Genomic DNA, 144179 nt, shown 5'->3' with positions numbered 1-144179 from the left:
ATTCCTCTCCCTCTATCTCTTCTCATTCCACTATCTCTTCTCCTTCCTCTATCTCTACCCCTTCCTCTATCTCTCCCTCTATCTCTACCCATGCCTCTATCTCTGCCTCTCCCTCTATCTCTACCCCTTCCTCTATTTCTCCCTCCATCTCTACCCCTTCCTCTATCTCTCCCACCATCTATACCCCTTCCTCTATCTCTCCCACCATCTATACCCCTTCCTCGATCTCTCCCTCTATCTCTACCCCTTCCTCGATCTCTCCCTCCATCTCTACCCCTTCCTCTATCTCTCCCTCCATCTCTACCCCTTCCTCTCTCTCCCTCCATCTCTACCCCTTCCTCAATCTCTCCCTCTATCTCTACCTCTTCCTCTATCTCTGCCTCTCCTTCTTTCTCTACCCCTTCCTCTATCTCTCCCTCTTTCTCTACCCCTTCCTCTATCTCTCCCTCTTTCTCTACCCCTTCCTCTATCTCTCCCTCTATTTCTACCTCTCCCTCTATCTCTACCCATTTCTCTATCTCTGCCTCTCCCTCTTTCCCTACCCCTTCCTCTATCTCTCCCTCTTTCTCTACCCCTTCCTCTATCTTTCCCTCTTTCTCTACCCATTCCTCTATCTCTCCCTCCATCTCTACCCCTTCTTCTATCTCTCCCTCTTTCTCTACCCCTTCCTCTATCTCTCCCTCTATTTCTACCTCTCCCTCTATCTCTACCCCTTCTTCTAACTCTCTCTCTCCCTCTATCTCTACCCATTCCTCTATCTCTGCCTCTGTATCTCTATCCCTTCCTCTATCTCTCCCTCTATCTCTACCCATTCCTCTATCTCTCCCTTCCTCTATCTCTCCCTTCCTCTATCTCTCCCTTCCTCTATCTCTACCCATTCCTCTATCTCTCCCTTTCTCTATCTCTACCCCTTTCTCTATCTCTCCCTCTATCTCTACCCCTTCCTCTATCTCTACCCCTTCCTCTATCTCTACCCATTCCTCTATCTCTCTCCCTCTATCTCTACCCATTCCTCTACCCCTTCCTCTATCTCTACCCCTTCCTCTATATCTCTACACCTTCCTCTATATCTCTACACCTTCCTCTATCTCAACCCCTTCCAATATCCCTCCCTTCCTCTATCTCTACCCCTTCCTCTATCTTTACCCCTTCCTCTATCTCTACCCCTTCCTCTATCTCTACCCCTTCCTCTATCTCTCCCTCTACCCATTCCTCTATCTCTACCCCTTCCTCTATCTCAACCCCTTCCTCTATCTTTACCCCTTCCTCTATCTTTACCCCTTCCTCTATCTCTACCCCTTCCTCCATCTCTACCCCTTCCTCTATCTCTCCCTCTACCCCTTCCTCTATCTCTACCCCTTCCTCTATCTCTCCCTCTACCCATTCCTCTATCTCTACCCCTTCCTCTATCTCTACCCATTCCTCTATCTTTCTCCTTTCTCAGGCATCTGAACAATGAACATGCTCTGGATGACCGCAGTACAGCCCAGTGCAGGGTACAGATGCAGGTGGTCCAACAGCTGGAGATACAGGTGGGACACACACACGCACACACACACACACACACGACACACACACACACACACACACACACACACACAGTCATTCTCTGTGTCTGTACTTGTCTGAGCCAGGCTGGGGGTTTAGTGAAAGCACTGGAGCTTGTAATTTAAAGAGGAAAGCTGGCATCATCGGCTCCAATTATAAGCCTCCCAGTCCATTCCAGTCCCTTTCTACTGGGTGTAAGGAGGGAAGGAGGTGGAAGAGGGGTGGACATCAAGACACAAACACCCCACAAGAACCCCCAAACAGCATAGTGGCGAACCCAGAGTGTTGGAGCTGGAGTTCGGGTTAGCTGTGGCCCTGGTCCCCCTGGTAAACGACATTGAGCCCCAAGCCTGAAGCCACCGATGGGCAACACAAAGTGACAGAGAGACAGGCAGTGTCACATCTCATCACGCCTCCCGTCCTCTCCCCTTTCCCTGCCGTGTCACCTACCCCACTACTGCCCTGTTATAGTACCTACATACACACATAAACTCACACACGCACATCTTACACACATTCACTCAATGCTGCCATACTACAACACACACAGCCAGTGCTAGACATCTCAGTCAGCGAGCCAACACACACAGCCAGTGCTAGACATCTCAGTCAGCGTGCCAACACACACAGCCAGTGCTAGACATCTCAGTCAGCGAGCCAACACACACAGCCAGTGCTAGACATCTCAGTCAGCGTGCCAACACACACAGCCAGTGCTAGACATCTCAGTCAGCGTGCCAACACACACAGCCAGTGCTAGACATCTCAGTCAGCGTGCCAACACACACAGCCAGTGCTAGACATCTCAGTCAGCGTGTCAACACACACAGCCAGTGCTTGTGCTAGCTTCTCCAGGCCTATGTCTCTCACACACCCTCCTGTTCACTAGCTAGCCCCTGGCTGTTGTGTGTTTACACGCTGACTGAGATGTCTCTCACTAGAGATGCAGGGGGCATTTCCACAGGCTATAGCACAGTAGCACCCACTAAACTGCAGTTAGCAATGGCAAACAGGGACGAGTGTCTGCAGGCTCGTGTGTCTGTGTCTGTGAGGGTGTGTGTGTAATGTGTGAGAAACTGTTAGGTGTGTGTGTGTAGAGAGGGTTCCCATCTCTCTCTGTGCCTGGGGAGACTGGTGCTGTAAGACAGTGACAACAGCCCTGAGACACACACACACACCACCACCACATGCTAAATCATAGACTAAGGGGATGCCTCTTTCTCTAACACAAACACCCATTACTTCACACCCTCCCCTAAATATCTGTGTTTTACTGCTTTAATGGGAGGCTGATTTTGCATTGACGCTGATGTGGCTTGACTAGATATTATCAAGTCCACAGTGTGAGAATAAACCTGCAGTCTATAAACAACAAGACAAACCCAGGTTGGTGTGACTGGAGCTTGAGTCTTTCCTTACTACCGTGCTTCTCGTCTAAGACAACAGTAATTATTGACTCAAAAAGGACAGTTTTGCTGACGTGTGTGTGCGTGTGTGTGTGTGTGTGTGTGTGTGTGCGTGTGTGTGTGTGTGTGTGTGTGTGTGTGTGTGTGTGTGTGTGTGTGTGTGTGTGTGTGTGTGTGTGTGTGTGTGTGTGTGTGTGTGTGTGTGTGTGTGTGTGTGTGTGTGTGTGTGTGTGTTTCTCAGCTGGCCAAGGAGAGTGAGCGGCTGCAGGCCATGATGACCCACCTGCACATGCGCCCATCGGAGCCAAAGCCTTTCAACCAACCTGTGAGTACCTGACCTCTCACCCCTGACCACTTACCCTTCACCGTGCTGTAGCAGGTGTTTGGTGTTTGCATCCTCTGTTGATCAGTGGGGCTTACATTTGGCCTTTATTCACTTTAGTGTTATCTATAGCGTTCATTATTAGAATGTAAATATGCATAAGGGGTGTTCTACATGAGCACAGGTCCCTGTAATAAACTATTTGATAATGGAGTAATAATCTGATTATAAGAATTCCGTAACCTTTGATCACAACACCAACATAAATCACAAAACCACACAAGCTTTATCCAAATAAATGATGGAAATGTGGGTGAATCTTTTAATGTGTGTGAGCCATCCATCATTCTGCCCTGTTGAGACAGTGCTCATTTCGTCAACTATCATAATGACTCAAGTATTTGTCAAAGACAATAACTGACTAAATAGACCCAGAAAAAACTATTAACTAAACAAAAAATATTTTCATTTCAGTTGACTAAAAGAGAGTTTTTGGAGAAATTGAGAGCTTTTCAGTGATAAGCACAATTAATATTAGCAGCACAGATGTGCAGTGGGAATGACCTATATTCTCTCTGGTGAGCTGTGGGGGAGCAAGTGATGAGTGTGGGCAGTTCGCCTCCACTCCGCCTCTGATGGTACACATCCTCTGATGGTACACATCCTCTGATGGTACACATCCTCTGATGATACACATCCTCTGATGATACACATCCTCTGATGATACACATCCTCTGATAGTACACATCCTCTGATAGTACACATCCTCTGATGGTACACATCCTCTGATGGTACACATCCTCTGATGGTACACATCCTCTGATAGTACACATCCTCTGATGATACACATCCTCTGATGATACACATCCTCTGATGATACACATCCTCTGATGATACACATCCTCTGATGATACACATCCTCTGATAGTACACATCCTCTGATAGTACACATCCTCTGATGGTACACATCCTCTGATGGTACACATCCTCTGATAGTACACATCCTCTGATAGTACACATCCTCTGATAGTACACATCCTCTGATAGTACACATCCTCTGATAGTACACATCCTCTGATAGTACACATCCTCTGATGGTACACATCCTCTGATGGTACACATCCTCTGATAGTACACTGATGATACACATCCTCTGATAGTACACATCCTCTGATAGTACACATCCTCTGATAGTACACATCCTCTGATAGTACACATCCTCTGATGATACACATCCTCTGATGATACACATCCTCTGATAGTACACATCCTCTGATAGTACACATCCTCTGATAGTACACATCCTCTGATAGTACACATCCTCTGATAGTACACATCCTCTGATGATACACATCCTCTGATGATACACATCCTCTGATGATACACATCGCGTAGGCAACTCTCTGGCTTCCATGTAGCTAACCAGTCACCACCAGCCTCCTAGTTAGCTACCCTTTGCCTGGTTAAGAAACACAAGCTACTTTATGAAATGTAAAACAATAGCACCATTGAGTTTAATAGTAAAACAACAGTCTAGCTATGTTTTTCTCTACACATTCATATAGAAAAGTAGGCTTGTAGTCTCACTTTACCCTCCCACTTTTCCAACTGCATTTCATATCCAGGTTCTGTGTAGCCAATGTAGCCAAGTCTCTTTTCCTCAGAGAACAGGTTGATTCTAGCCCTTAGGCCACCGTTCAAAAGACATGACCCATAATGCCGGCGCTATGTTTTTTCTTTCTATCATGCATTAGCTGGACACATTTTAAATTCATAAAACACATTTATAAAACACATTTATAAAACACATTTATAAAACACATTTATAAAACACATTCATAAAACACATTCATAAAACACATTCATAAAACACATTCATAAAACAGATTTATCAAACACATTCATAAAGCACATTTATAAAACACATTTACAAAACACATTCATAAAACACATTTACAAAACACATTCATAAAACACATTTATAAAACACATTCATAAAACACATTTATAAAACACATTCATAAAACACATTTATAAAACACATTCATAAAACAGATTTATCAAACACATTTACAAAACACTTTCATAAAACAGATTTATAAAACACATTTATAAAACACATTCATAAAACACATTTATAAAACACATTCATAAAACACATTTATATAACACATTTATATAACACATTCATAAAACACATTCATAAAACACATTTATAAAACACATGTATAAAACACATTCATAAAACACATTTATAAAACACATTCATATAACACATTTATAAAACACATTCATAAAACACATTCATAAAACACATTCATAAAACACATTTATAAAACACATTCATAAAACACATTCATAAAACACATTCATAAAACACATTTATAAAACACATTCATAAAACATATCGCAGGCCATTCTAAAACTCGGCTACATAATAACCAGACTGCAACGGTTTTCTTGTGTCGAAAGAGAAGCGGACCAAAACACAGCGTGGTTATTATTCATTGTTCTTTAATAATGAAACTATACATGAATAGACTAACAAAACCAAGAAATGTGAAAAACCAAAACAGCCATATCTGGTGCAAACACAGAGACAGGAACAATCACCCACCACAACAGGACCAAGCGGCGTGGTGGCAGAGGCAGCGGCAGCAGGAGCAGCGCGAGGAGTACTGGACATGGGAGGAAGAGTTGGATGGAAAAGGACCCTGGGCACAGCCTGGAGAATATCGCCGCCCCCAAAGAAGAGCTGAAGGCGGAGAGGCGCTGGTATGAGGAGGCAGCACGGCGGCGTGGATGGAAGCCCGAGAGTCAGCCCCAACAATTTTCTTGGGGGGGGCACACAGGAAGTGTTGCTAGAGAGACCGGGCAGGCACTGTGTTATGCTTTGGCGCGCACGGTGTCCCCAGTGCGGGTGCATAGCCCGGTGCGGTACATTCCAGCTCTGCGTATTGGCCGGGCTAGAGTGGGCATCGAGCCAAGTGCCATGAAGCCGGCTCTACGCATCTGGTCTCCAGTGCGTCTCCTTGGGCCGGCTTACATGGCACCAGCCTTGCGCATGGTGTCCCCGGTTCGCCTGCATAGTGCGGGCTATTCCACCTTGCCGCACTGGCAGGGCGACCGGGACCATTCAACCAGGTAAGATTTGGCAAGGCTCGGTGCTCAAGAGCTCCAGTGCGCCTGCACGGTCCGGTCTATCCGGTACCACCTCCACGCACCAGCCCTCCGGTGGCAGCCCCCCAGGCTGTATCTCCGTCTCATCCTTACAGGTGCTCCCGCCTGTCCAGCGCTGCCGGAGCCTTCCTCATCTCCAGCGCTGTCAGAGCCTCCCGCCTGTCCGGCGCTGCCGGAGTCTCCCACCTGTCCGGCGCTGCCGGAGTCTGAGGCGCCAGAGCCCCTCTGTCCCGAGCTGCCAGAGCTTCCGCCCCTCTGTCCCGAGCTGCCAGAGCTTCCGCCCCCCAGAGCTTCCGCCCCTCTGTCCCAAGCTGCCAGAGCTTCCACCCCTCTGTCCCGAGCTGCCAGAGCTTCCGCCCCTCTGTCCCGAGCTGCCAGAGCTTCCTCCCCTCTGTCCCGAGCTGCCCCTCTGTCCCAAGCTGCCAGAGCTTTCGCCTCTCTGTCCCGACCTGCCCCTCTGTCCCGAGCTGCCCCTCTGTCCCGAGCTGCCCCTCTGTCCCGAGCTGCCCCTCTGTCCGAGCTGCCCCTCTGTCCCGAGCTGCCCCTCTGTCCCGAGCTGCCCCTCTGTCCCGTGCTGCCCCTCTGTCCCGAGCTGCCCCTCTGTCCGAGCTGCCCCTCTGTCCCGAGCTGCCCCTCTGTCCCGAGCTGCCCCTCTGTCCCGTGGGGTCATTTAGAAGGGTCGCTGTGGTTAGGAGGCCACGGAAGCGGACATTATTATTATTATTATTTTACCTTTATTTAACCAGGCAAGTCAGTTAAGAACAAATTCTTATTTTCAGTGACGGCCTAGGAACAGTGGGTTAACTGCCTGTTCAGGGGCAGAACGACAGATTTGTACCTTGTCAGCTCAGGGATTTGAACTTGCAACCTTTCGGCTACTAGTTCAACGCTCTAACCACTAGGCTACCATTGGGGCGGACTAAGACTATGGTGAAGTTAGGGGACACGTCCAGCACCAGAGTCGACACCGCGGACAGATGCCCACCCAGACCCTCCCCAATAGGTTCAGGTTAGGTTATGTTAGGTTCAGGTTTTGCGGCCGGAGTCCGCACATTGGGGAGGGGGTACTGTCACACCCTGACCATAGTTTGCTTTGTATGTTTCTATGTTTTGTTTGGTCAGGGTGTGATCTGAGTGGGCATTCTATGTTGTGTGTCTAGATTGTTCCTGTCTCTGTGTTTGCACCAGATATGGCTGTTTTGGTTCTTCACAATTCTTGGTTTTGTTAGTCTATGCATGTATAGTTTCTTTATGAAAGAACCATGAATAATAACCACGCTGCGTTTTGGTCCACCTCTCCTTCAATGGAAGAATCTCGTTACACAGACTGTTAACCATTTGTTTAGGCTACAACTTGTTCAGTCATGTTAAGTCATTAGCTAGCTGTAGCTAACAACCTGGGGCACGTTCAGCAGAACGCAACGTTTTGGAACGGTCAGATAGAAATATGCTATGTAGAACAAACATGCCTCTCTGACATGTTGAATAAGGATTCCCAAACTTTTCACTCAGGCCTTAGCTCCCGTACTTTGCGAAAACTGGTGATACTGGCGATATTGTCGCTCTCTCATGTGCAATATCTATGTAGGCTGAATTAGGAATTTACATGGCCAGATAAATGTTCTATAATATAATATTAATCTTATATATGTTTGTCATATTTCTGTGATGTGACTAAAATGTGACTAAAATGAAAGGAAATTTAGTTGACTAAAATCGCCCAGTGTTTTCATCATTTTGACAATAACAAGACTAAATCATTAGTCAAATGACAGAAGACTAGACTAAATGTAAAAAAGAGTGCCAAAATGGAAAATGTGTTGAGGGATGGAGCTCTGTGTCTCCGGGCAGGCTGGCTGGCACAGGCAGGGTTGTTATTAGGTATCTAATGAATATTTCATTATTCAGATTGACGAGGAGTCTTATTAAAATATGAAGATGTTGAAATTAATTGTCAATTACAAGTGGAGTGTCTTAATTTGAGGGGATATAAATGGTTGCAGTGGAGCAGCGGGGTGTGTGTGTGTGTGTGTGTGTGTGTGTGTGTGTGTGTGTGTGTGTGTGTGTGTGTGTGTGTGTGTGTGTGTGTGTGTGTGTGTGTGTGTGTGTGTGTGTGTGTGTGTGTGTGGCGCCAACGCAGGGCATCAGCTGTCGTTAGCACCTAATGGGAAATCAGGAAGAGGCGTGTTTTGTGTCGTCGTGGGAGACAAGCCTCGGGGTCAGCGATTTGAGGAAGGGGGTGGAGGGGAGGAGTCTTCAGAATTGCAACAAAGCTTGCCCTCAATTGAGAGGGTTGTGGTGTTGCCTTGGTGATGTGGCCGGGTTCCAAAGCTAATGAAGTACCTGTTTTACAGAGGGATGGAAGGAGAGGAGGGAAGGAGAGAGAGAGAAGTGCTAGAAAGAAAGAACGAAATAGAGTTAGATTTCCAGAGCTAATGAAGTAGCAGTTAAACAGGCCTGACCCCTAACCAGTCCAAATGGTACAGACCACTCGTCTGGAGCAGACAGGGAGAGGACAAGTTGGGGGGGGGAGGATTGGTTCGGACTGGAAAGACAGTGAAGGACAAATAGAAGGGAAGGTGAACGAGAGAAAAAGGGGAAAGAGAAAGAGGAAGGAAGACAGAGCTCTGTATAAGAAAAGAAAATTCAGATAATGCTCGCACTCTCTTAATCTCTCTCTATCTCTCTCTCTCTCACTCACACACATTTCCATGATGGTTTTAATTAGTTCTAATCTAGCAGCCCTTGGAAAAGCGTCCCTGAGTGACTCAGAGGACTGGTTTCCAGTTCCCATTGCTCCTGTGGGGCTCTGCCTAATTGGGCCGAGCTGGGCCGTGAAGAGAGCGTGCCACCGCTGTGTGTGTGACCACAGAGGCCTTCACACACACAAACTCCCATTTCTTGCTTTGTTTTTCTTTTGTTCACTGAGGGCTAATTGCAGTGTGTGTATGTGTGTAACTGAGTCTGAGGTCTTTGTTTTGCTGTTAATGATCATATGATAGATATAGTCTTTGTGCCAGCTGGGCATCACTCTTCATGTCTTTGTGTATAATGTGTCTGAGAGGGTTAGTTAAGTCAGAGCAACATAGCTAACTGTCCATCCATCCTACCAGAGAGCAAGCTACAACCAGGAATGATGATGGTCCCTTTCGGATGATGTCACATCCTGTTTCCTTCCCCAGCTGAACCTGGCGTCCAGTGGCTCCCTGCTGAAGAGGGAGAGCGAGGTGTACCCCGAGGGTCTACCTCACCCCCCCACCTCCGCTACCGCCCCCATCACCCCGCTCCGCCAGGGCCCCTCTGTCATCAGCTCCTCCAGCCTGCACTCCCACTCACACCCGCACGGCGTGGGACCCATACGCAGGCGCATCGCAGACAAGTTCTGCACCCCCATCGCCTCAGGTATACGAGAGGGTATGCATACAACCCTCAAAAACACACACTTGTGTACACACAAACATTATAATATATACAAGCATACTGGTAAACACATACTCACAGTCTTTCTCCCTGACTGACTTACAAACACACACACACACACACACACACACACATATATATCCATGACTAATGTGGTGTGTGTTTTCTCTGTAGAGCTGGCACAGAACTGTGAGTTCTATAAGAACGCTGATGTCAGACCTCCCTTCACCTACGCCTCTCTCATACGCCACGTAAGTCTCCTCTCCTCCATTTATCTTCCTCTCTTCTTTTTCTCTTCCTGTCATCTCCTCTCATCTTCCTTTCCTCCTCCCCTCTCTTCTCTCATTTTGGTATTGTGATAGCTCCGTTGAGACGTTGTCTAATGTTGTCCCCTCTCTGTCTCTCTCTAGGCCATTCTGGAGGCTCCAGACAGGCAGCTGACTCTTAATGAGATCTATAACTGGTTTACACGAATGTTTGCCTACTTCAGGAGAAACACAGCCACATGGAAGGTGAGTCCACACACATTCCTACACACACACTCCTCCGCATACACACATGGTCACTCACCTACTATACATACACTGCATATCCACACACACACAGATTAGACAATATTCCTTCCCACACACACCCACACACTCACACACACACTCGGCAGCCTCAAAAACTGACATGGCCATTGAAACACCAAGCTGTTTTGATGATTATAAGCCATTTTACCCACAATGCCCTGAGTGGAGTGTGTGTGTGCGTAAGTGTGTGGACTCACTCCATGTGGCTGTGTTTCTTTACAGAGGTGTTAAATTGACTTACCCCACCCCCTCCCTCCGTTCATTCCTCCCTCTTTCACCCTCCCTCCCTCCATCCCTCCCCCTACCTCCCTCCCCCATCCCTCCCCCTTCCTCCCTCCCCCCCTTCCTCCTCCTTCTTTTACCCTACCCCTCCCCTCCCCCCATCCCTCCCCCTTCCTTCCTCCTTTTTTTACCCTCCATCCCTCCCCCTTCCTCCCTTCCTTTTTCCCTCCCCCTTCCTTCCTCCTTCTTTTACCCTTCTTTTACCCTACCTCCCTCCATCCCTCCCTCCCTCCTTCCTCCCCCCCTTCCTTTCTTCCCTCCCCCTTCCTTCCCCCTTCCTTCCTCCTTATTTTACCCTACCTTTCCATCCCTCCCTTCCTTCCTCCTTTTTTACCCTACCTCCCTCCATCCCTCCCCCTTCCTCCCTTCCTTTCTTCCCTCCCCCTTCCTTCCTCCTTATTTTACCCTACCTCCCTCCCTCCATCCCTCCCCCTTCCTTCCTCCTTATTTTACCCTACCTCCCTCCCTCCATCCCTCCCCCTTCCTTCCTCCTTATTTTACCCTACCTCCCTCCCTCCATCCCTCCCCCTTCCTTCCTCCTTACCCTACCTCCCTCCCTCCATCCCTCCCCCTTCCTTCCTCCTTATTTTACCCTCCTCCCTCCTCCATCCCTCCCCCTTCCTTCCTCCTTATTTTACCCTACCTCCCCCTCCCTCCATCCCTCCCCCTTCCTTCCTCCTTATTTTACCCCCTACTCCCTCCCTCCATCCTCCCCCTCCCTCCTTCCTCCTTATTTTACCCTACCTCCCTCCTCCATCCCTCCCCCTTCCTTCCTCCTTCTTTTACCCTCCATCCCTCCCCCTTCCTTCCTCCTTTATTTTACCCTACCTCCCTCCCCCATCCCTCCCCCTTCCTTCCTCCTTATTTTACCCCCTACCTCCCTCCCTCCATCCCTCCCCCTTCCTTCCTCCTTATTTTACCCCATCCCTCCCCCATCCCTCCCCCTTCCTTCCTCCTTATTTTACCCTACCTCCCCCCCCCTCCCCCCCTTCCTTCCTCCTTATTTTACCCTACCTCCCCCTTATTTTACCCCCTACCTCCCTCCCTCCATCCCTCCCCCTTCCTTCCTCCTTCTTTTACCCTACCTCCCTCCCCCCATCCTCTCCCCCTTCCTTCCTCCTTTCCTTATTTTACCCTACCTCCCTCCCTCCATCCCTCCGCCTTCCTTCCTCCTTATTTTACCCTACCTTCCTCCCTCCATCCCTCCCCCTTCCTTCCTCCTTCTTTTCCACCGCCCTCCATCTCTCCCCCTTCCTTCCTCCTTCTTTTACCCTACCTCCCTCCCTCCATCCATCCGCCTTCCTTCCTCCTTATTTTACCCTACCTCCCTACCTCCCTCCATCTCTCCCCCTTCCTCCTTATTTTACCCTACCTCCCTTCCTCCATCCCTCCCCCTTCCTTCCTCCTTCTTTTACCCTACCTCCCTTCATCTCTCCCCCTTCCTTCCTCCTTCTTTTACCCTACCTCCCCCTTCCTCCCTCCCTCCCTCTTCTTCCCTCCCTCCTGGTCTCCTGAAGAGTTCTGTGAACTCTGACATGGCCTACGAAGACGGTTCCACTTAGCTCAGTGGAAACACATCTCACTATCACAGAGCCTCATTACAGTCACACACACACGCAATGGCTTCTCTCACACACACATTCCCACAAACACACTCTCGCAGTCCATGACTCACACACAGACTCACACACACACCTGGCTGGACCTCGACAGTGTAGGTGCTGACCCATTTCTACTGAAGCCTCATTCTAATTTGAGTGTCAGTTCCTCCAGAGAGAGGGAGATTGAGCGAGAGAATGAGAGAGACAGATGAGAGGAGGGGTGAAGAGGGGGTGTCATGGCCCGAGCCTCGCGCTAATAGCCTTGAATTGGGAAGGGAGGGAGAGAGGGACTAAGGCAGGAAGGGAGGGAGATGCCAGCCTGGAATATCTTTGCCGCCTCATTTCACCTTTATGAAATTTTACAATTAATGTATTCTCCCGCTTCCTCTCCACCTTGGTCCGGCCATATAAATATCTACCTTTATATTTTAATATATGTATGGAGTGTCCAGAGGTTTGGCCTGTATTAAATATAGAGGAAGATGTATGTTCTTTAATGGGCCTGGTTATTTCATGAGGAGAGCTAGTGTCAGCCATGGGAAGTCATTGATCAGAGAGAGAGAGGGGGATGAGGGAGAGAGGATGGGACAGAGGGATGGGATGGGAGAGTGGGATGGGAGAGAGAGGATGGGACAGAGGGATGGGACAGAGGGATGGGAGAGGAGGATGGGAGAGAGAGGATGGGAGAGAGAGGATAGGGAGAGAGAGGATGGGAGAGAGAGGATGGGAGAGAGAGGATGGGAGAGAGAGGATGGGAGAGAGAGGATGGGAGAGAGAGGATGGGAGAGAGAGGATGGGAGAGAGAGGATGGGAGGGGTGGGAGAGAGAGGGATGGGAGAGCGAGGGATGGGAGAGAGAGATGAGAGAGGGATGGGTGAGAGGGATGGGTGGGAGAGAGAGGATGGGAGAGAGTGGATGGGAGAGAGGGATGGAAGACAGGGATGGGAGAGAGAGGGATGGGAAGAGTGGGATGGGAGAGAGAGGGATGGGAGAGATGGATGGGAGAGAGGGATGGGTGAGAGAGGATGGGAGAGAGATGGATGGGAGAGAGATGGAGATGAGAGAGAGGGATGGGAGAGAGAGAGAGATGAGAGAGAGGGATGGGAGACAGGGATGGGAGAGAGGGAGAGGTGAACTGCATACTGTTCAGTCAGAGAGCGTTAAACAGTGATTTAATTTCTCCAAGGTTCTGAATATGGTTGAGAACTGCTTTTTATGGGTAGAGAGCAGGGTCACATTCAGTAGAATATATTACAGCAAAATATCATTTAAGAGTCTGTCTTGAACGTTTGCTACCAACGTGGTATCACATCCAATATCACATTGAGGACAATATTTGAAGGGCTGTTCGCTGAAAGGTAAGAACTACACATCTGTTGTGTGGGCACTGTGACACACACACGCGACCTCTGTAACACCCCTACCCTCCTCTCCTTAACCCAGCCTCATCCCTACCCCCTATACCCCCCCTAGCTGTACCCCTACACCTCTCCAACACCACCACAGGCCTTACCCATACCTCTCTTCTCCACCTGTCAACCTTCTCCCCTTTCCCACATTTACCCTGACCCTTCTCTACACCTCTCCTCGCCCCGACCTCTGCAGGATGTGTTGTGTTTATGTGCGTGTCTGCTGGGTGTGTGTGTGACGTGTGCTGTGACCTGCGGTAAATGACTGCTAATGTTTTAACTGTGCGAATTAGGCTTTCATCACGGAGACAAATGCAAATAGCAGAGAATAGCAGAGGAGCAGCAATGGCGGGGTGGCGGGCTGAGATTGGGGTCATACTCATTTACAAAACGGAGCATCACGGCTTGAAAGAGAGGGGGTGTGAGGAGGAGAGGGGCGGGGGTGGTCTGGGGCTGATTATGGTTTGTGTAATTATGTGTGTGTGTGTGTGTGTGTGTGTGTGTGTGTGTGTGTGTGTGTGTGTGTGTGTGTGTGTGTGTGTGTGTGTGTGTGTGTGTGTAATTACGGTGAGGAGTGATGCACGCTCTGCCTGTCCCTCCCTCACGGATTAAAAAAGCGTGTCAGAGAAAATATGCAGGATTTAATTATAGACAAATTAAAATTGGTAATGAAATTGGGCATGAACAAACTACAAACAGCAGATGAAAAGGGAGGACGGTCCCTAGGGGAGTGAGCTGCAGATAGCGGTGTGTGTGTATGTAGATTGTGGCTGATTAAAGACATTTTAAAATAAAACTAGGGAAGGAGATGCACATACTTGTCTTATTTCCAGCTACAGACAGAATAGTGTGTTTAGTGTGTGTGTCTCTGCCGGGCTCCTGTGTTTAGTGTGTGTGTCTCTGCCGGGCTCCTGTGTTTAGAGTGTGTGTCTCTGCCGGGCTCCTGTGTTTAGGGTGTGTGTCTCTGCCGGGCTCCTGTGTTTAGGTGTGTGTCTCTGCCGGGCTCCTGTGTTTAGTGTGTGTGTCTCTGCCGGGCTCCTGTGTTTAGTGTGTGTGTCTCTGCCGGGCTCCTGTGTTTAGTGTGTGTGTCTCTGCCGGGCTCCTGTGTTTAGTGTGTGTGTCTCTGTCGGGCTCCTGTGTTTAGAGTGTGTGTCTCTGCCGGGCTCCTGTGTTTAGTGTGTGTGTCTCTGCCGGGCTCCTGTTTAGTGTGTGTGTCTCTGCCGGGCTCCTGTGTTTAGTGTGTGTGTCTCTGCCGGGCTCCTGTGTTTAGTGTGTGTGTGCCGGGCTCCTGTGCCGGGCTCCTGTGTTTAGTGTGTGTGTCTCTGCCGGGCTCCTGTGTTTAGAGTGTGTGTCTCTGCCGGGCTCCTGTGTTTAGGTGTGTGTCTCTGCCTGTGTTTAGAGTGTGTGGCTCCTGCTCCTGTTTAGGTGTGTGTCTCTGCCGGGCTCCTGTGTTTAGTGTGTGTGTCTCTGTCGGGCTCCTGTGTTTGTGTGTCTCTGCCGGGCTCCTGTGTTTAGTGTGTGTGTCTCTGTCGTGCTCCTGTGTTTAGTGTGTGTGTCTCTGTCGGGTCCCTGTGTTTAGTGTGTGTGTCTCTGCCGGGCTCCTGTGTTTAGAGTGTGTGTCTCTGCCGGGCTCCTGTGTTTAGGGTGTGTGTCTCTGCCAGGCTCCTGTGTTTAGTGTGTGTGTCTCTGCCGGGCTCCTGTGTTTAGGGTGTGTGTCTCTGTCGTGCTCCTGTGTTTAGGGTGTGTGTCTCTGCCGGGCCCCTGTGTTTAGGGTGTGTGTCTCTGCCAGGCTCCTGTGTTTAGTGTGTGTGTCTCTGCCGGGCCCCTGTGTTTAGTGTGTGTGTCTCTGCCATGCTCCTGTGTTTAGAGTGTGTGCTCCTGTGTGTTTAGTGTGTGTGTCTCTGCCAGGCTCCTGTGTTTAGTGTGTGTGTCTCTGCCGGGCTCCTGTGTTTAGTGTGTGTGTCTCTGCCGGGCTCCTGTGTTTAGGGTGTGTGTCTCTGTCGTGCTCCTGTGTGTCTCTGCCGGGCTCCTGTGTTTAGGGTGTGTGTCTCTGCCTGTGTTTAGAGTGGTGCTCCTGTGTTTAGTGTGTGTGTCTCTGCCTGTGTTTAGTGTGTGTCTCTGCCATGCTCCTGTGTGTTTAGTGTGTGTGTCTCTGCCAGGCTCCTGTGTTTAGTGTGTGTGCTCCTGTGTTTAGTGTTTAGAGTGTGTGTCTCTGCCGTGGCTCTGCCGGGCCTGTGTTTAGTGTGTGTGTCTCTGCCGGGCTCCTGTGTTTAGTGTGTGTGTCTCTGCCGGGCTCCTGTGTTTAGAGTGTGTGTCTCTGCCGGGCTCCTGTGTTTAGTGTGTCTCTGTGTCTCTGCCATGCTCCTGTGTTTTAGTGTGTGTGTCTCTGCCTGTGTTTATGCTCCTGTGTTTAGTGTGTGTGTCTCTGCCATGCTCCTGTGTTTAGTGTGTGTCTCTGTGCTCCTGTGTTTAGGGTGTGTGTCTCTGCCATGCTCCTGTGTTTAGTGTGTGTGTCTCTGCCGGGCTCCTGTGTTTAGTGTGTGTGTCTCTGCCGGGCTCCTGTGTTTAGTGTGTGTGTCTCTGCCATGCTCCTGTGTTTAGTGTGTGTGTCTCTGCCATGCTCCTGTGTTTAGTGTGTGTGTCTCTGCCGGGCTCCTGTGTTTAGTGTGTGTGTCTCTGCCGGGCTCCTGTGTTTAGTGTGTGTCTCTGTGTGTGTCTGTCTCTGCCGGGCTCCTGTGTTTAGTGTGTGTCTCTGCCTGTGTTTAGTGTGTCTCTGCCGGGCTCCTGTGTTTAGTGTGTGTGTCTCTGCCTGCCGGGCTCCTGTGTTTAGTGTGTGTGTCTCTGCCGGGCTCCTGTGTTTAGTGTGTGTGTCTCTGCCGGGCTCCTGTGTTTAGTGTGTGTGTCTCTGCCGGGCTCCTGTGTTTAGAGTGTGTGTCTCTGCCGGGCTCCTGTGTTTAGTGTGTGTGTCTCTGCCATGCTCCTGTGTTTAGAGTGTGTGTCTCTGCCATGCTCCTGTGTTTAGTGTGTGTGTCTCTGCCGGGCTCCTGTGTTTAGTGTGTGTCTCTGCCGGGCTCCTGTGTTTAGTGTGTGTGTCTCTGCCATGCTCCTGTGTTTAGTGTGTGTGTCTCTGCCGGGCTCCTGTGTTTAGTGTGTGTGTCTCTGCCGGGCTCCTGTGTTTAGTGTGTGTGTCTCTGCCGGGCTCCTGTGTTTAGTGTGTGTGTCTCTGCCGGGCTCCTGTGTTTAGTGTGTGTGTCTCTGCCGGGCTCCTGTGTTTTGTGTGTGTCTCTGCCGGGCTCCTGTGTTTTGTGTGTGTCTCTGCCGGGCTCCTGTGTTTAGTGTGTGTGTCTCTGCCATGCTCCTTTGTCTGAACCTGTGTTTTGTGTGTGTCTCTGCCGGGCTCCTGTGTTTAGTGTGTGTGTCTCCATGCTCCTGTGTTTAGTGTGTGTGCCTCTGCCGGGATCCTGTGTTTAGTGTGTGTTCTCTGCCGGGCCCCTGTTTTAGTGTGTGTGTCTCTCCCCTGTGTTTAGTGTGTGTCTCTGCCGGGCCCCTGTGTTTAGTGTGTGTGTCTCTGCCGGGCCCCTGTGTTTAGTGTGTGTGTCTCTGCCGGGCCCCTGTGTTTAGTGTGTGTGTCTCTGCCGGGCCCCTGTGTTTAGTGTGTCTCTGCCGGGCCCCTGTGTTTAGTGTGTCTCTGCCGGGCCCCTGTGTTTAGTGTGTCTCTGCCGGGCCCCTGTGTTTAGTGTGTGTGTCTCTGCCGGGCCCCTGTGTTTAGTGTGTGTGTCTCTGCCGGGCCCCTGTGTTTAGTGTGTGTGTCTCTGCCTCCCCTGTGTTTAGTGTGTCTCTGCCGGGCCCCTGTGTTTAGTGTGTGTCTCGGGCCCCTGTTTAGTGTGTCTCTCGGGCCCCTGTGTTTAGTGTGTGTCTCTGCCCCTGTGTTTATCTATCTGCCGGGCCCCTGTGTTTAGTGTGTGTGTCTCTGCCGGGCCCCTGTGTTTAGTGTGTGTGTCTCTGCCATGCTCCTTTACAGGAGCCATTAGTTGACTTCTTTGTCTGAACAAGTTTTTGTCATATTTGAACAACTACAAATAACCACTACAAGGTTCTCTTTTCAGGCAGGCTCTCTACATGCTTATGAAAGCAAATGATCTCCTTCTCTCTCCCTCTGTGTCTCTATCTCCCTCTCTTGTCTCTCCCTCTGTATCTATCTCCCTCTCTCGTCTCTCTCTCCCTCTGTATCCATCTCCCTCTCTCGTCTCGCTCTCCCTCTGTATCTATCTCCCTCTCTTGTCTCTCTCTCCCTCTGTATCTATCTCCCTCTCTCGTCTCTCTCTCCCTCTGTATCTATCACCCTCTCTCGTCTCTCTCTCCCTCTGTATCTATCTCCCTCTCTCGTCTCGCTCTCCCTCTGTATCTATCTCCCTCTCTTGTCTCTCTCTCCCTCTGTATCTATCTCCCTCTCTCGTCTCTCTCTCCCTCTGTATCTATCTCCCTCTCTTGTCTCTCTCTCCCTCTGTATCTATCTCCCTCTCTCGTCTCTCTCTTTCCCTCCATTTAGAATGCTGTGCGCCACAACCTGAGTCTGCATAAGTGTTTTGTGAGGGTGGAGAATGTGAAGGGGGCCGTGTGGACGGTGGACGAAGTGGAATACCAAAAGAGAAGACCACCAAAGATGACCGGGTACAAACTCATCACACACATTTATCTGTCTGCCTGCCCACCCTGGCTCTCATCACACACATTTATCTGCCTGCCTGCCCACCCTGGCTCTCATCACACACATTTATCTGCCTGCCTGCCCACCCTGGCTCTCATCACACACATTTATCTTGCCTGCCTGCCCAACCTGGCTCTCATCACACACATTTATCTGCCTGCCTGCCCACCCTGGCTCTCATCACACACATTTATCTGTCTGCCTGCCCACCCTGGCTCTCATCACACACATTTATCTGCCTGCCTGCCCACCCTGGCTCTCATCACACACATTTATCTGTCTGCCTGCCCACCCTGGCTCTCATCACACACATTTATCTGCCTGCCTGCCCACCTGGCTCTCATCACACACATTTATCTGCCTGCCTGCCCACCCTGGCTCTCATCACACACATTTATCTGTCTGCCTGCCTGGCTCTCATCACACACCATCTGTCTGCCTGCCCAACCTGGCTCTCATCACACACATTTATCTGCCTGCCTGCCCACCCTGGCTCTCATCACACACATTTATCTGTCTGCCTGCCCACCCTGGCTCTCATCACACACATTTATCTGTCTGCCTGCCCAACCTGGCTCTCATCACACACATTTATCTGTCTGCCTGCCCACCCTGGCTCTCATCACACACATTTATCTGCCTGCCTGGCTCTCATCACACACATTTATCTGTCTGCCTGCCCACCCTGGCTCTCATCACACACATTTATCTGCCTGCCTGCCCAACCTGGCTCTCATCACACACATTTATCTGCTCTCATCACACACATAAATCTGTCTGCCTGCCCCTGGCTCTCATCACACACATTTATCTGCCTGCCTGCCCACCCTGGCTCTCATCACACACATTTATCTGCCTGCCTGCCCACCCTGGCTCTCATCACACACATTTATCTTGCCTGCCTGCCCAACCTGGCTCTCATCACACACATTTATCTGTCTGCCTGCCCAACCTGGCTCTCATCACACACATTTATCTGTCTGCCTGCCCACCCTGGCTCTCATCACACACATTTATCTGCCTGCCCACCCTGGCTCTCATCACCACATTTATCTGCCTGCCTGCCCAACCTGGCTCTCATCACACACATTTATCTGTCTGCCTGCCCCTGGCTCTCATCACACACATTTATCTGTCTGCCTGCCCACCCTGGCTCTCATCACACACATTTATCTGCCTGCCTGCCCACCCTGGCTCTCATCACACACATTTATCTGCCTGCCTGCCCAACCTGGCTCTCATCACACACATTTATCTCCCACATGAATCTGCCTGCCTGCCCACCCTGGCTCTGATGATAAGTGTGTGTGGGTGATATGTGTGTGTGTGAGGTTATAGGTGTTGGCATGTATAATTGTGTCATTATTACTAGTGATGCACTGATATTACATTTTTGGCCCTTACCGATATCCAATGTTTTCCTTGCCTGATACCGATGTTTTCCTTGCCTGATACAGACTTTTAAGAATTCTAGTACAGTTAAATAGTTAACACACACACATGGACACAGCAGTCTAAGGCACTGCATCTCAGTGCAAGAGGTGTAATAGGTCGGCACACAATTGGCCCAGCTTCTTCCGGGTTTGGCCTTGGTAGGCCATCATTGTAAATAAGAATGTGTTCTTAACAGACTTGCCTAGTTAAATAAAGGTTACACACACTGACCAAAAAGTTATTTTGTTGGCATTTTTGTACGTCCCCATTACCAGTAAAACAATCAAAACCTATTTCTTTCACTTGCTTGCCTTTTTCGTTGTTCAGTCATTTCATTCTCAACCAGGATTTCTATGGAATGCCGTTTGAGTCTTTGCGTGTCAAAAAATATATTATTTAACACTATTTGACGTGTCAAATAAGCTTGTTGACCAATCAGGACCTGAATATGACTCTGCACCTCACATAATAATTTAAAGGGTTTATACATTTTTTACGTAGTTATTAGTATTTTACGTAGTTATTGGTATTTCATATGTCACGGTTCATCGATAAGTATGCTATGATGCTGATAAAGTTGTCTCGCGCACCTACAGTGCTGGTCAAAAAACTAGCTAGCTGATGGATGCAAACAATGTTCTTCCCCAAAAACATAGCAGAACGACATAATCTGTTTCAGTAGCTATAGTTAGTTAGCTAAATATATAGATAGGTGTCATCATCTAAATAACCCTAATTTATAAGACAGTTCTTATTTGATTATTGGTGGTCGGACCCATCTATGTGAAGCTAGCCACAATAAGGATTAGCTGCAATTGTGGACTTTGCGGTTAGCCTTCAAAATAAAAGTATAGCATAATTCTACTATTTGTATTCATTTGCATTACTGTCAATGGCATACTTTTATTTTTAAGGCAAACCGCAAATTCCACTATTGTGCCTAATCTATAACATGGCTAGTTTAACACATAACCTGGTGCGGTTGAGCCTCAATAGCCAGATGAAGCTAACTGGCTGCTTATAACGTTAGCTTTGGGCAACAGGGTTAAGTAGCTGGCTAGCTATTTATTTTCGTGAACTGAAGTTCAATTTCAATAGGCAAACAACAAGTGGCAACCTAGCTAATATTACTCACAGGATTCTTAAATCATTGCTAAGAATAATGAAAATGACTGCAGTTTCTACTGGTCATTGTTTTTGGGCTGGTTGTGTTGGTGCTAGCTAGGTACCAAGCTAAAGCTATAGCTACACCAGAGGTTTCGGTCGAACAAATTATGCTTTATTACCAACGCAGTATTGTAAACACATTGTTCGTGGCCGGTGTTTTCTTGTTTGCAGAATGTTTTGTACAGCTCTGACAGTGCTACTGTATCTTTTTTTACACGTAAAGACCCAAACAATGTTCCATAGTATGTATGTTGTGAAGCTAATGGCAGTGATGTCAGGATGAGCCTGCAGGAAGGGTACCACATGAGGGAGGAGGATGTCTTCCCTGTAACGCACAGCATTGAGACTGCCTAAAATAACAACAGGCTCAGTCCGATGATGCTGTGACACACCGCCCCAGACCATCATGGACCCTCCACCTCCAAATTGATCCCGCTCCAGAGTACAGGCCTCGGGGATAACGCTCATTCCTTCAACGATAAACTCAAATCCGATCATCACCCCTGGTGAGACAAAACCGCGACTCGTCAGTGAAGAGCACTTTTTACCAGTCCTGTCTGGTCCAGCGATGGTGGGTTTGTGCCCATAGGCGTCGTTGTTGCCGGTGATGTCTGGTGAGGACCTGCCTTACAACAGACCTACAAGCCCTCAGTCTAGCCACTCTCAGCCTATTGTGGACAGTCTGAGCACTGATGGAGGGATTGTGCGTTCCTGGTGTAACTCGGGCAGTTGTTGTTGCCATCCTGTACCTGTCCCGCAGGTGTGATGTTCAGATGTACCGATCCTGTGCAGGTATTGTTACACGTGGTCTGTCACTGCGAGGACGATCAGCTGTCTGTCCTGTCTCCCTGTAGCGCTGTTTTAGGCGTCTCACAGTATGGACATTTCAATTCATTGCCCTGGCCACATCTGCAGTTCTCAGGCCTCCTTGCAGCATGCCTAAGACACGTTCAGGCAGATGAGAAGGGAGCCCGGGCATCTTTCTTTTGTTGTTTTTCAGAGTCAGTGGAAAGGCCTCTTTAGTGTCCTAAGTTCTGATAACTGTGACCTTAATTGCCTACCGTCTGTAAACTGTTAGTGTCTTAACGACCGTTCCATAGGGGCATGTTCATGAATTGTTTATGGTTCATTGAACAAGCATGGGAAACAGTGTTTAAACCTTTTACAATGAAGATCTGTGAAGTTATTTGGATTTTTACAAATGATCTTTGAAAGACAGGGTCCTGAAAAAGGGACATTTTTTGTTGTTGCTGAGTCGAGGTATACACGTCAGCTTTGACAGCGGTTTTGCACATCGGGGCGTTAAACTAGACATTCCGATATGTTCACCCCTAATTATTACCAAGGGGTTAACTCAGGAGTCAAATTTAAAGGCCTGCTCTGTCAGTGTGTGTGTTTCATATCTAAATGTGTGAATGTGTGTGTTTCCCATTCTACGTATTTGTGGACACCATTACTGTGCTGCTGTCTATGATGCAGGGTGGAGAGAGGTTTGTTAGCGTGAAGCGTGTGTCAACAAATCTTCACACGTCGCTCTGGATAAGAGCGTCGGATGACAGAGGCTTGTTAACATGTGTCACAAGATTTTCAATTCCAACTGCCAGAGAAATCAGGCCATATTACACAATCAAACACACACACACTTAAATACACACATGCCTGCACAGCAGCTATCAGAGACTGGGAACCGTTGTTGTGGGAGTGTTAACAGCATCTGTTTACAGTATGTGTGTATGCTTGTGTGTGTACCGGGTGCATTTGTTACATTTGTAAGTTGTTTTTGGCTGCAGCTGCTCCTTTACACACATGCACTCAACATGTGGGCAGCAGGTAGGCTAGCAGTTCGAGTGTTGGGCCAGAAACTGAAAGGTCGCTGGTTCGAATACCTGAGCCAACAAGGTGAAAAACCTTTCGGTTACTGGTCCGACCCTCTTAACCGCTAGGCTACGTGCTGCTCCGTGGCTGACCCTGTAAAAACAACACATTTCACTGCATCTACCCAGTATACGTGAGATGTGTTTAATTCTAATCTCCACCTATTTCTCCCCCCTCTCTTTCACTCTCTCTCTAGGAGTCCTACTCTGGTGAAGAATATGATTTCAGGCCTGGGCTTCGGTTCCCTAAACGCCAGCTACCAGGTTAGTGTACACACCTACACACACACTAGTTAGCAAGTTAGGCTAGTTAGTGACATGTGCACACGTCCAGAACACTCCTCCCCACATGCACACACACCTCCCAACACACAGACGTACAGTGGTTCTTCCTTTAACATACTGCAGCACAGCTGGCCAGGTGCCGCAGAATTCTGTGGCACATTATTTAAGTGTCAGCCATTGTTGCCAGAATGACGCAATTTGCAACAGATTTACCACAAACGGTCGCGGCATAAGCTCCAAACTTTTAAAGGAAGAACCATTGTACACATACACCTTACTCCATCCGACCATGACTCAGATCACTTATAGCATCAACTATTTGTCAATTAAGGTCACTGCATGAAATTTGTGCTTGTCCTAGAAAATCAATTTCAGTCACTCCTATCACATGCACACACTCCCTGGGCAAACCAACCAGCAATGAATGCTCTCTCACTTTCACTCTCTTTCTCCTTCTCTACCCCCTAACCCACCCACTCCCCACCACACACACCACACACACACACACACACACATACACACACACACATGCACACACACAAACACACACTCACGCCACTAAACCCTTAAGCAGTGAAGTGTAGTGTGCAGGAGCCCCCTAGTGGTTCTATGTGGTAATCCTGAAGAGTTAGTCATCCAGGCAGCACTGCTTTAGTCTTCAGCATGACTGATTATCAAATCAACGTTTATTCGTCACATACTCAGTTTACAGCACGTTAAAACGGTGCAGCGAAATGCTCAGCAAGTACTCAACAGGACTAAACAGTCAAAGCATCTGTGTTACTGAATAAATACATGGGTTCTTCTTGTTCACAAAGTTTATTTGTGGATTCATAAGTACTTGAAGTCAATTGTGATGTATGTGAGTGTCTTTTAATGTAAATTTGTGTGTGTGTGTGTGTGTGTGTGTGTGTGTGTGTGTGTGTGTGTGTGTGTGTGTGTGTGTGTGTGTGTGTGTGTGTGTGTGTGTGTGTGTGTGTGTGTGTGTGTGTGTGTGTGTGTGTGTGTGTGTGTGTCAGGCGGCCCTTGCAGAGAGCAGTTTAACTCTACTGAACAGCCAGGGCCTGGTTAACCCCTCATCTGCCGCCAGCCTCAACATGCTGCATGGGATGGGTCATGATGATGTCAGCTCCACTGTGGAACAGATCAACAGCAACGGCAGCTGCAGCCCTACACTCAGCCCACAGCAGTATGGGTAAGACACACACACACAAACACACTCCCTCTCTCTTTCTCTGTCTTTCTCTAACGCGTCCCTCTGCCTTTCAGACACCAGGTCCATGTGAAGGAGGAGCCCACTGAGATCGAGGAGGACAGCCGCTCCATGTCGCTCATGGCAACTGTCACTCAGAACATGGCATTGCCTAGCGATCGCGATGACCGCGATTTGGATGATGAGCTTCCCACCGAGGAGCTGGAGTAGGATTGGATGAGCTGAGCCAGTGGACGGGACTTTGAGGTTTAATCCCGCCCGCTCCATTGGAGTGAAGCGAAATGATGACCACATAAAAAAACAAGATAGAGATAAAAAAAAAAGATAAAGATCATGATTTTTATAAAGCAAGAAACCAACAACATTGACAAACAGGGTTAGACCTCCATTACATACTGACGCAAAAATAACACTCTGGAGCATTGCTTTATTCCCACACATTTTCACCCACCTCACCCCCTCCACCCTCACCCGATGAGCAGCGTATTGTCAGAGAGACAGCTCTCAGTGGTGATATGGAGGGAGGGTCCCCTCTCCTCTCTCCTCTCCCTGTTGATTCACACAGATGGTCTGCCCGCCCTACAGTCCTTTAGTGCTGGAAGTTTGATGTTCATACCACTACAATAGGTGTGCGAGAGAGAGTGTGGAGAGACACACATCAGATCATGTGTATATATTGTTTGGAACAGTCACTAGGAGGTGTACAACTCTCCTCCTCTTCTCCGGTCATGTTAGTTTCTTTTTCTTTTCTTCTTTTGCCTGAAAGAACTGCTGGGCTTTGAGATGGAAGGAAGAACAGCGGTTTTCTCAAGGATTACCCCACCTGCTCACACATCAGAAACCAAGCTTACAAACCAGTCAGTGATCCATAGGTGGGACTGAGACTGGATTGCAGGATTCTGCCCTATGCCCACTCTCTCTCTAGCCATTATCTGCCCTATGCCCACTCTCTCTCTAGCCATTCTCTGCCCTATGCCCACTCTCTAGCCATTCTCTGCCCTATGCCCACTCTCTAGCCATTCTCTGCCCTATGCCCACTCTCTGGCCATTCTCTGCCCTATGCCCACTCTCTGGCCATTCTCTGCCCTATGCCCACTCTCTAGCCATTATTATTATTTATTTTTTTACCTTTATTTTACTAGGCAAGTCAGTTAAGAACAAATTCTTATTTACAATGACGGCCTAGGAACAGTGGGTTAACTGCCTGTTCAGGGGCAGAACGACAGATTTGTACCTTGTCAGCTCGGGGGTTTGAACTTGCAACCTTCCGGTTACTAGTCCAACACTCTAACCACTAGGCTACCCTGCCATATGCCCACTCTCTAGCCATTATCTGCCCTATGCCCACTCTCTAGCCATTATCTGCCCTATGCCCACTCTCTAGCCATTCTCTGCCCTATGCCCACTCTAGCCATTCTCTGCCCTATGCCCACTCTCTAGCCATTCTCTGCCCTATGCCCACTCTCTAGCCATTCTCTGCCCTATGCCCACTCTCTAGCCATTATCTGCCCTATGCCCACTCTAGCCATTCTCTGCCCTATGCCCACTCTCTAGCCATTATCTGCCCTATGCCCACTCTCTAGCCATTCTCTGCCCAAGCCAGACAAGACTCTCTTTACTCATTATGACAAACAAAAAAAAAGACATTGTTTCCCCCCCAAAAAGACCCCTTGGTGCTTTACTCCTCCTTCATGTGATATAGAGTGATGGGCACAGGCCAACCTGAGAGAGAGAGACAAAGAGAGGGAGGAAGGAGAGATCATCCACACAGAGATATCTGACTGAAATAGTTTATGATTATGGAATACAAAACATTTTATATTCAAAAGGTGGTGGCTTTTTCACTTCCTTCTTTCTTTGATGTTATCTTCATTTATTTTTTAGGATTCATATTTCCATGGTGATATAATTCTGTTTCAAAGTGTATTTTGTAAAAATGCATTGTTTCTTTTGTTTTTAGTTTTTATTAACTCTGCTTGTTCGCACCATTCCAAACTAGTATTGGTGGCAAAGAAAGTGCAGTATTGTCCCAAAATTCCCCATACCCCAGCCCACCATGAATACCTTTCTGTGTGTCTGGGTTTGCCAGTTTAGATGGCAGGAGATTGAGAATAGCACTTAGGATCGAGGGCCTCAGCTCCTGAGAACACTCACCAATAATCCCAACATTATCATCCATTTGTATTATTCCTTTTTAACTAACTTTCATTCCTTTTTATTTTATCTTCTCGTAGTTAGTTGAGAAACATCAGCTGTGATACAAAGCAATGCTTGAAAAAAGACATTATGGCAGTCAGAGAATACCTCACCCCACAAATTTCTGCCCGGAAGTGTGTGCAAAATGTTAAAGAAGTAAGGGGGAATTCTGCTCAGTTTCATTTCAAAGTTCTATTGTTACTATAGTTACTGTATAGAAGCTGTCTGCAATTCACTGTGTGAGTTGAACTCAAAGGAATAGCACGTGAGATTTAAAATCTTTTGTTTTCAGTGAGCATAAAAGCATTTCCTTCTCTGCAGTGCCATACCAAATTTAAACACATTATTTTTTATGTATTTTCTGCTTTTTCTCCCATTTTATTTTTGTTACAGGTAACCAAAGAAATGTGTAGAAAACCAAAAACCCTGTAGTTTATTTTTCCCCTTTATGAGTTTTTCCTCTAAAGAACTGGCCAAAAGACAATAAACATCTGACATTTAAATTATTATTGTATTATCGTAACTCTTACGTTGAATTTGTTCATGACAGTACTGACCATTCCAAAAACCAAAGTATAAAATGCTAAATAGAATTTGGTGATGTTAAAATCTTTTTTACATATGTTTAACTGGTGCAAATGACAACTAACATTAGGCATGCTATGGTTGAAGGCCAAAAACAGTATTAACAAACAGCCTTTTGCAGTTCCTTCGATAAAGAAAGAAAGCACTTAGGATTTAAATCTCTATCTCTCCATGCTCAGGCTACCTGTGTTTCAAACACAACCCTAAGAGAGACTCCGCTGTGGGCAGGCCTAAGATGGGATTCAGGGTTAAAGATGACAAATCATTATCTTACCCTCATTAGGCACTTGAACACAACATTTATATACCTTTATGTGACACTAGAAGCCAGCAAAAAAAGAAGTGGGCTGTTGTCAGTTGTCCATTAACTGGGATACCGTGTAAAACAAAAAATGCATTTGTATTGCACTGTAATAATGCATGTTTTGATTCATTTCCTCAACCAAAACAATATTTTCATTGTGAAACTATACATTCAAACATCCCTTTGTGCTATGCAGGAGAATGTCATTTTTCTGACCTGGCTCCCGGTTTGATTGAATAGGACCAAAAGTCCCATTGTCTAGCAGTGAACAGTTCACTTAATGTACTTTCTTCACTCCTCACCTACAGTATACTCTAGCAGACACAACCGTTTAACAAATACCAAAAAGGACAGGTGTTATAATAAATAGGAACAAAATTATGTTTTGCTCTTATAGTGTCTTCATACTCTCACATTGCTATAGAAAGACGTTCATAATCCCCTAGTCTGTGAGTAGTTGTGATAGAGACTGTTTGAAGCTGGCTGCCATTCCAAACATCACATCAGTAGACAAACAGAGGGTTTTTCAGAACAGACATACCATTATGACCATTTGTGATATTTACAGCAAAGAGAGAACAACTGACAAATGACAAAATCATACCAATGTGAAAGGGGCACACCAAGGGACATGTCAACTTATGTCTTTTTTCTAAAACAACATTTGGGAACAGTTTTGTCAAATCAACTCTTGCACCATTTTCTTTGTTTTTAATAAAGGAGTCTTTGTATTGACTTCCTGTGTAAAACAGCACTGTTTCCTGTATAAGTAGCGTTATGATGCTTCACGTCATCAGACTGATTTATAACAAACAGAGTGGGAGAGGGACACCAAGAGTAAAAACCAAAAATAACACTACCTCCTTTTCAAAATGGTTCACAATAAAAGCAAATGGGAGACTGGAGACCAGAAATATGTCTGGTTTAAAAAAAAATAATCTTCCTCAATAATAATAATAGTGAAATATACCAAAACACAGCTTACTGTTAATACACATTAAGTGGGGCTGAAAAAGCTTGTCTGGCTATCTGGACTCCAAATTCATGAGCGTGAGCGCAAAAACAAAGAGACGTTACAACAACATTACACCCCGTTAAAGATAGACTACCTCTCCTAAAACACCAGATAACTGGTGCGTTCTCCTAAGAGTGAAGAATGAAGTGGTCACCATGTTTAAAAGGTCTACTCTCAGCTGTGTATTATTGGCTCTCTCCGTTCTGTCCATTATCATACAACTCCGTGAACAGCCTCTTAACTGGGTGCTCTAATTGTATGCACGCATATTTATGAGCCGGCTTTGCCGGCAGCCAATGATAGTCCGGTCGTTAGCTGCGACTCAATGGGGCAGGAAGCTGGTTGTCAGGAGTGATGATGGGCAGAATGTATGAGTGCCCTGCACCCGCCATTGGGCCACACACACACTAGTGCCCGCCACACGCCAGCGGCCCACACTACACATGAATGGAGAGAACAGCTTTAAGATGGCAGCGATAAAGGAAACACACTCACCGGCTGTAGTCAGTGTTCAGTCGAAAGGGCCCTTAGTATCAGTCAATGAGCCTCAGAGCTGGGAATTAAAGCCCTGTGACATGGAGCTGGCCCTTCACGGTGAATAGTGGCCCCTGTCACTAGGAGCCGGGCCCCTGTTGGCCCCTTGGTTCAGACAGCTGAGGAGAGGCTCTGAGTAACTAAAGATACTATCCAAATACAAACAGAGCTTAGTGTACACCCTCACTTGCTGGGAGACGGACAATAATAACAGCTTACAAAGGAATGAATGATTACTACTATTATTATTGTTATGATCCAAACTCTCACGAAAGAGGCGCTGCTCCATTCAGTTAATATATGATGTTTGAATTCTCATCCTTTAAGGTACACCTGTAAGCCAAGCTGTTTTATCAAGATGTAGATTCACATTCGTTGATGATGTTGACAGATCGCCATAGGCACTTCTGTTCCTTCTCCGGTTTGGCTGTTATGATGTGTTATTGTATATTAACACTTGGCTTAGCTCTCGAGGGCATTCTTTACCATTGTCTTTTTGATTTTCTCTTTTGTTCATTTAGTTTTTGTAAAGCTTCCAGCTTGGATTCCTATACTGTATTGCTAATGCTGAAGTGTATGTATTTATCATATTAAGTGCTGCAGGTATCTTTGTTGAATAGTTATTCCTTTCTTTTTTTTCTCGTTTTCTTCATAAAACGTCTGGGACGATGATTTTTTTAAGTGTATTATCTCAAAAAAATAAAATAATTAAAGTTAGATAAGTGGTTTAGGTAACAGCTGTTTGTATATTTATCTTAGCTAGGTCTATTTTGATACATTTTGTCTCTGTACTACATTTTTAAGGAAAGAAAAAGAAAAACAACAGTAAAACAAAAAGTTGACTTCATTATGTATTGCTGATACCTCAGAAGGACTTTTCTCTAAGACAGGACCAAAACCTCAGAAAAAATGAGAGAAAGAGGAAAATAATTGAAGAAAATATGTAGCCCCTCTCTAGCTTTTAAAGATGGACCAATGTAAAGGTGATGTTGTGGGTCCTTTATGTGCCAATATGTGTCCTCTGACCCCTGACCACAGTCATTCCTTTGATGATCTTTAACTTACAGCGGTCAATCACTCAATAGGACAACTGGGCGTGGCCCTCAATCAAACACCTGATTGCATTTGTCCAATTAGAATCCTAACCAAAGGTGTTGTGAGTGGTCATGGCTTACAAGCTAACAGACCACCACAACCATAACCACAACCGTAACCAAACCAACCCTAGGCACTAATCTACCACAAGCTACTTCCCATACCTCAAACCATTCTTCGCTATCACCATCGCTATCATCTCTTGGACAAGCACTCTTCCTATTGGATCAGTAGTGACTCCAGGGACCTAATTGGCCCCGCCCCTGCTCTATGATTGGACAGCTCTTAGGTGTCATGTTGAGGAAAAGGGAACTTAAAGGACAGTTGCCCATGTTATTATGAACTTCACAGACCCCCCAAAAATGGAACTACCACTTCAGCTGTCCTCTGGTTGTATCTTAGGAATGTGTGTACATTCAGCTGTCCTCTGGTTGTATCTTAGGAATGTGTGTACATTCAGTGACTCTCTGTAACATTACTTAGTTTCTGTTTACCTCTCTTTTATCTTTTTATTTTGTTCTGTTTCTTCATTTTTTGAAAGTGTGACCCAGGGGAATGGGTAAAGTAGGAGCAGGCGGTGGTTTTTAAGATGGTCTAAAAGAGGTTTAAAAAAAGGCGACTTTGCCACCGAGACCTTTGCCCTTTCTCCCTTCCCTGGGTGGCCATGTAATGCCAGTCACTGTCCTTTCCCCCTTCCCTGGGTGGCCATGTAATGCCAGTCACTGTCCTTTCCCCCTTCCCTGGGTGGCCATGTTGCCAGTCACTGTCCTTTCCCCCTTCCCTGGGTGGCCATGTAATGCCAGTCACTGTCCTTTCCCCCTTCCCTGGGTGGCCATGTAATGCCAGTCACTGTCCTTTCCCCCTTCCCTGGGTGGCCATGTAATGCCAGTCACTGTCCTTTCCCCCTTCCCTGGGTGGCCATGTAATGCCAGTCACTGCCCTTTCCCCCTTCCCTGGGTGGCCATGTAATGCCAGTCACTGCCCTTTCCCCCTTCCCTGGGTGGCCATGTAATGCCAGTCACTGTCCTTTCCCCCTTCCCTGGGTGGCCATGTAATGCCAGTCACTGCCCTTTCCCCCTTCCCTGGGTGGCCATGTAATGCCAGTCACTGTCCTTTCCTCATGCTGTATAAAACATACATATATCTGTGTATTTGTAACCTGAATCTTCTTGTGTCTGTCCATGCAGACAATAAAACAACTGTACAGTAGGTCTAGTTGCATGTAATCTGTACTAATTATTGACAATGGCATTATAAAATGCAATAAAATACTTATTACACTGTCTGACTGTGTCAGCGTGATGTTCTTTATCTGTCCAGATGTTCCACTGGTTTTACGCACGCTATTCCTAGAGGTAAAGAGATGGTTCCGTAGTGCAGTCAAATGCCTCATACACCTGCCCCACACCATAGCTGTATCCACCATCCCCTTGGCCCTACTCTCCCCCTTCCCCACCTTTCTCCCCAGCTCACCAATGATTCACCCCTTCCTCCTGAGATTTAGAAAGAGCTATATTGTGTGTGTCAGAGAGAGAGAGAGGAGGGAAATGTGCTTTGAATAAGAGTGGCAGACAGGGCGAGGCCTCAGAACAAACAGACTCCTGGCAAGGAGCACACTCACACAATACACACACAATACACACTCACACAATATACACACAATACACACTCACACAATATACACACAATACACACTCACACAATACACACACAATACACACTCACACAATACACACTCACACAATACACACACAATACACACTCACACAATACACACACAAACACACTCACACAATACACACTCACACAATGCACACACACACAATACACACACACAATACACACACACAATACACACTCATACAATACACACACAATACACATACGCACACACAATACACACTCACACAATACCCACTCACACAATATACACACACAATACACACTCCCACAATACACACTCACCCAATACATACTCACACAATACACACTCCCACAATACACACTCACCCAATACATACTCACACAATACGCACACGCAATACACACTCACCCAATACACACTCACACAACACACACTCACCCAACACACACTCACACAATACACACTCACCCAACACACACTCAAACAATACACACTCACCCAATACACACTCACCCAATACATACTCACACAACACACACTCACACAATACACACTCCCACAATACACACTCACCCAATACATACTCACACAACACACACTCACACAATACACACTCACGCAATACACACTCCCACAATACCTCTTCCCACAATACACACTCCCACAATACACACTCACCCAATACACACATACTGTAGGTGGACTCACTCATCACTCCAGCCTGATTGAGGAAAGGGAGAGAGTGTGGGAGCAGCGGTCCCAATGTGTGTGTGTGGTGTGTCAGTCAAGGGAAACATCTGGAATAGTAGAGGCATGGAGTGTGTCTGGTGAGAGACTTCGATCCTCTACCAGTCTCGCCATCTCATTTAGCTGATGACATTTGTCAAATCATATTCACCACTTTGACTGTATGACGTAGTGTCTATCCTGTTGTTTCCTCTGTTGTAGTGCTCACCCTGTTGTTTCCTCTGTTGTAGTGCTCACCCTGTTGTTTCCTCTGTAGTGCTCACCCTGTTGTTTCCTCTGTTGTAGTGCTCAACCTGTTGTTTCCTCTGTTGTAGTGCTCACCCTGTTGTTTCCTCTCTTGTAGTGCTCACCCTGTTGTTTCCTCTCTTGTAGTGCTCACCCTGTTGCTTCCTCTGTTGTAGTGCACACCCTGTTGCTTCCTCTGTTGTAGTGCACACCCTGTTGTTTCCTCTGTTGTAGTGCACACCCTGTTGCTTCCTCTGTTGTAGTGCACACCCTGTTGTTTCCTCTGTTGTAGTGCTCACCCTGTTGCTTCCTCTGTTGTAGTGCTCACCCTGTTGCTTCCTCTGTTGTAGTGCACACCCTGTTGTTTCCTCTGTTGTAGTGCTCACCCTGTTGCTTCCTCTGTTGTAGTGCACACCCTGTTGCTTCCTCTGTTGTAGTGCACACCCTGTTGCTTTCCTCTGTTGTAGTGCACACTTCCTCTGTTGTTGCTCACCCTGTTGCTTCCTCTGTTGTAGTGCACACCCTGTTGCTTCCTCTGTTGTAGTGCACACCCTGTTGCTTCCTCTGTTGTAGTGCACACCCTGTTGCTTCCTCTGTTGTAGTGCTCACCCTGTTGTTTCCTCTGTTGTAGTGCTCACCCTGTTGTTTCTTCTGTTGTAGTGCTCACCCTATTGTTTCCTCTGTTGTAGTGCTCACCCGGTTGTTCCCTCTGTTGTAGTGCTCACCCTGTTGTTTCCTCTGTTGTAGTGCTCACCCTGTTGTTTCCTCTGTTGTCGTGCTCACCCTGTTGCTTCCTCTGTTGTAGTGCTCATTAATTCATGTTATGTCTGCATTCTCTAACATCACAGTGAAAACAGTGAGTAACTCCTCAACCTTCTCTCTGCCCTTACCCTGTTTTGTGTTTCACCTCCGTTAAAGGTCAGGGATTCGGGAGGGACAGCTGATCCTCGATCTGTGAGTGAGCGGGTCAGCTGCGGTTGCTGTGATACAGTGTGTGGCCACCAGGAGGGGTAAACAAACCAGACAACAGACGAAACAGTTACAGTACATCGCCTGGAGGACACAGAGCCTGTTTACATACTGTAGACATGACTCCTTCCTTTCAACTAGACACAGCCTGAAGGGCGGCAGGTAGCCTAGTGGTCAGAGTGTCGGACTAGTAACTGAAAGGTTGCAAGATCATATTCCTGAGCTGACAAGATAGAAAGTCGTTCTGCCCCTGAACAAGGCAGTTAACCCACTGTTCCTCGGCTGTCATTAAAAATAAGAATTTGTTCTTAACTGACTTGCCTAGTTAAATAAAGGTACAAAAAAAGGACACACAGGGTCTGTTCACATATTATACTGTATAACCACTTCCTTCATTCCTTGAGGTAATCACTGATTTGACCAGGGTTGGATTGGTGAAAGCCATTGGGTGGAGACCTTGGGTGTGTTTCCAAAATGGGTAGCTGAAGATACTGTCCAAATACAAACAGAGCTTAGTGTACACCCTCACTTGCTGGGAGACGGACAATAATAACAGCTTACAAAGGAATGAATGATTACTTCTATTATTATTGTTATGATCCAAACTCTCACGAAAGAGGCGCTGCTCCATTCAGTTAATATATGATGTTTGAATTCTCATCCTTTAAGGTACACCTGTAAGCCAAGCTGTTTTATCAAGATGTAGATTCACATTCGTTGATGATGTTGACAGATCACCATAGGCACTTCTGATCCTTCTCCGGTTTGGCTGTTATGATGTGTTATTGTATATTAACACTTGGCTTAGCTCTCGAGGGCATTCTTTACCATTATGTCTTTTTGATTTTCTCTTTTGTTCATTTAGTTTTTGTAAAGCTTCCAGCTTGGATTCCTATACTGTATTGCTAATGTGTATGTTTTTATCATATTAGGTGCTGCGGGTATCTTGGTTGGCTGCAGGTATCTTGGTTGAATAGTTATTTTTATTATACATGTCTTGCACTGTGCATTATCCAAAAAATGTATATAATTAAAGTTAGATAAGTGGTTTAGGTAACACCTGTTTGTATATGAGCCAGCTCTTGTAGGTGAACGTTGGGAGCCAGCTCTTGTAGGTGAACGTTGGGAGCCGGCTCTTGTAGGTGAACGTTGGGAGCCGGCTCTTGTAGGTGAACGTTTGGAGCCGGCTCTTGTAGGTGAACGTTGGGAGCCGGCTCTTGTAGGTGAACGTTGGGAGCCGGCTCTTGTAGGTGAACGTTGGGAGCCGGCTCTTGTAGGTGAACGTTGGGAGCCGGCTCTTGTAGGTGAACGTTGGGAGCCGGCTCTTGTAGGTGAACGTTGGGAGCCGGCTCTTGTAGGTGAACGTTGGGAGCCGGCCCTTGTAGGTGAACGTTGGGAGCCGGCTCTTGTAGGTGAACGTTGGGAGCCGGCCCTTGTAGGTGAACGTTGGGAGCCGGCTCGCTAATCAGAAGAGCCGAATCTAATTCTAAAAATATTTTAAAAATTAACATATGAATAATCAAAAGATTTAAATGAATAGAATTAACTAATTCAAATAACAAAAACATAAATAAAATAATATAGGCCTAAATTCTCAAGCGCACACACATTCGCTCTGACTGTCTGCTCAGACTAACACTCTCATCTGTTGTTCCTGTCAATCAGACATGCAGTGTCAACCAATGAACCAAAGATGCATGAGGGAGGGCCGAGCCAACTCACTCACAGTCACACACTTAGCAGCTGAGGAGAGAGAGGAAGGACAGATGTGAAAACAACAGCTGGAAAAGGAGTCGGAAGCACAGTAGCATTTGGATGCATTTTAATAACGTAGCAGCAGAATTTGCCAAATCAAAATCTCATATAAAGCCGCTGCGAACTGTGACCCCAACTGTGAAGCTAGCTGTAGCGGAGCTTCGAGAAGCTAGCGGGCCTGCTAGTGATGGTGGTGGAGCCAGCACCTCCACACGTGGAGATGTATCTACTCATTCAAGTAGGCCTACTCCGCGAACCATGGCAACGCAGTCTTCTATGGACCAGTTTATGCCAAAGTCTATGTCTATAGCAAAAGAAGGACAAATTGATATTGCATTGACTAAAATGATTGCCAACGATTTCCAGCCATTTTCGATCGTGGAGGACAGAGGTTTAAGAAATTATAGCAATAGTCTAAATCCAATGTACACAATTCCAAGCCAGAAAACCCTTTCAAAATCACTTATTCCACAACTGTACAAGAGCACACAGGCTTCAGTGTGGGAAAGAGTCCTTAAAGCTACTGCAGTTTGCCTTACTACTGACTGTTGAACATCAAGGGTAACCGCTTCTTACATGTCGGTTACATGTCACTTCATTGAAGACTTTCGATGTCTTGCTGTCTTCTGGACTGCTTTGAGTTCAGTGACAGACACACCTCAGAGAACTTGGCAGAGGAACTGTTGAGAGTGGCCAGAGAATGGCAAGTAGATGGAAAAGTGGTCTGTTGTGTTAGCGACAATGTAGCTAACATAACCAAAGCCATGAACTTTTTTAAATGGACCCATCATCCATGTCTTGCCCACACAATCAACCTGATTGTAGGAGATGCTCTGAAGGTGATGAAGCCCACTGTGGACAAAGTGAAATCAGCTGTGGAATACTTCCACAGGAGCACAGTCGGTGCTGAACAACTAGTCTACTACACAACACCAGATGGGGATGCCTGAGCTGAGGCATAAACAAGACTGCACTATATGTTGAAGCGGTTTCTTGAGTCAAAGGATGCCATCATCTCTACCCTGGCCATTGTCAATGCACCTGTTGATGCTCTGTCTCATGAGGAATGGGAGGTAGTGGAGGAGGTGTGCAGAGTCCTGGAACCCTTTGAACAGGTCACTGTGGAGATCAGTGGAGAGAGGTACAGTAAGCAGCTATTACTACATCATTATTTAATCAAGTGTTATATATGTATATGTGCAGTAGATGAAAATGTAGCATCAGTAGACAAAACATGAACCTGAACTAATAATACTGTTCTCTCTTTTCAGGTACGTGACAGCTGTGACAGCGAATCACAGCCAGCCGCCAGAGAGAAGCAAATGTAACCACAGGACATGTGACAGAGTTGATGGACACCTGTAACAATCGTCGTAAGAAACGGACCAAAGTGCATCGTGGTGTGAATGCATAATTTTAATGGATGACGAAAAACACGAAGTAAACTGAACAAATTAACAAAACAATAAACGAACATGACTTCTAAGGAAACATAGTGCTAACATGCAACGTAACATAGACAATAACCCACAAACCACAATACAAAACAGGCTACCTCTGATTGAGAACCATATCAGGCAAAAACACATAGAAACAGACCAACTAGACATGCAACATAGAATGCCCACTCATATCACACCCTGACCAAACAAAACATAGAAACAAACAACTCAAATAATGGTCAGAGTGTGACAGTACCCCCCTAAGGTGCGGACTCCGGACGCAAAACCTAAACCTATAGGGGAGGGTCTGGGTGGGCATCTGGCCGCGGTGGCGGCTCTGGCGCGGGACGTGGACCCCACTCCATCATGGTCATTTCCCTCTTCGAGGGCCTCTTTAGAGTGGTGACCCTCGCCTCCGACCTTGTGTCTAAGACCCTAATTAAAGGCCCCACTGGACTGAGGGGCAGCTCCGAACTGAGGGGCAGCTCCGGACTGGCTGACGGCTCTGGCAGCTCCTGGCTGGCTGACGGCTCTGGCAGCTCCTGGCTGGTTGGCTCTGGCAGCTCCTGGCTGGCTGACGGCTCTGGCAGCACCTGGCTGGCTGACGGCTCTGGCGGCTCCTGGCTGGCTGACGGCTCTGGCGGCTCCTGGCTGGCTGACGGCTCTGGCGGCTCCTGGCTGACTGGGCTCTGGCAGCTCCTGGCTGACTGACGGCTCAGGACAGACTGGTGGCACTGACGGCGCAGGACAGACTGGCGGCTCTGACGGCTCAGGACAGATGGGAGACTCTAGCAGCTCAGGACAGACGGGAGACTCTAGCAGCTCAGGACAGACGGGAGACTCTAGCAGCTCAGGACAGACGGGAGACTCTAGCAGCTCAGGACAGACGGGAGACTCTGGCAGCGCTGGGCAGGAGGAAGGCTCTGGCAGCGCTGGACAGGCGGGGCACAGGGATGAGACGGGAGACAGCCTGGAGCGGGGGGCTGCCAACGGAGGTCTGGTACGTGGAGGTGGCACCGGACAGACCGGACCGTGCAGGCGCACTGGTGCTCTTGAGCACCGAGCCTGCCCAACATTACCTGGTTGAATGCTCCCCGTAGCCAGGCCAGTGATGCGATGTGGAATAGCCCGCGCTGGGCTGTGCTGGCCGAACCGGGGACACCATGCGTAAGGCTGGTGCCATGTAAGCCGGCCAGAGGAGACGCACTGGAGCCCAGATGCGTAGAGCCGGCTTCATGACACCTGGCTCGATGCCCACTCTAGACCGGCCAATACGAGGAGCTGGAATGTACCGAACCGGGCTATGCACACGCACCGGGGACACCGTGCGCTCCACAGCATAACACGGTGCCTGCCCGGTTCCTCCCTCTCTCCGGTAAGCACAGGAAGTTGGCGCAGGTCTCCTACCTGGCTTCGCCACACTCTCTGTGTGCCCCCCCAAGACATTTTTGGGGCTGCCTCTCGGGCTTCCAGCTGCGCTGCCGTGCTGCCTCCTCATACCAGCGCCTCTCTGCCTTCGCTGCCTCCAGCTCTGCCTTGGGACGGCCATTTTCCCCTGGCTGTGCCCAGGGTCCTTTACCGTCCATAATCTCCTCCCAAGTCCAGGAGTCTTGTGTTCGCTGCTGCTGCTTCCCGTTACCACGCCGCTTGGTCCTTTTGTGGTGGGTTATTCTGTCATGATCGTCGTAAGAAACGGACCAAAGCGCAGCGTGGTGTGAATGTATAATTTTAATGGATGATGAAAAACACGAAGTAAATTGAACAAACTAACAAAACAATAAACGACCGTGACTGCTAATGAAACATAGTGCTAACATGCAACGTAACATGGACAATAACCCCCAAACCACAATACAAAATAGGCTACCTAAATATGGTTCCCAATCAGAGACAACGACAAACACTTGCCTCTGATTGAGAACAATATCAGGCCAAAACACATAGAAACAGACTAACTAGACATGCAACATAGAATGCCCACTCATATCACACCCTGACCAAACAAAGCATAGAAACAAACAACTCAAATAATGGTCAGAGTGTGACAACACCCTATGTTCATCAATGGACAGAAAGTTTCACAGAATGTAATATAATCACGTGCTATCAGAAACCCCAGGTTTAAGAAGTTAGCCTTCAATGATGCCAGAGCTATTGATGAGGCTCTTAAAGAATAACTTCAGCAGCAGGGAGGGACAGCCCCAAACGTTTGCTGTTTGACGAGAGAGCAACCCGGGATGCAGCACGAAGGAATCCCTTAGCAGATGCCATAATGGAGGTCCGATCCTATTTGGAGGAGCCCCTCTGAGCTGGTGGAAGAACAAGGCCTCTGTCTACCCACGGCTTACTAAAGGCATGACAGGGAGAATCTGCATAGTGGCCACATCCGTTCCCTCTGAGAGGGTCTTCTAGAAAACGGGACAAATAATTACTGAGAGAAGAAACCGCATCAGCCCCTCAAAAGTGAGGCAGCTTGCATTTCTGAATGCAAGTCTCTCATATAAGCAAAATATGGTCAGCATTGCTGTGTGCTGCTGGTTATAACATGACAATAAAGAAAAGAGAAAAGAGGGACCAGTTTAATGTTTTAAGTGGGATGCTGCAGTTTTACACATTGTTATATATTTCTCTTTGATATGGTGCAATATTCTATTATGCTGTTCAGATTGTATTAGTTTTGAATGGTTAGATTTATATGCACTTTGTTTATATACAGTTTAAGTCAGAAGTTTACATACAACTTAGCCAAATACATTTAAACTCAGTTTTTCACAATTCCTTACATTTAATCCTTGTAAAAATTCCCTGTCTTAGGTCAGTTAGGATCAGCACTCTATTTTAAGAATGTGAAATGTCAGAATAATAGTTGAGAGAATGATTTTTTTCAGCTTTTATTTCTTTCATCACATTCCCAGTGGGTCAGAAGTTTACATATACTAAATTAGTATTTGGTAGCATTGCCTTTAAATTGTTTTGTGTAGCCTTCCAGAAGCTTCCCACAACAAGTTGGGTGAATTTTGGCCCATTCCTCCTGACAGAGCTAGTGTATCTGAGTCAGGTTTGTAGGCCTCCTTGCTCGCACACGCTTTTTAAGTCCTGCCAACTGATATTCTAAAGGATTGAGTTTAGTGCTTTGTGATGGCCACTCCAATACCTTGACTTTGTTGTCCTTAAGCCATTTTGCCACAACTTTGGAAGTATGCTTGGGGTTATTGTCTATTTGGATGACCCATTTGCGACCAAGTTTAACTTTCTGACTGATGTCTTGAGATGTTGCTTCAATATATCCACATAATTTTCCTACCTCATGATGCCATCTATTTTGAGAAGTGCACCAGTCCCTCCTGCAGCAAAGCACCGCCATAACATGATACTGCCACCCCCGTGCTTCAAGGTTGGGATGGTGTTCTTCGACTTCTAAGCCTCCCCCTTTTTCCTCCAAATATAACGATGGTCATTATGGCCAAACAGTTCTATTTTTGTTTCATCAGACCAGAGGACATTTCTCCAAAAAGTACGATCTTTGTCCCCATGTGCAGTTGCAAACCGTAGTCTGGCTTTTTTATGGCTGTTTAGAAGCAGTGGCTTCTTCCTTGCTGAGCGGCCTTTCAGGTTATGTCGATATAGGACTAGTTTTACTGTGGATATAGATACTTTTGTACCTGTTTCCTCCAGCATCTTCACAAGGTCCTTTGCTGTTGTTCTGGGATTGATTTGCACTTTTCACACCAAAGTATGTTCATCTCTAGGAGACAGAACGCGTCTGCTTCATGAGCGGTATGACAGCCGCGTGGTCCCATGGTGTTTATACTTGCGTACTATTGTTTGTACAGATGAATGTGGTACCTTCAGGCGTTTGGAAATTGCTCCCAAGGATAAACCAGACTTGTGGTAAACTTCTGACCCACTAGAATTGTGATACAGTGAATTATAAGTGAAATAATCTATGCGTAAATAAATTGTTGGAAAAATAACTTGTGTCATGCACAAAGTAGATGTCCTAACCGACTTGCCAAAACTATGGTTTGTTAACAAGAAATTGGTGGAGTGGTTGAAAAACGAGTTTTAATGACTCCAACCTAAGTGTATGTAAACTTCCGACTTCAACTGTACATTAAAAAGTTATATTTTTAATGCAAATGTTTAATAGCATTCTTTTTCATTAAAAAACTATGCATTTTTACATACATTGTGGTTAATGTAGAGTATGATTTAATTGAATAATTGAATTAGAATTGTTTTAATACCAATCATAGTCAAACTATTGCAAACTGTTTGACTTAAAAAAATGCAAAACATATTTCTTTAAATAGCCGTTTGGGAGCCAAAAGAGCCGACTCTTTTTGTTGAGCTGAGTCGAACGAGCCCGCTCACTGAAAAGAGCCGGAATGACCAACACTAATTTTGATACCGTGATGATGCACTTTTTTGCATCATCACCCAGCCTGCGTCAACAAAGCTAGCTTTTCTCCTAGCGAGATACTTCTGTTTACAGCCAATGCTTAGAACACCGTCTATTGTACAAAATAAGTCAAGTTTTATTAGTCGTATGTACAGGATACACATGGTCCTTCTTGACATTGCAGCAATAATAAGAAATAAGAAAAGATAAGACTACGAACAATTAAATGGCGCAGTAGAATAGAATAAACATTTTAGCATCCCCAAGTGAGGGCCATCAAGGAAACAAACATTCAAAAGCTTGTTCAGTACATGAGGGAAATTGTAATGACAGCCACAGGGTTTTACACACAGGACAGGAGTTTACAGGTTTTTACACACAGGACAGGAGTTTACAGGTTTTTACACACAGGACAGGAGTTTACAGGTTTTTACACACAGGACAGGAGTTTACAGGTTTTTACACACAGGACAGGAGTTTACAGGTTTTTACACACAGGACAGGAGTTTACAGGTTTTTACAGGTTTTTACACACAGGACAGGAGTTTACAGGTTTTTACACACAGGACAGGAGTTTAGGAGTTTACAGGTTTTTACACAGGACAGGACAGGTTTTTATACACAGGACAGGAGTTTACAGGTTTTTACACACAGGGAGTTTACAGGTTTTTACACACAGGACAGGAGTTTACAGGTTTTTACACACAGGACAGGATGAGTTTACAGGTTTTTATACACAGGACAGGAGTTTACAGGTTTTTATACACAGGACAGGAGTTTACAGGTTTTTACACACAGGACAGGAGTTTACAGGTTTTTACACACAGGACAGGAGTGTACAGGTTTTTACACACAGGACAGGAGTTTACAGGTTTTTACACACAGGACAGGAGTGTACAGGTTTTTACACACAGGACAGGAGTGTACAGGTTTTTACACACAGGACAGGAGTGTACAGGTTTTTACACACAGGACAGGAGTTTACAGGTTTTTACACACAGGACAGGAGTGTACAGGTTTTTACACAGGACAGGACAGGTTTTTACACACAGGACAGGAGTGTACAGGTTTTTACACACAGGACAGGAGTGTACAGGTTTTTATGCACAGGACAGGAGTGTACAGGTTTTTACACACAGGACAGGAGTGTACAGGTTTTTACACACAGGACAGGAGTTTACAGGTTTTTGTTCCAGCCCTTCACTAACACCTCATTCAACTAACTGTGGTCTAAATTGTAGACCGTGAATAGTTGAACACAGTGTTTGTGCTGGGCAGGTATAATAATGTGCACACAGTGCAGTACCCTGGGGCAGAAATCCCTCATGTCTGTATTTTAGAATGAGTTTCATATGTTACAATGAGCAGTCAATTCTGCATGATAGAGAATAACATACAGTGCATTTTGGAAAGTATTCAGACCCTTTGACTTTTTCCACATTTTGTTACGTTGCAACCTTATTCTATAATGTAGTATTCATAAATCTACACACAATACCCCATAATGACAAAGCGAAACAGGTTTTGAGAAATATTTGCAAATGTATTAAAAATAAAAAACAGAAATACCTTATTTACATAAGTATTCAGAACCTTTGCTATGAGACTCAACTGAGCTCAGGTGCATCTTTTTTTCAAATGATTTTCCTTAAGATGTTTCTACAACTTGATTGGAGTCCACCTGTGATAAATTCAATTAATTGGGCATGATTTGGAAAGGCACACAGCTGTCTATATAAGGTCCCACAGTCGGCAGTGCATGTCAGAGCAAAAACTAAGCCATGAGGCCCGAAGGAATTGTTTGTAGAGCTTTGAGACAAGATTGTGTCGAGGCACAGATCTGCGGAAGGGTACCAAAACATTTCTGCAGCGTTGAAGGTCCCCAAGAACGAAGTGGCCTCCATTCTTAAATTGAAGAAGTTTGGAACAATCAAGACTCTTCCTAGAGCTGGCCACCCTGCCACACTGAGCAATCGGGGGAGAAGGGCCTTGGTCAGGGATGTGACCAAGAACCTGATGGTCACTCTGACAGAGCTCCAGAGTTCCTCTGTGGAGATGGGAGAAACTTCCAGAAGGACAACCATCTCTGCAGCACTCCACCAATCAAACCTTTATGGTAGAGTGGCCAGATGGAAGCCACTCCTCAGTAAAAGCCACATGACAGCCCACTTGGAATTTGTCAGAAGTCACCTAAAGGACTCAGACCATGAGAAACAAAATTCTCTGGTCTGATGAAACCAATATTGAAGTCTTTGGCCAAGCATCATATTTGGCGTACACCTGACACCATCCCTATGGTGAAGCATGGTGGCAGCATCATGCTGTGGGGATGTTTTTCAGCGGCAGGGACTAGTCAGGATCAAGGGAATGATGAAAGGAGCAAAGTACAGAGAGATTCTTGATGAAAATCTGCTCCTGAGAACTCAGGACCTCAGACTGGGACAAAAGTTCTCCTTCCAACAGGACAATGACCCTAAGCACACAGCCAAGACAACACAGGAGTGGCTACGGGACAAGTCTCTGAATGTCCTTGAGGCAGAGCCTGGACTTGAACCCAATCAAACATCTCTGGAGAGACCTGTAAATAGCTGTGCAGCGACGCCCCCGTCAGAGCAGAATAGAGGTGTGTCATACCCAACAAGACGCCAGGCTGTAATAGCTGCCAAAGGTGCTTCAACAAAGTACTGAGTAAAGGGTCTGAATACTTATGTAAATGTTGTATTTCTGGGGGGTTTCCAAAAGTTTTTTTGCTTTGTCATTATGGGGTATTGTGTGTAGATTAATGAGGGGGAAAACAATTTAATCCATTTTAGCATAAGGCTGTAATGTAACAAAATGTCAAAGGTCAAGTGGTCTGAATATTTTCTGAATGCACTGCATGTTGTTTACATCTGTTTGGGTGATGGGATGTACTTCCACCTGAGGAGAATAGAGCAGAAATTAAATTAAAATAAATTTCAGTGCTGGTTCAAGTTACTGAGAACCACAACTGCCTTTGTTAATGTGCAAATTTGCTACATTTGTCATTAGCTGGCTAGCAAGTTCACCAATTCAGTATTAAGGAACTGTCTGGGTATTCACAATTCACACTGTCACGCTCTGACCATAGAGAGCCATTGTTTCTCTATGGTGTAGTAGGTCAGGGCGTGACTAGGGGGTGATCTAGTATAGATATTTCTATGTGGGTGCTGATATGGTACCCAATTAGAGGCAGCTGTTTATCGTTGCCTCTGATTGGGGATCACATTTAGGTAGGATGTTTCCCCACCTGCATTTGTGGGATATTATTTTGTGTTTTGTGCAAGTGCACCATGTAGTCAAGTTTCGTTGTTAGTTTATTTGATTTATTGTTTTGTTTCACTTTATAATAAATATGTGGAACTCATCATCTGCTGCACCTTGGTCCGTCTCCCCTCACGAACGTGACAGACACGGCTGATTTTATGATTAGTTTGTTTTAGGTGTTCATCCCTGAACAGCTGAAAACGAAGACGAGATTGCCTACGAGCTAGCCATCACATCCGATAAGCTAACATACACTGTAGCTTGGCCAGCAATAACTCAACATTTTAATTAAACATTTATATGAAAGTAATATGTTGACATTTTTTTACATAATTTGGTGAATTCCATTCCCTTTTTTTTCTCTCTCTCTCTCTCTCTCTCTCTCTGCATCGCTCTCTCTCTCTCTCTCTCTCTCTCGCTCTCTCTGCCTCGCTCTCTCTCTCTCGCTCTCTCTGCCTCGCTCTCTCTGCCTCGCTCTCTCTGCCTCTCTCTCTCTCTCTCTCTCTCTCTCTCTGTGTCTCTCTCTCTGCCTCGCTCTCTCTCTGCCTCGCTCTCTCTCTCTCTCTCTCTGTGTCTCTCTCTCTCTCTCTCTCTCTCTCTCTCTCTCTCGCTCTCTCGCTCTCTCTCTCTCTCTCTTTCTCTCTCTCTACTCTTTTCTTACTTTCTTCTTCCCTACCTCTCTCCATCCTTCTTCAACTACCTTCCCCTCTTTCTGTTTCTCCATCTCTCTCCCCCTCTCCACAGGGTTTGAAACATGCCCTAAAGCGTATCTTTAAACCTCAGCATTCCACTGTGGATCTGTTGCCACAGGGAAAAGATTTAAAACTGTTGAGTGTTTTTGGAAAGTTTAAACTATTTAATCTGGTGCTTTTTGTGAGATGCTCTGTCAGTCACGAGGGAGGAAATTTGTTCTTGACGCTTAAATCCCTGTGACAATTGGTTAGGAAGAGACCCCGCCATACGCATACTAAAAACACGCACACACACACACATACAAACACACACACACTTTACCACCATATGCATACTAAACAGAACCTCTTTACAGTACACAACGTGAGCCAAGGTGCAGGTGGGTCGTTCCACCTTAAAAAGCACAACAATCTCTGATTGTTCTGAAATGTCTACTCAGTGCTTCAACAAAGTACTAAGTATAGGGTCTGAATACTTAAGTAAATGTCATATTTCTTTTGTTTTTTTAAACCTGTTTTTGCTTTGTCATTATGGGCTATTCTCTGTAGATTGATGAGGAACAACACAATTTAATCCATTTAAGAATAAGGCTGTAATGTAACAAAATGTGGAATACTTTTCAAAGGAACTGTATATAGTACTCAACATCTGCATCAAATGTTTTCCACCAATGAGTAAGACACCAAATAGCAGGAACAGCACCGTCTAGTGGTCAGAACTTGGTAATCAGGATGTATAATGGGACATAAACTTCAATTACTATTTTCTCTGAAGTGGGGAAAATAACCATCACCAAATTCACTGGAACATACATCACATGCTTCCGAGGCATGCAGCAGTCAAAGGCACTGCATCTCCGTGCAAGAGGCGTCACTACAGTCCCTGGTTCGAATCCAGGCTGAATCAAGGAGCACAATTGTCCGGGGTAGGCCGTCATTGTAAACAATAATTTGTTCTTAACTGACTTGCCTAGTTAAATAAAGGTTAAATAAAAAATATTTATAAAAAAAAATAGAACATGGGTCTGTGGGTGGCTTTTGACTATTTTCAAGGGATTCCTCATGTCTTTCCCATTGGTACAAACACTTTTAGTCCAAATCAGATGTTGGGTACTATATTGAATATTATATGAATCTTGTAAAGTAAAATGCTCAATTTGGTGCAATCAATTAGCTTAATGTCTCAGAGATCAAATCATATTTCAACAAAATAATGTTGCAGGAATGCTAATCTTATATGTTTCTAACTGCAGAAACCATTTCAGAAAATCTGAGATGGTGGGTGTCATGGCTTGCTGAAATGACATGGAACGACCAGGTGCAACACACGGAGACGTTATTCTTGGCTTGCTACACTAGAGTTTAGCGTATACGTGTTCCTCATTTATATTAAACTACTGTCTGTCTTACTCATCTGGAGAGAAATACTGTACAAGCTCAACCTGGGTTCTTTCGTGTGAGAGAGTTTGTGTGTTTGTGTGCATACTCGACGTTTGTGAATTTGTGTGTATGTGTGTCACTGGTGTGCATGTGTATATGATCATCGACATCCACATTTGTGCATGTACTTATGCAATCGTATTGGCTTGTGTGTGGTGTGTGTGGTAGGCGTATATGTGAGTGTATGCGGGCGTGCGTGCTTGAGGAAGAGGCCAAAGCCTCCCAGGCAGCTCTGAGCCGTGGCTAGCTGTTAGCTGTAGCTCTGATGGGAACGCTGAAACACTGAGATCCAGACAGACCCTCTGTGTCATGCTCATCCTGTACAGAGACCTCTCTCTGCCTCTCTCTGTGTATGTGTGGTATATGTGTATGTATATACGTGTATATGTGTGTGTGTGCATGCTTGTGTGTTTGCATGTGTGTGTGTGAGTGTACTAGAGAATGTTTTTGCTGTCCTGTATGTTGACTCACTCTACAACAACACAGGCTCACAATACATTTATGTGCATACTACTACACACGCAGGTCTGTGTTCCATCCACATGCAATTGGTATTAAGATCATTTAAAGAGCATTTTTGTGCAATAAAAATGTCACTCTGTCACCAAAATGTTTGCCAATAGTTGTAACTGTCCCCATCCAGAGCCATACTGTAATTGTCCCTGTCCAGAGCCAAACTGTAACTGTCCCCGTCCAGAGCCATACTGTAACTGTCCCCGTCCAGAGCCATACTGTCACTGTCCCCGTCCAGAGCCATACTGTAACTGTCCCCATCCAGAGCCATACTGTAATTGTCCCCGTCCAGAGCCATAACTGTCACCGTACTGTCACTGTCCCCATCCAGAGCCATACTGTAACTGTCCCCGTCCAGAGCCATACTGTCCAGAGCCAACTGTCACTGTCCCCATCCAGAGCCATACTGTCACTGTCCCCATCCAGAGCCATCACTGTCCCCTTCCAGAGCCATACTGTCACTGTCCAGAGCCATACTGTCACTGTCCCCGTCCAGAGCCATACTGTCACTGTCCCCATCCAGAGCCATACTGTCACTGTCCCCGTCCAGAGCCATACTGTAATTGTCCCCGTCCAGAGCCATACTGTAACTGTCCCCGTCCAGAGCCATACTGTAACTGTCCCCATCCAGAGCCATACTGTAACTGTCCCCGTCCAGAGCCATACTGTAACTGTGTAACCGTCCAGAGCCATACTGTAATTGTCCCCGTCCAGAGCCATACTGTAACTGTCCCCGTCCAGAGCCATACTGTAACTGTCCCCGTCCAGAGCCATACTGTAACTGTCCCCGTCCAGAGCCATACTGTAACTGTCACCGTCCAGAGCCATACTGTAACTGTCCCCGTCCAGAGCCATACTGTAACTGTTCCCGTCCAGAGCCATACTGTAATTGTCCCCGCCCAGAGCCATACTGTAACTGTCCCCGTCCAGAGCCATACTGTAACTGTCCCCGTCCAGAGCCATACTGTAACTGTCCCCGTCCAGAGCCATACTGTAACTGTCCCCGTCTGCAGTCTGCAGGCTCCTGAGGGCTCACTGAGAGAGAGGGCCCCAGCTGCAGAACAAAAGTATCTTTGTGAGTGATTGAAACCACATTTTCTCCTCCCTCTCCTCTCCTCCCTCTTCCCAGCTACGCCAGACCGTTCGAACCCACTGAAAACAATCAACGTCAAAAGTTTAAAATAATACCCAGAAAAACCTCCCTGCAGATATCATGAGCACATAGCGGTGGTCTACATCTCACATACACACACACAGTCATTGCCAACACTTTCTTTCTTTCTCTCTCTCTCTCTCTCTCTCTCTCTCTCTCTCTCTCTCTCTCTCTCTCTCTCTCTCTCTCTTTCTCTCTCTCACTCTCTTTCTCTCTCTCACACACTCTCTCTCACTCTCTTTCTCTCTCTCACTCTCTTTCTCTCTCTCACTCTCTTTCTCTCTCTTACACTCTCTTTCTCTCTCCCTCCCTTGTCCCTTTCCCTCCATAATTCCCCCTTCTCCATTCCCCTCTTTCCCTCTCTCTTTTCTTTCTCTTCTTGCTAGAGACAGTGTGTTGTGTTGTGTTGTTCTGTGTATGTTGTGTTGTGTTGTATTTTCCTACATTGTCTGTGGTACTGAAAAAATAAGTCCTAATCCAGGCATCAGCCACTAGATGAGACAAACTAGCTTTCACGGTGGAAATTCTCAGTCTTTAGAGCAATACCTCAACCCAAACATATGTTTGCCAGACCTTTGCATACCTTATGTTGTCTAAAGTAGAGCTGAATAAACAGTACCCACCATATGTTGTCTAAAGTAGAGCTGAATAAACAGTACCCACCATATGTTGTCTAAAGTAGAGCTGAATAAACAGTACCCACCATATGTTGTCTAAAGTAGAGCTGAATAAACAGTACCCACCATATGTTGTCTAAAGTAGAGCTGAATAAACAGTACCCACCATATGTTGTGTAAAGTAGAGCTGAATAAACAGTACCCACCATATGTTGTCTAAAATAGAGCTGAGTAAACAGTACCCACCATATGTTATCTAAAGTAGAGCTGAGTAAACAGTACCCACCATATGTTGTCTAAAGTAGAGCTGAGTAAACAGTACCCACCATATGTTGTCTAAAGTAGAGCTGAGTAAACAGTACCCACCATATGTTGTCTAAAGTAGAGCTGAGTAAACAGTACCATATGTTGTCTAAAGTAGAGCTGAGTAAACAGTACCCACCATATGTTGTCTAAAGTAGAGCTGAGTAAACAGTACCCACCATATGTTGTCTAAAGTAGAGCTGAATAAACAGTACCCACCATATGTTGTGTAAAGTAGAGCTGAGTAAACAGTACCCACCATATGTTGTCTAAAGTAGAGCTGAGTAAACAGTACCCACCATATGTTGTGTAAAGTAGAGCTGAGTAAACAGTACCCACCATATGTTGTCTAAAAAGCTGGAGTACCCACCATATGTTGCTAAAGTAGAGAGTAAACAGTACCCACCATATGTTGTCTAAAGTAGAGCTGAGTAAACAGTACCCACCATATGTTGTCTAAAGTAGAGCTGAGTAAACAGTACCCACCATATGTTGTCTAAAGTAGAGCTGAGTAAACAGTACCCACCATATGTTGTCTAAAGTAGAGCTGAGTAAACAGTACCCACCATATGTTGTCTAAAGTAGAGCTGAGTAAACAGTACCCACCATATGTTGTGTAAAGTAGAGCTGAGTAAACAGTACCCACCATATGTTGTCTAAAGTAGTACCCACCATATGTTGTCTAAAGTAGAGCTGAGTAAACAGCTGTAAATAAACAGTACCCACCATATGTTGTGTAAAGTAGAGCTGAGTAAACAGTACCCACCATATGTTGTCTAAAGGAGAGCTGAGTAAACAGTACCCACCATATGTTGTCTAAAGTAGAGCTGAGTAAACAGTACCCACCATATGTTGTCTAAAGTAGAGCTGAGTAAACAGTACGCACCATATGTTGTCTAAAGTAGAGCTGAGTAAACAGTTCCCACCATATGTTGTCTAAAGTAGAGCTGAGTAAACAGTACCCACCATATGTTGTGTAAAGTAGAGCTGAGTAAACAGTACCCACCATATGTTGTCTAAAGTAGAGCTGAGTAAACAGTTCCCACCATATGTTGTCTAAAGTAGAGCTGAGTAAACAGTACCCACCATATGTTGTCTAAAGTAGAGCTGAGTAAACAGTACCCACCATATGTTGTGTAGACCCAACTACAGGTAACTGCCAAAATAAAGGAAACACCAACATAAATTGTCTTAATAAGGATTTGGACCACCACGAGCTGCCAGAACAGCTTCAGTGCGCCTTGGCATTGATTCTACAAGTGTCTAGATCTCTACTGGAGCGATGGGACACCATTCTTCCACAAGAAATTCCATCATTTGGAAGTTGATGGTGGTGGAAAACACTGTCTCTGATGTCGCTCCAGAATCTCCCATAAGTGTTCAACTGGGCCGGAATCTGGTGACAGACACACACACACTTTAAACCCCCTATGCTCCTTTAAGACCCCTCTTTCAGTTACCTGTATACGCATTAGGATCACTCTGCAGTCTTCATTGTATGGGAAAGAGTTCCCAATGGAAGTACAGTACAGTAGACAGTTTATTGGCTGCCTGGACATGGGGCCAACCCAAAATTTGAACATACTGGGTTAAAATATTTGCATAATAATGTTTGACCCAGTATAGCAGCTTTCTGGGCTGTGTTTCATGTTTCATCCATTGGAAGGTGATTTGAGAGGAGCGGGCAGACAGAGGTGTGGAATGTTTAGGGCCAGTGCCATTGGCTGGCTGGCAGATGATGAGCTGGCATATTGAGCTGCCGATGGCAACACATCATATCTCAGGAGTAGGGCAAGAGAATTTCCTGACCATGTGACTTGACCAGGGAAAAAGTCTGGGAGGGAGTTATATGTAGGGGCAGGAGTTTAACCTGGTCAGGTCATACTTTAGGGAAAAACTCCTGTTCCCACTCATGAGGTGCAGAGCAGAGAGATGTGTAATAATATAGAGGAATCAAATCAAATCAAATGTTATTTGTCATATGCTTCGTGAATGACAGGTATAGACTAACAGTGAAATGCTTAATTACGGGTCCTTTCCAACAATGCACGAGGAATAAATACACAGTGAATAACGAACAAGAATAATGAGTACAAATAACATGGCTATATATAGGGAGTAGCAGTACTGAATCGATGTGCAGGGGTACGAGGTAATTAAGGTGGTTACGGTATGTACAAATAGGTAGGGGTAAAGTGAATAGACAACAGGAAAGATTAGACAGTAGCAGCAGCATATGTGGTGAGTGTGAATGTGAGTGTGTGTGAGTGAGTATGAATGTGTCTGTTGCATCAGTATGCATGTGTGCGGGTGTTATGTTTGTATGGGTGAATGTAGTGTGTGTGTGTGTGTGTGTGTGGCTCTGGCAGCTCAGGACAGACGGGCGACTCTGGCAGCTCAGGACAGATGGGAGACTCTGGCAGCTCAGGACAGACGGGCGACTCTGGCAGCTCAGGACAGACGGGAGACTCTGGCAGCTCAGGACAGACGGGAGACTCAGGCAGCTCAGGACAGACGGGAGACTCTGGCAGCTCAGGACAGACGGGCGACTCTGGCAGCTCAGGACAGACGGGCGACTCTGGCAGCTCAGGACAGACGGGCGACTCTGGCAGCTCAGGACAGACGGGCGACTCTGGCAGCTCAGGACAGACGGGCGACTGGCAGCTCAGGACAGACGGGAGAACGGGAGACTCTGGCATCTCAGGACAGACGGGCGACTTTGGCAGCTCAGGACAGACGGGAGAACGGGAGACTCTGGCAGCTCGGGACAGACGGGAACGCTGGCAGCACTGGACAGGAGGGAGCACCTGGAGGAAGGAGACGGAGAGACAGCCTGGTGCGTGGGGCTGCCACCGGAGGCCTGGTGCGTGGAGGAGGCACCGGATAGACCGGACCATGGAGGCGCACTGGAGGTCTTGAACACCGAGCCTGCTCAACCCTACCTGGCTGGATACTCCCCGTCGCCAGGCCAGTGTGGCGAGGTGGAACAGACCGCACTGGGCTGTGTTGGCGAACCGGGGACACCATGCGTAGGGCTGGTGCCATGTACCCCGACCTGAGGAGACGCACTGGAGACCAGATGCGCTGAGCCGGCTTCAAGGCACCTGGCTCGATGCCCACTCTAGCCCAGCCGATACGAGGAGCTGCGATGTAACGCACCATGCTATGCCTGCGCACCAGGGACTCCGTGCACCTCACGGCATAACACGGTGCCTGCCCGGTCCACCTCTCTCGGCGGGAAGCACGGGGAGTTGGCTCAGGTCTCCTACCTGACTTAGCCACACTCCCTGTGTGCCCCCATCCAAGAAATGTTTGGGGCTGCCTCTCGTCCCAGCTGCGCTGCCGTGCTGCTTCCTCATACCACCGCCACTCAGCTTTCGCTGCCTGAGAGCTTTCGCTCTCTCTCTCAATAAATTGCCATGTCCATACTGTGAGACATCTAAGAAAGCGCTACAGTGAGACAGAACGGACAGCTGATCATCCTCGCAGTGGCAGTCCACGTGTAACAACACCTGCACAGGATCGGTACATCTGAACATCACACCTGCGGGACAGGTACAGGATGGCAACAACAACTGCCCGAGTTACACCAGGAACGCACAATCCCCCCATCAGTGCTCAGACTGTCCGCAATAGGCTGAGAGAGGCTGGACTAAGGGCTTGTAGGCCTGTTGTAAGGCAGGTCCTCACCGAGGAGTCGCAGTTTTGTCTCAACAGGGGTGATGGTCGGATTTGCGTTTATCGTCGAAGGACTGAGCGTTACACCAAGGCTTGTACTCTGGAGCAGGATCGATTTGGAGGTGGAGGGTCCGTCATGGTCTGGGGCGGTGTGTCACAACATCATCGGACTGAGCTTGTTGTCATTGCAGGCAATCTCAACACAGTCCGTTACAGGGAAGACATCCTCCTCCCTCACGAATGTCCAGGAACTTGCAGGTGCCTTGGTGGAAGAATGGGGTAACATCTCACAGCAAGAACTGACAAATCTGGTGCAGTCCATGACGAGGAGATACACTGCAGTACTTAATGCAGCTGGTGGCCACACCAGATACTGACGGTTACTTTTGATTTTGACCACCCCTTTGCTCAAGGACACATTATTCCATTTTTGTTAGTCAAATGTCTGTGGAACTTGTTCAGTTTATGTCTCAGTTGTTGAATCTTGTTATGTTCATACAAATATTTACAAATGTTAAGTTTGCTGAAAGTAAACGCAGTTGACAGTGAGAGGGCGTTTCTTATTTTGCTGAGTACATATATACACTGAGTGTACAAACCATACGAAACATTTCTATTACATAGACTGACCAGGATAATCCAGGTGAAAGCTATGGTCTGTTATTGATGTCACCTCTTAAATCCACTCCAATCAGTGTAGATGAAGGGGAGGAGACAGGTTAAAGAAGGATTTTTAAGCCTTGAGACATGGATTGTATTTTGTTTAGCAGTCTTGTTCGTGACTTGGTGAACCTGCTGCTCTCTACTACACACCTTATTGTAGGCTAGTAAAGCAGTGTGGACTTGAACATATATTTGTCAGGTCTCAAACATTGTTACTATAATAATAGTTTGTGCCAGAGCAGTTAAGTGTGCACTGTGCAGACCCTATCATTATGTTAGTCATGGTCTTTCAGAGTATGGCCTACAAAACCTTAGTAGGATCATGGGAGTTTGTTTTTAAAAGAGCCACCTCAAAGCATTTATATTTAGTGTTCTCTGTGTTTTTACCCTACAAAGCTTGCATTGTTTTCAGCTGCTTCAAATGGGTAACATGTGTTAAGAATATAATCTGACTGATTTATTGATTAAATGACACCCAAAACATCTTTATAAGAGAAAGGATGGGCTACAGTTGACCTAGTGTCAAGATCCAGAAACAGGGTGATTTATTTGTGAGACAAATTGAATATGATTTGGCATGCGTGTGTTGTTGAACTTCAAGCCTCTCTCTCTCTGAAAAAATGCAGACTATTTTGTTTGAAAGCGCAGATGATTTACCGCGGCAATTTACTTCGCGCCCCCGCCAGTCCTTCACACGTCAATCACACCAACGACTCTCATCAGTTTCGCTACCAGGCCAGGTGCGCCTTGCGCTCGGATGAGGCTGCGCGATTGGCGTGAATGGGGCTTTTCAACTGTTTGATATACGATAACGACACGAGTTGCGGAGGCTCTACACAATTAATTGTTTTTGTAGCCTACCTAAACGCACTTTTAACATGAGCCATATGTTAAAATGAGAGGATCAGACATGCCTATTCGGATAAATAATTTTAAAAAATGATTAAGATTATTTATGATTATTGTTAAGAATGTGGTGATACATCAATTTCACAGTTACAATGCCTGATTATTGTTTATTGGGCTGGTAGGCCTATATTATTCTACTTCGGTAATAAACATTGATATCGTAATCCTAATTATCATATTGAGGCATGCATAATAATATGTAGCGCATCTGAAATAATCTGAGATCCCGTCTCCGGTTCTAGGTTAGGGGTTTGTGCCTGGAGGAAGCGCAGTATTCAGTGCTGACTGAAGTTTCCTGTCTAACAGACTGGAGCTGTCTCCAGGCAAGCGTTTGAGAGGAGAGGGAAGGTAAGGAAGAGAGAGTTTGAGTGAGGTATGGTCATGGCTGATGATATCCAAAGTTTCTCAACTGAATTTTCTGCAACAGCTGACAAATCGGGAGTTTGGAAAGTTTAAAAACGTCTTTGGTCACTTTGTAAAGAGCCGAGCTGCAACTGTCAAACCTCTGTAAGCGCTCGGAAAGTTGCACCCGAGACAAAGACTGTTCTGGGGACTGCCCTTAGAGCTCGAACTTACATCTGCGCTGCACTGACAGGCGGAGGAACGGTACAGACTGAACTAGTGTCGCCGAAGGGGTTCGCTTTAAAAGGAGAAAAAACTTATCGGATAAAGTCCTAAATCCACTTTTGCATCGACAAATGCGCTAAAACTATTCCATTAAGGACTTTATGGAGACGAGAAGAAGAGTTGTGGTGTCTTCGAGACGCGAAAGTTAGATAAGAGGAGAGCAGAAGTGGAGTGGAGATCACCGGAGAGTGAGAGGAGAGTCTACCTGAAAAAGGGGTCAGATAATGAATTAGCGAACACGGAGTGACCTGTGTCCCACTCCCAGCCAAAACTAAGTAAGTGGATTTGGGAGTTCTTGTCCATCTCCTTGCCTTTTGCTTTGTTATAAATGGAGTTTGAACAGGACCCACAGGGTTGAGTCGGGCTGGCTTAGGGTGAGCATGCATGGACTCGTTAGGTAAACATAATGTGAAGATGCCTCAGTTTAACACAGCTGTGTACACTGGAGGACTTTGTCAACGTCATCAAGTTTTGTAACATATTTCAATGTTTTATAATAGCTTAAGTCATTAAAAGTTTGATAACATTTCGATTTTATTATCATATCACCTTTGTAGGATGCACATATTTCAGATGCAATTGAGATAATATGCTACTGTAACTGTAAAGCCATCTCAGATGACTAAAAGTGCAGAAGCCCACTGAATAGATATCATTTTGTTGACCATGGTGAAATCAATTATGGCCAAGAATTTTCTAGAATGATTCCAGATATTCATGACTCATGAGAAAGGAGAAGTGGAGATTTGTGTCACATGAGAGTACAATACAGGAAATATGAATAGCCTATGTGAATGGCTGATAGGCTGTGCTATATATTGAGCTGTGTCAGAGGCCTTGCGTGTGTGTTGCATGAGGAGTGTGAGGGTGCGGAGGCACAGCTGTCCTACAGAGGTGGTCACGCACATGCAGCTGAGCTGGCACTCTCAAATCCCTCCAAGTTGGCTAACTGCTGAACTTTATACATTGTTAGGATTCTGAAACATTTTCAACATTCTGAAGAAAGGGTCATTTATGAGATGTAAATACTCAGTACAAACACTGCATGCATTGCTGTGCTGAGCATGATCTATGATTGGTGTGTTTAGCATGATCTATGATTGGTGTGCTGAGCATGATCTATGATTGGTGTGCTGAGCATGATCTATGATTGGTGTGCTGAGCATGATCTATGATTGGTGTGCTGAGCATGATCTATGATTGGTGTGCTGATTGATCTATGATTGGTGTGCTGAGCATGATCTATGATTGGTGTGCTGAGCATGATCTATGATTGGTGTGCTGAGCATGATCTATGATTGGTGCATGATCTATGATTGGTGTGCTGAGCATGATCTATGATTGGTGTGCTGAGGATGATCTATGATTGGTGTGCTGAGCATGATCTATGATTGGTGTGCTGAGCATGATCTATGATTGGTGTGCTGAGCATGATCTATGATTGGTGTGCTGAGGATGATCTATGATTGGTGTGCTGAGCATGATCTATGATTGGTGTACTGAGCATGATCTATGATTGGTGTGCTGAGCATGATCTATGATTGGTGTGCAGAGCATGATCTACTGTTTTTGTTTTGTAACACTAGAGACAAAACGTGCCATCTGAGAGTGGATGTAGGTTTTCTGACTATATCTCCATTTAAATGTCTCAGGCTTGACTCCTGTTCCCCCAGCCCCAGTGAGCCAATGGATGTGGAGAGGGGCCCTCCTGTCAGCTCACCTGAGCCCCCTGATGATGGGGACCCATGTCCCCCCACGGACAACCCAGTCCCCACCCCCAGTCCAACCCCCACCCCCACCACAGGTGAGTGATCTGTAGTGTCATTTACAGTACTCCAGGTCTAAGGGAAGGTAATGTCACTGCACGATGCTAAGCTTCTTTGAAAAGTGCCATCCTGTACATAAGGACAGAGCAGGAAATAAGGAGGCCCCATTCAAATACTATAAACATGTATCCTTCCTTGGAGTCTGAAAGAGAAGAGGATGCCACATCAGATAACTGAGATGCATTGTCAATTGTGCAGTACTACATGCACATGCAATGTTTGCCTGTGTGTTTGTGATTGTGTGTGTGTGATGAGTTGGAACATGCCTGTCTAAGTGGAGGGGGGACGTGATTACCATCAACAGTGATTGTCTGGATGTTGAAAGGCCTCTGCTATGGTTTGGAGTGTGGTTGTGTGTGAACTTAACTAAGACAGGTAGATGAGCGGCATGTGCGAGTGTGGTTGTGTGCGTGTATGCATGCGCATGTGTGTGTATATGGCATGCATTCATTGATGTGAGAGAGAGAAAAAGAGAGAGGGAGAGAGAAAAAGAGAGCAAGAAAGAGATACATACAATCACAAGAAGACTGAGAATAATCCCTGTCAGAGTGAGGGGCTGGTGTGTGTATACTGTATGTGTGTGTGTCTGTATTACACAGTCCTGTGTGGCTCACTCCTTAGAGCATGGCACTTGCAATGCCAGGGTTGTGGGTTTGATTCCCATGGAGGACAAGTATGAAAATGCATGTACTGTAAGTTGCTCTGGATAAGAGAATTTGGCAACTGCTAAATTACGTGTTCATGTATTATGTGTGTTTCGTAATGAGAGAGAAGGCTTCTTCACTCATGTGATCCCTGAAAGGGGGATGGTTGTGTGTGTTGCCCTAAGTAATGTCTTAGTGGAGTAGACATAGACAGTCTGTACAGTAGGTGAAGATTCTCCCTTCTTGGGCACCTAACTAAGCTCACAGTCAAACCAACAGTAAGCTACATCACATGCAGCATTATGGGTGATATAAGGGACAGGCCTGAGAGCCTGGAATTCCAAACCCAGGAATAAGTCACCTGGGAATTTTGGGAATGGCAGTTCTCGTTGTCTTCTGAAGCGTGACAAAGAGTCTGATTGGTCATGGTGAGATTCATTGACGGGTGTGTGTCTATGTTTTTATTGGCTAGAATTGTCTTCATTTGTTTCATCTCTATTTGCATCCAAAGTCTCCAGGAAGTCCTGGTAAGAGTACAGAGCTGTTTAAGATAGAGGGAGGTGTGGTTAGGAGTTAGGGAAGTGAAATGGGATGTCAAGTGGTTTGTTGCCATGGGAACCCGCCACAAAAATCCTCTGTGGTGGGAGGAGACTTCTACAGGGCAAGTCTCGACCCAGAACATTAGGATCTAGATTTTAGAAGAACACAATAACATACGAACATGTGGATGCATGTGTGTCTGTCTACCACACACATGCACAAGCGCACACACCACACCACACACCTCCGAAGCTTTGTGACTAATCATCAGAAATGTAAGTTGGCCAGTATTTCCCAAACTATGGGTCACGACCCTATGTGGGGTCGCCTGATTTGAAAATGGGGTCACGAGTGAGAATCAAATATCGAATACAAGTTGTGCTTGGTTCATAGACCCTTGTTACGTCAGAAACCTCAGGTAGCCGCTAGAAGCTGTTGTAATAAACAGAGTGGTTTCTGTTTTCTTCCTACAAATGTCGCTCTATCTTTTGAACGGTTAAGCTACACAGTATTATGACCCCATCACTGAAAGATAAGACTCGCAGGAACTGAGAAAAACATGACAAAATAAACATTTGGCCATAAAGAAAAAGTCTGTCTTCTGTTTCCCTCAAGCTGCGTAGTTCATTAGAACAGAGAGGACCAGACACTAAATCAGACGAGGGCAAAAAGAGCATCATCAATGATGATCTGTTCTACACAGAAAAAGGGGGTGGGTTGATTTGGGAGGATGGGTATGAGTTTAGGTGGTTGAGGAAGAGGAGGGGATGAGAGTGGGGAATGAGGACTGGCTTCACTGCCACAGAGGGTAACAAGGACCTGCTTTCATCACTTACCTGCCCCCCACACCCTCCCAGAATACCAGACCAGCACTGGGCCCGTATCAGAAGAGGAGATCACACACATGGCCCATTGAGTTCTGCTACCTGAGTTGGTACCACAGGGATGTGTGTTTGTGTCGAGTGGTTCTGACTTCTTATTTGGTCTAGCTTCATCTGCAGCAGTGCTGTGCTCTGCCCAAAATGTATTTTCTCTCTCTGTGCATCTACCCAGAGGTCTGATGGCATAGGAGGTAATGTGCTTGCCCTGTACAGGTAACTGCATGATTTCTGGTTCAAGGCCTGCTATCCTGCTATTCCCCAGCTACTCCCCCTCTATCACTACATACCCGGGAATGTTGATAGAACTCTCTCTCTCTCTGCCTCTCTCTCTCTCTCCCTCTCTCTCTCTCTCTCTCCCTCCCTCTCTCTCCCTCTCTCGCTCTCTCTCTCTGCCTCTCTCTCTCTCTCTGCCTCTCTCTCTCTGCCTCTCTCTCTCTCATTCTAAATACAACCAACTGTTCTCTCTCTCTTTCTCTCTCTCTCTCTCATTCTAAATACAACCAACTGTTCTCTCATTCTAAATACAACCAACTCTTCTATGTCTCTCTCTCTCTCATTCTAAATATTCAACCATGGGAAACTGTATCAAGTAAGGTAAACAATAAAAATTAACAGTAGACATCACACCAGAAGTTTCAAAACAATAAAGACATTGAAAATGTCTCAGTGTTTTTCTCGAATTTGAAAGGACACAAGATAAAATAAATCATAGATATGGGTTGTATTTCTCTCTCATTCTAAATACAACCAACTGTATCCTTTGTGGATCTGTGTAATCTGAGGGAAATATGTCTCCTAATATGGTCATACATTGGGCAGGAGGTTAGGAAGTCTCAGTTTCTCATTCTAAATACAACCAATGTCTCTCTTTCTATGCTATCTCTCTCTGTCTTTCCTTAATTTTGGGTCTCTGTCTCTCTCTGTCTCTAGTTTCTCTGTTAATTCTTTCTCTCTGTCTCTCTCTGTCTCTCTCTGTCTCTCTCTGTCTCTCTCTCTCTCTCTCTGCCTCTCTCTGCCTCTCTCTGCCTCTCTCTGCCTCTCTCTCTCTCTCTCTCGCTGTCTCTCTCTCTCATTCTAAATACAACCAACTCTCATTCTAAATACAGCCAACTGTATCTCTCTCTCTCTCTCTCATTCTAAATACAACCAACTGTATCGTCTCTCTCTGTCTCTCTCTGCCTCGCTCTCTCTCTCTCTCTGTCTCTCTCTCTCTGCCTCTCTCTGTCTCTCTCTCTCGCTGTCTCTCTCTCTCTCTCATTCTAAATACAACCAACTGTTCTCTCTCTCGCTTTCTCTTTCTCTCTCTCTCATTCTAAATACAACCAACTGTATCCTCTCTCTCTCTCTCTCTCTCTCTCCTCTCTCTCTCTCTCATTCTAAATACAACCAACTCTCTCTGTCTCTCTCTGTCTGTCTCTCTCTGTCTCTCTCTCTCGCTGTCTCTCTCTCTCTCTCATTCTAAATACAACCAACTGTTCTCTCTCTCTCTCTCTCTCTCTCTCTCTCTCTCTCATTCTAAATACAACCAACTGTATCCTGTCTCTCTCTCTGCCTCTCTCTCTCTCTCTCTCTCTGCCTCTCTCTCTCTCTCTCATTCTAAATACAACCAACTGTATCCTGTCTCTCTCTCTGCCTCTCTCTCTCTGCCTCTGCCTCTCTCTCTCTTCCCCCCCATTCCACATCCTATCTGTATTTTTCTCCTCTCTATAGCTCTTAAAACCGTGTGTGTGATGTGTAATTTGCTTTCTTTCACTGATGGAAAAAATGTTGGTGCAGTTTGAGGCATTTTTACGACAAAGTTGAACTCTGAAAAAGTATGGGAATTTGTTTTCCCAACCTCTCCAACTCTGATACACATTTGGCTCTCACTGAACTGGCCTACTGTAGCTGCTGGCCTAGAGAATGCAGGAAAGCACGGATGCAGAGGCTGTACTGCTCCTTAACCATGGCTGGTCCTTGGAGTGAAGATAATCTAGACATTGTTCTCCCCTACTGGGATGGCAATTGCATGGTCTTTGGATCTATTGGGGCGGTAAGCAAATTGATGTGGGTCTATGGTGTCAGGGAAGGTAGAGGTGATATGATCCTTAACTAGCCTCTCAAAACACTTCGTGATGACAGAAGTGAGTGCTACGGGGCAATAGTCATTTAGTTTACCATGCTTTCTTTGGTGCAGAAACAATGGTGGACATCTTGAAGCAAGTGGGGACAGCAGCCTGGGATAGGGAGAGGATACATTTGAGGATGTGATTAGGGATGTCGTCTGGGCCGGCAGCCTTGCGAGGGTTAAAATGCTTAAATGTCTCACTCACGTCGGCCACGGAAAAGGAGAGTCCTTGGTAGCGGGCCGCGTCAGTGGCACTGTTTTATCCTCAAAGCCAGCGAAGAAGGTGTTTAGCTTGTCTGGAAGTAAGACGTTGGTATCCGCGATGTGGCTGGTCTTCCCTTTGTAGTCTCTGATTGACTGTAGACCCTGCCACATACGTCTCGAGTCTGAGCCATTGAATTGTGACTCCACTTTGTCTCTATCCTGACATTTTGCCTTACTGAGGGAATAACTGCACTGTTTGTATTCGGCCATATTCCCAGTCATCTTGCCATGGTTAAATGCAGTGGTTCCTGCTTTCAGTTTTGCGCAAATGCTGCCATCTATCCATGGTTTCTGATTTGAGTAGGTTTTAATAGTCACAGTGGGTACAACATCTCCTATACACTTCCTGTATTCATCAATGTTATTCTCAGAGGCTACCGGGAACATATCCCACACACACACATGTAATAAGTAATGTAATAAGACAAAAAACATTCTGGCCTAATAATGTAAGAAATGACACAAAAAATAAATAAATACTGCAAAGTTGCTCAGGAGCTAGAAGCAGAGCTGCCATATCTGTCAGCACCATGGTAGCCATATAGAGCTGTGTTGATGTTGAATGTGGAGGTAGTGTCTATGTTAGATGCCTTTCTAATGGTCTCGATACTTCTCTGATGTTGTCTTTGTTTCTTTTTAACGCAGACAAACACTTGGCTGTTGACGACGTCTCCTGGCAATAGTCCAATATCTGGACAGCAAATTCAAATGGCATGAAAGCCAGGAGGCCTAACACACAGACAGACACTCAATGTCTTCTCAATGATGACCTTTGAAACCTCGTTAGCATAAAATTCCTGTTGATTCTGTGTGGCAAACAGAGATGCATGATCTCACAAACGTGTGTGTGTGTGTGTGTGTGTGTGTTTCTAACGTTATTTCCCAGAAGAAGTCTGACACCAAGTAGCACAATTCAATTCCTCTTAGGCCTGTTTAACAGCAGACAGTTTCAGTCTTTAATTAGCTTACACTTCTGCTTCATTCTCTCTAAGCAATAATAATGTGGCTTTCTGGACTCATTCCAGCATTCCTCTTAGAATGCGCTTTTGTGTTGTTTGACTCCTGGCTGGGTTTCAGGGCAGATTAAGCAGCGCTATTTCTCACTGTGTGTGTTTGGGGGGGGGGGGGGGGGGCATTGAGGATATGCCACAGAGGACAGGAGCATATCTCCATGACTAATTGTTTTCCTTTTGTCTTATTAATGTCTTAATTACCCCTGAACCAACCATCACACACACACTCACATTTTTCAGAGGGGGGAACTGGATGTAACGCTATATAACAAAGCTTCATTGACTGGAGGTATTTGGGGTGATCATTGAACATATGGATGGGATGAGAGGCCATACAGTTGAAGATGGAAGTTTACATAAACTTAGGTTGGAGTCATTAAAACTTGTTTTTCTACCACTCCACAAAGTTCTTGTTAACAAACCATAGTATTGGCAAGTCGTTTAGGACATCTACTTTGTGCATGACACAAGTCATTTTTCCAACAATTATTTACCCACGGACTATTTCACTTATAATTCACTGTATTACAATTCCAGTGGGTCAGAAGTTTACATACACTAAGTTGACTTTGCCTTTAAACAGCTTAGAAAATTCCGGAAAATTATGTCATTGCTTTAGAAGCTTCTGATTGGCTAATTGACATAATTTGAGTCAATTGGAGGTGTACCTTTGGCTGTATTTCATCTGTACAAACAATAGTACGCAAGTATAAACACCATGGGACCACACAGCCGTCATACCGCTCAGGAAGGAGACTCGTTCTTTCTCCTGAAGATGAACGTACTTTGGTGTAAAAAGTGTAAATCAATCCCAGAACAACAGCAAAGGACCTTGTGAAGATGCTCGAGGAAACAGGTACAAACGTATCTATATCCACAGTAAAACGAGTCCTATATCGCATAACCTGAAAGGCCGCTCAGCAAGGAAGAAGCCACTGCTCCAAAACTGCCATTAAAAAAGCCAGACTACGGTTTGCAACTGCACATGGGGACAACGATCTTACTTTTTGGAGAAATGTCCTCTGGTCTGATGAAACAAAGATAGAACTGTTTGGCTATAATGACCATAATGGCCATAATGACATCTCAAGACATCAGTCAGGAAGTTAAAGCTTGGTTGCAAATGGGTCTTCCAATTGGACAATGACCCCAAGCATACTTCCAAAGATGTGGCAATATGGCATAAGGGCAACAAAATCAAGGTATTGGAGTGGCCTTCACAAAGCACTGACCTCAATCCTATAGAAATTTGTGGGCAGAACTGAAAAAGCTTTTTCGAGCAAAGAGGCCTACAAACCTGATTCAGTTACACCAGCTCTGTCAGGAGGAATGGGCCAAAATTCACCCAACTTATTGTGGGAAGCTTCCCACAATTTAAAGGCAATGCTACCAAATACTAATTGAGTGTATGTAAACTTCTGACCTACTGGGAATGTGATGAAATAAATAAAAACTGAAGTAAATCATTCTCTCTGCTATTATTCTGACATTTCACATTCTTTTCTTTCAATTTAAAGTTTTATGAAGTTTTCTTGTTTTTCAATCAACCAACAAAACACATTCCAATGAATGTATTTGCAAATTATGGTGGGAAATAAGTATTTGGTCAATAACAAAAGTTTATCTCAATACTTTGTTATATACTCTGTTGGCAATGACAGAGGTCAAACGTTTTCTGTAAGTCTTCACAAGGTTTTCACACACTGTTGCAGTGTGTGAAAGATCTCCTCTAGAGCAGTGATGTTTTGGGGCTGTTGCTGGGCAACACAGACTTTCAACTCCCTCCAAAGATTTTCTATGCGGTTGAGATCTGGAGACTGGGTAGGCCACTCCAGGACCTTGAAATGCTTCTTACGAAGCCACTCCTTCGTTGCCCGGGCAGTGTGTTTGGGATCATTGTCATGCTGAAAGACCCAGCCACGTTTCATCTTCAATGCCCTTGCTGATGGAAGGAGGTTTTCACTCAAAATCCAACGATACATGATCCCATTCATTCTTTCCTTTACACGGATCAGTCGTCCTTGTCCCTTTGCAGAAAAACAGACCCAAAGCATGACGTTTCCACCCCAATGCTTCACAGTAGGTATGGTGTTCTTTGGATGCAACTCAGCATTCTTTGTCCTCCAAACACGACGAGTTGAGTTTTTACCAAAAAGTTATATTTTGGTTTCATCAGACCATATGACATTATCCCAATCTTCTTCTGGATCATCCAAATGCTCTCTAGCAAACTTCAGACGGGCCTGGACATGTACTGGCTTAAGTTGATTTCTTCAAACCAAGCTGCTTACCTATTGCAGATTCAGTCTTCCCAGCCTGGTGCAGGTCTACAATTTTGTTTCTGGTGTCCTTTGACAGCTCTTTAGTCTTGGCCATAGTGGAGTTTGGAGTGTGACTGTTTGAGGTTGTGGACAGGTGTCTTTTATACTGATAACAAGTTCAAACAGGTGCCATTAATACAGGTAACGAGTGGAGGACAGAGGAGCCTCTTAAAGAAGAAGTTACAGGTCTGTGAGAGCCAGAAATCGTGCTTGTTTGTAGGTGACCAAATACTTATTTTCCACCATAATTTGCAAATAAATTCATAAAAATCCTACAATGTGATTTTCTGGATTGTTTTCTCTCATTTTGTCTGTCATAGCTGAAGTGTACCTAAGATGAAAATTACAGGCCTCTCATCTTTTTAAGTGGGAGAACTTGCACAATTGGTGGCTGACTAAAAACTTGTTTGCCCCACTGTATACACATACGTACACATATACATTCACACCCATACACACACACATATCCTACACGTACTCACACAAAAAAATTTAACACACAAAAAACATATATAAAACTTGCAGCAGCACTATCAAGGTTCTTATCAGCTATTTCTCGCCTTCGCTGAGATGATTAGTTAATAATAATTAGTTTTTAGATTTTACAGCACCTTACACAACATGTATCTGCACATTTCCCTAGTCACCCCGTTTACTCTGTCCAGTTTGAAATATAGTTGAGTAGTGGAGACCAGAGTCTATCAAACTTGGGCTGTCTCTTGTGGAGGTCATAAGTGAGCTTTTCAAGAGGGAAAAAGTCAATAATCTGGTCAATCCACATTTTAAATGTAGGAGGGGTATTTGAGGCCCACAATAGAAGAATACATTTCTTAGCAAAGTATGTAATAGTCATAAGCACATTTTCTCTGTCAGTATCAATAAGAAAGTCCTGCTGGGCATTAAGAAGATAGATACACGGGGTCATATCAAACTGTACCTCTAGTATTTTCTGTGCAGCAGTATGTATAGATTGCCAGAAACTGGCAATCTCTCTACAGCTCCAAAATGCATGCATATAGGTTCCACTTTCAGATGTACATCTTTTACAGTTAGGAGACATATGTTTTCATTCTATGGAGTCTCAAAGGAGTGTAATAACATTTTTTACAAAAATGTGTAATTAGAATCTTTCATTTTTACATTAGTAGAGGAGCAGTATACCCTGTTGCAAACTTCCACCCATAACTCATCACTGATAGTCAGACCAAGGTCCTTTTCCCAAATGATTTTCAAAGGAGTAAAGGAGGAGCCTCCTTTCTCAGAAAGGAGTCTATAGATGTAAGCTATTTGTAACGGTCTTCATGCGGTGAAAGAGAGTCGGACCAAAATGCAGCGTGTAGATTGCGATCCATGTTTAATGAACAAACGTAAACACGAATCAAATACAAATACTACAAAACAAAGAACGTAATGAACGTAATGAAAACCAAAACAGCCTATACTTGTGTAAACTAACACAGAGACAGGAACAAGGACACTAAGGACAATCACCCACGAAACACACAAAGAATATGGCTGCCTAAATATGGTTCCCAATCAGAGACAACGATAATCACCTGACTCTGATTGAGAACCGCCTCAGGCAGCCATAGACTAACGCTAGACATCCCACAAAACCCCAGGACAAAAACACACCACAATAACCCATGTCCCACCCTGGCCTGACCGAATAAATGAAGAATAAACATAATATATTTCGACCAGGGCGTGACACTATTTTGCCTTTTAAGGATTGTGCTGTGACAAAAAGGGTTTCAACTTCATTCAACTGAGTTCTAAACCTCCTCTTGGAGGTAAATGAGGAAATTACATGTCTAATTTTAAGATATTTAAAAGAAAAATGGGATTTTGGCACATTGCATTCACAGCAGAGCTCTTGAAAGGATTTGAGTGTAGTGGTTTTCTGATGAAATAGGTCTGAAAAGGTCCTGATTCCTAGAGCCAAAGATTAAAGTTGGCATCCCTCAGGGCTTTTGGCAAGTCTGGGTTGCCTACTATAGGTGAGTGAGAACATACTTGGGAGGAAATGCCCAGGTATTTCTTACAGTCCCTCCACGCTAGTAGGGTGCTGTAAATCACAAAGGTTTTGGCTATGTTGCCCACTTCACTAAAGTTATTAATGAATATAATTGAGCTTAAGGGCAATGAACCACAGGATTGGGCTTCTGTCTGAATCCACGTTGACTCTTGTCTGTTTGTGATCCATGTTAGCATGTTGCGGATTTGGGCAGACCACCCTTAGATTCAGGTTTCGATAGTAGTAGAAAACTTGATCCTAGGTTTTTTATTGCCCCATATAAATTTGGTGATGCTTTGGTTAGTTGTTTTGAAAAAGGAAACTGGGAGATAGCATGGGAGCATCTGAAATAAGAAGTTCAGTCTAGGGAGGACGTTCATACTAATGACATTAATTCTTCCTACTAAGCTAATTAGGAGGGAGATCTAAGGTTGGAGATCATTCTTGATTTGATCCAGGAGTGGAAGATAATTTTCCTTGAAAAGGCTATTCAGATCTGGTGTTATAAAGATCCCGAGGTATTGAAACCCCTGTGTTTTCCATTGGAAAGGACATAGTGTCTTCTTAGAGCTGGTGAGTGTAGTATTCAGAGGGCAGACAGTGGATTTGTTAAAATTGATCTTATAACCTGAAAACTTGCCATACTGCGCAATTGTATCTAAAATGAGAGGGAGGGACTTCTCAGTGTTGGATATGTAGGACAAGACATCGTCCGCGTAAAGTGAAATCTTGTGCTGCAGGCCGCCTGCAGAAACACCCATAAAACTTGGATTGCTCCTTATCAGCTCTGCCAGAGGCTCCGCCCCCAACAAGTAGAGCAGGGGGGACAGTGAGCACCCTCATTAGTAGTCACCATGGCATTTGGATGAGAGTATAGTGATTTGATCCATTTAATAAAATTTGGGCCCATATTGAACTTTTCTAAGACTGAAAAAAGAAAGCTCCACTCCATCCTGTCAAACGCCTTCTCAGCATCCAGTGAAGCCAGCAGGACAGGAGTCTTCTGTGCGTTTACTTGATCAATAATATCAAAAAGACGGCAAATGTTATCAGAAGAGTATCTGTCTCTAATAAATCCAGTTTGGTCCGCTTTTATTATTTTGGGAAGAAGAATGTTTAGTCTTTTGGCGAGCAATTTTGTAATTATTTTATAGTCGAAATCCAACAAGCTCATGGGTCGGAAGGATGAGCAGGATAGGGGGTCCTATCCTCCAGCATTGGCATGAAGATGGGGCTGAGCTGGGGCCAAAAAGCTTTGTAGAACTCTCTGGGGAATCTATCTGGGCCTGGGGACTTATTAGGTGGCGTGGAGGTAATTGCTCCAGGATCTCCTCTGGAGTGAAGGGGGAGTTGAGATCTTCTTGGTCGGTCTCTGATAGTTTAGGTAGCGAGATTCCCTCTAGGAAAGAGTGGAGTTCTGCCTCCGTGTGTTTTCTCTCAGAGGTATATAGTTTGCAGTAAAAATCATGAAAAGTTAAATTGATCTTTTTTGGGTCATATGTGACCTCGTCCTCTGCTGTTCGGATAGCCATGATTGTACGCTCTGACTGCTCCTTTTTTAATTGGTAAGCAAGCAATCTACTGAGCCTATTGCTATACTCATGGTATTTCTGTTTAGTAAAGAAAACCTTTTTTATCTCCTGAGTGGAGTCCAAATTCAGTTTGGCTTTGGCTGCTTTAAGATGACTCCAGGAGGTGCTGTCTGGGGATTGTTTATGTATTCTTTCACAGCATTCCAGCTCCCTCTCGAGATCTAGCCTGTGTGCTTCCATTGCTTTTTTCTTAGAGGAAGCGTATGCAATTAGATGACCTCTTAGTGTGGCTTTAGCAGCGTCCCACATTGTGGCCTGAGAAACAGGAGAATCTTTGTTGTCTTGTGTGTAGTTGTCTATACATGTAGTTACCAATGTATGTAACGCTTTGTTTGATAGCATGGAGGTGTTGAATTTCCAGCTCTTTGACCTCGGGATGTTTTTGCAGAGGTCAAAGCGGAGGTGGACAAAGGCGTGATCTGAAAGTGCTATGGGTCCGATTGTACATGTGGCTGAATTTATGAAACTCTTTGGGATAAAAATGTAATCTATACGGGAGTAGGTGTTATGGACATTAGAGTAGTATGTATAGTACATAGATGAGCTATTAGTCTCTCTCCAGATATCTATCAGTCCCATCTCTTTAGTAAGAGTTCAACATCTTTGCAGATCTAGGATTTGTGGTGGGGATTTGAGATGATTTCTCTAGGGTTGGGTTAAGGGTACAATTAAAATCTCCGGCCACCACGTCAAAGGAGACACAATGCTCATTGAACAGGGTTATCATTTTTGACATGAAGGCAGGAGTATCTGTGTTAGGGGTGTATATGTTTAAGATTGTAATTGGTTGACCATATAGTGACCCAATTATCAAAATAAATCTCCCCTCCGGATCAGATATGTTTTTGTCAATTATGAATGGAACATTTTTATGGATAAGTATGGCTGTGCCTCTACTGTTTGATTTGAAAGATGAGAAATACACCTGTCCCACCCAAGCTCTGCAGAGTTTGGCATGTTCAGCATCACAGAGGTGTGTCTCTTGTAATAGCGCGACGTCTGCTTTTTCCTTTTTTAGAGGACATAGTATATTTTTCCGTTTTAAGGTACTAGTCATCGTCATCGAACAGTAATCGAACTTTAGTGCAAGTCATCGCTGGGTAAAAGTGGATAGTAGTTACAGCTGCGTTCACATAAAAGGAAAATAAATGGTGTACATAAAATAACAATCTCTGAACACCCCAGCCGAGTTCCCAAACAACTCAACACATCCCATTGGATCTATTACGACTCATCCTCTCCACCCTGCATTGAGTAAATGACACAGTATTTTTTTATTTTACCTTTATTTAACTGGGCAAGTCAGTTAAGAACAAATTCTTATTTTCAATGACAGCCTGGGAACAGTGGGTTAACTGCCTGTTCAGGGGCAGAACGACAGATTTGTTCCTTGTCAGCTCGGGGGTTTGAACTCGCAACCTTCCGATTACTAGTCCAACGCTCTAACCACTAGGCTACCCTGCCGCCGTCTGGACCACACTAAAAGAGGGAGAAAATAAAATCAATAGCCCAGCCTACATACAGAATACCTCCCCCAAGGGACATAGGGAACCCCAAGTAATAATAGCAACAAACAGGGAAATAAAAGTAAAGTAAAAAGTGAAACATTAGTAGGCCTAGGTTAGGCTATAGAGCCTATCCCTCTCAGCTAAAGGAAAATAAATATCAATTGGACGGCTATAATGACATTTAGCGGGGCGGGTGGGTCTTTGGATATCGGCTATATGTTGTCTTACCTCCTTTAGTAATAGCATTAATCGCATTTAGTCATTGGTCCGTTTCTCATTGACCAGGATTGTCTTTCAAAAAAGTTTTGCCTCTTCGGGAGTTTTGAAGTGTCGCAAGGCTCCTTGGTGAAAGAATCCTGAGCTCGTTTGGGTATTTGAATCCCCTGAAGATGCCTCTGTCAATTGAATATTTCTTCACTTCGCCAAACTCTCGGCGCTTTCAACGTATTCCAGCTGACAGGTTCTGGTGTAAAGTGAGTTTGGCGTTTCCCACTGGGATGGTGTTGTTTTTCACCGCCTGTAGGACTCGTTCCTTGTCGGTGAATCTCAGGAAACATATGGTGATTGGGCGCGGTGGTTGTCTGGCTGCTGGTGGGGGGCTCAGTGCTCGGTGAGCTCTCTCGAGTTCTATGGGCCTGTCGGTGGACAGGTGGAGCCATTCGGGAAGTTTGTCTTGCAGGTAGCGGATCAGTGGCATGTTTCCTTCTTCTTTTTCAGCCAGATTGAATGGAACGTAATTATTCCTTCGCCCTCTGTTTTGAAGGTCCTCTGTTTTCTCTTCCAGATGCTCTATTTTCTTTTAAGCATATGCTATTGTTTCCATGGCATCTGTCAATAAGTTTTCCATGGATAGGATTCGCCCCTCTGCCTCAACCATAAACACGGGGCGCCTGGACATCTTGTTGTTGATGTCAGGCAAAGCGTTTTCCAGGATTGTCACCTTGCCCCCTATCGCACTGAGCTGAGAATTAATGGCATCTATTTTAGTGTTTAGTTCTGTACGTTGGGATCTCAACTCAGAAAGGATGTCTTCGACAGAGTGCGAGGTTGGCATTCGTTGGGCCTCGGGGGGGGAGTGGGTTCTCTTGCTCCTGGCTAATGGCGCTAGCTTTTTCTGAAGCTAGCTGCTTCTTGGAGGCATTTTCCGTTGCTAATGCTCGAGTCCGGGTAAAAATGTCACCTGTAGTGTCGCCTTTTGTAGCCGGCATGACTTTTTCTTACTAAAGCTAAATGAGTTTGAACTTGGAGTGGAGGGAAGATTAGGAATTGGAAACTACTTGTGCGGAGCTCTTAGTTCATGCGGCCATCTCGTTCAAGGGTCACGTGATCCCCCCCACATTTCACATTCTTAAAATAAAGTGGTGATCCTAACTGACCTATGACAGCGATTTTTTTACAAGGATTAAATGCCAGGAATTGTGAAAAACTGAGTTGAAATGTATTTGGGTGACGAATCTCTGCTCTGCGTGTCTATGGTATGGATGGCAGCTGGCTTGGGAACAGACATGGAGATCAGTGGAGGCTGCTGAGGGGAGGACGGCTCATAATAATGGTTGGAATGGAGTTAATGGAATGGCATCACACACATGGAAACCACGTCTTTGATGTGTTTGATACCATCCCATTCACTCCATCCCAGCCATTAGTATGAACCGTCCTGCCTTCAGCAGCCTCCACTGATACATATGCTTGAGGACTGAGCTTGAATGATGCCAGGACTTGTCACAGACACTGGAACTAGGACCTTTGTGAATGGCCTATAAACGTCTCTTCCCTCAAAAGGAGAATACTCCATTGAGAGAGTGAATGTGGAGAGTGAATGGATGGAAATATGTCAAATGACAGCCAGCGAGTGCACTACTTTTGACCAGATAGGGCTCCCTTCTGGATCTGTTCAAAACTAGTGAACTACTGTGTATACAGAACAAGGTGTGTTTTGAGATCTAGCCAGTGTGATGTTATATTTCTGTCAAATCAAATTAAAGTTTATTGGTCATGTACACAGATTTGCAGATGTTGTCGCAGGTGCAGTGAAATGCTTGTGTTTCTAGCCCAGTAATACCGAGACATGCATAACAGTACACATAATCAAAAACATTCAAATAAAAAAAATCAAGAAATATCAGAACGAGCAGAGTCCGGAATGTAAATATATACAGTAGGGTTGGGTGGTATTCAGATATTCATACCGTCATACCGTTTCTGTACCATACCGGGGTATACGGTATTATCGGAAATGCACACAAGGGGTGCAATTATTATGATTATTTTTTAAACAGGGATCTTGATCCAAGAGGAGAATAAATAAGCTTGAACCAAGAAGCTTGATCTTCACATCTAGCCACTTAGCTAGCAAGTTAGCAAACCTGTCTTGTCTTGAATCCATCAATAGCCTAGGCGTAGGTGTGTGGAGACACACATAATGTACAATATGAGGAGGAAATTATAGTGTCCTAAAAAAAGATTTTACTGACTCACCAAATGATGCTCAGCTCACTCACCACCAATGCACTCGTGCCTAAAGCTTTTCAAACAATGCTGTTCGCTCAATAGGCATATTTGGAAGTTGATAACTTAGTAGCCTACAGACAGATTAGTCTTCTCTTTTCAACAGGATCCATTGCTTTACAAAAAATGTTTTCCCAAGATCGTATTTGAAATACACTACATTACATGACCAAACGTATGTGTACATCTGCTCGTCTAACATCCCATTCCAAAATCATGGGCATTAATATGGAGGTGGTGCCCGTCTGCTGCTATAACAGCCTCCACTCTTCTGGGAAGGCTTTCCACTAGATGTTGGAACATTGCTGCTATAACAGCCTCCACTCTTCTGGGAAGGCTTACCAATAGATGTTGGAACATTTTTGCGGGAACTTGCTTCCATTCAGCCACAAGAGCTTTAGTGAGGTCGGGCACTAATGTTGGACGATTAGGCCTGGCTAGTAGTCAATATTCCAATTCACCCAAAAGGTGTTCGATGGGGTTGAGGTCAGGACTCTGTGCAGGCCAGTCAAGTTCTCTCACACCGATCTCAACAAACAATGTCTGTATGGATATCGCTTTGTGCATGGGGGCATTGTCATGCTGAAACAGGAAAGGGCCTTCCCCAAACTGAGTTGGAAGCACAGAATCGTCTAGAATGTCATTGTGTACTGTGGTGTTGAGATTTCCCTTTACTGGAACTAAGGGGCCTAGCCTGAACCATGAAAAACAGCCCCAGACCATTATCCCTCCTCCACCAAACTTTACAGTTGGCACTATGCATTCGGGCAAGTAGCGTTCTTCTGGTGTCCGCCAAACCCGGATTCGTCCATCGGACTGCCAGATGGTGAAGCGTGGTTAATCACTCCAGAGAACGCATTTCCACAGCTCCAGAGTCCAATCTCTGAGAGCTTTTCACCACTCCAGCCGACGCTTGGCATTGTGCACGGTGATCTTAACTTGTGTGCAGCTGCTCGGCCATGGAAACTCATTTCATGAAGCTCCCGGCGAACAGTTCTTGTGCTGACTTTGCTTCCAGAGGCAGTTTGGAACTAGGTAGTGAGTAATGCAACAGAGGACAGATGATTTTTACACGCTACACCCTTCAGCACTCGGTGGGCCAGTTCTTTGAGTTTGTGTGGCCTACCTTCACAGTAACAGCACTTACAGTTGACCGGGGCAGCTGTAGCAGGGAAGAAATTTGACGAACTGACTTGTTGGAAAGGTGGCATCCTAAGACGGTGCTATGTTGAAAGTCACTGAGCTCCTCAGTAAGGCCATTCTACTGCCAATGTTTGTCTATGGAGATTGAATGACTGTGTGTTCGTTTTTATACACCTGTATTTATTTATATATTTTTTTAAACAGCATTGATTTTTAAAGGGCTTGTAAGTAAGCATTTCACTGTAAGGTGAATGTTGTATTCGGCACATGTGACAAATACAATTTGATTTGATTTGAAATAGCCAAATCCATTATTGCGAAAGTCCTGTTTTGGCTGCATGTTGTTTACTGACAGATTTGCTGTGTGTTCCCGACTGTAGGCATGCCTTGTGATTGGGCAACACAATCTACAGCTAGGCTATTTAAAAAATATATAACCTATAGATCCTCTGTGGCAAAATGATAGGCCTACCCCTGGTGCAGTATTCAGCATTATTTAATTTCTTTCTGAACAGACAGCAGTAATTCTATGACTTATTTATCAGGTGTCCTGCGGCACCCCCCAGCACCCTTCCAGGGCTGTGATTCTATAAGGAAATAAATGATGAAGTGCAACGCTGCAGAGATGAGAGTTGCAGGCTCATGTCTATCAGAGCAGAGAGAGGGAAAGTGAATCTCATTCTTGTTCCGTGAGAGATAAATGTATTTCTCTCTCACGCCACAGCAATGGCCACGCTTTGGTCTACAGTATATAGGCTACAATGTTGGGCAAACTATAAATCCGGGCTGGCCCAAAACAAATACATTCTTAGAATATCAGGCACGTTTTCACATTGCGGTTTTTAGGCGGCAGCCAGAAGAATTAACAATGAGTCAACTTCAATTAACTCTGATTGCTTTTATTTGAACTTTTACATTGTGAACAGTGAAAAGGATTTTTCATGCCACTAGAGGTACCAGATAAGGTCAAATGGGTTCCGGAACGAAACAGTCAAAACAGAGGTGCCAGATCCTGTTCCAACAGGATCCAGCTCAAATTAAGGAATGTATATAGGATTAGCCATGACTAGAATGCAGTATATACATATACAGTGGGTAAAACAGTGTGTAAACATGATTAAAGTGGCCAGTGTTCAATAACTCTATGTACATAGGGCAGCAATCTCTAAGGTGCAGGGTAGAGTAGCCGGCCAGTAACAGTGACTAAGGTTCAGGGCAGGGTACGGGTGAAGGCCGGCTAGTGATGACTGTTTAACAATCTGATGGCCTGGAGATAGAAGCTGTTAATCAGTCTCTCTTTCCCAACTTTGATGCACCTGTACTGTCTCCGCCTTCTAGATGTTAGCGGAGGTGAACAGGCCGTGGCCTGGGTGGCTGTCCTTGAGGCTCATCTTGGCCTTTCTGTGACAGTGGGTGCTGTAGATGGCAGTATTCAGCCGGTGATGCGTTGGACTGACCGCACCACCATCTGGAGAGCCCTGCGGTTTCGGACAGTGCAAATGCCTTTCCAGGCGGTGATACAGCCTACCAGGATGCTCTCAAAGGTGGATCTGTTGAAATTCACAAGAGTCTTAGAGGCCAAGTCACATTTATTCAGCCCCCTGAGGTTGTTTCGCCTTCTTCACCACACTGTCTGTGTGATAGGACCATTTCAGGTCGTCAGTGAAGGCTGAGCTGTAGTCAATGAACTTGAAGCTTTTGACCCTCTCCACTGCGACCCCGTCGATGGGGGTGATTTGTTGAAGTTGAGGGGGAAGTTATTTTCTGCCTGTAGGTTGTCTTGTCGTTGTTGGTAATCAGGCCTACCACTGTTGTATCATCAGCAAACTTGATGATTGAGTTGGAGGCGTGTGTCACCACGGTCATGGATGAACAGGGAGTACAGGAGGGGGCTGAGCACGCACTCCTGTGGGGGCCCCATGTTGAGGATCAGTGTAATAGAGGAGTTGCCTACCTTCACCACTTAGGTTTGGCCCTTCAGGAAATCCAGGACCCAGTTGCACAGGGAAGAGTTCAGACCCAAGGCACTGAGCTTAATGATGATCTTGGAGGGCACTATGGTGTGGAAGTCTGAGCTGTAGTCAATGAACATACACACTGTAGGCATGTCTCTTGTCCAGGTGGGATAACCCAGACGACACTGGGCCAATTGTGCGCCGCCTCATGGGTCTCCCGGTCACGGTCGACTGCGACAGAGCCTGGACTCGAACCCAGAATCTTTAGTGGCACAGCTAGCACTGCGAGTCAACCTGTTATTAAATCCAAGGGTTCACATACTTTTTCCAACCTGCACTGTGAATGTTTACATGGTGTGATCAATAAAGACATAAAACATTATAATTGTTTGTATGATATTAGTTTAAGCAGACTGTGTATGTCTATTGTTGTGACTTAGATGAAGATCAGGTAACATTTTCTGACAAATTTATGCAGAAATCCAGGTAATTCTGAAGGGTTTACACTTTTTCTTCCCACTGTACGTCTCCCACTGTACGTCTCCGTTGAATTCTCTGCAAGGTGATTGTGCCTCTTTGATTGCCTTAGAGGTCATAGCTGGTCTTTTTGTACATGTTCCCAGTCAACTTAATATGGCTAAATGCGGTGGTTCGCGCTTTCAGTTTTGAGCGAATGCTGCCATCTATCCACAGTTTGTAGTTTGGATAAGTTCTAATCGTCACAGTGTGAACAACATCCTCTATGCACTTCCTGATGAACCCCGTCACCAAGTCAGTGTAGACGTCGATACTATTCTCAGAGGCGACCCGGAACATTTCTCACTCCGTGTGATCAAAACAATCTTGGAGCATTGATTCCGATTGGTCCAACCATTGTTGAACAGACCTTACCACGGCTGCTTCCTATTTTAAGTTTCTGTCTATAGGTGAGACCTGATCAAAGACATTGGGGTAGAGCCCTACACAGTTAGTGGGCTGGAAAGTTCTGCCCCTTTGATGAAAGTTTGTCTTTACACAAATGACTTTGTCTTTACACATCTCTACTTCTCCAGACACTGTTGGGGTGGAACACATCCCCCTGTCTACTGTCAGTCAGACACATACACATGCAGACAGCAGTGATATCCTCTGTGTAGGGTGACTTCAGAGGGGGCATTAGTGAAGGCTGTATAGACAGAGACCGAGACAGAGCGAGTTTAGGGACTTTCAAAGACTCCAGGTAAAGCCTCCGTGACTCTTTTCTCTTTCTCCTACCATACCCCCCTCTCCAGTACTAATACCAGGCTCCAGGCCCAGTCTCTTTCATGCTGTGCTCTCTCAGAGTCTTCCAGTAAATAAAGAACACTCAGCAGATCACTTTAGAGAGTTGTGAGGAGAGGAAGGCTAGGGCTAAGATGGCAGCCAAGGTGAAAGAGTTTGCCCAACTGTAGACTTTAGAACTGGGTGCCATATTGCCTCTGAAGATTCCTTTTTTTCCTCCTGTCTCTCGCTGCTAATGCAAACTACAACTAAACAGTAGTCTCTCTCTATCCAGCCCTAATCAGTCTAGATCTCTCATAGTGCCAGAGTAATCACGGTTCTCTCCCAGTCGGCCAAACATGACATATCACAGGCTCATTTTAACAGCTTGTATGCTGTTATGTAAGTTTCTATACAACTGTCATCCATATGTTAATGCTTTTATTAGCCAACACGAGCACTGTGTTGACAAGGTGACATTCCCTTGTTCACCCAAGCTAGGGGAGAGTACACATAGATATAGTATAGACACACACACACACACACACACACACACACACACACACACACACACCAATACATGTGTGTACACACACACACACACCAATACATGTGTGTACACACACACACACACCAATACATGTGTGTACACACACACACACACACACACACCAATACATGTGTACACACAGCCTGCTCAAGCATAGCTTTATTACTATGTTCAGATTTGAATTAGAGGCTCATCATTCTCAGATCTCAGAAATCACTCCACAGTTTGGTGGTTGAGGGGTGTGGCATGAGTGCCAGCATAGTTTTGGCTTTATCCACGTTTGATATTCGGTTCAGATTTGTTTGGTCCAATGGTGGTGGTTTACTAAGGGCAGACAAGGGCTTGGAGGCACAATCCTATTGGTTTGACTTTTAACCTTCTGATGTCTGAGATTCATGAGAAACCATAAGACGTTTGCAGGTTACAGGACAGATAGAAAGAACAATAGAAAGAATGATAGATAAAACAATTGATAGAAAGATAGACAGATGGAGAGAATGATACAATGATAGACCGATCCAGGGGTTAAACTGTCACAGCGAAGGATTTCCATCATATGGATACTGGAGAGGTCGTTTTTGAGATCAGCCTGAATCTAGCTACTATTGTTAATTAGTATTTTCCTGTAACTATTTATAGACATTGGGTGTATGTTTTCCAATGCATTATTATAAAAAGTGACTTGTTATATATTAGAGGATGTATTGTACATGTGGAGGATGCATTATTGACATGTGTGTCTGTTCCAGGAGCGCACACATGAACACACCTGTATGTCGTTACACTTAACGAGTTCACAATAAAGAAGCTTACCTTCAGAGGAGACGCTAACAATACTGACGAAGGGCAAAATGTTTGTCTATCTACGTGCCCCTGAATTAAATGAATACTATAACGAAATCTTGAATCTCCTTTTTGGGTGCAGACCAGCTACACAATTTTGGAATTCTATTAAATTTTGGTCGACACACCTGTTCTGAGCATAGTGGTCACACTAACGTTCATAACCGAATACAGAAGCGTGTCTGTTTTACGAAATATATTCCCCAAAAAATTATTATTTTCATTGTTACGCTGTGTGAACTGAACTGACATGGATGATTGTTGCTGATGTTCAGATTAAAGAAAGGAAACAGTCTATAATGTGCACCACTGTGGCACTCAACTCAAACAACGGTGTGTAGCCTACTGGCGAGAAGCCTGATGATCTAACAGTATAATTCCAATTTGACATAGGATAAAGTAACCCTTCTCACCCCCCCCCCCTTAAATGATTTAGATGCACTATTGTAAAGTGGCTGTTCCACTGGAAGTCATAAGGTGAATTCACCAATTTGTAAGTCGCTCTGGATAAGAGCGTCTGCCAAATGACTTAAATGTAAATGTAAATGTGACATTATGTGGTATTGTGTGTAGGCCAGTGACACAAAATCTCAATTGAATCCATTTTAAATTCAGGCTGTTACACAACAAAATGTGGAAAAAGTAAAGGGGTGTGAATACTTTCTGAAGGCACTTTATCCGCCTCACTCTCAGAGAAATAAGTAGTACTGCCAGGTTTTACACAGTCAAATGGAACAAATAACTAAACATTTTATCAAGAAATGTACAAATCATACACGTGTAAAACATTTACTTTTTACATTTTATTCATTTAGCAGATGCTCTTATCCAGAACGACTTACATTTTAGTCATTAATTTTAAAATAACTAGGTGAGACAACCACATATCACTGTCAATATACTATCGTCCAGTAGCACCCACATCTATAGCCATGAAATGCTTTGAAAGGCTGGTCATGGCACACCTCAACACCATCCAGTTCGAATACCGCCCCAACAGATCGACAGATGAAGCCATCTCTATTGCACTCCACACTGCTCTCTTCCACCTGGACAAGAGGAATGTCTACGTGAGAATGCTGTTCTCTGACTACAGCTTAGCATACAATACCATAGTCCCCTCCAAGCTCATCACCAAGCTCGGGACCCTGGGACTGAATACCTTCCTCTGCAACTGGATCCTGGACTTTCTGACGGGCCGCCACCAGGTGGTGAGGGTAGGCAACAACATCTCTGCCATGCTGACCGTCAACACGGGGGGCCCTTACGAGTGTGCTTAGTCTCTTTCCTGTACTCCATGTTCACCCACGACTGTTTGGCCACGCACGACAAGTTTTCTGACGGCACGACAGTGGTCGGCCTGATCACCGATGATGATGAGACAGCATATAGGGAGGAGGTCAGAGACCTGGCAACTCTCCCTCAACAAGACAAAGGAGCTGATTGTGGACTACAGGAAATGAAAGGGCGAGCACGCCGCTATCCACATTGACAGCGGAGGGGGTCGAGAGTATCAAGTTCCTCAGTGTCCACATCACCAAGGACTTAACATGATCCTCTCACACCAGCACAGTGGTGAATAAGGGATGACAGAGCCTCTCCCTCCTCAGGAGATTTGGCAGGGCTTGGTATGAACTGAACCACCCTAGATCGCATGGCGATACAGGGGGTGGTGTGGACGGCCCACTACATCACTGGGTCCGAGCTCCAAGCCATCCCGGACCTCTATACCAGGCGGTGTCAGAGGAAAGCTTGGAAAATTGTCAAAGACCCTAGCCACCCAAGCCAGAGACTGTACACTCTGTTACCACACGGCAAGCGGTACCGGAGTGCCAAGTCTGGGACCAAAAGGCACTTGAATAGCTTCTACCCCCAGGCCATAAGACACCTGAACAGCTTCTACCCCCAGGCCATAAGACACCTGAACAGCTTCTACCCCCAGGCCATAAGACACCTGAACAGCTTCTACCCCCAGGCCATAAGACACCTGAACAGCTTCTACCCCCAGGCCATAAGACACCTGAACAGCTTCTACCCCCAGGCCATAAGACACCTGAACAGCTTCTACCCCCAGGCCATAAGACACCTGAACAGCTTCTACCCCCAGGCCATAAGACACCTGAACAGCTTCTACCCCCAGGCCATAAGACACCTGAACAGCTTCTACCCCCAGGCCATAAGACACCTGAACAGCTTCTACCCCCAGGCCATAAGACACCTGAACAGCTTCTACCCCCAGGCCATAAGACACCTGAACAGCTTCTACCCCCCCAGGCCATACCCCCAGGCCAAGACACCTGAACAGCTTCTACCCCCAGGCCATAAGACACCTGAACAGCTTCTACCCCCAGGCCATAAGACACCTGAACAGCTTCTACCCCCAGGCCACCTGAAAGACACCTAAGACAACAGCTTCTACCCCCAGGCCATAAGACACCTGAACAGCTTCTACCCCCAGGCCATAAGACACCTGAACAGCTTCTACCCCCAGGCCATAAGACACCTGAACAGCTTCTACCCCCAGGCCATAAGACACCTGAACAGCTTCTACCCCCAGGCCATAAGACACCTGAACAGTTCATCAAATGGCCACCTGGACTATTGCATTACATTGCATTGCATGCATTACACACTGACTCTATGCACACTGACTGGACTCTACCCACACACTCACACATAGTGCACTGACACTCCAACACATACACACACACTACATTCACTCACACACACACATGCATATTGACGCAACACACACAGTCACGCACATACACACTTTCACACTCTGCACACGCTGCTTCTACTCTGTTTATTATCTATCCTGATTACCTAGTCACTTTTAGCCCTACCTACATATACATATTACCTCAATTATGTCAACTACAGTACCTCGTACCCCTGCACGTTGACTTAGTACCGGTACTCCTTGTATATCGCCCCATTATTGTTATTTTATTGTGTTACTATTTTTTTTTACAATTTTTAACTCTGCATTGTAGGGAAAGGGTTCGAAAAGTAAGTATTTCATGGTAAAGTCTACACCAGCGCAAGTGACGAATACAATTTTATTTTATTTGACACACACACACACACACACACACACACACACACACACACACACACACACACACACACACACACACACACACACACACACACACAGAAAGCCTCTTCATCAGAGCAGATCACTTTTCCTATTTATCCTAGCATGTTGTTTGGATGGCTTTGATATATATACTGCAACCTGTGGTTACGGACAAAGGCACCCATCTTTTCTGTAAAAGCGGAGCTTTACAGTAGTCTTAAAGATGGCTTATAGAGCACTCTCAACGGCAGTTTGAGGGATTTTATATACACTTTAAAAAAAGTTGAAACTAACAGCTAGCAAGACACCTTGTTTTTTTAGAAACCACAGAGAAACAACTGTAGTCTGTACTAGAGACAACTCAGAATTGGGTTGTTTAAAGATACAGCCCTCTGTTCGCTCTACCCACAAACACATACTCCGAGTAGCTGTTTTAACAGCATCTGTCTAACTCTAATGTAGTCCAATGTTTTCACCTTTCCTGTGTGTTTCTGATCAGAATAGGAGTGTTAGGGTCCAGATGAGAGAGAGGGCAACAAGACCTGGTCCATGGAAGTTTGGGTGTGTGGATTGTGTGTCTCGTGAGAACTAGAGCAGTGAAAGGGATAATGAATGGTGAATAGAGCTGCAGTAGGTCAGAACTGCTGCTGTGCTGTGGTCACACTTAGCAGGCAGAGTCTGACAGGTCAGGGAATTAAAAAGTATATATCTGACCCCCCCCCCCCAATCTAGGGGGGACCAGACAGGACAGGAAAGAGAGGACGGGTAGAAAATGGGCAGCGGTTAGAATAACACTGTGTTGTCTGTGTCTGTCTCTCGGATGGCAGATCAAACCCAGCTGTCTCCCATTTGCCCAGGAATGAGTCTGCACCCCTCAGAAGTGTGTGTGTGTAGTCCTGCATAATTACAGCTTCATCATAGACCGCCTGGCTCCAGTAAGGACATATAAAACACGTAATCTCACATACATTTAATGCAGTGTGTGTGTCCTCACATACACAAACACTGCAGGTTTCACAGGCATACACATAGACCCTTAAACATTCCCACCGGGTTGGATTTTACTGTCTCCAGATGCACACACACACATACACACACATACACAATGATGCTCTCACTCAGTCTGTTTGAGCCAGATGAGTAATTGTACAGTCTGTGTTCCATCCAGTGTTCCATCCAGTGAATAGCTTGGAGACATCAGTAGATCAGGCGTAGGCAACCCTGGTCCTGGAGGTCTGCAGGCACTTTATGTTCTTCATTTAACCGACCTGGGAAACCAGGTGTGTTGAATTTAGGCATTCACTGAACCGATCAATTAGCTGTGGAGCCTAGTTGTCCATGTTTGTTTGTTATATGTGGTAGTCTTAAGCCGTGTTCACATGGGCAATTTGAAGCGACTCAAATCCCCCCAAAAATGCATATCTGAATCAAATCTGTTCTTTTTCCTGGAGTCTGAACGGCCAAAAAGCACATGGGATTGTATATTGCAAGCCACATTTCAAAACCACTTCGTAGCTGGTTTGAAGTCAGATACCAATCTGATTCCTGGCTATGTGACTTGTGTCTGAACGGTTAAATCTGATTTATTTGCTTTCAAGTGGTTTTTAGACTGTTAGGGCTTAACAGTTAAAAGTTTTGGGCCAGTAACCGAAAGGTCACTAGTTCGAATCCCCGAGCCAACTAGGGGAAAAATCTGTCAATGTATCCTTGAGCAAGGCACTTAACTCTAATCGCTCCTATGAGTCGATCTGGGTAAGAGCCTCTGCTAAATGACTTAAATGTACATTTGGCATATCTAGGTGCTTGCTAGCTACTCTGAAAGTTTGACAATAACATGTGGTAACTTGTCGATTGTTTAAAGACAAATGAGTGAATGTGCTAGAAAGCAAAATGGCGACCTAACTATCTAGTTGTCTGCTGTGGCTAGCCAAAAAAGGACTTGTTTTTAAAGTTGGATCATCTTATACTTTGAGGCTTTAAAAGTGTTCTCATACTATGATTTTGTAAATTCATCCATGGCAGGTATTGTTGTCACCTTAGCCTGCTACACTACCAAACAGACTACACCACTGCGCACATACCCGTTGTTACTATGACAACTAGAGTAGCCATGTCAGCAAATGACTGATGTCTAAACATGCACAAATCCGATTTGGTCATTTGTAACTTGCTGTTAGGACAGTCAATATTCCAAAACGGATTTGAAAAACAAAACTGATTTGAGCATTAAGGCCTCCAGTGTGAACCAGGCTTAAGAGCACTGTACATTGGCAACTCTACCAAAGGCCAAACAACACAGCTTCAGTCAGTAACAAAATATTGCTGTTTCAGTTGTTCTCAGCAACTTGAGGAGACATTCATTAACTTTAGAATACTTCAAGTATAACAGTTCATAGCTTTTTTGTTTGTCGTCTTCATAAGGGTTTTGTGAATGTGTATGTCCCTCTCTCTCTCTCTCTCTCTCTCTCTGACCACACCTAGCAAGACCATTATCTGGGAGAGACACATATGTCCGCACATATTGTATGCACGTGTACACACTCTCGCACACACACACACACACACACACACACACACACACACACACACACACACACACACACACACACACACACACACACACTAAATGTTTGGGTTCCACTGGTGTTGTGAGTCACACTGTCTCGACCCTGAATGAACACACACAGCCCCAAGAAATAGGTCAGATACACACTCACATACACACGCCTCTGAATGGAAATGTCAACAGAGGGAGTTAAGTGGGCTAGGTTCCGAATTGCTGCAGAACAAGTGTCTACACGCAACACGCCACATGCCACAACCAACCTCTCTCCTACATTTGAGTATTTTTGGTCTGTTTGGTGGTAACTGTGATTGTTCGGGAGTCGCTATGACTACTGTAGGGAGGTGAGTCTGGCAGTATAGTTTTTGGCAGTCTCTCTTGGGCATCTAACCATGTAAGAGTGATGTTTGAGTTATCATCATAGTTAATGTACTAATCGTGTTAAACCTTTACCTGGGCTAACAGTTTATAGTCAGAAGTGTTAGATTCTGGGGGTCACTACACACCAGGGGGCCTCTCCTCTCTTCCACCTCGGTGCATGCGGGAAAGCAACCTGACAGTAACTCTTGGTTTCTGAGTTACCGCAAAATAACCACAGCATCTGTAATGATGGTGTGTTTGAGAGGCTGATGCAGAGATATATTGGGTAATGCTAAGAGAGGGACTGGATTTAGGGTTATGGTGAGTTGTGGTGGGTAGTATTGAAATCCTTATGAAACAGGTTTCTGTGTGTGTGTTTGGGTTGTCTGGGTCTGTGGGGTGTGTGGGTCTGGGGTGTCTTTGTGTGTGTGTGTGTGTGTGTGTGTGGGTCTGGGGTGTGTGTGGGTCTGGTTCTGGGGTGTGTGTGTCTGGGGTCTGGGGTGTCTGTGTGTGGGTCTGGGGGTGTGTGTGTGTGTGTCTGGGGTGTCTGGGTCTGGGGTGTGTCTGGGTCTGGGGTGTGTCTGGGTCTGGGGTGTGTGTGTGCCTGGGGTGTGTGGGTCTGGAGTGTCTGGGTCTGGGGTGTGTGTCTGGGGTGTCTGGGTCTGGGGTGTGTGTGGGTCTGGGGTGTGTGTGGGTCTGGGGTGGGTCTGGGGTGTGTGTGGGTCTGGGGTGTCTGGGTCTGGGGTGTGTGTGGGTCTGGGGTGTGTGTGGGTCTGGGGTGTGTGTGGGTCTGGGGTGTGTGTGGGTCTGGGTGTGTCTGGGTCTGGGGTGTGTCTGTGTCTGGGGTGTCTGGGTCTGGGGTCTGGTGTGTCTGGGGTGTCTGGGGTGTCTGGGTCTGGGGTGTGTGTGTCTGGGGTCTGGTGTGTCTGGGGTGTCTGGGTCTGGGGTGTGTGTGTCTGGGGTCTGGTGTGTCTGGGGTGTCTGGGGTGTCTGGGTCTGGGGTGTGTGTGTCTGGGGTCTGGTGTGTCTGGTGTGTCTGGGGTGTCTGGGTCTGGGGTGTGTGTGTCTGGGGTCTGGTGTGTCTGGGGTGTCTGGGGTGTCTGGGTCTGGGGTGTGTGTGTCTGGGGTCTGGTGTGTCTGGGGTGTCTGGGTCTGGGGTGTGTGTGTCTGGGGTCTGGTGTGTCTGGGGTGACTGGGGTGTCTGGGTCTGGGGTGTGTGTGTAAGTGTAGGTCTGGATCAAACATTATTCTCTCTTTTATTTTATGTCTTCCATAAAACCAGCTCCATACCCTGTGCTGCTGCCCAGCTCTATACCCTGTGCTGCTGCCCAGCTCTATACCCTGTGCTGCTGCCCAGCTCCATACCCTGTGCTGCTGCCCAGCTCCATACCCTGTGCTGCTGCCCAGCTCTATACCCTGTGCTGCTGCCCAGCTCCATACCCTGTGCTGCTGCCCAGTTCCATACCCTGTGCTGCTGCCCAGCTCTATACCCTGTGCTGCTGCCCAGCTCCATACCCTGTGCTGCTTCCCAGACCATACCCTGTGCTGCTGCCCAGCTCCATACCCTGTGCTGCTGCCCAGCTCCATACCCTGTGCTGCTGCCCAGCTCCATACCCTGTGCTGCTGCCCAGCTCCTTACCCTGTGCTGCTGCCCAGCTCCTTACCCTAGCTGCTGCCCAGTTCCATACCCTGTGCTACTGCCCAGCTCCATACCCTGTGCTGCTGCCCCGTCGATACCCTGTTCTGCTGCCCAGCTCCTTACCCTTTGCTGCTGCCCAGCTCCATAACCTGGGCTGCTGCCCAGCTCCATAACCTGGGCTGCTGCCCAGCTCCATACCCTGGGCTGCTGCCCAGCTCCATACCCTGTGCTGCTGTCCAGCTCCATACCCTCTGCTGCTGCCCAGCTCCATAACCTGTGCTGCTGCCCAGCTCCTTACCCTGTGCTGCTGCCCAGCTCCATACCCTGTGCTGCTGCCCAGCTCCATACCCTGTACTGCTGCCCAGCTCCATACCCTGTGCTGCTGCCCAGCTCCATACCCTGTGCTGCTGCCCAGCTCCATACCCTGTGCTGAAGAGAGTTAACACAAGAGTTAACCAACTACAGACAACATGTACAAGCCCCATCTCATCCAGACCTCCTCTTTCACCTGCCATTTCCCTATCCCTCCCTCCATCATCCCTATACCTCCATCCCCTTTATACCTCCCTCCATTCCATATAACTACATCCATTCCCTGATACCTCCCTCCATCTCCCCATACCTCCCTCCATCCCCCTATACCTCCCACCATTGCCCTATACCTCCCTCCTTATATCTCCATATACCTCCCTCCTTCCATCTCCATATACCTCGCTCCTTCCATCTCCATATACCTCCCTCCATTAATCCCCTATACCACCCTCCATTTCCCTATACCTCCCTCCATTTCCCTATACCTCCCTCCATTTCCCTATACCTCCCTCCATCTCCCTATACCTCCCTCCTTCCCCCTATACCTCCCTCCTTCCATCTCCCTATACTTCCCTCCATCCCCTATAACTCCCTCCTTCCATCCCCTTACACCCCCCTCCATCCCCCTACACCTCCCTCCATCCCCCTATACCTCCCTCCATTCCCCTATACCACCGTCCATCCCCCTATACCTCCCTCCATTCCCCTATACCTCCCTCCATTCCCCTATACCTCCCTCCCTCCATTCCCCTATACCTCCCTCCTTCCATTCCCCATACCCCCATGCGTCCCTCATCCCCCTATACCTCCTTCCATCCCCTGTACCTCCTTTCTTCCATTCCCCTATATCTCCCTCCTTCCATCCCCTGTACCTCCCTCCTTCCATTCCCCTCCCGCCATCCCCTTATCTCTTTCTCCCTCCACCCCCCTTATCCCCCTATACCTTCCTTATTCCCCTATACCTCCCTCCACCCCCTATACCTTCCTTATTCCCCTATACCTCCCTCCACCCCCTATACCTCCCTTATCCCCCTATACCTCCCTTATCCCCCTATACCTTCCTTATTCCCCTATACCTTCCTTATTCCCCTATACCTTCCTTATTCCCCTATACCTCCCTCCAACCCCTATACCTCCCTCCACCCCCTATACCTCCCTTATCCCCCTATACCTTCCTTATCCCCCTATACCTTCCTTATTCCCCTATACCTTCCTTATTCCCCTATACCTCCCTCCACCCACTATACCTCCCTCCACCCCCTATACCTCCCTCCACCCCCTATACCTCCCTCCACCCCCTATACCTCCCTCCACCCCCTATACCTCCCTTATCCCCCTATACCTTCCTTATTCCCCTATACCTTCCTTATTCCCCTATACCTTCCTTATTCCCCTATACCTCCCTCCACCCCCTATACCTCCCTCCACCCCCTATACCTCCCTCCACCCCCTATACCTCCCTCCACCCCCTATACCTCCCTCCACCCCCTATACCTCCCTCCACCCCCTATACCTCCCTTATCCCCCTATACCTTCCTTATTCCTCTATACCTTCCTTATTCCCCTATACCTTCCTTATTCCCCTATACCTCCCTCCACCCCCTATACCTCCCTCCACCCCCTATACCTCCCTCCACCCCCTATACCTCCCTCCACCCCCTATACCTCCCTCCACCCCCTATACCTCCCTCCACCCCCTATACCTCCCTCCACCCCCTATACCTCCCTCCACCCCCTATACCTCCCTCCACCCCTATACCTCCCTCCACCCCTATACCTCCCTCCACCCCTATACCTCCCTCCACCCCTATACCTCCCTCCACCCCTATACCTCCCTCCACCCCCTATACCTTCCTCATCCCCCTATACCTCCCTCCACCCCCTATACCTCCCTCCCTCCTCCCCCCTATACCTCCCTCCACCCCCTATACCTCCCTCCACCCCCTATACCTCCCTCCACCCCCTATACCTCCCTCCACCCCCTATACCTCCCTCCACCCCCTCCATACCTCCCTCCACCCCCTATACCTCCCTCCCTCCACCCCCTATACCTCCCTCCACCCCCTATACCTCCCTCCACCCCCTATACCTCCCTCCACCCCCTATACCTCCCTCCACCCCCTATACCTCCCTCCACCCCCTATACCTCCCTCCACCCCTTATACCTCCCTCCACCCCTTATACCTCCCTCCACCCCCTATACCTCCCTCCACCCCCTATACCTCCCTCATCCCCCTATACCTCCCTCCACCCCTATACCTCCCTTATCCCCCTATACCTTCCTCATCCCCCTGTACCTCCCTTCTTCCATTCCCCTATACCTCTTTCCTTCCAACCCTCCCCCCGCTCTAGTTAAATGTTGGCCGTAGGTACAGCGTTCCCTTCCCCAATCCCAACCTTAATCATTAGAGAGACAATGTAAAACTGACCTAAGATCAGCATCTGCAAGCAACTGAATCCAACTCTACCTTCCTCCCTCCCTCTCATCCTCCCTCCCTTCATCCTTCCCTCCCCACTCCCATCCTCCCGCTGTTACGTCTGGTTTTCTCTGTTGATGCAGATGGCTTGTGTGTGTGTGTATGGGGCTCGTGCTGCGTGTGCATGTTTGTGTGTGACTGTGTGCATACATTTGGAAGTTGTACAGTTGTATCATCAGCACCCTACAGGAACACTGTGACTAACTTCATAGACCCCCTCACTCTGCCTCAACCACATCAATAAAGAGAGAGAGAGTTTGTCTATGGTCGGTACACTGATTATGAAATCTGAAATAGTGGCTCTTGCTGCTACTAGATGACTATGGTTTGTGTGTGAGTGATGATGTCATGATGTAAAGGATATGTGTAGATGAAAACAGAAACGAGATTGCATTCTGCAGCCCAGATGCTCTGTCTCGCAGTGATGACATCATGCTTGTAGCATGTGTCTGGCGCTGGGCCTCTGACAAGCTGTCTGAGAACAATGTGCAGAGTGAGCTGTTAGAGTGTGTGTGCGTGCTGTTGTGTGTGTGGTGCCACATGTGTGTATGCTATTCTCTTTGGTAGTTGGGTAGTGTGTTTCTGTTTCTCTAGCACATTGATTCAATAAAGCAGCCTCATAGTTGATACACGTCATTGACTTAAGCCTACGTCACAGTCCTATACAGACTGCCAGTAAAAAGCTCTGAATAAGTGAGTGTTGGTTACACTATTCTGACTCATGATAAATCCTCCTTTGGGCTCTCCTGTTTTTATGGGAGTCTTAAAATAAGCTCTGTTAGTCATTTTTTGTCAGTTCTGACTAAGAGAAGGATGCTAGATGCTAACCCTAACCTTAACTAAACTGCTAACCATATGACTAACTCGAATAAAATAATAATAAAAAGTAACAATTTTTTTCACGAATATTTACGACATAGACAATTTTGACTTTGTGGCTGTGGTAACTAGTGACAACCCTGTTACACTGTCCCCCATCACCACCACTCTCACTGTTAGTCAGAGTCCAGTGCTCTGTCAGACCCCTCAGTCACACTCCCTCATTCACTTTCTCTGGCACCACAATGAAACACAGAGATGGGATTCATGACTCATTTGTACAACTTCAGTCAGAAAACACTCCATACAGACAATAGCAATATTTTGTGAACTATTTTGTTTTTAGCTTTGTAAGGCTTACAATCACGCACACACAATACTGCCATGGAAAGGCTGAGTTGGCAGCTTGGTGAAGTACGTATGATGCTGGGATCATTAAAGGGGATGTGAACTGGGTTAGCGTGTTGCCGGTGTGAAATGTAACAAGATCGTGACACAGTGCCTTTAATTACACACCAGTCTGTGATGAATCTCTCCTCTTCCTCATCCTCCTCTTTCTCCTGGAGGCCTCGGACCTGAAGGTGACACACGCGCACACACACAAAGGGCCTGGAAAGAGTACATCATCTCTGTTGAAGGAGACCATTTGTCACCGACAGTGAACCCCAACTTAACCTGACCCATTCTTTCTCCTTCCCACTCTCCTCTGTGCTAACATTCATGTTTCCCTTCCCACTCTCCTCTGTGTTAACTTTCATGTTCCCCTTCCCACTCTCCTCTGTGTTAACTTTCATGTTTCCCTTCCCACTCTCTGTGCTAACTTTCATGTTTCCCTTCCCACTCTCCTCTGTGTTAACTTTCATGTTTCCCTTCCCACTCTCCTCTGTGCTAACTTTCATGTAATCCCTTTCCTTCTCTCCTCTGTGTTAACTTTCATGTTTCCCTTTCCTTCTCTCCTCTGTGTTAACTTTCATGGTTTCCCTTTCCTTCTCTCCTCTGTGTTAACTTTCAGGTTTCCCTTTCCTTCTCTCCTCTGTGTTAACTTTCAGGTTTCCCTTTCCTTCTCTCCTCTGTGTTAACTTTCATGTTTCCCTTTCCTTCTCTCCTCTGTGTTAACTTTCATGTTTCCCTTTCCTTCTCTCCTCTCTCCCACTTCCTTAATTCCCTGTTTTTACCACAATCTCCCAGTTAAGTAGAGCTTTTATCCTAAATCACTGTTCATCCTGCCTCCCTCAGCCTTCGTTTCCCACTCACAACACTCTACTTAGGGAAAAAGGCTACACTTCTTTCAGAATTCCACCCTTTAGGAATACCACACTTTGCTATTCCGAGATTAGATTGCCCATCCCTATGGATTGTGATTGAAATAAGCTGAATCAGACATTGGTTTATGGGGTCACATTGTTATTGGTGACAGGGGTGAATAAGGTGACAGTGGAAGGACAAGGTGACAGTACCTACCATTGTAAAGCCCTAAATTGTGATTAGCTGTGATCCCTGGTCAAGGTGCTAGGTGTCACTCAGGTGTTCCTGTTTTAAATGTAGGAAGGGAGCACAATGGTCCAGGAAAAGCTGACCATGACTACATTTTGTTGCTCCCAGCCTATAGACAGAAACTAAAACAGGAAGCTCCTGCGCTCAGGTCTGTCCAACGCTGGTCCGACCAATCGGATTCCACGCTTCAAGATTGCTTTGATCATGTGTACTGGGATATGTTCTGCATTGCGTCGAACAACAACATTGATGAATATGCTGATTCGGTGAGCGGGTTTATTAGCAAGTGCATCAGCGATGTCATACCCACAGTGTCTATTAAAACATTCCCCAACCAGAAACCGTGGATTGATGGCAGCATTCGCGCAAAACTGAAAATGCAAACCACTGCTTTTAATCAGGGAAAGGTGACCGGAAACATGACCGAGTACAAACAGTGTAACTATTCCCTCCGCAAGGCAATCAAACAAGCTAAGCGTCAGTATAGAGACAAAGTAGAGACGCAATTCAACGGCTCAGACACGAGAGGTATGTGGCAGGGTCTACAGTCAATCATGGACTATAAAAGGAAAACCAGCCCCGTCGCAGACCAGGATGTCTTGCTCCCAGACAGACTAAACAACTTCTTTGCTCGCTTTGAGAACAATACAGTGCCACTGACACGGCCCACTACCAAAACCTGAGGGCTCTCCTTCACTGCAGCCGACGTGAGTAAAACATTTAAATGTGTCAACCCTCGCAAGGCTGCAGGCCCAGATATTCAGATAATCGTGGACTTCAGGATACAGCAAAGGGAGCACACCCCTATCCACATCGACGGAACAGCAGTGGAGAGGGTAGAACGTTTTAAATTCCTTGGCGTACACATCACGGACAAACTGAAATGGTCCACCCACACAGACAGTGTGGTGAAGGCGCAGCAGCACCTCTTCAACCTCAGGAGGCTGAAGAAATTTGGCTTGTCACCAAAAGCACTCACAAACTTTTGCAGATGTACAATCAAGAGCATCCTGTCGGGCGGTATCACCGCATGGTACGGCAACTGCTCCGTCCATAACCGTAAGGCTCTCCAGAGGGTAGTGAGGTCTGCACAACGCAACTACCTGCCCTCCAGGACACCTACACCACCAGATGTCACAGGAAGGCTAAAAATATCATCAAGGACAACAACCAACCGAGCCACTGCGGCAGGGCGGCAGGGTAGCCTAGTGGTTGGACTAGTGACCGGAAGGTTGCAAGTTCAAACCCCCGAGCTGACAAGGTACAAATCTGTTGTTCTGCCCCTGAACAGGCAGTTAACCCACCGTTCCTAGGCTGTCATTGAAAATAAGAATTTGTTCTTAACTGACTTAAAAAAGGTTAAAAAAAAGTGAGGTCAGTACAGGTGCATCAAAACAGGGACAGAGAGTCTGAAAAACAGCTTCTATCTCAAGGCCATCAGACTGTTAAACAGCCATCACTAACATTGAGTGGCTGCTGCCAACATACTGACTCAACTCCAGCCACTTTAATAATGGTAAAATGGATGTAATAAATGTATCATTAGCCACTTTAAACAATGCCACTTCATATAATGTTTACATACCCTACATTACTCATCTCATATGTATATACTGTACTCTATACCATCTACTGCATCTTGCCATCTTGATGTAATAAATGTATCACTAGTCACTTTAAACAATGCCACTTTCATATGTATATACTGTACTCTATACCATCCACTGCATCTTGCCTATACCGTTCTATACCATCACTCATTCATATATATTTTATGTACATATTCTTATTCATTCCTTTACACTTGTGTGTATAAGGTAGTTGTTGTGAAATTGTTAGGTTAGATTACTCGTTGGATATTACTGCATTGTCGGAACTAGAAGCACAAGCATTTCGCTACACTTGCATTAACATCTGCTAACCATGTGTATGTGACAAATAAAAATGTGATTTGATTTGAACCTCACAGCTCTGATCTAGTTCAGATGGCCTGGTCTAAGCAGCTTAGCTGGCACAAACAGCACTCTGTTTACTGTCTACTGCTAAGACTGCTGAGTCACTGACGGAGGGAGGGAGCGATGGCAAGGGGAAGGAGAGGAAAAGGGAGGAAAGAGAGAGGTAGGAGAGGAAGAGGGGAGGAGGGAGGTTGGAAAGATAGAGGGGTGCAGTGATCAGCAGTAATCAGCCTTTCGAATAGCAGTAATCTAGCCTTTCGCTAGAGGCCAGTGTCTTGGGAGGAGGCTGACGGAAGGGGAGATGATGGGGAGGGAGTGGGAGGAGAGCGATTTAGAGAGAGGGGGAGGAGGTGAGAAGAGAGGTTGGCTGTCTGTAGGGTAATGGGAGGTGAGCGGATGGAGGAATTTAGAGAGAGAGAAGGTAGGGGAGGGGTGAGCTGTCAGCAGACTGTGAGTCACACTCTTTCAAGCCAGACATACCACACTCCCATCGCTACAGGCAACAGGCTGGGCCTACACTGGGCCTTTCACTCTCTCAGCTCTCTCTCTCTCAGCTGTCTCTCAGCTGTCTCTCTCTCAGCTGTCTCTCTCTCTCAGCTCTCTCTCAGCTGTCTCTCAGCTCTCTCTCTCTCTCAGCTGTCTCTCTCTCAGCTGTCTCTCAGCTGTCTCTCTCTCTCAGCTCTCAGCTGTCTCTCTCTCTCTCTCTCAGCTGTCTCTCTCTCAGCTGTCTCTCTCTCTCTCAGCTGTCTCTCTCTCTCAGCTGTCTCTCTCTCGCTCAGCTGTCTCTCTCTCTCAGCTGTCTCTCTCTCTCTCAGCTGTCTCTCTCTCTCTCAGCTGTCTCTCTCTCTCTCAGCTGTCTCTCTCTTTCAACTGCCTCTCGCTCTCAGCTCTCTCTCTCAGCTGTCTCTCAGCTGTCTCTCTCTCTCAGCTGTCTCTCAGCGCTCTTTCAACTGTCTCTCGCTCTCAGCTCTCTCTCTCTCTCAGCTGTCTCTCAGCTGTCTCCCTCAGCTCTCTCAGCTCTCAATTCAATTCAATTTGCTTTATTGGCATGACGTAACAATGTACAGTGGGGCAAAAAAGTATTTAGTCAGCCACCAATTGTGTAAGTTCTCCCACTTCAAAATATGAGAGGCCTGTAATTGTCATCATAGGTACACATCAACTATGACAGACAAAATGAGAAGAAAAAAAATCCAGAAAATAATATTGTAGGATTTTTAAGGAATTTATTTGCAAATTATGGTGGAAAATAAGTATTTGGTCACCTACAAACAAGCAAGATTTCTGGCTCTCACAGACCTGTAACTTTCTTCTTTAAGAGGCTCCTCTTTCCTCCACTCATTACCTGTATTAATGGCACCTGTTTGAACTTATCAGTATAAAAGACACCTGTCCACAACCTCAAACAGACACACTCCAAACTCTACTATGGCTAAGACCAAAGAGCTGTCAAAGGACACCAGAAACAAAATTGTAGACCTGCACCAGGCTGGGAAGACTGAATCTGCAATAGGTAAGCAGCTTGGTTTGAAGAAATCAACTGTGGGAGCAATTATTAGGAAATGGAAGACATACAAGACCACTGATAATCTCCCTTGATCTGGGGCTCCACGCAAGATCTCACCCTGTGGGGTCAAAATGATCACAAGAACGGTGAGTAAAAATCCCAGAACCACACGGGGGGACCTAGTGAATGACCTGCAGAGAGCTGGGACCAAAGTAACAAAGCCTACCATCAGTAACACACTATGCCGCCAGGGACTCAAATCCTGCAGTGCCAGACGTGTCCCCCTGCTTAAGCCAGTACATGTCCAGGCCCGTTTGAAGTTTGCTAGAGAGCATTTGGATGATCCAGAAGAAGATTGGTAGAATGTCATATGGTCAGATGAAACCAAAATATAACTTTTTAGTAAAAACTCAACTCGTTGTGTTCGGAGGACAAAGAATGCTGAGTTGCATCCAAAGAACACCATACCTACTGTGAAGCATGGGGGTGGAAACATCATGCTTTGGGGCTGTTTTTCTGCAAAGGAACCAGGATGACTGATCCGTGTAAAGGAAAGAATGAATGGGGCCATCGTGTGATTTTGAGTGAAAACCTCCTTCCATCAGCAAGGGCATTGAAGATAAAACGTGGCTGGGTCTTTCAGCATGACAATGATCCCAAACACACCACCCGGGCAACGAAGGAGTGGCTTCATAAGAAGCATTTCAAGGTCCTGGAGTGGCCTAGCCAGTCTCCAGATCTCAACCCCATAGAAAATCTTTGGAGGGAGTTGAAAGTCCGTGTTGCCCAGCAACAGCCCCAAAACATCACTGCTCTAGAGGAGATCTGCATGGAGGAATGGGCCAAAATACCAGCAACAGTGTGTGAAAACCTTGTGAAGACTTACAGAAAACTTTTGACCTCATCATTGCCAACAAAGGGTATATAACAAACTTTTGAGAAACTTTTGTTATTGACCAAATACTTATTTTCCACCATAATTTGCAAATAAATTCATTAAAAATCATACAATGTGATTTTCTGGATTTTTTTCTCATTTTGTCTGTCATAGTTGAAGTGTACATATGATGAAAATTACAGGCCTCTCATCTTTTTAAGTGGGAGATCTTGCACAATTGGTGGCTGACTAAATACTTTTTTTTGCCCCACTGTACATATTGCCAAAGCTTATATAAATGAGAATCAAAATCGTCAACGGGACAACAGTAACAACAATAACCAAGTGTCAAAATAATCATACATTCAACAATAAATAATAATAAATAATAATAATAACTCAACTGTCTCTCTCTCTCAGCTCTCTCTCAGCTCTCATTGTCAGCTGTCTCTCTCCTACACTTTCAGTCCTATGCTGCTCCTACACTTTCAGTCCTAGACTGGTCCTACACTTTCAGTCCTAGGTTGGTCCTACACTTTCAGTCCTAGGTTGGTCCTACACTTTCAGTCCTAGGTTGGTCCTACACTTTCAGTCCTAGGTTGGTCCTACACTTTCAGTCCTATACTGGTTCTACACTTTCAGGCCTATGCTGGTCCTACACTTTCAGGCCTATGCTGGTCCTACACTTTCAGGCCGAGGCTGGTCCTACACTTTCAGGCCGAGGCTGGTCCTACACTTTCAGGCCTAGGCTGGTCCTACACTTTCAGGCCTAGGCTGGTCCTACACTTTCAGGCCTAGGCTGGTCCTACACTTTCAGGCCTAGGCTGGTCCTACACTTTCAGGCCGAGGCTGGTCCTACACTTTCAGGCCTAGGCTGGTCCAACACTTTCAGGCCTAGGCTGGTCCTACACTTTCAGGCCTAGGCTGGTCCTACACTTTCCTAGGCTGGTCCTACACTTTCAGGCCTAGGCTGGTCCTACACTTTCAGGCCTAGGCTGGTCCTACACTTTCAGGCCTAGGCTGGTCCTACACTTTCAGGCCTAGGCTGGTCCTACACTTTCAGGCCTAGGCTGGTCCTACACTTTCAGGCCTAGGCTGGTCCTACACTTTCAGGTCGAGGCTGGTCCTACACTTTCAGGCCTAGGCTGGTCCAACACTTTTGCACAGTAAAATATCTCCTCTCCTCACTCTCACCCCCCTTCTCCCTCTCTCTGCTCTTCCTCCCCCTCTGTTCTCCTTCAGTCTGTGGTGTGCCAGTCTCATCATATTAAGCCCACAGTCATTTAGCTGTTTCTTTGTTCTTATTTTTAACTATGAACTGCTGAATCATTGTGTTTCTGTGGCACGCCCTTACATCACTCCTGAACCAAAATAGACGAGAGCCAAAGCTAAGGGGTGTATATCCGTAGAGCAGATCTCTCTCACCCTCCCTCACACACACTCTCCTCTGCATCTCTAGCTCACAAACACCCCCCTCTCTCTCTCTCACTCTCTGTGTGTGTGTGTGTGTGTGTGTGTGTGTGTGTGTGTGTGTGTGTGTGTGTGTGTGTGTGTGTGTGTGTGTGTGTGTGCGTGTGCATTTGTGCGTTCGTATGTGTACGCAGTCATGACTTCTCTAAAACTCAGTTTGTCTGTCTTTCTGTCTGCCAGATGCCCATGCAACCAGCCTTTTTGCACACACACACACACACACACACACACACACACACACACACACACACACACACACACACACACACACACACACACACACACACACACACACACACACACTCCAAACCGACTGACACACACATGCAAAGGGGGAAGGGTGAATGAACTCTCATACCACTAAATATTATCCAGATATTTGACTCTGTTCAGTGTGATGTTACTCCTCTCTCCATTTCCAACAATATATATTTTTTAAATCCAATGGAATTCAGAAAAACAAACAATATTGTGTTCCTGCTGATGTTGTCTTTACCAACCAAAGGAATGCACTGTTAACCAGACATGTACCACATAGAGAATGACTACAGCAGCAGAGAGATGTGGGGTAAAAGCCTGGCATCGCTCTGTGGTTTCACTAAAACTGACTATGATTAGGGTTGGTGGCTGCAATTGTGGCTCTGTAATTGCGCGTGTGCGTTCTCTCTCTTCTCTCGACAAAACCAAACCCTTATACTGTATTGTACTGTAATTTTGGAAATATGAGTGGTTAAATTGAGAGACCGGGGGAAAGAGAGAGGGTGAGACAAAAAGAGAGGGAAAAGGGTAAGAAAGGAGACAATGCAGCCGAGCAGGTATTGACTTTTGACATTCTTTAGAAGAGAAAGAGATGTTTCCCTGTGACTGCTGCCCCCCTCCTCACTGCCAGACATCTGGAGTGAGGTTAAAAAAATGCTGAATCACACTCGATTGGTGGTGTGAACCCGGCCAGGCCAATCACATCAGTCCTAGCATGGTATCTGTCTCTGAACGATTATCTAATGTTGTTTCACTGCATCTCAGCCCCCGGTATGTGTGTGTCTGTGAGTGTTTCTCTCAGGACATCCTGTAGTGGTATTCTACTCTGGGATGTTACACCTCTCTCCATCTGTGTCTTCAGGTCTAGAAAATATTTAGGGCCTCGATAGGATGGTATTAAATATTATCATAATATCAAAACCATGGTTCCCTCTCTCTTTTTCAGGGCCTCTGTTTGGTTTGGCAGAGGAGGTCTGCTTTTCACCACGTTGTTCTTTCTCTCAGTGTAATTAGTATTTTGTGGTGCTCAGAGTAAAATATGTTGGCCAGCCAAGATCAACCCTGGTCTGACTTAGAGGAGGAACAGTACAGGGTTTGTAGGCTGTAAACACCCTGGGCCTGGGCTGAGGCTGTCTGAGTGTGTGTGTGTGTGTGCGTGTGCGTGCGTATATATATGCGTAAATGTGTGTAGCCTACATTTCATACTGTGAAGAGAGAGAACCAGGCCATTTCAGCCTCTCTGTCCACATAAACCAAAGACTTAAAACTAGCAACCAGATACGCATCATAGTCATGAGTTACATATCAATGTATGGTGCACCTAGCAATGTGCAGCTGGCGTTAGTAGACCATGAAACACCAATTGTCCTTGGTAAATTATTTTAATAGATTCTTGAGTTTGTCAAACTGGATTGAGTTGGCCCAAGTTTAGGCCTATTTCTTAAGGGGATTATCTGAAATGATGTGCTGTCCAAGACAAGTTTCTCCCACCAACTTGTGTTTCAGCCCTGGCAGTGAGAGGGGAGGACAGGGCAGGAGAGGAGAGGAGGGGAGGGGAGGAGAAGAGAGGAGAAAAAGAGGCGAGGAGGGGCGTAGAGTGTCTGGGGCTTGTTGTGTAAGCGTCTAGATGAGCAGGGTCAGAAGTCAGCCCAGTACACATGGCCCTTCCCAGGAACCATTGGGGCATGCTGTATCAATGACTACATTTCCCATGTGTCCCACAGTTACAATGAAAGCAACTATTGTAATTGTTTTTCTTCTTTTTCTTTGTTCCTGTCCTCAGGTCAACCCCAGACACGATCTACCCCTATACATCCCACCCAGCCTTGCCTAACCCAGCCCACCAGCCAGCTACGCAGCGGAGCAAAGCCCCACACACACACCCCGCACTGCACACACACCGCCAACACACATGCCTCTCACCCCAATGGAGTGAGGAACGGAGGGCTCCATGATCGGCCGGCCCCCAACTCCCTACCCAGGGCGGCCTCTTCCTCCTCCTCGTGTTCCTCATCGGGGATGAAGAACCCTAAGAAGCTCCAGTCCAACCCCTCCATCACCTCTCAGAGCAGCAAGAGGAGCAAGAGCTCCTCCAAGAGCAACAGCTCCCAGATACCTATAGAGGCACAGGATGGTGAGAAGCTATCTACTTCTGTCCATCTCACTGTAGTACCCCACCTCTCCTCTCGCTCTTCCATCTCTCCCTCTTCTCAAAACACTATGCATTGTAATCAAGTACCAGGTCAAATAAATATGAATAACTCTCCTTCTCTCTCTCAGACTGTTGTGTTCACTGTATCCTGAATAACTCTCCTTCTCTCCCTCAGACTGTTGTGTTCACTGTATCCTGAATAACTCTCCTTCTCTCCCTCAGACTGTTGTGTTCACTGTATCCTGAATAACTCTCCTTCTCTCCCTCAGACTGTTGTGTTCACTGTATCCTGAATAACTCTCCTTCTCTCCCTCAGACTGTTGTGTTCAGTGTATCCTGAATAACTCTCCTTCTCTCCCTCAGACTGTTGTGTTCAGTGTATCCTGAATAACTCTCCTTCTCTCCCTCAGACTGTTGTGTTCACTGTATCCTGAATAACTCTCCTTCTCTCCCTCAGACTGTTGTGTTCACTGTATCCTGAATAACTCTCCTTCTCTCCCTCAGACTGTTGTGTTCACTGTATCCTGAATAACTCTCCTTCTCTCCCTCAGACTGTTGTGTTCACTGTATCCTGAATAACTCTCCTTCTCTCCCTCAGACTGTTGTGTTCAGTGTATCCTGAATAACTCTCCTTCTCTCCCTCAGACTGTTGTGTTCACTGTATCCTGGCCTGTCTGTTCTGTGAGTTCCTGACTCTGTGTAACATCGTGCTGGACTGTGCCACCTGTGGTTCGTGTGCTGGGGACGACTCGGCGTGTTTCTGTTGCTGCTGTGCATCAGAGGAGTGTGGCGACTGTGAGCTGCCGTGTGACATGGACTGTGGGATCATCGACGCGTGCTGCGAGTCTGCAGACTGCCTGGAGATCTGTATGGAGTGCTGTGGCCTCTGTTTCTCCTCCTGAGCCTTTCAAACTACACAGGGTGATAAATATATATATATTTATCTCACACACTGACACAGCTCAGGCTCAGTCAGAGATACTGTATATAATGACAAGATGGTCTTGTCTCCAACCTAACAATGGGAGTCATTGTCCCAAAGGCAGGCGGTCTGCTTATCGGTCTGCTTATCGCTTCACCTCTTCCTCTCTGGCTCAGTAGAGAGGGCAGTGGAGGGGCGGATCATTGGTCAATGTAAGGACATATCATTGGCTTTGACCAAGGTAGAGCGCTGACATTGTTCGATGTTGTGGACAATCCGTTGGAATTGACCAATCAAAGGACAGGGAATACTCTCTGACTTCTCCTGCTCACCTCTGTGTTGCTTGTCGGTTTACTATATCTCTCATTGTTATGCAGATGTTTTGCTTAGACCGATATGGGATTTTTGGGTCTGATAACAATAGGAGGGAGGCGAAGTCACTGATTTACTGATATATCACCCAATATATTGTTTTTAGAGGTGAATAACATACTTTTTTTACACAAATTGTGCTCCAAAGGATTAACAAATACTCTAAATTATAATTTCTTAACAAAATATTAAAATAAACATTATTTAAGTTATCCACGAAAAAGCAACTATATCCTCTATAAATACAACACTAAAACTGGTTTAGTGTCCCTTCTTAAACAAATCTTTTAAGTTGTCCCTATCTATGGCAGTGGATAAGAAGTATGCAAAAGTGCTTGTGTTAAACCACCACAAGGTTGAATGAATTAAACTTAGTCTCAAAGTAAATCTGAAACTGCACTGTTCACAAAAAAGCATTGAAATGCAGTAACATGCTGTTCCTAATCTCACCGCTAGGTGTCAGCGTCAGCATTTGTCTTGCGTAGATTTACCAGCGTCTACAACAGTCAGAGGTCATGTAAACAAACACTTTATGGCAACCTTGCAATGAGAGTAGGATATGACAAGCACAAGCTAGCTGTTCATTACTACAATGTTTTCTTACAGAAACCATATCTACATCACTGTTATTCAATACGAATATATTGGCTGTAATTTTCAGCTGCAAATGGCTTGCGCTGATGACTAAAAACATTTATGCAGGCAAATGATTGCCGCACTTGTTTTAGTCACACGTTCTCATTTAGCTAGCTAGCTAGAGTTATCTCATCATGAACGCAAGCACATGGCCTGCCTTTTGCAGATGACATATTTCGGACAACAAACTAAATAAATCCACTGGCTAATATAATAGGCCCAGACAGTAACAGTGTTATTTTTGTATCAAGAACAATTGTTCACTTTGGCGCCCGTTCAGTGTTACACATAAGTAGCATAGATTGCTAGCTAGCAAAGTGAGCTACGTTGCTGGCTAGATAGCTGAGCGTACGTTAACTAAGTGATAATGTGATGAGGACAGGGCTGCTTGCTTGGTGAAGTGTACTTTTGATTATATACTTATTCAAATACGTTGGCTGTGGCAAGCTACTCACAGTCTAACCACCATGCCTACTTTCTCACGTTGTGACCTAGGCCTGAATGATGTTCAATGAGCAGCTCATAGAGTGCCCTCTTCAGGCAACCATTGACCATTAAAAAAGTGACCATAAATGAGCAGACGTATTTGTTTATTCTATGTATATAATGTAACGAAACAGCAGGGAGCAGGTCTCGAACCCACGACCTTCGACTGTGCCGCAAAAGCATGCTCAAGCGGCAGAGTCGATTTCCGCGCTTATAAACCCAGGGTCGTTACAATAATATCTATTCTTTATCTGTAGAATAAATAGCGAAACAAATCTTTCTGCTAAAGGCTAATATCGGTCAACTGATCTATCAGTCGGGCTCTAGTCTTTCTACTGTAAGGTCGCTGTGCTCCAGCGATGGTTCTGGACAGCTTCTCTCTCTGGACTGTTCTTTTGGACTCTGTGAGCCATCTCTTATTCCAGCAGAACACCCTGTGTCTCCAAGGGCTCAGCAGCACAATGACTGGCTCTCCATGCATGATAATGACCTTGAAGGCAAATGAGAAAATGGCCCCATTTAACAGGATTTTTGTGTTTCAGTAGATAAGACTGCAGAGTAATGGGAAATGGTCGCTCAGATCTGAGCAGCACTCTAGTTTGTCCTTGGCAAGGTTAAAGTCTTCCAGTTTTAGTGCTAACCGTTTCTTTCTCGACGTGCACAGTCCATGTGGAGGAGGGTCTCTCTACCATGGTTGTCCTGTCAGAGTTGCTGGGACTGGGAGTAGGGGGCTCAGCTACAAACCAATGGAAATGGGCCAACAATGCTACAGACATTTTGTTCCATAGCCCATTATTAGCACATCTAATTCAGCTAATCAAGATATTGATTTTTAGTTGATGATATTAATCAGGTGTGTTAGTGCTGGGCTGAATGAAAGTCTGCACACCCTTTGACTCTCGAAGATCAGGAGTGAAGAAAACTGGTCACTACAGTAGAGTCCCATGTTTGTCCATGACCCGTAGGCGCGTTGTAGACAGACCTAGCAAAGGACACATCCTCCATCTTACTCAAACGTGTGAATGGAGAGCTCTTTCTCTTAGGGCTTTCCTCTTTCTGCAATTTTATTTTGAATCTTAACCATACTGTCTGGATATTTTGAATGATTTCCATGTTGTAAACAGATTTCAGACCTAACAGGTAGACTGGAAGAGATCATTCAAACTCTCAATGCCTTTATCTGATATCTGTCATTCTCTTGTACTGTACTGTATTTGAACGGAAGGCCTCCACTTTACTCCAGGCCTGGATTGTCTCTCCTCACTACAAAAATGATATCAATCCATCTTATTTTATGTAAAAAAAAAATTATCTTCCAGTATGAAAATTACATTTCTATGTTATCAGTTCCAACCTCTCTCCCTGTAAAGCAGTAGTTCTGCTAACTAATTTGAATGGTACGTAGATAAGTTGTATGATTATAGAATAGGTTCTGCAAACTCAAACACTACAACACATACCCCTTTCTGCCCAGCAACTCATATGCAATTTGGACTAAATCATGTGTTTATATTGAATATCCTGTGGCTCCTGGTTGCTCTGATCTGGCACTGTGTGGATCCTCGCATGACTGTGTGAGTTTTCTCATACCAAAGAAAATAGTTTTTGTAGCTTAGCCTCTGCCAAGTCTCCAACATCTGGATGTTCTGGTTTTCAGGGAAAATGGAAATAGAGCCTCTGATGCTATTTCACTTTTGGACGTTAACAAGACGACTTTCCAGCTTAACTCCTCCTCCACATTTACTGGATTGGTTGAACATTGCCTAAGATAACCTTTTTTTCTTCTCATCAAGACCAGTATGTAGGGGATCTAGTTTCAGGCGTATATTTTACTCCTGCTACGTCAGGTTTGTTTTGTGATACATCTTTATCTATGGATCCTATATTCTGTACAAGGTTTTCAGCTTGGTTTTAGGGTATCATTTGGCTTATCAAACCAGCCTCTTGCTTTGATTGATTCCAAGGGCTTGCAGACGTGTTTTACTGGGTGCACCTGCTAATGAAAGATATGCCTTACTTGGAATACTATCAATCTCTCGTAAGAGGGATATCTATCTGTACTGTACCTCTACACGGGGCCTGAGGTCAAATTGAATAGTTGCATTAAGATTTTATCCCTGATTATGAATTATGTAGAGATGTTGTGATATTGTACATCCAATCAATGTTTGGTAAAGCCCTGGAAATATGCCTAGCCCTAACTATGTAGGGGGTTTTCATGGATTTAAAAAAAAATCAGAAGTGTGAATTTGAGAGATACAGTGGGGCAAAGAAGTATTTAGTCAGCCACCAATTGTGCAAGTTCTCCAACTTAAAAAGATGAGAGAGGCCTGTAATTTTCATCATAGGTACACTTCAACTATGACAGACAAAATTAGGAAAAAAATTCAGAAAATCACATTGTAGGATTTTAAATGAATTTATTTGCAAATTATGGTGGAAAATAAGTATTTGGTCACCTACAAACAAGCAAGATTTCTGGCTCTCACAGACCTGTAACTATTTCTTTAAGAGGCTCCCCTGTCCTCCACTCGTTACCTGTATTAATGGCACCTGTTTGAACTTGTTATCAGTATAAAAGACACCTGTCCACAACCTCAAACGGTCACACTCCAAACTCCACTATGGCCAAGACCAAAGAGCTGTCAAAGGACACCAGAAACAAAATTGTAGACCTGCACCAGGCTGGGAAGACTGAATCTGCAATAGGTAAGCAGCTTGGTTTGAAGAAATCAACTGTGGGAGCAATTATTAGGAAATGGAAGACATACAAGACCACTGATAATCTCCCTCGATTTGGGGCTCCACGCAAGATCTCACCCCGTGGGGTCAAAATGATCACAAGAACGTTGAGCAAAAATCCCAGCACCACATGGGGGGACCTAGTGAATGACCTGCAGAGAGCTGGGACCAAAGTAACAAAGCCTACCATCAGTAACACACTACGCCGCCAGGGAATCAAATCCTGCAGTGCCAGACGTGTCTCCCTGCTAAAGCCAGTACATGTCCAGGCCTGTCTGAAGTTTGCTAGAGAGCATTTGGATGATCCAGTAGAAGATTAGGATAATGTCATATGGTCAGATGAAACCAAAATAGAACTTTTTGGTAAAAACTCAACTCATCATGTTTGGAGTACAAAGAATGCTGAGTTGCATCCAAAGAACACCATACCTACTGTGAAGCATGGGGGTGGAAACATCAGCATGACAATGATCCCAAACACACTGACTGGGCAACGAAGGAGTGGCTTCGTAAGAAGCATTTCAAGGTCCTGGAGTGGCCTTGCCAGTGTCCAGATCTCTACCCCAAAGAAAATCTTTGGAGGGAGTTGAAAGTCCGTGTTGCCCAGAAACACCCCCAAAACATCACTGCTCTAGAGGAGATCTGCATGGAGGAATGGGCCAAAATACCAGCAACAGTGTGTGAAAACCTTGTGAGGACTTACAGAAAACGTTTGACCTCTGTCATTGCCAACAAAGGGTATATAACAAAGTATTGAGATAAACTTTTGTCATTGACCAAATACTTATTTTCCACCATCATTTACAAATAAATTAATTAAAAATCCTACAATGTGATTTTCTGGATTTTTTCTCTCTAATTTTGTCTGTCAGAGTTGAAGTGTACCTATGATGAAAATGACAGGCCTCACTCATCTTTTTAAGTGGGAGAACTTGCACAATTGGTGGCTGACTAAATACTTTTTTGCCCCACTGTAGATGAAGCCATAATGATATTTGTTGTCTTGGATGCACTCTGAATCAAACAGGAACACTAGCTAATCAAGTCAAGTTGTAGTGTTTATACTCAAATAGTTAGGAGACAACTGGAAAATAAATCAACTTGATAATGCCCAGATGAAAAATTACTTTCTGCATTCCCTAACAGTGCAAGGTACCTTTCCAGTGCAATTTCTCATTTGAGTTTTTAATTATTATTATTATTATTGTTTTTTTAAACATTTTATCAAATGTGCCTTCAAACATCTCATGGATATAAACTGTAATGTTAGCCTGCTCTGGTGAAAGCAGTCAATTCAAGCATTATGTCCAATACATGTGTGTAGTGTTTACCCAGTGCTGTGTGTAATAAAATGACTGTGTAAGAAGTGACCCGTGGTGCCTATTCCTTTTATCAGGTATGGCTGCCCTCTATGTAGCTACTATTATGTCCAACAAGCTCATCCAAAGTAACAAAGACTGCTTTTATCTGTTTATCTCTGATTGACATTGTGAGGTGTGCACAGAGCATATGGCCAAGATGGACTCTTTGATGTTGTTGATGTGCAGTGAAGGCTCTCAGTGCTTAAATAGCTCTGCTCTGAACAGACTGAAGTCTCCTTAAAAAACACACAGGAATAATGAAACCAATCAGGAATATACTGTGTATGACAAAAGGTATTGAGTAATTTTAATAGGCAAGTAAATCTTCAGATTTGTACCAGTTTGTTGAGTATCTATTGCTGTACATGCGCTACAATATTGGGTAGCACTTTGATGATCCAGATACATTATGTCCTCATATCGTATCCATTCTCCCTGTTTTCCCCATAACCATGTCTTTGCACAGTTCTGTACACCTCCTCCATTCCTTGTCTTAGTAGAGAAAACAGAGCAACAACTGGTCTCATGCAGAACAGAGCGCTTTAATATGCTTTTTAAAGGTCTGCCAAAGTCGCTGAGCAGGAATGTCTGTTTGTGCCAATGCATCAATGTGTGTAGAAACACTGGGACTTTTTACTGTTTGAGATCTCCCCCCTCGCTTTCTCTCTGTTTCTCCACTCGTTCTGTCCCCCTCTCATGCTTCTCTCCCACCTACTCTCTCCCCCTCTGTATACTATACCCACATAGATAATCACAGATGTGAATAGATGTTATGAGTGGTGTGTACAGTTCCCCAGCCTGTCCATCCCACAGTGTGTAGAGGTCAGTTCCCCAGCCTGTCCATCCCACAGTGTGTAGAGGTCAGTTCCCCAGCCTGTCCATCCCACAGTGTGTAGAGGTCAGTTCCCCAGCCTGTCCATCCCACAGTGTGTAGAGGTCAGTTCCCCAGCCTGTCCATCCCACAGTGTGTAGAGGTCAGTTCCCCAGCCTGTCCATCCCACAGTGTGTAGAGGTCAGTTCCCCAGCCTGTCCATCCCACAGTGTGTAGAGGTCAATTCCCCAGCCTGTCCATCCCACAGTGTGTAGAGGTGGCCTCGGGCCACAGGCAGCACTGGAGGCCACCCTTACAGGTCACACAGAGAGACCCTTCAGTACTCGGCCTCAGACACTCAGTGAGGAGGAGGAGGAGGAGGAGGAGAGAGAGAGAGAACATCTCTGGACATCTGCAACTGTTTTGGAGGAAGCCTTTCTGGTGACGAACCCCATTTCCCTTTCCTAGTACACACGCACACACAAAGACACGCACATTACATACACCCCCTCTAGAGATTTCCCATGCACACAGCAAGCGCAGGGGACAAGTGGCTATTGAATATTAACCATGAAATTACAAAGGCTGCATTCTAACAGAGGTGACAGGGTCACAAGCTGTGATGAAAATCATAAATGAATACCCCTGACATGAAGAGTGATTTGTTTTTGGCTTCTGTAAATTCAGCTTTCCCTTTTTCTCCAGGAGTCAGAGAGATGCAGAGCAAAGGATCTACTCTGTGTTTTACTAATGTGCGGGTCAATGGAATGCAACAATGGCCAGAGAGCACTTCAAGCTAAGCCCTCTACATGCAATACGGTTAAACACTGGAGTGACGCTGTGCTTTGAAAAACAACACATCATATAATCTTCAGCGTGGTGAGCATGTAGAGGGCTTCGTGTGAAGTGCTCTCAGTACAGAGGCATTGTAATCCGGTTCGCATCAGACGTGGAATGGGATTGATGTATAGAAATCTATGCTTTCATCTGACAAAGCTCTTTTTAAGAGCATTTCTCTGTCTGCTGTATATACTTATAAAGTGGAGAGCATCAGAGCCAGCAGATTATATTTATCTGTGTGTGTGTGCGAATCATACTGTATTCTTCACAGTGAAGAGTTGTCGAAAAGTTAGAGGGAAGAGACCGCTTGAGTCAGCACCTTTTCTAGAGTAGACCCTGTACCTTTTTCATTCCACTTCAAACACTGGCTAAAACTGATGGTAGAATATTAAACTATTTATTTCACTTTCAAGAAACTATTAAAGTGCTTTTCTGTTTTTAAATTTGTGGGCAGATGTTGCTGTTCTTTTCATAGGGAACTAAATATTCTCTATAACTATTGGCTCTCTATCTGAGGCACAGAGACTTTAAAATCCCCACTATGTGGAACTAATTGATTGTGGGCAGAAGATACGCACACACACACACACACACGCACACATGCACACACAGACTGATTGTTGTGATGCAGGCAGATCTGTTTCTTAGTGGCTGGATGAGTCAGTGAGTTGTGGGACTTGTGTCAGACTGTCCCCACAAATATTTTTTTTTGTAGCCACATGAGAGAAAGCAAGAGAGAGAGAGAGAGAGAGAGAGAGCAAGATGTTGCCTTGCCTTGCCTTCCCACTAAACCTTGTCTCCAAAATACACCAGTATTACAGAATACACACATGCACACGCACACAAACACTCACACATGCACACACACACAAACACTCACACATGCACACAAAGCAAGAAAGAGAGTTATGTGCTTCAATGCATTCCAGATGGTACAGTATATGTTGGCGTATATATGTGGACTGAGCACAGATGGTTGTTGAAAGTTTGATGCAAACAACAGAAACAATGTCTGCTGTGGAACCATGTCTGCTGTGGAACCATGTTTGCTGTGGAACCATGTCTGCTGTGGAACCATGTCCGTGGTGGAACCATGTTTGCTGTGGAACCATGTCCGTGGTGGAACCATGTTTTCTCCAAATCAAATAAATGTTATTGGTCACGTACGTGTTTAGCAGATGTTATTGTGGGTGTAGTGAAATGCGTGTGTTTCTAGCTCTGACAGTGCAGTAATATCTAACCATTTCACAACATATACCCAATACACACAAATCTAAGTAAAGGAATGTACTTAAGAATCTATAAATATATGGAAGAGCAATGTCAGAGCAGCATAGACTAAGATACAGTAGATAGTAAAGAATACAGTATATACTGTACATATCAGATGAGTAATTGTTGGTAAAATTATGATTAAATGACTGAACAAATAATTTTAAATGGAACTGTAACTAAGTAAACTTATACTCTGTTTTATTATATCTGATTAACATTATGAGTTCATACGATGGGATTGTGTGACACAGACAAGGAGTAATTCAAGTTAATGAACACCAATCCAACTAGAAAGAAAGAAGTGGACTGTGTAAACAGATAAGGTCGTTAACCTATGGTTGAACCGACGAAACTTAGCTCTGGGGTTTTTAGATAAGACAGTGAGTGCATTCCTAGGATTTCTGTTAATTAGAACTGTCAGCTAAGTGGTGATTGATAATGTTGGGGGGGGGGTCAAAAGTTACCTGAGAGTGTGTTAGTAAGTTAGAATGAACTTTTCACCTCATTTTGTCCCTGTCGAGAGGAGGGGTTTCTGTTAAGCAATGAAATGACGTCATGTTTTGTATATAAACTGTTGCTCGTGGTGAAGTGGCAGCGCGCTCCGAGAATAAATTCTGTTACCTAAAAAGACTGGTCTCCGTCTATTTTATGCAAACAAGAATCTTACAAATTCTCATAAAATAGATTAAGGATTTTCAATTCATGAAAACACATTGACATCATTAAATTACAGTAACAGTAATGCAAGATGTGTAAACATTATTAAATGTTCTGTTAATTGGGGCGGCAGGGTAGTCTAGTGGTTTGAGTGTTGGACTAGTAACCGGAAGGTTGCAAGTTCAAGCCCCTGAGCTGACAAGGTACAAATCTGTTAACCCACTGTTCCTAGGCTGTCCTTGAAAATAAGAATTTGTTCTTAACTGACATGCCTAGTTATATAAAAAAAAAGGTTTAAAAAAATTTAAGTGGACAGTTTTTTCAAGTCTATGTATATAGGGCAGCAGCCTCTATGTGTTAGTGGTGGCTGTTTAACAGTCTGATGGCCTTGAGATAGAAGCTGTTTTTCAGTCTCTCTGTCCCTGCTTTGATAAACCTGTACTGACCTCGCATTCTGGATGATAACAGGGTGAACAAGCAGTGGCTCGGATGGTTGTTGTCCTAGATGACCTTTTTGGCCTTCCTGTGACATCGGGTGCTGTAGGTGTCCTGGAGGGCAGGTAGTTTGCCCCCGGTGGATGCTCTCGATTGTGCATCTGTAGAAGTTTGTGAGTGCTTTTGGTGACAAGCCGAATTTCTTCAGCCTCCGGAGGTTGAAGAGGCGCTGCTGCGCCTTCTTCACGATGCTGTCTGTGTGGGTGGACCAATTCAGTTTGTCTGTGATATGTACGCCGAGGAACTTAAAACTTACTACCCTCTCCACTACTGTTCCATCGATGTGGATAGGGGGGTGTTCCCACTGCTGTTTCCTGAAGTCCACAATCATCTCCTTAGTTTTGTTGACGTTGGGTGTGAGGTTATTTTCCTGACACCACACTCCGAGGGCTCTCATCTCCTCCCTGTAGGCCATCTCGTCGTTGTTGGTAATCAAGCCTACCACTGTTGTGTCGTCCGCAAACTTGATGATTGAGTTGGAGGCGTGCGTGGCCACGCAGTCGTGGGTGAACAGGGAGTACAGGAGAGGGCTCAGAACACACCCTTGTGGGGCCCCAGTGTTGAGGATCAGCGGGGTGGAGATGTGTAGAAACATGTCTGCTTTAGAAACATGTCCGATGTGGAACCATGTCTGATATGGAACCATGTCTGCTGTAGAAACATGTCTGATGTGGAACCATTTCTGATGTGGAACCATGTCTGCTGTAGAAACATGTCTGATGTGGAACCATGTCTGATGTGGAACCATGTCTTTATTTCTGTATTTATTTTTACCACGTTTGTATTTGTTTTGTCATTTTTGAGTTGGGAGGTTTACAGATATAATATCAGAGAAATTATCATATTGATCAAAAATGATTGCGTAATAGTAAAATTGGTATGTAAAGAAAAAGAAACAGAAAGAGGTAGGCCCACCAACTCCCCATCCCATTCCCCCCAGCCCAACATGTCATCCTTCCAATCCCCCGCATCCCCCAGACCTTCCACCCAGAAACCATGTTTTCCACCCTTTTCCACTCCGCCTAGCAACACAGGTTGGTTGTCAGTATACCCCCCCCCCCTTATCTCTATCTGCCCACCCGCAGCCCAATCCCTACCACTTAACCAATAAGCACTAAGCACTAAGCATTAAGCACTACTACTACTACAACAGATCCCATGTCTAATGCCAATCCAATGGCCAGCCATGCAACTAGACATTATCTTCGACATTTGCAACATTGTTGCAACATCGATCTCCATTGTGTCCCACAATAATGAATGTGTCGAGCCGAGACAGACAGGCAGCTTTACTCAGTCCGTCGAAATCATGAATCAGCATAATTTTTATGGATATATACAAAACAAAAACAAATCTATAGAATAACAGGTAAACTAAACGAAATGCAGCGAGTCTTTCCAGCTTCAGTCTGAAGTGATTGTGTTAGATGTGTAGTTGGCTAGCTCGCAAGGGGGAAGAGCCTCCATAGCAACCATTTCTGTTTTCCATTGCAACTTGCAAAGTTCTGGAACTATCAACCAAAGCGTGGGTAGTTTTGCTTTACATGGCAGTCAATACGAATAGAACTAACGACCACAGAATGCCTAAAATTGCACTTGACAACCAGTGTTAGTGAATGGAGCATCACGTTTTGTTGAAAAATTGATGATTTGGGAAAGAATCTTTCTTTTTAATGCTGGTAACCCATTGTATAAAAGCAATAATACAATCGAGTCCATGTGTTATGACAGTTTTAACAACACATGGCATCTCATATTATTGCTTAAAAAGTAACTGTATCCACTGGCAAATTGCCATCTAAGAGCCAACATATTATTTTGTGGCAGTGCTGCTTGCCAGCAGTAATCGTCTCTGATTGATTGAGAGATTCAGGGAGCTATCATCGTTAAGTAACATAGTAGATGCAACGCATTGAATATTTATATTAATGCACTTCAAAATGAATTTTGTAACTTTATCCCAAAAGCATTAGACTGAAGGGCACTCCCACATCATATAAAAGGAATGTGCCTACCTGATTTAGGGGACCAGGGCCTAAAATGTACTTTTTGGTCCCCCAGCCACTGTGGCAGGTGCATTTAAAAATCTACCACTAACTCAGATTTTTTTACCATGTAACTCTACATTTTTTTTGCTAAAATTACACCAACAAAACACAAGAAAATAAGATGAGCATGCTTTGTAATGTTTATAAAACTATAAATGCATTACTAGTAAGAAGAATTGTGGTATATTGTTTGATTTATTTTGAACCAAAATATCTCAGATGAGACAATAAATGTCACCTGCCCCTTTAAGTGCGGGACGTTGCCGTCGTAACGCGACTCCAGTCATGTGTGGTGCCTGTGATATTGAGTCTGGCTAATAGAAGCATTGTCTTCCTTTCCCTAGCAGTTGAAACTCAAATATTGAAAAACAAACTAGCTTTTGAACAGAATAATGTAAATAGCCAAGAAACATAAGGACAAAGTCTCACTTCAGCAGACTTTCGTTTCAAGTAAATTAGTTTACATTGTTTAACATTGAAGACCACCTCTTCCAGGTCAATAGGAGACAAATAATGTATCTATATACTCAGCCAGGGGACGGAAGAATCATGTGTAAACCAATTTAGGATGGGATGCAGCGCTAGTGCCTGGAAATACAATTTACAGTTTAGTACGGATAGTCCTGGTATTTTGGTATTTTTATCTGGGAATGCTTACCTTGCCATATACAGTTGAAGTGGGAAGTTTACATACACTTAGGTTGGAGTCATTAGAACTTGTTTTTAAACCACTCCACAAATTTCTTGTTAACAAACTATAGGTTTGGCAAGTCGGTTAGGACATCTACTTTGTGCACGACACAAGTCATTTTTCCAACATTTGTTTACAGACAGATTATTTCACTTATAATTCACTGTATCACAATTCCAGTGGGTCAGAAGTTTACATACACTAAGTTGACTGTGACTTTAAACAGCTTTGACAATTCCAGAAAATGATGTCATGGCTTTAGAAGCTTCTGATAGGCTAATTGACATCATTTGAGTCAATTGGAGGTGTACCTGTGGATGTATTTCAAGGCCGACCTTCAAACTCAGTGCCTCTTTGCTTGACATCATGGGAAAATCAGCCAAGACCTCAGTAAAATTGTAGACCTCCACAAGTCTGGTTCATCATTGGAAGCAATTTCCAAACACCTGAAGGTACCACGTTCATCTGTACAAAAAATAGTACGCAAGTATAAACACCATGGAAGAAGCCACTGCTCCAAAACCGCCATTAAAATGCCAGACTACGGTTTGCAACTGCACATGGGGACAAAGATCTTACTTTTGGGAAGAATGTCCTCTGGTCTGATGAAACAAAAATAGAACTGTTTGGCCATAATGACCATCATTATGTTTGGAGGAAATAGGGGATGCTTGCAAGCCGAAGAACACCATCCCAACCATGAAGTACGGGGGTGGCAGCATCATGTTGTGGGGGTGCTTTGCTGCAGGAGGGACTGGTGCACTTCACAAAATAGATGGCACCATGAGGATGGATTATTATGTAGATATATTGAAGCAACATCTCAAGACATCAGTCAGGAAGTTAAAGCTAGGTTGCAAATGGATCTTCCAAAAGAACAATGACCCCAAGCATACTTCCAAAATGTGGCAAAATGGCTTAAGGACAACAAAATCAAGGTATTGGAGTGGCCATCACAAAGCCCTGACCTCAATCCTATAGAAAATTTGTGGGCATTACAAAAAACTTCAATTAGATCAAATAAGCCCCATGTATCAAAATAATAATACATTTTTATCTTGACTAAATTTGACACTTTCTCATTGTCCCCCATACAAAAACTTCACACTTGCTTAATAATTAAGTATCTTCTTAAAGTGGACAGATTTTGGGCAGAGTAAACCCTCTCGCTTCGCCTCTTCCTCTCTGTCCTGGGAGAAGCGCGTGTCTTATGTGAGAGTGTGCAGGCCACGTTTTCCCGGAAAATTGTACCATACGACTGTAATTCCAATCTTGAAAGCATTATATTCTGTGATCCTTGCCACTTTATTATGGCTTTTTAGAACTGTTTCAAATAACAATTGTTACATACTGTACCTTTAAACAAAAAAAGAGTTTACTTCACTTGGTTACTTTTCTCTAGGCCCATGCCTCAGCTTTTTACCAAATTTTGCCTGACTGAAAAAAAAGAGCTAACCAAACAGGCTAAACAAATGTAAAATAATAAGTTTAACAAAATAAATACATTTGCCCAATTCAAAATAATAGGTTTAAGGTGTTGAGTTGACTCTGTACACAAGTCAAAGGCAAACAACCAAAACACATATTTAACATTTTTATTAGGTGTCATCATTATTAATACATTTCAACATTATTATTTACAATTCTGTGAGTGGTAAATGAGAATATTACAGACAATATATCTGCAACTTTAAGGAAAATATCTGAGAGATTTTAATAGGCCGACACACTAGAAGGCTGAACCTGCAAAGTGACTGGTAGCAGAACTATATAAACATTACTAATGGTAATGTATATACACTGAGTGTACAAAACATTAGGAACGCCTTTCTACTATTGAATTGCACCCCTTTTGCCCTCAGAACAGTCTCAATTTATCAGGGCATGGACTCTACAAGGTTGTTGAAAGCGTTCCACAGGGATGCTGGCCCATGTTGACTCCAATGCTTCTCACATTTGTGTCAAGTTGGCTGGATTTCCTTTGGGTGGTGGACCATCCTTAACACACACGGGAAACTGTTGAGCTTGAAAAACCCAGCAACGTTGCAGTTCTTGACATACTCAAACTGGTGCGCCTGGAACCTACTACCATACCCCATTCAAGGGCACTTAAATATTTTGTCATGTCCATTCACCCTCTGAATGGCACACATACACAATCCATGTCTCAATTGTCTCAAGCCTTAAATATCCTTATTTAACCGGTCTCCTCACCTTCATCTACGCTGATTGAAGTGGATTTAACAGGTGACATCGAGAAGGGACTATAGCTTTCACCTGGATTCACCTGTTATGAAAATAGCAGGTGTTCCTAATGTGTTTCCAGGAGTTGTTAGCCATTTAGTAAGTAAGCATTTCACGGTGTGACAAATACATTTGATTTGATTAATTTGAAGATGTTTAGGAGCATGTTGGTCTGTGCCTTGACGCACCGGTTACGTCTGCCGGATGAGAGCATGGAGAACAGTCCATGTCTCTGGAGGCTGGAGTCTTTGGTAATTTTTCTGGCCTTTCTCAGACATCGCCTGGCATGTACTTCCTGGATGGCTGGGAGTTCACCCCTAGTGATGCGCTTGGCCGTCCGTACCTATATACTGTAGAGCCTTCTGGTCGAGGGCGGGACAGTTGCCATACCAGACGGTGCTGCTACCAGTCAGAATGCTCTCGTTGGTGCAGCTGTAAAAGTTCCTGAGGATCTGAGGAGCCATGTCAAATCGTTTCAGCCTCCCGAGGGAGAAGAGACACTGCATGAGCCATCACCATATTAGACAATTCTACCACACAACCGAACCTCAACTCTTACTCTATATTGTTTGTGTGTGCGTGTGTCTGTGAGTGAGAGAAGGGGGGTCCTCACCTGTCTGTTGGTTGTGAGGCAGTATCAGTGCAGGGTAATTAAATTCCCTATCCATCCCATCTGCTTTTACTTCATCAAACATGAGATGGAGAGAAAATAATTAAAAGATGAAAAATTGGATGGAGGAGATAACCCAGTCCTTATTTATGGTAATGAAACTGCCATGCATACATTCAGCACACACACACACACACACACACACACACACATCTCAGTCCTAGCTCCCTCCACAACCCCTGTGCCACATAGCCCACCTTCAAACCTTCAGCTAGCGTCCATCCCACAACCACACTGTAAACCCCAAAGCCTTCAAACCTTCAGCTAGCGTTCATCCCACAACCACACTGTAAACCCCAAAGCCTTCAAACCTTCAGCTAGCGTTCATCCCACAACCACACTGTAAACACCAAAGCCTTCAAACCGTCAGCTAGCGTCCATCCCACAACCACACTGTAAACCCCAAAGCCTTCAAACCTTCATCTAGCGTCCATCCCACAACCACACTGTAAACCCCAAAGTCTTCAAACCTTCAGCTAGCGTCCATCCCACAACCACACTGTAAACCCCAAAGTCTTCAAACCGTCAGCTAGCGTCCATCCCACAACCACACTGTAAACCCCAAAGCCTTCAAACCTTCAGCTAGCGTCCATCCCACAACCACACTGTAAACCCCAAAGCCTTCAAACCATCAGCTAGCGTCCATCCCACAACCACACTGTAAACCCCAAAGCCTTCAGCAAGCGTCCATCCCACAACCACACTGTAAACCCCAAAGCCTTCAAACCTTCATCTAGCGTCCATCCCACAACCACACTGTAAACCCCAAAGTCTTCAAACCTTCAGCTAGCGTTCATCCCACAACCACACTGTAAACCCCAAAGCCTTCAAACCGTCAGCTAGCATCCATCCCACAACCACACTGTAAACCCCAAAGCCTTCAAACCATCAGCTAGCGTCCATCCCACAACCACACTGTAAACCCCAAAGCCTTCAGCAAGCGTCCATCCCACAACCACACTGTAAACCCCAAAGCCTTCAAACCGTCAGCTAGCGTCCATCCCACAACCACACTGTAAACCCCAAAGCCTCCAAACCTTCAGCTAGCGTCCATCCCATACCCACACTGTAAACCCCAAAGTATGTTTTTTTAATGTATTTCTTAACATTTACTTACTTTTTAATTAATATTTTTCGATTTTTTTTCATGATATCCAATTGGTAGTTACAGTCTTGTCCCATCGCTGCAACTCCCGTATGGACTCGATAGAGGCGAAGGTCAAAACCCGTGCATCCTCTGAAACACGACCCCGCACTGCTTCTTGACACAATGCTCGCTTAACCCGGAAGCCAGCTGCACCAATGTGTTGTACACCTACCGACCGTGCCCACCATAGGAGTCGCGACAACCCGGCAGGCCAAACCCTCCCCTAACCCGGACAACGCTGGGACAATTGTGCCATGCCTCATGGGACTCCCAGTCGGCTTCGACATAGCCTGGGATCGAACCAGGATCTGGAGTGATACAGCTAGCACTGCGATGCAGTGCCTTAGACTGCTGCACCACTCAGGAGGCCCTCCCCAAAGCATTTTTTAAGTTGTGATATCAACTCCCAGCACGCTCTACTGTAGGTAGATGTTTTTGAATTATTTTTTATAAATGTGGTTTTTTTGCTTGTATATTAAGTGATTGATTGATTAATCTTATGCTACACAAAGATAAATGGCATACATTTTTCTAAACTAATCCAATCATTTTGATTTTCTGCATCCGTTACTGAAATGGATGTTCCACTTTAAATGGCTTAAGTAGTCTCCTCACACTATTCCTTACCCTGGCAGTCATTATGAATGCAGGTTGCGGGGGAATTAAGTTGTTGGATATTCTTTTGCAACCCTACTTGCAAGCCTGATGTGGCTCTAAACCATGCGTTTCAGGCCTCTGTAAAGCTAGGCTTCAAAATAAGGCCTTATGGGATATGTAATGCATTGTCATAAAGAGTTTAATTATAATGATACCGTTCGCCTAGGAACTCAGTTGTTGAAGGCCACAGGACTGAAAATTAATTAATTCAACAACCATGTCTCTGTCACTAATAAATAAAGTAATGGGTGATAATCGGAAATTCACTCGAAAAAGACACAGTGACTATCGGTTTGAGTAATGACAACTTAATCACGTTAAGTAACTGTGACCGACTGCCTTGATTCAGTCTTATGTGGAACAATTTGAAATGGTGGTTTTTACGTTGGATAAAAGCAGAGACACAGAGATACAAAATGGTATATCATACACTGCATTTGAGGAACAATGGGAAAGTCATTCTGCTTTGCAAGTAGATAAACCTGTAACCTCTGAGGAAATGGCCTTGGAATGTTTTGGTACCAACTGGAGAGCTCTTCTTTGTCTACACCCATTCAGCATCGTTCACACCCGCTGAAGCTTTTGACGACCCAGCACACACTGGACGCTCTGGCCGATAAGTAGGGTTGATCCGAGCGTTCTGACCTCACAACGACAGTCAAGCACCCAAGCTAATTGGCTAAAATTGGCTAGCTTGCTAGCTACTTCCAGACACAAATGAGAGAACACCCCACTCTGACTATTTTACTCGCCCTAGCAGAGCTGGTTAGGCTGTTTTCATGTTATCCAGAGTATTGGTGACTATAACTGTGATGCTGGCTTTTTTGCTGACGTTTACTGACACCGGCCGTATTCAAACGGGTGTTGAGCGTTCGTAAATTAATCAGCTATACTGAACTCTGGCACACTCAGATGAGAGTGCTCTGAAATCGGAGCCAGACAGAATTTACCTACACACCCGAAATGGTTACTTGCGTAGTGGAGTCTTTTGTTAAGACATGTAGCTAGCTAGCTAGGTAAACAATGAACCATAATCCCAACTCATTACATTACTACCCTGCATGAATCTACAGGTAGCTAACCAACCAGGTTCAATGTTAGCTAGCTAACATTAGGCTATAACTAGCCAAGCAGATGGCTCTGAGATATGAATAATAAGATCATACACGTAACGTTAGCTAGCAAGCCAGCCAGCTAATGATAGCTAGCTAGCTAATAGTACACATTAACTTGAAATGAAAATGACTTTGTCAAAATGAGAAATGTGTCATATCTGAAACTGTAGCTAGACTATCTTACCCATGTGCAGCATATCTGGACATTTCTCCCTGGCACGGATGCTATGGTTGACCTTTATTTGATCCGGAGACAGGTGTTTTCTCTATCTCCTTAGCTATCACACTCTAATTCCACTGATTTCAAAACTCGGCCCTCCAGAAAGTGGAGAACAACACGCAATATATATTTTTTTTAAAGCCGCATTTAAAGGTTTTACCTACACATACTAACCAGCTCAAATAGACAGAAGCGTGCTATATGGCAGACCAATCTGAACGCATCTCTCGGCATGTCCAGCCCACTCATTATCTCAGCCAATCATGGGTAGCGGGACGGTTGTCGCTTTTTCTGTGGCTAAACCAACTTGGCTCGTAATTTAACAATTTTATCCATATTTACCGATGGCATACAAGTTTCTTATTGCCATTTCTACCAAAAAATGCATTTTGATTTTCTCATGTGAAGTAGTGACCTGCGACACATGCCTAGTTTCCTGAAATGGGTCTCTGCAGCACTCCACCAATCAGGCCTTTATGGTAGAGTGGCCAAACGGAAGCCACTCCTCAGTAAAAGGCACATGACAGCCCGCTTGGAGTTTGCCAAAAAGCACCTAAAGGATTGCCAGACCATGAGAAACAAGATTCTCTGGTCTGATGAAACCAAGATTGAACACTTTGGCCTGAATGCCAAGCGGGGAAGCATAGTGGGGGCAGCATCATGCTGTGGGGATGTTTTTTTGCGGCAGGGACTGGGAGACGAGACATGATCGAGGGAAAGATGAACAGAGCAAAGTACAGAGAGATCCTGGATGAAAACCTGCTCCAGAGCCCTCAGGGCCTCAGAATGGGGGTGAAGGTTCATCTACCAAAAGGACAATGACCCTAAGCACACAGCCAAGACAACGCAGGAGTAGCTTCGGGACAAGTCTCTGAATGTCCTTGAGTGGCCCAGCCAGAGCTCGGACTTGAACCCATCGAACATCTCTGGAGAGACCTGAAAATAGCTGTGCAGCTGTGCAGAGTTTGAGAAGATCTGCAGAGAAGAATGGGAGAAACTCCCCAAATACAGGTATGCGAAGCTTGTAGTGTCATACCCAAGAAGACTTGAGGCTGTAATCGCTGCCAAAGGTGTATTGAGTAAGGGTATGAATACTTACATAGATGTGATATTTCAGTTGTTTTTACTGTTTTTGCTTTGTCGTTATGGGGTATTGTGTGTAGATTGATGAGGGGAAAAAACATTTAAATCAATTTTAGAATAAGGCTGAAATGTTACAAAATGTGGAAAAAATCAATGGGTCTGAATAATTTCCTGAATGCACTATAGTAGAACGGGTTTCCTCAAAAGTTTTGAATAATGGCAGCGCATTGGGGTTTGCAGTGCATCATCATCACATACAACCATAAAACTGAGCTCTCTAGAGAGCACTCAACTGCTTCACAGCACTCACTATGTCTGTAGCTTGGTCTATTCTCTTACCTCTCCCCTGATGGAACTCATAGTGCTACTGTAGCTGCTTCATTTTGGTCAGATACCTAAAAATGGTTATAGGTATTTAGTGCCCTGTAGGAAACTGAAAACGCTAAAAGAACAGAAAGTAAAAAGACTACTAGTGCAGAGTGATGTTGACTTGTGGCATGTGTGTATTTCTGTGTGTGTGAGCTTAATGTCAGACAGGCAGTTGGCAGGCCGTGCAATAACAGGCTCCTGTTCGAGTCTTGGTGACTCATGCCATTTTAAGTAAACAGCCAGCATAGACCAGGGCCTTGTGTGTGTGTGTGTATATATATATATATATATATATATATATATATATATATATATATATATATATATCACACACACACACACACATATCTCTAAACAGACTCTCTGGTTTCTGCCAGTCCTCACACACAGAATCCTGTCCATTTCACAGTTCATTTTATCCTGATTTAGAGATATATGCTGCCATTTAAAATCGTCAATATAAAGACTTGAGTTTGGCCACTTGGTGAGGAAACACATCATAAATGACAAATTAACATGAAGGTCAAATGAGACATTTAGCATTGAAAGAGATCACAGAGACCAAGACAAGCTGAAAACAGCTCCTGGTCTGTGAGTGAAAAAGATCCTATAGAAAAACAACAGCTCCATCCCCTATCCTTTGTAGAGAGAAAAAAAAACTAGAGAGGGGGGGTTAGGGGATGAGCAGCCTGGTCTCATAGATGAGACGAACGTAGTTAATCAAATTACTATAATACAGTATGTTACGTTTGGTATAGTTAAATAGGACAGAATGTTACTTAAAAACAAAGGAGGGTGGTTGGTTGAGGTGAATGGGTAGGCGTATAACAAGAACGTGTTTGAATCTCATCACGGACAACTTTAGCATTTTAGCTAATTAGCAACTTGTGACTACTTACTACTTTTTAGCTTCACCCACACAGCCAGACTAATGCCAGCACAGTGAGGAGCTCATATCACACAGTCTTCTGCTGCCAATCTATACCAGATAATCATTTTACTGGTGAAGAGATCATTAAGAGGCTTTTATATCACCTTCAGAAGTTTAGAATGGCTATTTTTCAAACTTCCTTTACAATTGCTAAGAGATTAAAGGAAATATGATTATAGATTGAGACATTTACATATCTTGGATTATTCTCTGGAAAGATGTTACATTTATTTGCTATTCCATTTTATATTCACTATTCCATGTAATCATTATTAGTCACATGACAGAACAGAGTAGCCTATAAATGAAAACCCCTCATATGAAAAGCATGCTAGCTAACCCTTTCCCTAACCTTAACCCTTTAACCTAACTCCTAACCCTAACCTTAACTCTAACCTTACACCCTAAATCAAACTCCTAGCCTAGCTAATGTTAGCCGCCTAGCTAATGTTAGCCACCAAGCTAACGTTAGCATTAGCCACTTGGAATTCGTAGACATAGACCAGAGAAGAGAAAGGGAGCAGAGAGATGAGACGGGGACCAAAGGATAGAGAGAGAATAACAAGGTGAGGAGTGTGGAGTGGGGAAGGCAAAAGCAAGAGCACACAATGAGAACCCAGACCAGAGGGAGCCCTTAGGGAGTGCACAGGAAGAGGCACCTCGTCCGTACAAACCAACATTTCCTGCCATTAGTGTGTGAGCATGTGTGTGTGTATGTGTGATCTCTGGCCAAGTGTGTGAGCGTGTGATGGCAGCCGCCCAAACGGATCCAGTCCATTTGACCTGGACACACAACATACACCCCAGGGAGAGAGAGGGAGAGAGGAGGAATGGAGGGGGTGTAAAAGAGGTGAGGAGAAGATGGGGGAGAAAGGGGGCAGTGAGGATGAGAGAAGTGAGCCCTGTCCTGTTTGGGTCATAACACACTGATCACCGTGTTAACGTCAAAACCCTGTTCCGTAGCGTCTGTTGCTCTTGCGTTGTTGCCCACCTGCTGTCACACGTCCAGTTCAGCAAAGCATAAATATTTCAAACATCACGTCTAAAAGGCCAAAATCACGACACTGTTTTCATCAAATCAAATCAAAATCAAATCAAATTTATTTATATAGCCCTTCGTACACCAACGCTGGTCCGACCAATCTGATTCCACACTCCAAGACTGCTTCCATCACGTGGACTGGGATATGTTTCGTATTGCGTCAGACAACAACATTGACGAATACGCTGATTCGGTGTGCGAGTTCATTAGAACGTGTGTTGAAGATGTTGTTCCCATAGCAACGATTAAAACATTCCCAAACCAGAAACCATGGATTGATGTCTTGCTCCCAGGCAGACTAAATAACTTTTTTGCCCGCTTTGAGGACAATACAGTGCCACTGACACGGCCTGCAACCAAAACATGTGGCCTCTCCTTCACTGCAGCCGAGGTGAGTAAAACATTTAAACGTGTTAACCCTCGCAAGGCTGCAGGCCCAGACGGCATCCCCAGCCGCGCCCTCAGAGCATGCGCAGATCAGCTGGCTGGTGTGTTTACGGACATATTCAATCAATCCTTATCCCAGTCTGCTGTTCCCACATGCTTCAAGAGGGCCACGACTGTTCCTGTTCCCAAGAAAGTTAAGGTAACTGAGCTAAACGACTACCGCCCCGTAGAACTCACTTCCGTCATCATGAAGTGCTTTGAGGGACTAGTCAAGGACCATATCACCTCCACCCTACCTGACACCCTAGACCCACTCCAATTTGCTTACCGCCCAAATAGGTCCACAGACGATGCAATCTCAACCACACTGCACACTGCCCTAACCCATCTGGACAAGAGGAATACCTATGTGAGAATGCTGTTCATCGACTACAGCTCGGCATTTAACACCATAGTAACCTCCAAGCTCGTCATCAAGCTCGAGACCCTGGGTCTCGACCCAGCCCTGTGCAACTGGGTACTGGACTTCCTGACGGGCCGCCCCCAGGTGGTGAGGGTAGGCAACAACATCTCCACCCCGCTGATCCTCAACACTGGGGCCGCACAAGGGTGCGTTCTGAGCCCTCTCCTCTACTCCCTGTTCACCCACGACTGCGTGGCCACGCACGCCTCCAACTCAATCATCAAGGTTGCGGACGACACAACAGTGGTAGGCTTGATTACCAACAACGACGAGACGGCCTACAGGGAGGAGGTGAGGGAGTGTGGTGTCAGGAGTGTGGTGTCAGGAAAATAACCTCACACTCAACGTCAACAAAACTAAGAAGATGATTGTGGACTTCAGGAAACAGCAGAGGGAACACCCCCCTATCCACATCGATGGAACAGTAGTGGAGAGGGTAGTAAGTTTTAAGTTCCTCGGCATTCACATCACAGACAAACTGAATTGGTCCACCCACACAGACAGCATCGTGAAGAAGGCGCAGCAGCGCCTCTTCAACCTCAGGAGGCTGAAGAAATTTGGCTTGTCACCAAAAGCACTCACCGGGGGCAAACTACCTGCCCTCCAGGACACCTACACCACACAATGTTACAGGAAGGCCATAAAGATCATCAAGGACAACAACACCCGAGCCACTGCCTGTTCATCCCGCTATCATCCAGAAGGCGAGGTCAGTACAGGTGCATCAAAGCTGGGACCGAGAGACTGAAAAACAGCTTCTATCTCAAGGCCATCAGACTGTTAAACAGCCACCACTAACATTGAGTGGCTGCTGCCAACACACTGACTCAACTCCAGCCACTTTAATAATGGGAATTGTTGGGAAATTATGTAAAATATATCACTAGCCACTTTAAACAATGCTACCTAATATAATGTTTACATACCCTACATTATTCATCTCATATGTACACGTATATACTGTACTCTATATAATCTACTGCATATTTATGTAATACATGTATCACTAGCCACTTTAACTATGCTACTTTGTTTACATACTCATCTCATATGTATATACTGTACTCGATACCATCTACTGTATCTTGCCTATGCCACTCTGTACCATCACTCATTCATATATCTTTATGTACATATTCTTTATCCCCCTACACTTGTGTGTATAAGACAGTAGTTTTGGAAGTGTTAGTTAGATTACTTGTTGGTTATTACTGCATTGTTGGAACTAGAAGCACAAGCATTTCGCTACACTCGCATTAACATCTGCTAACCATGTGTATGTGACAAATACAATTTGATTTGATGATTTGATTTGATATCTCAAAGTGCTGTACGGAAACCTAGCCTCAAACCCCAAACAGCAAGCAATGCAGGTGTAGAAGCACGGTGGCTAGGAAAAACTCCCTAGAAAGGCCAAAACCTAGGAAGAAACCTAGAGAGCAACCAGGCTATGTGGGGTGGCCAGTCCTCTTCTCGCTGTGCCGGGTGGAGATTATAACAGAACATGGCCAAGATGTTCAAATGTTCATAAATGACCAGCATGGTCTAATAATAATAAGGCAGAACAGTTGAAACTGGAGTAGCAGCACGGCCAGGTGGACTGGGGACTGCAAGGAGTCATCATGTCAGGTAGTCCTGGGGCATGGTCCTAGGGCTCAGGTCCTCCGAGAGAGAGAAAGAAAGAGAGAAGGAGAGAATTAGTGAACGCACACTTAGATTCACCCAGGACACCGAATAGGACAGGAGAAGTACTCCAGATATAACAAACTGACCCTAGCCCCCCGACACATAAACTACCGCAGCATAAATACCCGAGGCTGAGACAGGAGGGGTCAGGAGACACTGTGGCCCCATCCGATGATACCCCCAGACAGGGCCAAACAGAGAGGATATAACCCCACCCACTTTGCCAAAGGACAGCCCACACCACTAGAGGGATATCTTCAACCACCAACTTACCATCCTGAGACAAGGCCGAGTATAGCCCACAAAGATCTCCGCCACGGTACAACCCAAGGGCACAACACCATAGCACAACACCGCCATTTTGTGAATTACTGCACATATCCAGCCAGGAAGCATCTTCCTAAAATATATACAGATGGTTTTGAATAGTAATATTTTCTTTTGGCTTGCTATTTGGAAGTTACTGTAAGAAAGTGGTACTTTTCCATTGGCTCTATGAAGCCAGACCTGTCCTCCACAATCAGAATGAGATAGATGGGAGACATCTTTATGACCAATCTTTACCTGTAGGATGGGAATGAGCCTTTTCTCAAATCTCTTGTCTGTCTCCCCCTCATCTCTCTCTCCATTATCTCCCTCTCTTTCTCCCTCTCTCTCCATCTCTCTCTCTCTCTCTCGTGCATACACACATACACTTTTACTCTCTCTCTCAATTTTCTCCATCTCTCTCTCTCAGCCGTAGTGTTTTAGATGTGAGAGTGAGATAACACACAACTCGGCTGCTCTGCCGACAGTTCCTAATGATCTCCTCTCACACCCAGAGCTCTGACTCAAATGGCCTCAGAGATAGAATGAGTAGAACAGACAGTCCGCCAGTCTACAGAGAGTTGCTTTGAATGGGTATGTTGATTCTACTGGTTTTGATTCTATGCTTCACCCACACAGCCAGACTAATGCTAGCATAGTGAGGAGCCCATATCACACAGTCTCCTGCTGCCAATCTACACCAGAGAATCATTTGACCGGTGAAGAGATCATTAAGAGGCTTTTATGTCACCTTCAGAAGTTTAGAATGGCTATTTTTCAAACTGTCTTTACAATTTCTAAGAGATTAAAGGAAGCATGATTATAGATTTAGAAATTGACATATCTTGGATTATTCTCTGGAAAGATGTTACATTTGATTCACTATTTCATTTTTATTCTATATTCAGTTTATTCATTATTATTCTCATGACAGAACAGAGTAGCCTATAAAGGAAAACCCTTCATATTAAAAGCATGAAACCATTTCCTTTTATCAGTTCATAGAATTGCATGTTCCAAGGTCAACGTTAAAAGTTACAGCTTTCAACAAATCCAATTGCAGAACTTCTAATGATGTTCTACTATTCACACTGATTGTCATGGCCTGAGGCAAAGAAAGCAGCCCAAGACTGGCAATGGTGGAGAACTTTAGTACAGGTCCTATGGTCAAATGTTCTATATGATTTCAAAAGCTACATGTTCTGGCTAGTTCTCCCAGCTAAAATAGTAATATCCTAAAGAGACAGTGAGTATAACAGTGCTGGTGTCAGCTAGCTGTTTCAAGGATGGGGGCATCACTGAGGCCTGGTGACCACTGCAGCTCAACACAGGTACACTACAGTACCCCTCTGCTTCTAATGAGAGAGTGTGTGTGTGTGTAAGTGCAGACACTTGAAGTACCACACACACACACACACACACACACACACACACACACACACTGGCACATGCGCATGCACACACAGGCCTACATCTCCCCTGCCCCATACCATGCCCCCACCACCCTTGCCTCCAGTCCTCAGTTCAGCCTGAGTGCCTCAGTGACATGGTGTGTGTGTGTGTGCGCGCGCGTGCATGTGTGTGTGTGTGCGTGTGCCTGCCTGCGTGTGTGCGTGCGTGTGTGTGTGTGTGCGTGTGTGTGTTACAGAGTGATCCCTCTATCTCGCTGACCCCAGTGGAGAAAGGAAAGGATGAGAAAGGCAATTAAAGGAGAGATGTCTTGTGCGTCTCCAGGAGGGCCTCTGACCATTAACCTTTCTGGAGAAAGAGAGAGAGCAAACCTAACGATGGAGACAATCCGTTTAGACTAAAGCACTCCCTCGTTTTTACAGAGTAAATATCCTGCTTTTTTAAACCCTTCCAACCGCAATTGTAACTTTGTGTGGACAGTTCATTTAATAGTAAGTTGAGCCCAGATGTATTTGTGTGTCCAAAGACCTGTACACATCAAGCCACTGTTACTCTGATACAACCATTTGGCAGTATTTTAGGAAAGAAAATATTGTGTCATACTGTCAGAGATGCATGCATGTCTGAGAGTTCTAAACAATTGCGTCTCTGATAGACATGTGTTCCAGGTGTGTTTTGGGCCTAGAGGGGAGTGTGTAGAGGAGTGTTGTGTGTATGGGGAGTGTAGTGTGTAGGGGAGTGTGTAGGGGATAGTGTAGTGTGTAGAGGAGTGTGTAGGGGTAGTGTAGTGTGTAGAGGAGTGTGTAGGGGGAGTGTAGTGTGTAGGGGAGTGTAGTGTGTAGAGGAGGTTGTGGGGGAGTGTAGTGTGTAGGGGAGTGTGTATGGGGGTGTAGTGTGTAGGGTGTGTAGTGTGTAGAGGAGTGTGTAGGGGTAGTGTAGTGTGTAGAGGAGTGTGTAGGGGGAGTGTAGTGTGTAGGGGAGTGTAGTGTGTAGAGGAGTGTGTGGGGGTGTAGTGTGTAGGGGAGTGTGTAGGGGTAGTGTTGTGTGTAGGGGAGTGTGCAGGGGTAGTGTGTTGGGGAAGTGCAGTGTGTAGGGGAGTGTAGTGTGTAGGGGAGTGTGTAGGGGAGTGAAGTGTGTAGTGTAGTGTGTAGGGGAGTGTAGTGTGTAGGGGGAGTGTAGTATGTAGGGGAGTGTTGGGGTAGTGTAGTGTGTAGGGGAGTGTGTAGGGGTAGTGTAGTGTGTAGGGGAGTGTGTAGGGGTAGTGTAGTGTGTAGGGGAGTGCAGTGTGTAGAGTAGTGTGTAGGGGGAGTGTAGTGTGTAGAGGAGTGTGTAGGGGAGTGTAGTGTGTAGGGGAGTGTAGTGTGTAGAGGAGTGTGTGTGGGGGTGTAGTGTGTAGGGGAGTGTGTAGGGGTAGTGTTGTGTGTAGGGGAGTGTGCAGGGGTAGTGTGTTGGGGAAGTGCAGTGTGTAGGGGAGTGTAGTGTGTAGGGGAGTGTGTAGGGGAGTGAAGTGTGTAGTGTAGTGTGTAGGGAGTGTAGTGTGTAGGGAGTGTAGTATGTAGGGGAGTGTTGGGGTAGTGTAGTGTGTAGGGGAGTGTGTAGGGGTAGTGTAGTGTGTAGGGAGTGTGTAGGGGTAGTGTAGTGTGTAGGGGAGTGCAGTAGAGTAGTGTGTAGGGGGAGTGTAGTGTGTAGGGGAGTGTGTAGGGGAGTGTAGTGTAGGGGAGTGTGTAGGGGAGTGTAGTGTGTAGAGGAGTGTGGGGGAGTGTGTGTGTAGTGGAGTGTGTAGGGGTAGTGTTGTGTGTAGGGGAGTGTAGTGTGTAGAGGATTGTGAAGGGGTAGTGTTGTGTGCAGGGGAGTGTAGTGTGTAAGGGGGAGTGTTGTGTGTAGGGGGTAGTGTAGGCGTGTGTAGGGGTAGTGTTGTGTGTAGGGGAGTGCAGTGTGTAGAGTCGTGTGTAGGGGGAGTGTAGTGTGTAGGGGGAGTGTTGTGTGTAGGGGAAGTGTTGCGTGTAGGGGAAGTGTAGTGTGTAAAGGAGTGTGTAGGTGAAGTGTTGTGTGTAGGGGAAGTGTTGTGTGTAGGGGAAGTGTTGTGTGTAGGGGAAGTGTAGTGTGTAGGGGAAGTGTAGTGTGTAAAGGAGTGTGTAGGGGAAGTGTTGTGTGTAGGGGAAGTGTTGTGTGTAGGGGAAGTGTTGTATGCAGGGGAAGTGTTGTGTGTAGGGGAAGTGTTGTGCGTAGGGGCAGTGTAGTTTGTAGGGGAAGTGTTGTGTGTAGGGGAAGTGTTGTGTGTAGGGGAAGTGTGGGAAGTGTTGTGTGTAGGGGAAGTGTTGTGTGTAGGGGAAGTGTTGTGTGTAGGGGTAGTGTTGTGTGTAGGGGAAGTGTTGTGTGTAGGGGAAGTGTTGTGTGTAGGGGTAGTGTAGTGTGTAGGGGAGTGTGTCGGGGTAGTGTAGTGTGTAGGGGAGTGTGTAGGGGTAGTGTTGTCTGTAGGTGGAGTGTAGTATGTAGGGGAGTGTAGTGTGTAGAGTCGTGTGTAGGGGGAGTGTAGTGTGTTGGGGTAGTGTAGTGTGTAGGGGAGTGTGTAGGGGTAGTGTAGTGTGTAGGGGAGTGTGTAGGGGTAGTGTAGTGTGTAGGGGAGTGCAGTGTGTAGAGTAGTGTGTAGGGGGAGTGTAGTGTGTAGGGGAGTGTGTAGGGGAGTGTAGTGTGTAGGGGAGTGTTAGGGGAGTGTAGTGTGTAGAGGTGTGTAGGGGAGTGTTGTGTGTAGTGGAGTGTGTAGGGGTAGTGTTGTGTGTCGGGGAGTGTAGTGTGTAGAGGATTGTGAAGGGGTAGTGTTGTGTGTAGGGGAGTGTAGTGTGTAGGGGGGAGTGTTGTGTGTAGGGGAGTGTAGTGTGTAGAGGCGTGTGTAGGGGTAGTGTTGTGTGTAGGGGGAGTGCAGTGTGTAGAGTAGTGTGTAGGGGGACTGTAGTGTGTAGGGGAGTGTTGTGTGTAGGGGAAGTGTGTAGGGGAAGTGTAGTGTGTAAAGGAGTGTGTAGGTGAAGTGTTGTGTGTAGGGGAAGTGTTGTGTGTAGGGGAAGTGTTGTGTGTAGGGGAAGTGTTGTGTGTAGGGGAAGTGTAGTGTGTAGTGTGTAAAGGAGTGTGTAGGGGAAGTGTTGTGTGTAGGGGAAGTGTTGTGTGTAGGGGGAAGTGTTGTGGGGAAGTGTGTGTGTAGGGGAAGTGTTGTGCGTAGGGGCAGTGTAGTTTGTAGGGGAAGTGTTGTGTGTAGGGGAAGTGTTGTGTGTAGGGGAAGTGTGGGAAGTGTTGTGTGTAGGGGAAGTGTTGTGTGTAGGGGTAGTGTTGTGTGTAGGGGAAGTGTTGTGTGTTGGGGTAGTGTAGTGTGTAGTGGAGTGTCGGGGTAGTGTAGTGTGTAGGGGAGTGTGTAGGGGTAGTGTTGTCTGTAGGTGGAGTGTAGTGTGTAGGGGAGTGTAGTGTGTAGAGTCGTGTGTAGGGGGAGTGTAGTGTGTTGGGGTAGTGTAGTGTGTAGGGGGAGTGTGTAGGGGTAGTGTAGTGTGTAGGGGAGTGTGTAGGGGTTGTGTAGTGTGTAGGGGAGCGCAGTGTGTAGAGTAGTGTGTAGGGGGAATCAAGTGTGTAGAGGGAGTGTTGTGTGTAGGGGGGGTGTAGTGTGGACAGTAGTGTGTAGGGGGAGTGTGTGTGTAGGGGAGTGTAGTGTGTAATGGAGTGTGTAGGGGGAGTGTAGTGTGTAGGGGAGAGTAGGGTGTAGGGGGTGGGAGTGTAGTGTGTAGAGTGAGTGTACTGTGTAGAGGTGGGTAGGGGGAGTGTAGTATGTAGGGGAGTGTGTTGGGGTAGTGTAGTGTGTAGGGGAGTGTAGTGTGTAGGGGAGAGTAGTGTGTAGGGGAGTGTATAGGGAGGAGTGTAGTGTGTAGGGGTAGTGTAGTGTGTAGGGGGGAGTGTAGTATGTAGGGGAGTGTGTAGGGGTAGTGTTGTCTGTAGGGGGAGTGTAGTGTGTAGGGAGTGTAGTGTGCAGTGTAGTGTGAAGGGGGAGTGTAGTGTGTTGGGGTAGTGTAGTGTGTAGAGGAGTGTGTAGGGGGAGTGTTGTGTGTAGTGGAGTGTGTAGGGGTAGTGTAGTGTGTCGGGGGAGTTTAGTGTGTAGAGGATTGTGAAGGGGGTAGTGTTGTGTGTAGGGGAGTGTAGTGTGTAGGGGGGAGTGTTGTGTGTAGGGGAGTGTAGTGTGTAGAGGTGTGTGTAGGGGGTAGTGTTGTGTGTAGGGGAGTGCAGTGTGTAGAGTAGTGTGTAGGGAGTGTAGTGTGTAGGGGAGTGTTGTGTGTAGGGGCAGTGTAGTGTGTAAAGGAGTGTGTAGGGGAAGTGTTGTGTGTAGGGGAAGTGTTGTGTGTAGGGAAGTGTTGTGTGTGGGGAAGTGTAGTGTGTAAAGGAGTGTGTAGGGGAAGTGTTGTGTGTAGGGGAAGTGTTGTGTGTAGGGGAAGTGTTGTGTGTAGGGGAAGTGTAGTGTGTAAAGGAGTGTGTAGGGGAAGTGTTGTGTGTAGGGGAAGTGTTGTGTGTAGGGGAAGTGTTGTGTGTAGGGGAAGTGTAGTGTGTAAAGGAGTGTGTAGGGGAAGTGTTGTGTGTAGGGGAAGTGTTGTGTGTAGGGGAAGTGTTGAGTGTAGGGGAAGTGTTGTGTGCAGGGGGGAAGTGTGTGTAGTGTGTAGGGGAAGTGGAGTGTGTAGGGGAGTGTAGTGTGTAGGGAGTGTGTGTGGGGGTGTAGTGTGTAGGGAGTGTGTAGGGTAGTGTTGTGTGAGGGGAGTGTGCAGGGGGTGTGTTGGGGAAGTGCAGTGTGTAGGGGAGTGTAGTGTGTAGGGGAGTGTGTAGGGTGTGTGTAGGGGAGTGAAGTGTGTAGTGTAGTGTGTAGGGGAGTGTAGTGTGTAGGGGGAGTGTAGTATGTAGGGGAGTGTGGGGTAGTGTAGTGTGTAGGGGAGTGTGTAGGGGTAGTGTAGTGTGTAGGGGAGTGTGTAGGGGTAGTGTAGTGTGTAGGGGGAGTGCAGTGTGTAGAGTAGTGTGTAGGGGGAGTGTAGTGTGTAGGGGAGTGTGTGTAGGGGAGTGTAGTGTGTAGGGGAGTGTGTAGGGGAGTGTAGTGTGTAGAGGAGTGTGTAGGGGGAGTGTTGTGTGTAGTGGAGTGTGTAGGGGTAGTGTTGTGGGTCGGGGTGTAGTGTAGAGGATTGTGAAGTGGGTAGTGTTGTGTGTAGGGGAGTGTAGTGTGTAAGGGGTGTGTGTGTGTAGGGAGTGTAGTGTGTAGGCGTGTGTAGGGGTAGTGTTGTGTGTAGGGGAGTGCAGTGTGTAGAGTAGTGTGTAGGGGGACTGTAGTGTGTAGGGGGAGTGTTGTGTGTAGGGGAAGTGTTGTGTGTAGGGGAAGTGTAGTGTGTAAAGGAGTGTGTAGGGGAAGTGTTGTGTGTAGGGGAAGTGTTGTGTGTAGGGGAAGTGTTGTATGTAGGGGAAGTGTTGTGTGTAGGGGAAGTGTTGTGCGTAGGGGCAGTGTAGTTTGTAGGGGAAGTGTTGTGTGTAGGGGAAGTGTTGTGTGTAGGGGAAGTGTTGGAAGTGTTGTGTGTAGGGGAAGTGTTGTGTGTAGGGGAAGTGTTGTGTGTAGGGGTAGTGTTGTGTGTAGGGGAAGTGTTGTGTGTAGGGAAGTGTTGTGTGTAGGGGTAGTGTAGTGTGTAGGGGAGTGTGTCGGGGTAGTGTAGTGTGTAGGGAGTGTGTAGGGGTAGTGTTGTCTGTAGGTGGAGTGTAGTATGTAGGGGAGTGTGTAGTGTGTAGAGTCGTGTGTAGGGGGGAGTGTAGTGTGTTGGGGTAGTGTAGTGTGTAGGGGAGTGTGTAGGGGTAGTGTAGTGTGTAGGGGAGTGTGTAGGGGTAGTGTAGTGTGTAGGGGAGTGTGTAGGGGTAGTGTAGTGTGTAGGGGAGTGCAGTGTGTAGAGTAGTGTGTAGGGGGAGTGTAGTGTGTAGGGGAGTGTGTAGGGGAGTGTAGTGTGTAGGGGAGTGTGTAGGGGAGTGTAGTGTGTAGAGGAGTGTGTAGGGGGAGTGTTGTGTGTAGTGGAGTGTGTAGGGGTAGTGTTGTGTGTCGGGGGAGTGTAGTGTGTAGAGGATTGTGAAGGGGTAGTGTTGTGTGTAGGGGAGTGTAGTGTGTAAGGGGGAGTGTTGTGTGTAGGGGAGTGTAGTGTGTAGAGGCGTGTGTAGGGGGTAGTGTTGTGTGTAGGGGAGTGCAGTGTGTAGAGTAGTGTGTAGGGGGACTGTAGTGTGTAGGGGGAGTGTTGTGTGTAGGGGAAGTGTTGTGTGTAGGGGAAGTGTAGTGTGTAAAGGAGTGTGTAGGTGAAGTGTTGTGTGTAGGGGAAGTGTTGTGTGTAGGGGAAGTGTTGTGTGTAGGGGAAGTGTTGTGTGTAGGGGAAGTGTAGTGTGTAGTGTGTAAAGGAGTGTGTAGGGGAAGTGTTGTGTGTAGGGGAAGTGTTGTGTGTAGGGAAGTGTTGTATGTAGGGGAAGTGTTGTGTGTAGGGGAAGTGTTGTGCGTAGGGGCAGTGTAGTTTGTAGGGGAAGTGTTGTGTGTAGGGGAAGTGTTGTGTGTAGGGGAAGTGTGGGAAGTGTTGTGTGTAGGGGAAGTGTTGTGTGTAGGGGAAATGTTGTGTGTAGGGGTAGTGTTGTGTGTAGGGGAAGTGTTGTGTGTTGGGGTAGTGTAGTGTGTAGTGGAGTGTGTCGGGGTAGTGTAGTGTGTAGGGGAGTGTGTAGGGGTAGTGTTGTCTGTAGGTGGAGTGTAGTGTGTAGGGGAGTGTAGTGTGTAGAGTCGTGTGTAGGGGGAGTGTAGTGTGTTGGGGTAGTGTAGTGTGTAGGGGAGTGTGTAGGGGTAGTGTAGTGTGTAGGGGAGTGTGTAGGGGTTGTGTAGTTTGTAGGGGAGCGCAGTGTGTAGAGTAGTGTGTAGGGGGAATCAAGTGTGTAGAGGGAGTGTTGTGTGTAGGGGGAGTGTAGTGTGGACAGTAGTGTGTAGGGGGAGTGTCGTGTGTAGGGGAGTGTAGTGTGTAATGGAGTGTGTAGGGGGAGTGTAGTGTGTAGGGGAGAGTAGTGTGTAGGGGAGTGTATAGGGAGGAGTGTAGTGTGTAGAGTGAGTGTACTGTGTAGAGGTGGGTAGGGGGAGTGTAGTATGTAGGGGAGTGTGTTGGGGTAGTGTAGTGTGTAGGGGAGTGTAGTGTGTAGGGGAGAGTAGTGTGTAGGGGAGTGTATAGGGAGGAGTGTAGTGTGTAGAGGGAGTGTACTGTGTAGAGGTGGGTAGGGGGAGTGTAGTATGTAGGGGAGTGTGTAGGGGTAGTGTTGTCTGTAGGGGGAGTGTAGTGTGTAGGGGAGTGTAGTGTGTAGAGTAGTGTGAAGGGGGAGTGTAGTGTGTTGGGGTAGTGTAGTGTGTAGAGGAGTGTGTAGGGGGAGTGTTGTGTGTAGTGGAGTGTGTAGGGGTAGTGTAGTGTGTCTGGGGAGTTTAGTGTGTAGAGGATTGTGAAGGGGTAGTGTTGTGTGTATGGGGAGTGTAGTGTGTAGGGGGGAGTGTTGTGTGTAGGGGAGTGTAGTGTGTAGAGGTGTGTGTAGGGGGTAGTGTTGTGTGTAGGGGAGTGCAGTGTGTAGAGTAGTGTGTAGGGAGTGTAGTGTGTAGGGGAAGTGTAGTGTGTAGGGGCAGTGTAGTGTGTAAAGAAGTGTGTAGGGGAAGTGTTGTGTGTAGGGGAAGTGTTGTGTAGGGGAAGTGTGTGTGTAGGGGAAGTGTAGTGTGTAGGAGTGTGTAGGGGAAGTGTTGTGTGTAGGGGAAGTGTTGTGTGTAGGGGAAGTGTTGTGTGTAGGGGGAGTGTTGTGTGTAGGGGAAGTGTAGTGTGTAAAGGAGTGTGTAGGGGAAGTGTTGTGTGTAGGGGGTGTTGTGTGTAGGGTAGTGTGTAGGGGAAGTGTAGTGTGTAAAGGAGTGTGTAGGGGAAGTGTTGTGTGTAGGGGAAGTGTTGTGTGTAGGGGAAGTGTTGAGTGTAGGGGAAGTGTTGTGTGCAGGGGAAGAGTTGTGCGTAGGGGTAGTGTAGTGTGTAGGGGAAGTGTTGTGTGTAGGGGAAGTGTTGTGTGTAGGGGAAGTGTTGTGTGTAGGGGAAGTGTTGTGTGTAGGGGAAGTGTTGTGTGTAGGGGTAGTGTTGTGTGTAGGGGAAGTGTTTTGTGTAGGGGTAGTGTAGTGTGTAGGGGAGTGTGTCGGGGTAGTGTATTGTGTAGGGGAGTGTGTAGGGGTAGTGTTGTCTGTAGGTGGAGTGTAGTGTGTAGGGGAGTGTAGTGTGTAGAGTAGTGTGTAGGGGGAGTGTAGTGTGTTGGGGTAGTGTAGTGTGTAGGGGAGTGTGTAGGGGTAGTGTAGTGTGTAGGGGAGTGTGTAGGGGTTGTGTAGTGTGTAGGGGAGCGCAGTGTGTAGAGTAGTGTGTAGGGGGAATCAAGTGTGTAGAGGGAGTGTTGTGTGTAGGGGGAGTGTAGTGTGTACAGTAGTGTGTAGGGGGAGTGTCGTGTGTAGGGGAGTATAGTGTGTAATGGAGTGTGAAGGGGGAGTGTAGTGTGTAGAGGAGTGTGTAGGGGAGAGTAGTGTGTAGGGGAGTGTATAGGGAGGAGTGTAGTGTGTAGAGGGAGTGTACTGTGTAGAGGAGTGTGTAGGGGGAGTGTAGTATGTACGGGAGTGTGTTGGGGTAGTGTAGTGAGTAGGGGAGTGTGTAGGGGTAGTGTAGTGTGTAGGGGAGTGCAGTGTGTAGAGTAGTGTGTAGGGTGAGTGTAGTGTGTTGGGGTAGTGTAGCGTGTAGGGGTAGTGTAGTGTGTAGGGGAGTGTGTAGGGATAGTGTAGTGTGTAGGGGAGTGTGTAGGGGTAGTGTTGTCTGTAGGGTGAGTGTAGTGTGTAGAGTAGTGTGTAGGGGGAGTGTAGTGTGTTGGGGTAGTGTAGTGTGTAGGGGAGTGTGTAGGGGTAGTGTAGTGTGTAGGGGAGTGTGTAGGGGTAGTGTAGTGTGTAGGGGAGTGTGTAGGGGTAGTGTTGTCTGTAGGGTGAGTGTAGTGTGTAGAGTAGTGTGTAGGGGGAGTGTAGTGTGTTGGGGTAGTGTAGTGTGTAGGGGAGTGTGTAGGGGTAGTGTAGTGTGTAGGGGAGTGCAGTGTGTAGAGTAGTGTGTAGGGTGAGTGTAGTGTGTTGGGGTAGTGTAGCGTGTAGGGGTAGTGTAGTGTGTAGGGGAGTGTGTAGGGATAGTGTAGTGTGTAGGGGAGTGTGTAGGGGTAGTGTTGTCTGTAGGGTGAGTGTAGTGTGTAGAGTAGTGTGTAGGGGGGAGTGTAGTGTGTTGGGGTAGTGTAGTGTGTAGGGGAGTGTGTAGGGGTAGTGTAGTGTGTAGGGAGTGTGTAGGGGTAGTGTAGTGTGTAGGGGAGTGTGTAGGGGTAGTGTTGTCTGTAGGGTGAGTGAGTGTGTAGAGTAGTGTGTGGGGAGTGTAGTGTGTTGGGGTAGTGTAGTGTGTAGGGGAGTGTGTAGGGGTAGTGTAGTGTGTAGGGGAGTGTGTAGGGGTAGTGTAGTGTGTAGGGGAGTGTATAGGGGTAGTGTGTTGTGTAGGGGGAGTGTAGTGTGTTGGGGTAGTGTAGTGTGTAGGGGAGTGTGTAGGGGTAGTGTAGTGTGTAGGGGAGTGTGTAGGGGTAGTGTAGTGTGTAGGGGAGTGTATAGGGGTAGTGTAGTGTGTAGGGGACTGTATAGGGGTAGTGTAGTGTGTAGGGGGAGTGTTGTGTGTAGGGGAGTGTCGTGTGTAGAGGAGTGTGTAGGGGTAGTGTAGTGTGTTGGGGGGAGTGTAGTGTGTAGAGGATTTTGTAGGGGGAGTGTAGTGTGTAGGGCAGTGTGTAGGGGAGAGTAGTGTGTAGGGGAGAGTAGTGTGTAGGGGAGTGTATAGGGAGGAGTGTAGTGTGTAGAGGGAGTGTACTGTGTAGAGGAGTGTGTAGGGGGAGTGTAGTATGTAGGGGAGTGTGTTGGGGTAGTGTAGTGTGTAGGGGAGTGTGTAGGGGTAGTGTAGTGTGTAGGGGTAGTGTAGTGTGTAGGGGAGTGCAGTGTGTAGAGTAGTGTGTAGGGGGAGTGAAGTGTGTAGAGGGAGTGTTGTGTGTAGGGGGAGTGTGTAGGGGTAGTGTAGTGTGTAGGGGAGTGTGTAGGGGTAGTGTAGTGTGTAAGGGAGTGTATAGGGGTAGTGTAGTGTGTAGGGGAGTGTGTAGGGGTAGTGTTGTCTGTAGGGGGAGTGTAGTGTGTAGGGGAGTGTAGTGTGTAGAGTAGTGTGAAGGGGGAGTGTAGTGTGTTGGGGTAGTGTAGTGTGTAGGGGAGTGTGTAGGGGTAGTGTAGTGTTTAGGGGAGTGTGTAGGGGTAGTGTAGTGTATAGGGGAGTGTCGTGTGTAGAGTAGTGTGTAGGGGGGAGTGTTGTGTGTAGGGGAGTGTAGTGTGTAGAGGAGTGTGTAGGGGAAGTGTAGTGTGTAGGGAGTGTGTAGGGGTAGTGTAGTGTGTAGGGGAGTGTATAGGGGTAGTGTAGTGTGTAGGGGGAGTGTATAGGGGTAATGTAGTGTGTAGGGGAGTGTTGTGTGTAGGGGAGTGTAGTGTGTAGAGGAGTGTGTAGGGGGAGTGTAGTGTGTAGGGGAGTGTGTAGGGGTAGTGTAGTGTGTAGGGGAGTGTATAGGGGTAGTGTAGTGTGTAGGGGACTGTATAGGGGTAGTGTAGTGTGTAGGGGGGAGTGTTGTGTGTAGGGGGAATGTCGTGTGTAGAGGAGTGTGTAGGGGTAGTGTAGTGTGTAGAGGAGTGTGTAGGGGGAGTGTAGAGTGTAGGGGAGTGTAGTGTGTACAGTAGTGTGTAGGGGGAGTGTCGTGTGTAAGGGAGTATAGTGTGTAATGGAGTGTGTAGGGGAGTGTAGTGTGTAGAGGAGTGTGTAGGGGAGAGTAGTGTGTAGGGGAGTGTGTTGGGGTAGTGTAGTGAGTAGGGGAGTGTGTAGGGGTAGTGTAGTGTGTAGGGGTAGTGTAGTGTGTAGGGGAGTGCAGTGTGTAGAGTAGTGTGTAGGGTGAGTGTAGTGTGTTGGGGTAGTGTAGCGTGTAGGGGAGTGTGTAGGGGTAGTGTAGTGTGTATGGGAGTGTGTAGGGGTAGTGTAGTGTGTAGGGGAGTGTGTAGGGGTAGTGTTGTCTGTAGGGTGAGTGTAGTGTGTAGAGTAGTGTGTAGGGGGAGTGTAGTGTGTTGGGGTAGTGTAGTGTGTAGGGGAGTGTGTAGGGGTAGTGTTGTCTGTAGGGTGAGTGTAGTGTGTAGAGGAGTGTGTAGGGGGAGTGTAGTATGTACGGGAGTGTGTAGGGGTAGTGTTGTCTGTAGGGTGAGTGTAGTGTGTAGAGTAGTGTGTAGGGGGAGTGTAGTGTGTTGGGGTAGTGTAGTGTGTAGAGGATTGTGAAGGGGTAGTGTTGTGTGTAGGGGAGTGTAGTGTGTAGGGGGGAGTGTTGTGTGTAGGGGAGTGTAGTGTGTAGAGGTGTGTGTAGGGGGTAGTGTTGTGTGTAGGGGAGTGCAGTGTGTAGAGTAGTGTGTAGGGGAGTGTAGTGTGTAGGGGAAGTGTTGTGTGTAGGGGCAGTGTAGTGTGTAAAGGAGTGTGTAGGGGAAGTGTTGTGTGTAGGGGAAGTGTTGTGTGTAGGGGAAGTGTTGTGTGTAGGGGAAGTGTAGTGTGTAAAGGAGTGTGTAGGGGAAGTGTTGTGTGTAGGGGAAGTGTTGTGTGTAGGGGAAGTGTTGTGTGTAGGGGAAGTGTTGTGTGTAGGGGAAGTGTAGTGTGTAAAGGAGTGTGTAGGGAAGTGTTGTGTGGGGAAGTGTTGTGTGTAGGGGAAGTGTTGTGTGTAGGGGAAGTGTAGTGTGTACAGGAGTGTGTAGGGGAAGTGTTGTGTGTAGGGGAAGTGTTGTGTGTAGGGGAAGTGTTGTGTGTAGGGGAAGTGTTGTGTGTAGGGGAAGTGTTGTGTGTAGGGGAAGTGTTGTGTGTAGGGGAAGTGTTGTGTGTAGGGGAAGTGTAGTGTGTAAAGGAGTGTGTAGGGGAAGTGTTGTGTGTAGGGGAAGTGTTGTGTGTAGGGGAAGTGTTGTGCGTAGGGGAAGTGTTGTGCGTAGGGGAAGTGTTGTGTGTAGGGGGAAGTGTTGTGCGTAGGGGTAGTGTAGTGTGTAGGGGAAGTGTTGTGTGTAGGGGAAGTGTTGTGTGTAGGGGAAGTGTTGTGTGTAGGGGAAGTGTTGTGTGTAGGGGAAGTGTTGTGTGTAGGGGTAGTGTTGTGTGTAGGGGAAGTGTTTTGTGTAGGGGTAGTGTAGTGTGTAGGGGAGTGTGTCGGGGTAGTGTATTGTGTAGGGGAGTGTGTAGGGGTAGTGTTGTCTGTAGGTGGAGTGTAGTGTGTAGGGGAGTGTAGTGTGTAGAGTAGTGTGTACGGGAGTGTAGTGTGTTGGGGTAGTGTAGTGTGTAGGGGAGTGTGTAGGGGTAGTGTAGTGTGTAGGGAGTGTGTAGGGGTTGTGTAGTGTGTAGGGGAGCGCAGTGTGTAGAGTAGTGTGTAGGGGGAATCAAGTGTGTAGAGGGAGTGTTGTGTGTAGGGGGAGTGTAGTGTGTAGAGTAGTGTGTAGGGGGAGTGTCGTGTGTAGGGGGAGTATAGTGTGTAATGGAGTGTGTAGGGGGAGTGTAGTGTGTAGAGGAGTGTGTAGTGGAGAGTAGTGTGTAGGGGAGTGTATAGGGAGGAGTGTAGTGTGTAGAGGGAGTGTACTGTGTAGAGGTGTGTTGGGGGAGTGTAGTATGTACGGGAGTGTGTTGGGGTAGTGTAGTGAGTAGGAGAGTGTGTAGGGGTAGTGTAGTGTGTAGGGGTAGTGTAGTGTGTAGGGGAGTGCAGTGTGTAGAGTAGTGTGTAGGGTGTAGGGTGAGTGTAGTGTGTTGGGGTAGTGTAGCGTGTAGGGGTAGTGTAGTGTGTAGGGGAGTGTGTAGGGATAGTGTAGTGTGTAGGGGAGTGTTTAGGGGTAGTGTTGTCTGTAGGGTGAGTGTAGTGTGTAGAGTAGTGTGTAGGGGGAGTGTAGTGTGTTGGGGTAGTGTAGTGTGTAGGGGAGTGTGTAGGGGTAGTGTTGTCTGTAGGGTGAGTGTAGTGTGTAGAGTAGTGTGTAGGGGAGTGTAGTGTGTTGGGGTAGTGTAGTGTGTAGGGGAGTGTGTAGGGGTAGTGTAGTGTGTAGGGGGAGTGTGTAGGGGTAGTGTTGTCTGTAGGGTGAGTGTAGTGTGTAGAGTAGTGTGTAGGGGGAGTGTAGTGTGTTGGGGTAGTGTAGTGTGTAGGGGAGTGTGTAGGGGAAGTGTTGTGTGTAGGGGAAGTGTTGTGTGTAGGGGAAGTGTTGTGTGTAGGGGAAGTGTGTGTGTGTAGGGAAGTGTTGTGTGTAGGGGTAGTGTTGTGTGTAGGGGAAGTGTTTTGTGTAGGGGTAGTGTAGTGTGTAGGGGTGTGTCGGGGTAGTGTTGTGTGTAGGGGAGTGTGTAGGGGTAGTGTTGTCTGTAGGTGGAGTGTAGTGTGTAGGGGAGTGTAGTGTGTAGAGTAGTGTGTAGGGGGAGTGTAGTGTGTTGGGGTAGTGTAGTGTGTAGGGGAGTGTGTAGGGGTAGTGTAGTGTGTAGGGGAGTGTGTAGGGGTTGTGTAGTGTGTAGGGGAGCGCAGTGTGTAGAGTAGTGTGTAGGGGGAATCAAGTGTGTAGAGGGAGTGTTGTGTGTAGGGGGAGTGTAGTGTGTACAGTAGTGTGTAGGGGGAGTGTCGTGTGTAGGGGAGTATAGTGTGTAATGGAGTGTGTAGGGGGAGTGTAGTGTGTAGAGGAGTGTGTAGTGGAGAGTAGTGTGTAGGGGAGTGTATAGGGAGGAGTGTAGTGTGTAGAGGGAGTGTACTGTGTAGAGGAGTGTGTAGGGGGAGTGTAGTATGTACGGGAGTGTGTTGGGGTAGTGTAGTGAGTAGGAGAGTGTGTAGGGGTAGTGTAGTGTGTAGGGGTAGTGTAGTGTGTAGGGGAGTGCAGTGTGTAGAGTAGTGTGTAGGGTGTAGGGTGAGTGTAGTGTGTTGGGGTAGTGTAGCGTGTAGGGGTAGTGTAGTGTGTAGGGGAGTGTGTAGGGATAGTGTAGTGTGTAGGGGAGGGGTAGTGTTGTCTGTAGGGTGAGTGTAGTGTGTAGAGTAGTGTGTAGGGGGGAGTGTAGTGTGTTGGGGTAGTGTAGTGTGTAGGGGAGTGTGTAGGGGTAGTGTTGTCTGTAGGGTGAGTGTAGTGTGTAGAGTAGTGTGTAGGGGGTGTAGTGTGTTGGGGTAGTGTAGTGTGTAGGGGAGTGTGTAGGGGTAGTGTAGTGTGTAGGGGAGTGTGTAGGGGTAGTGTTGTCTGTAGGGTGAGTGTAGTGTGTAGAGTAGTGTGTAGGGGAGTGTAGTGTGTTGGGGTAGTGTAGTGTGTAGGGGAGTGTGTAGGGGTAGTGTAGTGTGTAGGGGAGTGTGTAGGGGTAGTGTAGTGTGTAGGGGAGTGTATAGGGGTAGTGTGTTGTGTAGGGGAGTGTAGTGTGTTGGGGTAGTGTAGTGTGTAGGGGAGTGTGTAGGGGTAGTGTAGTGTGTAGGGGAGTGTGTAGGGGTAGTGTAGTGTGTAGGGGAGTGTATAGGGGTAGTGTAGTGTGTAGGGGACTTTATAGGGGTAGTGTAGTGTGTAGGGGGGAGTGTTGTGTGTAGGGGAGTGTCGTGTGTAGAGGAGTGTGTAGGGGTAGTGTAGTGTGTTGGGGGGAGTGTAGTGTGTAGAGGATTTTGTAAGGGGAGTGTAGTGTGTAGGGCAGTGTGTAGGGGAGAGTAGTGTGTAGGGGAGAGTAGTGTGTAGGGGAGTGTATAGGGAGGAGTGTAGTGTGTAGAGGGAGTGTACTGTGTAGAGGAGTGTGTAGGGGGAGTGTAGTATGTAGGGGAGTGTGTTGGGGTAGTGTAGTGTGTAGGGGAGTGTGTAGGGGTAGTGTAGTGTGTAGGGGTAGTGTAGTGTGTAGGGGAGTGCAGTGTGTAGAGTAGTGTGTAGGGGGAGTGTAGTGTGTTGGGGTAGTGTAGTGTGTAGGGGAGTGTGTAGGGGTAGTGTAGTGCATAGGGGAGTGTGTAGGGGTAGTGTAGTGTGTAGGGTGAGTGTAGTGTGTAGAGTAGTGTGTAGGGGGAGTGTAGTGTGTTGGGGTAGTGTAGTGTGTAGGGGAGTGTGTAGGGGTAGTGTAGTGTGTAGGGGAGTGTGTAGGGGTAGTGTTGTCTGTAGGGTGAGTGTAGTGTGTAGGGGGGAGTGTTGTGTGTAGGGGAGTGTCGTGTGTAGAGGAGTGTGTAGGGGTAGTGTAGTGTGTTGGGGGGAGTGTAGTGTGTAGAGGATTTTGTAGGGGGAGTGTAGTGTGTAGGGCAGTGTGTAGGGGAGAGTAGTGTGTGGGGGGAGAGTAGTGTGTAGGGGAGTGTATAGGGAGGAGTGTAGTGTGTAGAGGGAGTGTACTGTGTAGAGGGTGTGTAGGGGGAGTATAGTATGTAGGGGAGTGTGTTGGGGTAGTGTAGTGTGTAGGGGAGTGTGTAGGGGTAGTGTAGTGTGTAGGGGTAGTGTAGTGTGTAGGGAGTGCAGTGTGTAGTGTGTAGGGGAATCAAGTGTGTAGGGGAGTGTTGTGTGTAGGGGGAGTGTAGTGTGTACAGTAGTGTGTAGGGGAGTGTCGTGTGTAGGGAGTATAGTGTGTAATGGAGTGTGTAGGGGAGTGTAGTGTGTAGAGGAGTGTGTAGTGGAGAGTAGTGTGTAGGGGAGTGTATAGGGAGGAGTGTAGTGTGTAGAGGGAGTGTACTGTGTAGAGGAGTGTGTAGGGGGAGTGTAGTATGTACGGGAGTGTGTTGGGGTAGTGTAGTGAGTAGGGGAGTGTGTAGGGGTAGTGTAGTGTGTAGGGGTAGTGTAGTGTGTAGGGGAGTGCAGTGTGTAGAGTAGTGTGTAGGGTGAGTGTAGTGTGTTGGGGTAGTGTAGCGTGTAGGGGTAGTGTAGTGTGTAGGGGAGTGTGTAGGGATAGTGTAGTGTGTAGGGGAGTGTTTAGGGGTAGTGTTGTCTGTAGGGTGAGTGTAGTGTGTAGAGTAGTGTGTAGGGGAGTGTAGTGTGTTGGGGTAGTGTAGTGTGTAGGGGAGTGTGTAGGGGTAGTGTTGTCTGTAGGGTGAGTGTAGTGTGTAGAGTAGTGTGTAGGGGGAGTGTAGTGTGTTGGGGTAGTGTAGTGTGTAGGGGAGTGTGTAGGGGTAGTGTAGTGTGTAGGGGAGTGTGTAGGGGTAGTGTTGTCTGTAGGGTGAGTGTAGTGTGTAGAGTAGTGTGTAGGGGGAGTGTAGTGTGTTGGGGTAGTGTAGTGTGTAGGGGAGTGTGTAGGGGTAGTGTAGTGTGTAGGGGAGTGTGTAGGGGTAGTGTAGTGTGTAGGGGAGTGTATAGGGGTAGTGTGTTGTGTAGGGGGAGTGTAGTGTGTTGGGGTAGTGTAGTGTGTAGTGTGTTGGGGTAGTGTAGTGTGTAGGGGAGTGTGTAGGGGTAGTGTAGTGTGTAGGGGAGTGTGTAGGGGTAGTGTAGTGTGTAGGGGAAGTGTATAGGGGTAGTGTAGTGTGTAGGGGACTGTATAGGGGTAGTGTAGTGTGTAGGGGGAGTGTTGTGTGTAGGGGAGTGTGTGTGTAGAGGAGTGTGTAGGGGTAGTGTAGTGTGTTGGGGGGAGTGTAGTGTGTAGGGGATTTTGTAGGGGGAGTGTAGTGTGTAGGGCAGTGTGTAGGGGAGAGTAGTGTGTAGGGGAGAGTAGTGTGTAGGGAGTGTATAGGTAGGAGTGTAGTGTGTAGGGGAGTGTACTGTGTAGAGGAGTGTGTAGGGGGAGTGTAGTATGTAGGGAGTGTGTTGGGGTAGTGTAGTGTGTAGGGGAGTGTGTGGGTAGTGTAGTGTGTAGGGGTAGTGTAGTGTGTAGTGGAGTGCAGTGTGTAGAGTAGTGTGTAGGGGGAGTGTAGTGTGTTGGGGTAGTGTAGTGTGTAGGGGAGTGTGTAGGGGTAGTGTAGTGCGTAGGGGAGTGTGTAGGGGTAGTGTAGTGTGTAGGGGAGTGTGTAGGGGTAGTGTAGTGTGTAGGGGAGTGTGTAGGGGTAGTGTTGTCTGTAGGGGGAGTGTAGTGTGTAGGAGAGTGTAGTGTGTAGAGTAGTGTGAAGGGGGAGTGTAGTGTGTTGGGGTAGTGTAGTGTGTAGGGGAGTGTGTAGGGGTAGTGTAGTGTTTAGGGGAGTGTGTAGGGGTAGTGTAGTGTATAGGGGAGTGTCGTGTGTAGAGTAGTGTGTAGGGGGGAGTGTTGTGTGTAGGGGAGTGTAGTGTGTAGAGGAGTGTGTAGGGGAAGTGTAGTGTGTAGGGGAGTGTGTAGGGGTAGTGTAGTGTGTAGGGGAGTGTATAGGGGTAGTGTAGTGTGTAGGGGAGTGTATAAGGGTAATGTAGTGTGTAGGGGGGAGTGTTGTGTGTAGGGGAGTGTCGTGTGTAGAGGAGTGTGTAGGGGGAGTGTAGTGTGTAGGGGAGTGTGTAGGGGTAGTGTAGTGTGTAGGGGAGTGTATAGGGGTAGTGTAGTGTGTAGGGGACTGTATAGGGGTAGTGTAGTGTGTAGGGGGGAGTGTTGTGTGTAGGGGAATGTCGTGTGTAGAGGAGTGTGTAGGGGTAGTGTAGTGTGTAGAGGAGTGTGTAGGGGGAGTGTAGAGTGTAGGGGGAGTGTAGTGTGTACAGTAGTGTGTAGGGGGAGTGTCGTGTGTAGGGGAGTATAGTGTGTAATGGAGTGTGTAGGGGGAGTGTAGTGTGTAGAGGAGTGTGTAGGGGAGAGTAGTGTGTAGGGGAGTGTGTTGGGGTAGTGTAGTGAGTAGGGGAGTGTGTAGGGGTAGTGTAGTGTGTAGGGGTAGTGTAGTGTGTAGGGGAGTGCAGTGTGTAGAGTAGTGTGTAGGGTGAGTGTAGTGTGTTGGGGTAGTGTAGCGTGTAGGGGAGTGTGT

At 46.1% G+C, this 144179-nt stretch overlaps 2 protein-coding genes across 8 annotated transcripts in view; both read left to right on the top strand.

Moving 5' to 3' along the window:
- foxp4 (forkhead box P4) overlaps positions 1–31438 on the top strand; it is a 200783-nt gene extending 169345 nt beyond the window's left edge. For 4 of the 6 annotated variants that reach the window (XM_064968595.1, XM_064968593.1, XM_064968594.1 and 1 more), the window contains 9 exons: positions 1445–1532; positions 3196–3279; positions 9639–9870; positions 10051–10127; positions 10287–10388; positions 18293–18414; positions 23124–23190; positions 24231–24406; positions 24481–31438. In XM_064968595.1, coding sequence (XP_064824667.1) covers positions 1445–1532; positions 3196–3279; positions 9639–9870; positions 10051–10127; positions 10287–10388; positions 18293–18414; positions 23124–23190; positions 24231–24406; positions 24481–24634 — 1102 coding nt within the window. In that variant the 3' untranslated portion in view covers positions 24635–31438. The remainder of the gene's footprint in view (positions 1–1444; positions 1533–3195; positions 3280–9638; positions 9871–10050; positions 10128–10286; positions 10389–18292; positions 18415–23123; positions 23191–24230; positions 24407–24480) is intronic. The other 2 variants (XM_064968599.1, XM_064968596.1) reach the window with 1 other exon arrangement.
- A 23449-nt stretch (positions 31439–54887) lies between these two features.
- mdfi (MyoD family inhibitor) lies at positions 54888–105658 on the top strand. Of its 2 annotated transcripts, none has more exons than XM_064968592.1 (4): positions 54888–55493; positions 56892–57022; positions 98766–99116; positions 99780–105658. In XM_064968592.1, exons 2-4 carry the CDS (start codon positions 56905–56907, stop codon positions 100034–100036), a joined length of 726 nt encoding a protein of 241 aa, XP_064824664.1. In that variant the 5' UTR covers positions 54888–55493; positions 56892–56904; the 3' UTR covers positions 100037–105658. The 2 variants fall into 2 exon arrangements, with proteins under 2 accessions (XP_064824664.1, XP_064824663.1); XM_064968591.1 differs by having other exon boundaries at positions 56871–57022.
- The last annotated feature ends 38521 nt before the right edge of the window (positions 105659–144179 follow it).

Source organism: Oncorhynchus masou, chromosome 6 (assembly GCF_036934945.1).
Source record: "Oncorhynchus masou masou isolate Uvic2021 chromosome 6, UVic_Omas_1.1, whole genome shotgun sequence".
Classification (NCBI taxonomy): Eukaryota; Metazoa; Chordata; class Actinopteri; order Salmoniformes; family Salmonidae; genus Oncorhynchus; species Oncorhynchus masou.
The sequence above is the reverse complement of the archived record's forward strand: the minus strand, read 5'-3'. Positions and strand labels throughout refer to the sequence as shown.

Excerpts from the sequence above, each read along its gene's own strand:
- mdfi (XM_064968592.1), top strand. The coding sequence starts at position 56,905 with ATGGATGTGGAGAGGGGCCCTCCTGTCAGCTCACCTGAGCCCCCTGAT. Across the intron at positions 57,023-98,765 it reads AACCCCCACCCCCACCACAG|GTCAACCCCAGACACGATCT; the intron begins GTGAGTGATCTG and ends TCCTGTCCTCAG. Across the intron at positions 99,117-99,779 it reads ACCTATAGAGGCACAGGATG|ACTGTTGTGTTCACTGTATC; the intron begins GTGAGAAGCTAT and ends TCTCTCCCTCAG.